This window comes from Apostichopus japonicus, chromosome 16 (genome assembly GCF_037975245.1).
Source record: "Apostichopus japonicus isolate 1M-3 chromosome 16, ASM3797524v1, whole genome shotgun sequence".
NCBI classification, from domain to species: Eukaryota; Metazoa; Echinodermata; class Holothuroidea; order Aspidochirotida; family Stichopodidae; genus Apostichopus; species Apostichopus japonicus.
The window spans coordinates 5,035,061-5,157,474 of record NC_092576.1 but is presented as its reverse complement, the minus strand read 5'-3'; the positions used below and the strand labels follow the sequence as shown (position 1 = coordinate 5,157,474).

At 36.7% G+C, this 122,414-nt stretch overlaps 7 protein-coding genes across 13 annotated transcripts in view; all 7 read left to right on the top strand.

Annotated features, from left to right (window-relative positions):
• Window positions 1-25,507: 25,507 nt before the first annotated feature.
• LOC139983807 (uncharacterized) lies at window positions 25,508-26,500 on the top strand. Its single transcript, XM_071997589.1, has one exon. The coding sequence runs from the start codon at window positions 25,508-25,510 to the stop codon at window positions 26,498-26,500; it is 993 nt and encodes a 330-aa protein (XP_071853690.1).
• Window positions 26,501-39,894: 13,394 nt separating this feature from the next.
• On the top strand, window positions 39,895-61,532 carry LOC139983215 (peroxisomal carnitine O-octanoyltransferase-like). Of its 3 annotated transcripts, none has more exons than XM_071996615.1 (16): window positions 39,895-40,093; window positions 48,080-48,196; window positions 48,690-48,814; window positions 49,589-49,770; window positions 50,151-50,278; window positions 50,590-50,701; window positions 51,458-51,548; window positions 52,457-52,570; window positions 53,602-53,706; window positions 54,078-54,161; window positions 57,056-57,166; window positions 57,718-57,845; window positions 58,542-58,665; window positions 58,977-59,149; window positions 59,734-59,853; window positions 60,572-61,532. In XM_071996615.1, exons 2-16 carry the CDS (start codon window positions 48,094-48,096, stop codon window positions 60,696-60,698), a joined length of 1,827 nt encoding a protein of 608 aa, XP_071852716.1. In that variant the 5' UTR covers window positions 39,895-40,093; window positions 48,080-48,093; the 3' UTR covers window positions 60,699-61,532. The 3 variants fall into 3 exon arrangements, with proteins under 3 accessions (XP_071852716.1, XP_071852717.1, XP_071852718.1); XM_071996616.1 differs by lacking the exon at window positions 39,895-40,093 and adding an exon at window positions 42,683-42,865; XM_071996617.1 differs by lacking the exon at window positions 39,895-40,093 and adding an exon at window positions 42,859-42,994.
• Window positions 40,568-95,283, top strand: LOC139983217 (uncharacterized). Of its 2 annotated transcripts, none has more exons than XM_071996619.1 (4): window positions 40,568-40,577; window positions 92,542-92,606; window positions 93,433-93,545; window positions 94,184-95,283. In XM_071996619.1, exons 2-4 carry the CDS (start codon window positions 92,561-92,563, stop codon window positions 94,421-94,423), a joined length of 399 nt encoding a protein of 132 aa, XP_071852720.1. In that variant the 5' UTR covers window positions 40,568-40,577; window positions 92,542-92,560; the 3' UTR covers window positions 94,424-95,283. The 2 variants fall into 2 exon arrangements, with proteins under 2 accessions (XP_071852720.1, XP_071852719.1); XM_071996618.1 differs by lacking the exon at window positions 40,568-40,577 and adding an exon at window positions 85,866-86,113.
• LOC139983218 (uncharacterized) lies at window positions 64,479-83,507 on the top strand. The gene is made up of 4 exons (XM_071996620.1): window positions 64,479-64,657; window positions 72,472-72,543; window positions 76,431-76,555; window positions 81,886-83,507. The coding sequence occupies exons 2-4, from the start codon at window positions 72,501-72,503 to the stop codon at window positions 82,099-82,101; spliced, it is 384 nt and encodes a 127-aa protein (XP_071852721.1). The 5' UTR covers window positions 64,479-64,657; window positions 72,472-72,500; the 3' UTR covers window positions 82,102-83,507.
• A 1,709-nt stretch (window positions 95,284-96,992) lies between the features above and the next one.
• Window positions 96,993-102,480, top strand: LOC139983210 (uncharacterized). The gene is made up of 4 exons (XM_071996608.1): window positions 96,993-98,328; window positions 99,498-99,869; window positions 100,699-100,831; window positions 101,815-102,480. Exons 1-4 carry the CDS (start codon window positions 97,968-97,970, stop codon window positions 102,050-102,052), a joined length of 1,104 nt encoding a protein of 367 aa, XP_071852709.1. The 5' UTR covers window positions 96,993-97,967; the 3' UTR covers window positions 102,053-102,480.
• Window positions 102,481-106,704: 4,224 nt separating this feature from the next.
• Window positions 106,705-118,987, top strand: LOC139983211 (cytotoxic and regulatory T-cell molecule-like). 4 transcript variants are annotated; one of them, XM_071996610.1, is made up of 8 exons: window positions 106,731-107,131; window positions 107,553-108,203; window positions 109,471-109,824; window positions 110,529-110,658; window positions 111,388-112,955; window positions 115,208-115,555; window positions 116,490-116,586; window positions 117,918-118,987. In XM_071996610.1, the coding sequence occupies exons 2-5, from the start codon at window positions 107,882-107,884 to the stop codon at window positions 111,635-111,637; spliced, it is 1,056 nt and encodes a 351-aa protein (XP_071852711.1). In that variant the 5' UTR covers window positions 106,731-107,131; window positions 107,553-107,881; the 3' UTR covers window positions 111,638-112,955; window positions 115,208-115,555; window positions 116,490-116,586; window positions 117,918-118,987. The 4 variants fall into 4 exon arrangements, with proteins under 4 accessions (XP_071852712.1, XP_071852711.1, XP_071852710.1 ...); XM_071996609.1 differs by having other exon boundaries at window positions 106,731-108,203; XM_071996611.1 differs by lacking the exons at window positions 111,388-112,955; window positions 115,208-115,555; window positions 116,490-116,586 and having other exon boundaries at window positions 106,705-108,203.
• Window positions 118,988-121,515: 2,528 nt separating this feature from the next.
• Window positions 121,516-122,414, top strand: part of LOC139983214 (uncharacterized) — a 3,621-nt gene continuing 2,722 nt past the window's right edge. The window contains exon 1 of the mRNA XM_071996614.1: window positions 121,516-122,414. This exon is cut by the window's right edge and continues 305 nt beyond it. Within this exon, the coding sequence (XP_071852715.1) occupies window positions 122,395-122,414 (20 nt within the window). The 5' untranslated portion in view covers window positions 121,516-122,394.

The window sequence follows — 122,414 nt, the reverse complement described above, 5'->3', positions numbered from 1 at the left end:
GTCATAGGAATTCTTAACACATTGTAGAAGGATACCATAATGCGTCTTGACAGGTCCAAAGCGTGCTTGACCAATTAAAATGACCACTTAATCAACAATTTTTTAAATAAATGTAACAGGAACTGAAATAAAAACATTTGGGCCCTAATCAAAACCAGCACGCCTTGGACCACCCAACCAATGGGTCGTATGAACTCTTAAGTCATTGTAGAAGGGTACCATAATGCGTCTTGCCCGGTCCAAAGAGGGCTTGACCATTTTAAATGACCACTAAATCATTACTTCTTTCATGAGTGCAACGGGACCATGAAAATGCTTTGGGCCCTAATCCATGCAGCACGCCTTGGATCACCAAACCGATGGTTAACATGAATTCTAAGGAAATTGTAGAAGAGTACCATAATGCGTCTTGCCCGGTCCAAAGCGTGCTTGACCAATTTAAATGACCATTAAATCATTACTTTTATAATGAGTGTAACGTGACCACGAAAAAGCTTTGGGCCCTAATCCATGCAGCACGCCTTGGATCACCAAACCGATGGTTAACATGAACTCTAAGGACATTGTAGAAGGGTACCATAATGCTTCTTGCCCGGTCCAAAGCGTGCTTGACCAATTCAAATGACCACTAAATAATTACTTCTTTATTGAGTGTAACGGGACCACAAAAAAACTTTGGGCCCTAATCCATGCAGCACGCCCTGGACCACCAAACCGATGGTTAACATGAACTCTAAGGACATTGTAGAAGGGTACCATAATGCGTCTTGCCCGGTCCAAAGAGTGCTTGACCAATTTAAATGACCATTAAATCATTACTTCTTTAATGAGTGAAAAGGGACCACGGAAAAACTTTGGGCCCTAATCAAAACCAGCACGCCTTGGATCACCAAGCCGATGGTAAACATGAGCTCTACGGACATTGTAGAAGAGTACCATAATGCGTCTTGCCCGGTCCAAAGAGTGCTTGACCAATTTAAATGACCATTAAATCATTACGTCTTTAATGAGTGAAAAGGGACCACGGAAAAACTTTGGGCCCTAATCCATGCAGCACGCCTTGGATCACCAAGCCGATGGTAAACATGAACTCTACGGACATTGTAGAAGAGTACCATAATGCGTCTTGCCCGGTCCAAAGAGTGCTTGACCAATTTAAATGACCACTAAACCATTACTTCTTTAATGAGTGTAACGTGACCACGAAAAACTTTGGGCCCTAATCCACGCAGCACGCCTTGGACCACCTATCCAATGGGTAACATTAACTCTAAGGACATTGTAGAAGAGTATTATAATGCGTCTTGCCCGGTCCAAAGAGTGCTTGACCAATTTAAATGACCATTAAATCATTACTATTTTAACGAGTGTTAAGGGACCACGAAAAGTCTTTGGGCCCTAATCCATGCAGCACGCTTTGGATCACCAAACCGATGGTTAACATGTACTCTAAGGACATTGTAGAAGGGTACCATAATGCGTCTTGCCCGGTCCAAAGCGTGCTTGACCAATTCAAATGACCACTAAATAATTACTTCTTTATTGAGTGTAACGGGACCACAAAAAAACTTTGGGCCCTAATCCAAGCAGCACGCCTTGGATCACCAAACCGATGGTTAACATGAACTCTAAGGACATTGTAGAAGAGTACCATAATGCGTCTTGCCCGGTCCAAAGTGTGCTTGACCAATTAAACTGACCACTAAATCATCACTTCGTTAATGAATGTAAATAGACCTGCAAAAATCTTTAGACCCCAGTCAAGACCAGCACGCCTTGGACCACCTAACCAATAGGTCACAGGAAGTCCAAGAACATTGTAGAACGGTACCATGATGCGTCTTGCCCGGTCCAAAGAGTGCTTGACCAATTTAAATGACCACTAAATCATTACTTCGTTAATGAATGTTAATGGACCTGCAAAAAATTTTAGGCCCAAGTCAAGACCAGCACGCCTCGGACCACCCAACCAATTGGTCATATGAATTCTAAAGACATTGTTGAAGAGTTCCATAATGCATCTTACCCGGTCCAAAGAGTATTTGACCAATACAAACGACTAATGCACAATCATTATCCAATACATTCATCAATATCTTCTTTTTTTTAATTTCAACTCTACGTCTGTACCAGTATGGTGATACAAAACAAAAGCAACACCTTTGGCTCGCAAGTTTAATGCTAATTGGTGCTTTACAATCATCAGCATACAAAGTTTCCTTCCCATTCCGGTGAAACACACGCGCACTCCTTTTTTTTTTTTTTGGGGGGGGGGGACCTTAGCGCAACTACATTTTCAGAATGAAGTGATTTCTGTAGACTGGCAACGAACTGAAAACGTTTTTGTTTTAATTATTCGTTCATAGAACTTAATTTTATTTCTTTTATTCATTTCACCCGTCAACCCTTCACATATTTACAGATTTAAAGAACAGAGAAGTGTTCTTGCCTCTCTTCTTGAAAGTGGTTTTGAACGCTTTAACCCCCTTCGTAGATTCTGAAAGATTCCACTGCTACATTCTAGAGCTGACCATGGAGCTATAAACAGACAATCAGTCATCTCGGGTCAAGCGGAGATAAACTGACTTTAATAGTTTATTTAGCAAAATAGTCTTCAAGTGAAATAGGTCTACCCAGACATATATTTTATGCCGAAATCCCTTTCTGATTTATTTATGATCTCCATTAGCCATAGTTGGTAATGAACCACCCAAGTTACGCTATAGTGCCATTCTATGCATTTTGATTTTATCGTGTTTTATCGTGATTTTTCAGTAGAAAGTTTCTATTGGAGTGTAGAAGGCAGATCCACCATAAGAAGTCCCACTGGGTTTATTCCAACTAAACATAGACCAGAGTTAGTGTGATTTTTTAGTTGATTTCCTTTCATTCAGTTCTACCTAAATATTAATTATAACTTCCATAATCTAGCCAGGGACGTCGCTAGAGGGGGGTGTGGGGTGTCTCACCCCCCCCCCAATCTTGGTAAAACTGACGATAGTTGGAAAATTTTAGTGCGACGGTCGGAATTTCCGACCGTCGCACTCTAATTTTTCCTACTGGCGCACTCTAATTTTCAAATATTCTTGTAGTGACCTAAAATTTTCGGTCAAAATTGACCTTGAATCAGTCATATTTACTACGATTTCCTTGTCACAATGAGAAATTGTATCTCGCGATCTTTATACTCCACCATACAAAACTTCGTATGATTTTGAATACTCGAAAAAAATGCCTAATAGAACTATTGCACAACATATACGATTAAAACGCTCAATGCTAATCTACGGAAGCTTAAAAATGCCCTCAACTTAAGAAAAACCATAAGGTGAAATTTTTCTGTAAATTGTTTAGATAACAAGATAAAATGTTATCAAAAAACAGAAAAATGTTGCATTGCTTACTTGCTTTAAATGAGTAATTGAACAATTTTGTGAAAAATATTTAATTGAAAACTAATCAAATCTCGTCAATTAGTCATTTTTTGCTGCAAAATGTTCAATTGTTTATTTCATTCCATATGAGCAATTGAAAAACTTTTCTGAGAAATGTTTAATTGACAACTTATCGTATAACGTCAACTCAACTTTTTTTTCAGCAAAATGTTTAATTGTTCACATCATTCCAAATGCTCAGTTGGAATGAAGTGAACAATGTTTTTTATTCGTGTGAGTGATAAATAGCCCCACCTCCACCCCAAGAACATAATATTAAGCGCGCTAGGAAAAAGCACTGTATTTTTAGGTAATTCACTATGTCGTCGAATATAATTTGTTGAAAAAAAGTTTCCCCTTTGATACATTAACATAGCTTTTTTAGTCAGTAGTCTATGTAGCTTATCAAGCAGATAACTTGTACTCAGTTGCTTCCTCGCTTAACCAGAGTGATTGATAAGTTTGTGAAGTGAGGGCCAGTGGTACAAATGTACCGAGAAAAGTTTGGAACAAAAGTGCAGTCGCGAAAGATAGGGTGTCTGACTGACACTGACCGTATCGTTGACGATTATAGTGCGGGGGGGGGGGACACAAGGCAGCAGTCGGAATTTTCTGGCTCCAAAACCCATCCAGTTGGTATTTCAGCCAATAAACCCCCAATCATCATGCCTTAGCTACGTCCCTGAATCTAGCTATACAAATTTTACACAAAACACATTCAATCCATTAGCAAAAGTGCTAGATTTAAGGTCAATTTCGCGTTTGTTAATTTAAGTCAAAAATACACTTTCTAATCACTTACAATTGTATTTAATGTATTAATTCTTCGGTTAATATAAATTAGGCTATATGCGGAGTCAATTATGGAAGTATAGAAGTCAAGAGAAATATTACATGTTTAATATCCACCCCCCCCCCCACCCCTCCCCATTTATTCTCTGATTGGATTGAAATGTACTTGCAGAAGAGAAATTTTCATGCCAAATTACTTTAATCTGGTAGAATTGATACACTTTTACCAATCTATGTGCAAAGATGTTCCATACACTATTACTCAATACTTCATAAGATAAATTTGAAGGAGCGGAATAAAGGACCATGCGTTCTGATTGTAATTGAATGATTCATTCAGGATGTTTCCTAGAAGTTTTCTCTCGTAAAAGAGCGCTTGAACATTAGGCTCGAACTAATTGATACCGATGTACGAGCTGACTGCCTACCGTCATTTAACGTCCATGGAATACCTTTAAAAGGCTGAGAGTTCATATTTATCATAGCGTGATTGCTCCCTTGCATCGAACCATTAAAATTGATAGATAGCTGAATTAATCTGCAGCATGTTGACAGTTTAACTGCTTTTTTGCATTTGTATTCCCAAATGAATGAAATATCGGAATATCTTTCCTTCTACGAATGTCTCTGACCCACGTTAGGAGAGTTAAAGTGATATTGGTCAATGTTTGAACGTTACTGCATGTACCATTAATGCATGGTACTTGGTAGGCCTATATAGGGGATGGTTTATTTCTTTGATTGTTTGTCCGGCTGTAAGCTTCATATGCTTCATTGGGCTATCATGACAGTGCATGCCTGCTACAAGCCTGCTACAGCCTTGCTACGGCCTTGCTACAGCCCAAGAAAGATGCTGTCGCTTTATGCCATCGTGTTCAAATATCTGCCACATTGCAATTTTTCCCTTTTGATTAGGCTGAAATTTCGTAAGTGATTTGAGCAAGTTAAAGTGTTATATGCTAACATATCGATGAATTCGGAAGTCATTTAGAGGCTTTCTTAAATTGTAAAAAATTTCCGACAGAATTTGGCCATGTATATAGACATGCTGCCATTAATTAGAATGCACTTAAAACGAGTTCTCTCTTTTTCATTCCTTGAGGGTCCAAAGTGCAATTTGCAATGCTACCGGTTGACACTAAACGCACGATACATAACATTTGAGATGGACACTCATTTATGAAGTGATGATGTAGTGGTCAAGCACTCTTTGGACCGGGCAAGACGCATTATGGTACTCTTCTACACTGTCTTAAAAAATCATATGACCCATCGGTTTGGTGGTCCAAGGCGTTCTGGTCTTGATTAGGGCCCAAATGCTTTTTCTTCGTGATCATGTTACATTAATTTAAGAAGTGATGATGTAGTTTGCATTTGAATTGGTGCAGCATTCTTTGGACCGGGAAAGACGCATTATGGTAATCTTCTACACTGTCCTTAAAGTTCATGTTAACCATCGGTTTGGTGATCCAAGGCGTGCTGCATGGATTAGGGCCCAAAGTTTTTCGTGGTCCCGTTACACTCATTAAAGAAGTAATGATTTAGTGGTCATTTGAATTGATCAAACACGCTTTGGACCGGCAAGACGCATTATGGTACCCTTCTACAATGTCCTTAAAGTTCATGTTAACCATTGGTTAGGTGGTCCAAGGCGTGCTGCATGGATTAGGGCCCAAAGTTTTTTTGTGGTCCCGTTACACTCAATAAAGAAGTAATTATTTAATGGTCATTTAAATTGGTCAAGCACGCTTTGGACCGGGCAAGACGCATTATGGTACCCTTCTACAATGTCCTTAGAGTTCATGTTAACCATCGGTTTGGTGATCCAAGGCGTGCTGCATGGATTAGGGCCCAAAGCTTTTTCGTGGTCCCTTTTCACTCATTTAAAAAGGTAATGATTTAATGGTCATTTAAATTGGTCAAGCACTCTTTGGACTGGGCAAGAAGCATTATGGTACCCTTCTACAATGTCCTTAGAGTTCACGTTAACCATCGGTTTGGTGATCCAAGGCGTGCTGCATGGATTAGGGCCCAAAGCTTTTTCGTTGTCCCTTTTCACTCATTAAAAAAGTAATGATTTAATGGTCATTTAAATTGGTCAAACACGCTTTGGACCGGGCAAGAAGCATTATGGTACCCTTCTACAATGTCCTTAGAGTTCATGTTAACCATCGGTTTGGTGGTCCAAGGCGTGCTGCATGGATTATGGGCCAAAGTTTTTTTGTGGTCCAGTTACACTCAATAAAGAAGTAATTATTTAGTGGTCATTTGAATTGGTCAAGCACGCTTTGGACTGGGCAAGACGCATTATGGTACCCTTCTACAATGTCCTTAAAATTCATGTTAACCATCGGTTTGGTGATCCAAAGCGTGCTGCATGGATTAGGGCCCAAAGTTTTTTGTGGTCCCGTTACACTCATTAAAAAAGTAATGATTTAATGGTCATTTAAATTGATCAAGCACGCTTTGGACCGGGCAAGACGCATTATGGTACTCTTCTACAATGTCCTTAGAGTACATGTTACCGATCGGTTAGGTGGTCCAAAGCGTGCTCCATGGATTAGGGCCCAAATTTTTTTCGTGGTCCCGTAACACTCATTAAAGAAGTAATGATTTAGTGGTCATTTAAATTGGTCAAGCACTCTTTGGACCGGGCAAGACGCATTATGGTACTCTTCTACAATGTCCTTAGAGTTCATGTTGACCATTGGCTTGGTGATCCAAGGCGTGCTGCTTGGATTAGAGCCCAAAGTTTTTTCGTGGTCCCGTTACACTCGATGATGTAGAAATGATTTAATGGTCATTTAAATTGGTCAAGCACTCTTTGGACCGGGCAAGACGCATTATGGTACTCTTCTACAATGTCCTTAGAGTACATGTTACCGATTGGTTAGGTGGTCCAAAGCGTGCTCCATGAATTAGGGCCCAAAGCTTTTTCGTGGTCCCGTTACGCTCATTAAAAAAGTAAGGATTTAGTGGTCATTTAAATTGGTCAAGCACTTTTTGGACCGGGCAAGACGCATTATGGTACTCTTATGCAATGTCCTTAGAGTTCATGTTAACCATCGGTTTGGTGATCCAAAGCGTGCTGCATGGATTAGGGCCCAAAGCTTTTTTGTGGTCCCGTTACACTCATTAAAAAAGTAATGAATTAGTGGTCATTTAAATTGGTCAAGCACTCTTTGGACCGGGAAAGACGCATTATGTTACCCTTCTACAAGGTCCTTAGATTTCCTATGACCCATTGGTTGGGCGGTCCAAGGCGTGCTGGTCTTGATTAGGGCCCAAATATTTTTATTTCAGTTCCCGTTACATTTATTTAAAAAAAGGTTTATTTAATGGTCATTTTAATTGGTCCAGCACTCTTTGGACCGGGCAAGACGCATGATGGTATCCTTCTACAATGTGTTAAAAATTCATATGACCCATTGGAAATGTGGTCCAAGGCGTGCTAGTCTTGATTAGGGCCTAAAGTAATTTTTTTACATTAATTTAAGAACTGATAAAGTACTGGTCATTTTAGTTGGTCAAGAACTATTTGGACCGAGCAAGATGCATTATGGTACCCTTCTACATAGTCATTGGAGCTCATATGACCCATGGGCCATAGATAAACCTCTTTCCACGACCAAATGTTGAACATCTTGTAAGAAAGCTTTTGTCTTGCCACAGGTGTTACGTCGATACAATTGTCGAATACGTAACCGAATAGGCAGCTCAGTTACTCATTCGCGAATATCGAACGAGGAACGGGGAATAAGTATCTAACTTCACACCGGTCGTGATTTCACCGGTGTGAAGTTAGATACTTATTCCCCCGTTCCTCGTTCGATATTCGCGTATGAGTAACTGAGCTAGCTATTCAGTTACGTATTCGGCAATGGTATCGACGTAACACCTCTGGCAAGACAAAAGCTTCTTACAAGATGTTCAACATTTGGTCGTGGAAAGAGGTTTCATCAATGGCCCGTGGGTCATATGAACTCTAACGACTATGTGGAAGGGTACCATAATGCATCTTGCCCGGTCCAAATAGTTCTTGACCAACTAAAATGACCACTACTTCATCAGTTCTTAAATTAATGTAACTGGACCAGAAAAAATCACTTTAGGCCCTAATCAAGACTAGCACGCCTTGGACCACCTTACCAATGGGTCATATGAATTCTTAACACATTGTAGAAGGATACCATAATGCGTCTTGCCCGGTCCAAAGAGTGTTTGACCAATTAAAATGACCATTAAATCAACATTTTTTAAATAAATATAACGGGAACTGAAATAAAAACATTTGGGCCCTAATCAAAACCAGCACGTCTTGGACCGCCTAACCAATGGGTCATAGGAAGTCTAAGGACCTTGTAGAAGGGTAACATTATGCGTCTTGCCCGGTCCAAAGAGTGACCACTAAATCATTACTTCTTTAATGAGTGTAACGGGACCACGAAAAAGCTTTGGGCCCTAATCCATGCAGCACGCCTTGGACCACCTAACCAATGGGTAACATTAACTCTAAGGACATTGTAGAAGAGTACCATAATGCTTCCTGCCCGGTCCAAAGCGTGCTTGACCAATTTAAATGACCATTAAATCATTACTCTTTTAATGAGTGAAAAGGGACCACGAAAAAGCTTTGGGCCCTAATTCATGCAGCACGCCTTGGATCACCACACCGATGGTTAACATGAACTTAAGGACATTGTAGAAGGGTACCATAGTGCTTCTTGCCCGGTCCAAAGCGTGCTTGACCAATTTAAATGACCATCAAATCATTACTTTTTTAATGAGTGAAAAGGGACCACGAAAAAGCTTTGGGCTCTAATCCATGCAGCACGCCTTGGACCACCTAACCAATGGGTAACATTAACTCTAAGGACATTTTAGAAGAGTACCATAATGCGTCCTGCCCGGTCCAAAGAGTGCTTGACCAATTTAAATGACCATTAAATCAACATTTTTTTAAATAAATATAACGGGAACTGAAATAAAAACATTTGGGCCCTAATCAAAACCAGCACGTCTTGGACCGCCTATCCAATGGGTCATAAGAAGTCTAAGGACCTTGTAGAAGGGTAACATAATGCGTCTTGCCCGGTCCAAAGAGTGCTTGACCAATATAAATGACCACTAAATCATTACTTCTTTAATGAGTGTAACTGGACCACCAAAAAGCTTTGGGCCCTAATCCATGCAGCACGTTTTGGACCACCTAATCAATGGTTAACATGAACTCTAAGGACATTGTAGAAGAGTACCATAATGCGTCTTGCCCGGTCCAAAGAGTGCTTGACCAATTAAAATGACCACTAAATCATTACTTCATCAATGAGTGTAACGGGACCACCAAAAAGCTTTGGGCCCTAATCCATGCAACACGCCTTGGACCACCTAACCAATGAGTAATATAAACTCTAAGGACAGTGTAGAAGAGTACCATAATGCGTCTTGCCCGGTCCAAAGAGTGCTTGACCAATTTAAATGACCACTAAATCATTACTTCATCAATGAGTGTAACGGGACCACGAAAAAGCTTTGGGCCCTAATCCATGCAGCACGCTTTGGACCACCTAACCAATCGGTAACATTAACTCTAAGGACATTGTAGAAGAGTACCATAATGCGTCTTGCCCGGTCCAAAGAGTGCTTGACTAATTTAAATGACCACTAAATCATTACTTCTTCAATGAGTGTAACGGGACCACGAAAAAGTTTTGGGCCCTAATCCATGCAGCACGCCTTGGATCACCAAACCGATGGTCAACATGAACTCTAAGGACATTGTAGAAGAGTATCATAATGCGTCTTGCCCGGTCCAAAGAATGCTTGAACAATTCAAATGCCCACTACATCATCACTTCTTAAATATATGTCCATCTCATATGTTATGTATCGTGCGTTTAGTGTCAACCGGTAGCATTACAAATTGCACTTTGGACCCTCAAGGAATGAAAAAGAGAGAACTCGTTTTAAGTGCATTCTAATTAATGGCCGCATGTCTATATACATGGCCAAATTCTGTCGGAAAGTTTTTACAATTTAAGAAAGCCTCTAAATGACTTCCGAATTCATCGATATGTTAGCATATAACACTTTAACTTACCCACTTACGAAATTTCAGCCTAATCAAAAGGGAAAAATTGCAATGTGGCAGATATTTGAACACGATGGCATAAAGCGACAGCATCTTTCTTGGGCTGTAGCAAGGCCGTAGCAAGGCTGTAGCAGGCTTGTAGCAGGCTTGTAGCAGGCATGCACTGTCATGATAGCCCAATGAAGCATATGAAGCTTACAGCCGGACAAACAATCAAAGAAATAAACCATCCCTTATATAGGCCTACCAAGTACCATGCATTAATGGTACATGCAGTAACGTTCAATTATTGAACAATATCACTTTAACGTGGGTCAGAGACATTCATAGAAGGAAAGATATTCCGATATTTCATTCATTTGGGAATACAAATGCAAAAAAGCAGTTAAACTGTCAACATGCTGCAGATTATTTCAGCTATCTATCAATTTTAATGGTTCGACGCAAGGGAGCAATCACGCTATGATAAATATGAACTCTCAGCCTTTTAAAGGTAATTCCATGGACGTTAAATGACGGTAGGCAGTCAGCTCGTTCATCGGTATCAATTAGTTCGAGCCTAATGTTCAAGCGCTCTTTTACGAGAGAAAACTTCTAGGAAACATCCTGTATGAATCATTCAATTACAATCAGAACGCATGGTCCTTTATTCCGCTCCTTCAAATTTATCTTATGAAGTATTGAGTAATAGTGTATGGAACATCTTTGCACATAGATTGGTAAAAGTGTATCAATTCTACCAGATTAGAGTAATTTGGCATGAAAATTTCTCTTCTGCAAGTATATTTCAATCCAATCAGAGAATAAATGGGGAGGGGTGGGGTTGGATATTAAGCATGTAATATTTCTCTTGACTTCTATACTTCCATAATTGACTCAGCATATAGCCTAATTGATATTTACCGAAGAATTAATACATTAATTAAATACAATTGTAAGTGATTGAAAGTGTAATTTTGACTTAAATTAACAAACGCGAAATTGACCTTAAATCTAGCACTTTTGCTAATGGATTGAATGTGTTTTGTGTAAAATTTGTATAGCTAGATTCAGGGACGTAGCTAAGGACTGATGATTGGGGGTTTATTGGCTGAAATTCCAACTAGATGGGTTTTGGAGCCAGAGAAATCCGACTGCTGCCTTGTGTCCCCCCCCCCCCCCCGGCACTATACTCGTCAACGATACGGTCAGTGTCAGTCAGACACCCTATCTTTCGCGACTGCACTTTTGTTCCAAACTTTTCTCGGTACATTTGTACCACTGGCCCTCACTTCACAAACTTATTAATCACTCTGGTTAAGCGAGTAAGCAACTGAGTACAAGTTATCTGCTTGGTAAGCTACATAGACTACTGACTAAAAAAGCTATGTCAATGTAACAAAGGGGAAACTTTTTTTTTCAACAAATTATATTCGACGACATAGTGAATTACAGAAAATACAGTGCTTTTTCCTAGCGCGCTTAATATTATTTTCTTGGGGGTGGGGGTGGGGCTATTTATCACTCACATGAATAAAAAAAAATTGTTCACTTCATTCCAACTGAGCATTTGGAATGATGTGAACAATTAAACATTTTGCAGAAAAATGTTGAGTTGACGTTATACGATAAGTTGTCAATTAAACATTTTGCAGAAATTTTTTCAATTGCTCAATTGGAATGAAGTGAACAATTGAACATTTTGCCAAAAATGTCCAATTGACGAGATAAGATAAGTTGTCAATTAAACATTTCTCAGAAAATGTTTCAATTGCTCATATGGAATGAAGTGAACAATTGAACATTTTGCAGCAAAAAATGACTAATTGACGAGATTTGATTTTAAACATTTTTCACAAAATTGTTCAATAACTCATTTAAAGCAAGTAAGCAATGCAACATTTTCTGTTTTTTTTTTTCGATAAAAATTTGTTATCTAAACAATTTACAGAAAAATTTCACCTTTTGGGGCAAAGTTTTTCTTATGTTGATGGCATTTTTAAGCTTCCGTAGATTAGCATTGAGCGTTTTAATCGTATGTGTTGTGCAGTAGTTGTATTAAGCATTTTTTTTTTTTTTGAGTATTCAAAATCATATGAAGTTTTGTATGGTGGAGTATAAATATCACGACATACAATTTCTCATTGTGACAAGGAAATCGTAGTAAATATGACTGATTCAAGGTCAATTTTGACCGAAAATTTTAGGTCACTACAAGAATATTTGAAAATTAGAGTGCGCCAGTCGGAAAAATTAGAGTGCGACAGTCGGAAATTCCGACTGTCCCACTAAAATTTTCCAACTATCGTCAGTTTTACCAAGATTGGGGGGGTGAGACACCCCACACCCCCCTCTAGCGACGTCCCTGTCTAGATTATTGAAGTTATAATTAATATTTAGGTAGAACTGAATGAAAGGAAATCAACTAAAAAATCACACTAACTCTGGTCTATGTTTAGTTGGAATAAACCCAGTGAGACTTCTTATGGTGGATCTGCCTTCTACACTCCCAAGAGAAACTTTCCATTGAAAAATCACTAAGAGAAAGAACAAGCACATGCATGGGAACACGATAAAATCAAAATGCATAGAATGGCACTATAGGGTAACTTGGATGGTTCATTACCAACTATGGCTAATGGAGATCATAAATAAATCAGAAAGGGATTTCGGCATAAAATATATGTCTGGGTAGACCTATTTCACTTGAAGACTATTTTGCTAAATAAACTATTAAAGTCAGTTTATCTCCTCTTGACCCGAGATGACTGATTGTCTGTTTATAGCTCCATGGTCAGCTCTAGAATGTAGCAGTGGAATCTTTCAGAATCTACGAAGGGGGTTAAAGCGTTCAAAACCACTTTCAAGAAGAGAGGCAAGAACACTTCTCTGTTCTTTAAATCTGTAAATATGTGAAGGGTTGACGGGTGAAATGAATGAAAGAAATAAAATTAAGTTCTATGAACGAATAATTAAAACATTGAAAAACGTGTTCAGTTCGTTGCCAGTCTACAGAAATCACTTCATTCTGAAAATGTGGTTGCGCTAAGGTCCCCCCCCCCCAAAAAAAAAAAGAAAGAGTTCGCGTGAGTTTCTCCGGAATGGGAAGGAAACTTTGTATGCTGATGATTGTAAAGCACCAATTAGCATTAAACTTGCGAGCCAAAGGTGTTGCTTTTGTTTTGTATCACCAGACTGGTACAGACGTACAGTTGAAATTCAAAAGAGAAGATATTGATGAATGTACTGGATAATGATTGTGCATTAGTCGTTTCTATTGGTCAAATACTCTTTGGACCGGGTAAGACGCATTATGGAACTCTTCAACAATGTCCTAAGAATTTATATGACCAATTGGTTGGGTGGTCCGAGGGGTGCTGGTCTTGACTGAGGCCTAAATATTTTTGCAGGTCCATTAACATTCATTAACGAAGTAATGATTTTGTGGTCATTTAAATTGGTCAAGCACGCTTTGGACCGGGCAAGACGCATTATGGTACCCTTCTACAATGTCCCTAGAGTTCATGTTAACCATCGGTTTGGTGGTCCAAGGCGTGCTGCATGGATTAGGGCCCAAAGCTTTTTTTGTGGTCCCGTTACAATCAATAAAGAAGTAATTATTTAGTGCTCATTTGAATTGGTCAAGCACGCTTTGGACCGGGCAAGACACATTATGGTACCCTTCTACAATGTCCTTAGAGTTCATGTTAACCATCGGTTTGGTGATCCAAGGCGTGCTGCATGGATTAGGGCCCAAAGCTTTTTCGTGGTCCCTTTTCACTCATTAAAAAAGTAATGACTTAATGGTCATTTAAATTGGTCAAGCACGCTTTGGACCGGGCAAGACGCATTATGGTACCCTTCTACAATGTCCCTAGAGTTCATGTTAACCATCGGCTTCGTGGTCCAAGGCGTGCTGCATGGATTAGGGCCCAAAGCTTTTTCGTGGTCCCCTTTCACTCATTAAAAAAGTAATGACTTAATGGTCATTTGAATTGGTCAAGCACGCTTTGGACCGTGCAAGACGCATTATGGTACCCTTCTACAATGACTTAAGAGTTCATACGACCCATTGGTTGGGTGGTCCAAGGCGTGCTGGTTTTGATTAGGGCCCAAATGTTTTTTATTTCAATTCCTGTAACATTTATTTTAAAAAGTTGTTGATTTAGTGGTCATTTTAATTGGTCAAGCACGCTTTGGACCGGTCAAGACGCATTATGGTATCCTTCTACAATGTGTTAAGAATTCCTATGACCCATTGGTTAGGTGGTCCAAGGCGTGCTAGTCTTGATTAGGGCCTAGAGTGATTTTTTTCAGGTCCCGTTACATTAATTTAGAAACTGATGAAGTACTGGTCATTTTAGTTGGTCAAGAACTCTTCGGACCGGAAAAGATGCATTATGGTATTCTTCTAAATATTCATTCGAGTATATGACCCATAGATGAACCTCTTACCACGACCAAATGCTGATCATCTTGTAAGAAAGCTTTTGCCTTGCCAGAGGTGTTACGTCGATACTATTGTCGAATACGTAACTGAATCGGTAGCAGTTACTCATTCGCGAATATCGAACGAGGAACGGGGAATAAGTATCTAACTTCACACCGGTGAAATCACGAGATAGTTATGGTCAGCGTTACCAGCGAAAGTTGACGAAAAAACGCTAGATTTGCGAAAATAAAACCCTAGAAAACGCTACATGGTAGTTTCTCTAACATTCGTGTTGTTTGGAGTCAATTTAGCACAGATTCGTAGGATGAATGGTCACCGATCACAAAATAGATTTTGAATAGTTGATTTGAGTGATAGTCTGACCCAGAAAATTTGAAAAAAATATGGAAATTTTCGGTAGGAAGTTCCGAATATTGGGCAAAAATACTCAAAATAAATTTGGATGGGTCTCCAAGTAAGAATTTTGTCTAAATAATCTGAAAAGTGGTCAATTTTTGATAAATTGTACTAGTTTTAGGCAAAAAACGGTAGAATTACCAAAATTAGAAAAAACGTGCCCTAGAACCCCACAAATGACTAAAAACGCTAGATCTAGTGTAAAAACGCTAACTCTGGTAACACTGGTTATGGTACAAAGTCTAAACAATGATACGCGTTGTACAGATCATTCGTATGGAACGCCGAAATATCACAGGATCTGAAGCTACCCAAAACAGGATGTGCTATACAACCAAGGAGATTCTGCCAGGAACCTCCTTGCTACAACCCTTAACCAGATCGTGCTACTACTCCTGACTGAAGATGCTTCTGTAAAAAGGTGGCTCTGCTACTATTTTCAACAGACGACGCTACTTCAACTTCAGGCGGCGATGCGACTATAACTTTGCGGCGTTACTACTACTACCCTAACCGGAAGGTGCTACTATTCCAAATTGGAGTCACTACTACCCAAAACAAGAGTTGGTAATAAGCTGTATACCGAAATCCCAGATCTGGGCCAGATATAAAAATCCAGATCTGGCCCAGATCTGGAATTTCAATCTGGGCCAGATCTGCTGCAGATCTGGAATTTATATCTGGCCAGATAAAAAATTGAGCAGATATAACTTGATATAAAATAAAGTTTTATATGGCCCATATAAAATTTGATCTGGTTAAATTTTATTGCATCCATATCTGAGCCAGATAAAATTTTATCTGGTTGATATAAAGAAAATCCAGATAAAGTTTTATATGGCCCATATAAAATTTGATCTGGTTAAATTTTATTGCATCCATATCTGGGCCAGATAAAACTTTATCTGGTTGATATAAAGAAAATCCAGATAAACTTTTATATGGCCCATATAAAATTTGATCTGGCTAAATGTTATTGCATCCATATCTGGGCCAGATAAAACTTTATCTGGTTGATATAAAGAAAATCCAGATAAAGTTTTATATGGCCCATATAAAATTTGATCTGGTTAAATTTTATTGCATCCATATCTGGGCCAGATAAAACTTTATCTGGTTGATATAAAGAAAATCCAGATAAACTTTTATATGGCCCATATAAAATATGATCTGGCTAAATGTTATTGCATCCATATCTGGGCCAGAAAAACTTTATCTGGTTGATATAAAGAAAATCCAGATATACTTTTATGGCCCATATAAAAGTTTATCTGGCTAATTTTTTTGCCATCCATATCTGGGCCAGATACAACTTTATCTGGTTGATATAAAGAAAATCCAGATAAACTTTTATATGGCCCATATAAAATATGATCTGGCTAAATGTTATTGCATCCATATCTGGGCCAGATAAAACTTTATCTGGTTGATATAAAGAAAATCCAGATATACTTTTATGGCTCATATAAAAGTTTATCTGGCTAATTTTTTTGCCATCCATATCTGGGCCAGATACAACTTTATCTGGTTGATATAAAGAAAATCCAGATAAACTTTAATATGACCGATATAAAAAAATATATCTGGCTAAAATGTCAATCAAATAGGAAATAAGTGGCAAAAACTGGACTAGCATTGATATTAACTTTCCAGCGTGATCAGTTATCTCTGTTCTGGTACGGAGACCCATACAGAGAGCAAGACACACACAAAATATAAACACAGCTGTGTTCTAGAACTCAACTGGATTGGAACAAAGTGGAAATATGTAATGTGCAAGCTCCTTGCTGTTACCTAATCCGACTGCTATGGTCATAAAATGACCGCTGTTCAAAAATAATACTTGAAGGTTGAGTTCTTTATTCTTCTGTGGTCCTGTAGATGTTGATACTTAATTGCGTTGTGCTATTCTTTTATTTAATATATTTGCTTTGATAAATAAGTTCCAGGAGGGCGATATATGTTCCATTCAGTATCGAAGTTCAGTCCCAAAATATATTCCTTGTTGCCATCCGTTCCAAAAACTTCTTCCTTACTTCACTATAGAAACCTTTGCCAATGTCCTGACATCAATAGGATATTATTTATGAATCTCCATCACCTTTTCTTAATGTACCAATCCTTTCTGTTAAACTTCTTCCTTCTGCTCTTTACTCCTACCATGTGGCCACTAGTGTACACATAGCTCCCTTTCCTATCTCAATCTTAGAGTATCAAAACACATATGTCCATTGTTCAAAAGTGGCCTTCACACTTAATCAACCTTTGAGTCATCCTGTTTCAAGCTAAGACCCTGTGGTTGCCTAGCAACCCAGATAGAGATAGTTATTCCCCCTTTGACTTAGTGTATACACTGTAAGTGATTTACTATATGCAAAGTGCAGTACCACAATATAGTGCAATGTAAATCTCTATGAAAATACACTATGTAAGAGCATACAGTCTTAAATTTTATCTGTCAATATAAAGTCAAGTATAACTGGATAAACATGATGTATATCCAGTTATACCTGACTTTATATTGACAGATAAAACTTTATCTGCATATCTGGATTGACTCTATATCCAGTTATATCTGACTTTATATGGCCAGATAAAACTTGATCTGCATATCTGGATTGGCTCTTTATCCAGTCATATCTGGCTTTATATGGCCAGATAAAACTTTATCTGCATATCTGGATTGACTCTATATCCAGTTATATCTGGCTTTATATGGCCAGATAAAACTTTATCTGCATATCTGGATTGGCTCTTTATCCAGTTATATCTGGCTTTATATGGCCAGATAAAACTTTATCTGCATATCTGGATTGACTCTATATCCAGTTATATCTGGCTTTATATGGCCAGATAAAACTTGATCTGCATATCTGGATTGGCTCTATATCCAGTTATATCTGGCTTTATATGGCCAGATAAAACTTGATCTGCATATCTGGATTGGCTCTTTATCCAGTTATATCTGGCTTTATATGGCCAGATAAAACTTGATCTGCATATCTGGATTGGCTCTTTATCCAGTTATATCTGGCTTTATATGGCCAGATAAAACTTGATCTGCATATCTGGATTGACTCTATATCTAGTATTTGGCTTTATATGGCCAGATAAAACTTTATATGCATATCTGGATTGGCTCTTTATCCAGTTATATCTGGCTTTATATGGCCAGATAAAACTTTATCTGCATATCTGGATTGAATCTATATCCAGTTATATCTGGCTTTATATGGCCAGATAAAACTTGATCTGCATCTCTGGATTGGCTCTATATCCAGTTATATCTGGCTTTATATGGCCAGATAAAACTTTATCTGCATATCTGGATTGACTCTATATCCAGTTATATCTGGCTTTATATGGCCAGATAAAATTTTATCTGCATATCTGGATTGACTCTATATCCAGTTATATCTGGCTTTATATGGCCAGATAAAACTTGATCTGCATATCTGGATTGGCTCTACATCCAGTTATATCTGGCTTTATATGGCCAGATAAAACTTTATCTGCATATCTGGATTGACTCTATATCCAGTTATATCTGGCTTTATATGGCCAGATAAAACTTGATCTGCATATCTGGATTGGCTCTACATCCAGTTATATCTGGCTTTATATGGCCAGATAAAACTTTATCTGCATATCTGGATCGACTCTATATCCAGTTATATCTGGCTTTATATGGCCAGATAAAACTTGATCTGCATATCTGGATTGGCTCTTTATCCAGTCATATCTGGCTTTATATGGCCAGATAAAACTTGATCTGCATATCTGGATTGACTCTATATCCAGTTATATCTGGCTTTATATGGCCAGATAAAACTTGATCTGGCCAGATTAAACCAGATATAAAGCCAGATCTGGCATTTCGGTAAGGGATAACTACGAAATGATTCCAAAACAAGTTTCTTTGAACTATAATCATTAAACGCTTCGTTATTCCTTTTTGGGATATATGCGCTTACCGTTTAGCTGAATTAAATTTAAAGTGTTGCCGCCCTAATATGTCACTTGATGGGTAAATATCTTTGTTAAAAGTTATGTCAAGCTTTGGCAAAATTTAGAACATTGATCATTAATCTACCTTACGGTCATTGGTGTATCTATGTTATGTATTTGTGCTATGCAACAGGTAAACTGTTTACTTGAACATCTGGGTCAAGTCTGAACCCGATGTCTGTGCGACTGAACTTAAACAGCAGAGTCCATTCTTTGAGATATCGTCAATAAAGAATGCTTCTTTGTCATGGGTGCTGATATCCACTAAGTTGTCATTTGTTTTCTTTGATTACAACACGTTGCATAATGGTACATCTTTTCGCAATTGTTGCACTGGTTTACCATATGCTGGACATTTATCGTAGTTGTGGTGTCCTCCAAAGTTACCACACAGCTTTTAGGAGCCTTTGAGTTTGAGCTTGTGTGCCATTTATTAGCTCAGGATGTTTTGTTTACTAGGACCAGCTATATTGAAATGAGCCGCCCATGTGTTTTGGTGCTTAGCGCCCCATTTTTGTTTCCCGATAACATTAATTGTAGAGGTTGTATCTCTCATTTTCATATATAATGTAGTTTATATGTTACCAAGCAACATATTTTTTTAATTTTCCAAATAGCACACCGGAAAGGGAATTAAAACATCGTTTTTTCGTCTCCGTAATTGATACGAATTTTGGAATTTGTAAACACTGCAACGACCTTGAACAGCCCTCAGGTCAGTGAATGACGTCACTGTGATGATCTTTTCTGTTGTGCACTGTTCAGTACGGAGCTGTGCGTGCATGTCATGTCAGCTCAACTGTTATTTTAGTTTAATTTTCCGGCGTAAGGTTCAAGACATAAATAGATAATGAATATCATGGTGTTTCTTGATTACTTCACCACTTGTTTACAAGTTTTTTTTTTACGAAATTTGCGCAACGATTTCCCAATATCTGAAGAGGTAACTCGCAAGCTGACCCAAAGTAACGTAAATCACAAGAACACGTTGTTGGCGGGCTTTATACAGAGTGCTGTATGAATGTGCTCACTTACCTGTCAAACTGGCACAATAATAATAGTGATGATAGTCTCAAACGTAGATTAGTATAACATCCGAAAGAAAATCACAAGTTCTAAACAGAGTACAATCGCTTGTATGCACTCGGCCTACCGTAAAACATAAACGTTTCTTGTTCAGTACGTCATTAAATCCAACAGAAAGGTTCTATTGAGCTTGAAATACAACCGCATTTAAACTCAATCGAGTGGTAAGTGAGTGTTGGAAAACCTTGTTCAATTTCCCGCGAACACACTGCCGAATTCCCGCCGGTGTTCGCGCATCGGGTGCAGGGGCCGCCTTAGGGCCCTGGTGGGGTCAAGTGGTAGAACCCCTTGTGGACATCCTGGGGGCGAAAGCACCCGAAAAAATTTGGTATTTTGGCGTGTCTGGTTATGAAAAATTCGCAGTTGAGGATTCAAAATATTGACAACTTTTTTTAATTTAAATTGTCACAAAACTGATGAAAATTTTAAAATGACAAGTTAGAGTAGCTATATTATGTTATAAAATGAAAAGAGATATAATCTGTCTTTCAATCTATTAAAAGTGCAACTTACAGAACTTCCGATATTATAAAATAAACAACGTTCAGCAAAGCCCTGTTTCTAGACTGCCTAACAATGAATAGCGTGCACTATGCGTACAAGTGTACAACTGCAGTGTTTAACCCTACCCAACTACCACGGTACATGTGCTGCGAATTTTCCCACGTACCTTGCCAAACAACTGTGAGCTCATCCCCTGTCTAACACCTGTTTGTTAACAATTTTTGGCACGTTGCCAGGGAACTTTTCATGGCCCACTTTTTTCGTCCCAATCTAAAATTAATTAGGTCAGTCAGTAAAGGGTCGGTAAAGTTATGAGAAATGATATCTTAGACGTTCAAGAAAAGTAGGTTAAAATATCCCCGTAACATTTATATAGGTCAGTAAAACACACTTTAAGCCAACTGACTCCTCCGCATGCACACCCCATGAAACACGAGACACAGTCCATACCATACACGCATAGCACGATATCATGGCCATCTTTATGAAAGTTATCCTTGCAATCACATGTTTCAGGCCACTTGGCATGATTAACTCAATGCTAAATATTGTTTCCATGTTCTTGTAGAAAACGTCAACTCCGCAAAATACAATTAGATGTGATTTTGTAGTTACGTGAGATCCGTAACTGCCGAGGTGGTTAGGCTATTTGCTATACACTTAACTATGGTGGATATTATTTTTACGGTATTTTTGGAAATTCTAGAAAATACTTTCTCTCCCCCCCCCCCCGCTTAACACCAGATGTGGTATTACGGTATATTCATAAATGGATGCACTAGAGGCTTCTTTACATGACATTAGTTGCATTTAGTACGATATGCCAGTTTTGCGTGAATTTTTCGAAAGTGCTCGATCTTTCGTAAAATTTGGAAGGTGCAGCCTACTAACTTACTTTCCGTACACAATTGGTACACAATTGATTTTCAGTTTTTTTTCTCTATACAGTCAAGTGAATAAGTTGTACATTGAGTATAAACTCATCGCGAATGCAAAAAAAAAAACGATGCGGGGATTTCCAGCAGACAAATGTTTTCTTTGCGGGGGTTCATACTGAGTCAGTTGAAGGGAATCCCTCACCTTAGTGGGAACACTGAACTGAAGTCAAATTCATACGAAAGAATTACGAATCATACGAAAGAAAGAAATACGAAGAATACGAAAGAAACGTTTGCTAACCAGCTTACAATACAAATATAAACAAATGTGGAATGGCAATATTGTTCAAAAAATTTCCCGCGAGGCTGATTTATTACAGCAACCTTCCCGCGCTGCGCCGTGGGTGTCCGTGTGACACGTATACCCTGAAGCTTGCGAAACAGCCATTGTAAGTGGGTTGGGAACACATCATTACTCGTTGGTATTGTGGCTAAAATTACGAGCACGCTCTCTGAACATGTTCCTTATGTTTCTGAAACTTTTCATGTGAAATTTTACTCCTTTTATTTACAGATGTACTTTTTTGGTCCTTTGTGTTTTTTTTTAAAAAATTTTCGTCCCGTTTTTTCCTATTTTTTTTGTTGTCCGATTTTAATTTTCGCCAGCCGTGCTGGATTTCCCGCGAGCATCGCGGATTTCTCGCGAACCTGGTTCGGACGGTTCGCAAGGTTTTCCAGCCCTGGATTTTTAAATTTATTTACAGGAGACTTAAACCGTTAGTCTATGCTCTAACAATTTTCTCACTACATGCAATGCCTATTGCGTTTATTCACATGCATGCCTCGTGGGCTTCAGGAGGAATCATATTCTAGCCCAACCTCACGTAGGTCCGCAAACGGTACTTTCACACTGTGCAAATATTAGTAACAGTGTGCGCTACCGTAAGTAATACATGATGTTTTGTTTGTCGAGTCCAATATAGAGTAGGTTGCAACTAAACTTACACACTCAGTGCACACAGCTGAAGTACACTACGCCGAGCTCACTTTGTTATCATCATAATGACGTCACAGGTCACTGTAGATCACGTGATCATCATATCGCGAAAAGCCCAATTTTTGTTTAAAAAATCAATGAGTTTAGGAATTTTTTTCAGCCTTTCCTAATATCGGATTGACTTGAATTTTCACCTGTGTAAAACGGAAACCAACTAAAATACTCTTGAATAAAATCGTATTTTTTCGTCAATGCTGAAAATCACTATCGTTCATCTTTAAAATACTATACCACAGTTAACTGTAGTGGGTGTGTAAGCTCGGCCTGGTCTACCTGATCACTTTACCACATATTATTAGTATGTGTATTGTACACGTGCGAAACGTGCACAATCGCACCTCCGCAACCCTTCAATTTTCTCTTAAATTCGTCCAAATATATTCATAATCGCAAAATAAAAATCAACATGAAAGAAGAAATAGATAACTCTTCCAAATATATTACAACCCCACTCCCCTCAATAAAATGATCATGCATTAAAACAACAGATATTTCACTTAAAATAATTGACATGCTGTTTCTATCTTTTTTTACAATGTGAATGCTTTACTGAAGAATATTGAAGTTCATATGGAACAAGCCACCATCATAGACGTAGGCATATAAAAGTATTGCAGCAATTTGAGCAGTCTGTTGCAGTACATTGTTTTTTACTTACAAGTAGTCTGTTTTTTCTTCGATTATATTATATTGTTTTAATTTTTAAAGGAATCTCCATTTTTTGTAACTCCCAGATGCCTTCGGTAATGTATGATGACTCACACGTTCATACTTTAAGTTTGTCATGAAATACAATTTATCCCTTCATAACCTCAACAAGGATACATATTTTTACCACAAACATTTATTCACTACGTCATTTGCAACAAGGCCTCTGTCGTGTTGCATCTCAATCTTCTTAAATAGCGGTTATAGGACTATATGTGCAAACAGCAAGAGCAGACTTTCATCTCAGTCACAACAACATTGTTATCACCGTTACTTGAGTTGAAGTTTACTTTCCTATCTATCAATAGGATATAGCATATGCGCAGGTACTATTGTTGCTATAATACAATACGATGATGTAATGACACGTCAAAGCTCCTTGTTTGTCGTTAGCGTTAACAAGTATTTTCTCCAATCAAATGTTTTAACTTGGGTTGATTCTTTACATTATATTAGACGCTTTACGGGAATTGTTTGTTAAATAAAATCTTATAAGGGGTGTCACTTGCTTGAGTTATGAACAACGTTAAGGGGGAACTCTCTCATGTTGCCCGATTTTGGAGGTCACTGAGTAGGACGTCTAGGTCACGTTTTCCAGGGGCCAAAAATGTTAGGTCTGGGTAAATCTTAACCAGCACGCATGTCGTATTTTATCGTGTTTTATTGGTTGGTGGTTGTAGACTGGGCGTGGTTTATGTTTCTAATAGAGTTAAGTGTAGGTTCACACATTGTAGGCATAGGAAGTTGTTTCTGTTTAAAAGCAACTGCTGGCTCGTACCAGAGGGTTGGTTCCCTGCCCGGACTAGGACGGGGAGAAAGATCCTGACCATGAGTTAGGAGACGAACGAGTCATCTATTGGCGCAAACAGCGGTGGACAATCGCAGGAGGTCGGATCGGACGACGAGTAAAATAACCTAGAAGACCAGGTTCTACATTCCTTCGGTTCAACTCCGCCGCCGTTCACCATTCCGTCAACTGCGCCGCCGTTCACCATTCCGCCAACTGCGCCGCCGTTCCCCATAGCCCAATCTTCAGCGCCGACGTCTATCGTTCTGCCCTCCGCGCCGAGACCCGCAATTAGTAATGTACTGTGTTGTATTTAACTTCATCGACTTCTGAGCACGTGTTTAAACCTGGTTTCATATTTAATAATTGCCTCTGTAATGCACGACCACTGTGCACCATCTTGACATGTATATAGATCGTAAATAAACGGGTAAACTTTAATATCTCATGTCGACAGCCTCATTCCTGTGTTCCCGCATTCCCACTCTTCCTTGCGCACACCACCGAGGACGGCGCGTTACATTGGTGGCAGCGGTGGGATTCCAGTGTGTTCGTTTTGGTTAGAGCGAAGTAAGATGTCGGACACCAACCCGTTTGCAGATGATTTGACGAATGAGCAGCGTGCATGGTCGCTCCCCGATATTCACCGATCTGAGGTGGCTGAGTTCGACCCGTTACTGGAAGAGGGACCAGTGACTCATGCAGAAGAGGGAAGCCGTGACCGAAATAGATATAGACGGCACAACGAGATGACGAGTCAAAATTTACTGACTGAAGAGCCCACCACCGCACAAGTGAGAAGAGAGGCGCAAGACACGATACAGCAATCCGTTGTACAACCCTCCACTCGTCAACCAGATAGGTCCAGTATCCAAGCTCCAGAGGACTTAACTGCCCAAGAGCGAGAGTGGAGAAGCCCCCGGACCATGTGGATGAATGATGGTAGGCCGAGGGGAGATCCCATCCATCGACCGAATTGGGGAACTCATTTGACCGCCCTTTTCACAGAAGGACAAGACAAAGAGCAGAAATGACGAAAGATTGCATTGGTTAAAATCGATCAAGTGTTGGAACTGTGGAGAAACAGGCCATCTCCGAAGGAATTGCCCTATGCCTAAGAAATACGAGAGCCGACCGGATGGCGTAAAGAAGACGGAAAACAAGAAGAAGTCGGATTCGTAGGGCGGAGTCCGACTTTTCCGCTAGGTGAGCCCGCAATACCACTTTTTAGGAGTAGAGTGCGGTCCGTTGGTACCCGTGGTTTGTACTCGAAGGGGCAGCTGGAAGGGGTCGATGTGAATTTCTTTGTCGACAACGCGTCTGAGTTCACTGTTATGCAAACGAAGTTCCTTGAGCGACTGTGCGCGAAGAGGGATAAGGTCCTTGCCGACGTTGCAGAGAATTTGGCGGTAGCGGACGGTAGACCACTGCACAGTATGGGACGTGGTAGATTCCTGATTAAAGTGGGGCAACTAGAAGCGATGCATGATATTTGGGTGGCAGATATAGACGCTGATGCACTACTTGGGTACGACTTCTTACAGAGATTCGATTGCACGATGGCCGCTGGAAAGGGGGAGATGACCATTGGTGGACTACAACAGAGTACCGTTGAGGAAAAGCTTGATAGGTGCAGAGTTGTGTTAGCCAGGACGGTGGTTGTTCCTGCCTCGAGCGGAGGGATGGCGACGGCCCGAGTCCCAGACTGGAAAATGCAAGGAGAATCTGCTATTGTGGAGTGCAGCGAGAAGTTTCTCGAGAAGCACCCCGAGATGATCGCTAGGGCCATTGTGGACCCCGATAAGGAAACCATACGTTTACGACTAATGAATCCGACGAGCAGACCCCTACCACTTTACGAAGGCACTACTGTGGGTGAATGTCTTTCTGCAGAAGAAAAAGGCATTGAAGAAAAAACAGTTGCCCGTCGTAAGACCAGGGAGAGAAGCGTTGTAGAATGCAAGGAGAAATATGCAACTCTGGACGAACATTTGCATAAGCTAGCAGAGCAGAGCTCTGCCTACCTTGGTGACGCGGAAGCGATATTGGTGATAAAACTTCTGGCCGATAATGCAGACGTCTTTGCTCGATGTAAAAGGGACCTTGGGCGCACTGACTTGGTCCAACATGCAATCGACACCGGAACTTCTAGGCCAATTCGACAGGCCCTGCGTCGCCTCCCGATACACAGCAAGGAAGAGGCCGAGAAAGAGGTAGAAAGAATGCTAGACCAGGGCATCATTGAACCTTCATCAAGCCCATGGGCATCGCCAGTTGTATTGGTCCGGAAGAAGCAGATTGTTTATTCCATAGAAGAACTCAAATAGTTGATTGTTTAGCTGTACCACGCACATCTCGGCTCTGGAGGAAAACAGCTAAAACTAGATAGACGGTCCCTTTAAGTTACGCACCAGCCAGAAATGTAAACATCCCCGTAAAAGATTGGAAAAAGTCCGCAGCGTTGGAGGTCATCGTTGGCTGTGAAGGCTGTAGATATAGACGTAAATGTTTACAAATACTTTGTTTGTGACGAAAAACGAAAGGTTGGCCAGAAAATCTCTATTTTCAATTGATATCTGTCAGCAACTCATCAAACCACTACCAAGGTACCACGACTAGCGCTAGCAAAGACTGAACTAAATCTGGAACAAAGACTTCTTATGTCAAGCCCAGATGGAGTTTGGACTACCGGAATCCCCCCTCTTCGTTAGCTACCTGCCGTGAATAAATAACTGTTTTGGGGATCTACAGTTAGTGAATTGTCTTGTTCCGCGATGATTTAGGAGTAGTTGAAGGCCGTTTTGAAAATTCACTTGGTTTCATTTTCCAATGCAATGTGAATGCGACATATTTCCTCAAGTTCGAACATTATTTCCGTGATTCGTTAGTCATGGTTGTACACAAATATAAGGAAAATTGATATGCATAATATTTGCACCAAGCTCTTAACACAATCATACCATGTAATGGCTTGCTAGACTGGCAAAAGTTAATAAATAAGCATATCATACTGCTGACAATCAAAATAAAAATTAGGATACTTAGTTCCTGAGAGATAAATCCTTGGTTGGATTAATAGTCGAGATGTCATGTCGAGATGTCATATCAGTACTGCGTTAACAGTGGTTTTATTTCATTGCATGATTTTTTGAATAACGAACGTTACATACCTGCAGCAAGGCATGTTGTGTCTTGGCCAGCTATTATCAGATCAAGTAATCACAATTGAACGATGCCTATTAATGAGAATCAGCCTAAGTTGAATTATAATGCAATATACGGTAGTACTCTATTTAGAACGCAAAAGAAAGAGGAATCTAATTAATGTAGAGCTGAACTTTGTCACTAAACTAGATAGAAAATGAAATTGAAATATAAACAGTGACTAAGATTAACGATAAACAGATGTACAATACTAAAAGTATTATATTAGTGAGTATTTATAAATATTTTATATATATATGACTTTTGTTGAAGTGTTCAGTAATTATCCATTGTTCCACAAGTGTCATGCTCTTATAGAATATATACAGTTCTGTTTTTGTTTCTATTCATCTTCCTTCCTTCTTAGTTTTCAGTTAGCTCTTTCATTTCTATGGGGGTAATTTCTCTGTTTTTTATGGTCTGTAGTTACGCTTTCTTTTCCTCAATTCCAAAAACAAAACACAGTCAGCTAACAAATATCTAAGCTGATTTATATTGAAACGAACATGTTTACACAGCTTAGACACATGCATGACAAGGAATGGAAGTTTTATGTTTATCTTATTGCAAACTGTATTGTCTGAAGATGGTTTCAACATATCAGCTATGTCATGACACATTGCAATTGGGAAATAGTATCAAATTGCTACAACAAAAGTTTATATTCTTATTTTTGCATATGTAATTGATTATCTTGGTTATGATGAAATCTTTTTGTAATATCTGATTCTCTCTGTATATCTGCTTGTTGTAGTTTTCATTGGGCTGTTCAATCTCCTGATACTCGGGAATGTCGTTAGGTGCTGCCACATGATCTCTAAAATAACCATGTGTTACGTCTTTGTGATATTCAGTTGTCATCATTTCAGCTGATGGACTCAATGATTGCGGTTCATGGTTGATCGTGGAAACGTCTGTACTCGAGCATCGTGAAGTATTTCTGCGAAGTAATAATAATATCATTATTAATATCACGTCTGAAAAAGCTAGAAAAGATTATTTTACAGGCCACCTCGGTAATGGTGCAACGCCGTTCTTCGTTCTGTGTGAGATAGTTTAGTTTAGTAGAAAAAAGGATCAGGAGGGACACTGAAGTCTTCATATAAAATAAAACAAACACTCAGACCCGATTACAATGCTTCAAGTGCTTGTCCAAATCATTCTTAATCCCATTCACACCACTCATTCACAACCCTATTAGAAAAAAGTTAGTGACAAAAATTTGTGACATAAAATTTTGACGTGAGTTCCAGTTGGTGGTAGATGTAATGTAGATTGTGAGTCTGTGGTGTTTATCCCCTCCTTGTTTGGTTTGTATAGTACATTGTGTACATTGAATGCCTCTACATCTTCACCATTCACAACCCACGTTAGGCTAGAAGGAGGTCTTGAACTTATAGCACTACATCTAACCTTTAGAGCGTTGCTTCGATCCTGTACTCATGCTGCATTTACACTAGACCACGATTCCCACGATCGCCACGATTTTTCAAAAAGCGTGGAGCTCCACGATATATTAATGTTTTTCTTTCTTTTTCCACGCTTTCAGACCCTTTCAAACGTTTTGTTACGACTTATAACGCTTTGCTAGGAAACCAGTGCCTTCCGGTCAAGGCCTGCGACGATTTTCATTACGTTCCCTCAAGTTATCTTACGATCACCACGATAAGCTCTCGCGTTCTGCCATGTTCTGCTATGTTCTGTTGAGGTCCCTCAGGTTCATCAAGTTCTGTAAAGATCTCCTAAGATTTATGTACACGATTTGACTAAAATTACCACGCTTGAATCCCGATTGGGGTATAAAGAGGAGGCCGGGCCACTCTCTCATTCGTTCCAGAGAAACAATGAGGAAGCATGCTTCCAAGAGATGAAGAAGATATTGAATTGGCAATTCTGGTTTATGCTTATATTGTCGCTAAAAAAAAGAAGGCAGCGGCAAGAAGAAGAGGCAGAACGGAGCAGGGTGGAAAAGAGTGGAAGGCTGAGGAGGCCAAGGAGAAGACCTAGAAGGTGGTGGGTGAGACGGTGGTTAAGTCAGGCGCGGCGGAACGGAAAAATTATTGGGGGGGCTAATGTGTGGAGACTATCTAAGCGGAGCGCCACCAGCGGCTGGCACGGAGCGTACAAGAAAATTTTGTTTTTTTTCAAACCCCCAGATGGCCGGAAACGGCACTTCCCGAGTGCTCTATGCTGCGAATACCTAGCCCTAAAATATGGGTCTCAAGCCTGAAATTTCTCAGATTGCACGTAAAAGTCTGTAAAAACATTGTAATTTGTATATTCGATGGTGTTTTAAGAGAGTAGCTATTACTCGTAGTGTACTCGCAAAGACGTTTTTGAGTGTAGTAAGGGCAGTGGCGGAGCTAGGGGTATTGGTCGGGGGGGGGGGGCAAGAATGGTCTGTAGGGGCGCTTTGGACACTATCTAAGCGGAGCGTCACCACAGGTTGGCACGGAGAGTACTGAAATTTTTTGAGTAAAGATACTCCCTAGATTGCAGGAAATGACCCTTTCCGGGCCATGCTAATTTGCAGATAAACGGAGAATAAATAGGTGTCGTCGCCATTTTGTCGGAAAATTACACCAACAGAATATGACAAATGTCAATAGGTATATGAGTGCGCAATAAAATGGTCAAAAATCGCGAATAAGTAAAAAGTAGTGAAAAGCTGAAAAGGGCGCCAGCAGTCCATTTGAGTCCGTCAGGGGGGGGGGGGCATCCGCCCTGACTGTATATATGGACGCTCCGCCACTAAGTAAGGGGATGTTGGAGAACTGGCTGAAATGAGGCAAGTCATTGGCCTAAGACGAAGTTGTGTTACGCTTACCGGTACTCACCCTCACTGCTTCCACTTTTCACGGGGCGTGAAGACGCGGTTGGGGTGACAATGTGGTCTATAGCCAGGGGACGGGCCGAGGGTCCCCCAGCAATTACTAAAATTATTACACCTATATATTATACGTGTGCATCGGACAGATCGACAAGTATGCATTGAAAAATGGGCAGATGCACGTTTCGGAGCCTTGGTAAATATTGGGGGGGCTTATCATGCATTTGCCCCCTCAACTTTTTCACTGGGGGGGCTGAGCCCCCCGGTTCCGCCGCCACTGGGTTAAGTGCAGAAAGAAGGAACCAGTTGGGGCACCATTCTCAACTTCTTAACACAACCTGGGTCCTTAAACACAAGACAAATAAAAGAAACTAGGCTATAGCTGGTCTCAAAGGTCAGATGTTTTCGTGTGAAGCGCTCAAATGGCAATGAATCTTGGAGAGCGTGGGGGCCCTTTCATATGCAAAATCGGAATCGTGCGGGGACTTAACCTAACGTGTCAGATCGTGGGAGCCAAACGCGGCGACCGCAGCAGATCGTAACAGAGCGTGAATAAATTACTCACGCTTCTCAAAGCATCTTGACGAATCGTAGTAGAGCGGGTTTCTCACGAAGTGGATCGTAGTGAAACTTGAGGAAATCGTGTTTCAAAATCCAGCAAGATCCCCTGCGATAGTGCACCAATGTCTGTTTCGCTCTGTTATGCTCAGTTCAGCTGTACTACGATTCCCACGTTCTTTCACGCGCTTTCACGGTTTGGTCTCAGATCGGGACAATCGTGGGAAACTTTTTGACTGTCAAAAATTTTGTCACGTTCATGACGATCTGAACGATTCAACGAAGTTCCCTCAAGACCACCACGATTCTGTCACACGACCTCCCACGCTCCTCACGATTCTCTCAAATTGTAGGAATCGTGGAGAACGTGGCCTAGTGTAAATGCTGCATAAGTAATCATATAAACGTGTCGGTTTGCCGTCCGTGCGTTGATCAAATGACAATATAAGCTCTGGAATCACTGGAGAAAGATAATAATGTAAGATATTTTAAGACTGCAATAATATTTGTTTCAACTATTATAAATAGTCGGACATCATGTTAAATACATCTGTTCAGGAACTTTCATTTGCCCTGCCCTCAAAAGATTATATTAAAGCAGCATTTTGCGTCCTTTTCCATGATTTTTCTCAACCTCACTGATTCCACTTTGCCATAACGACATACATAACTAGCTAATCTATTTATATTCTACTTCAAATGGTGGCATAAAAGTCGAAAAATTTGCAACTTTCAACTTTGTTGTTCTCCAAGATATTTTCCGTTGGGAACCCAATAAACCTCGCCCATAATATGAATATTTAAACACTACGAACTTCATTGACAAATACGTAATGTAACACCACGCTTGATTTGTGTACAGTCTATATGGCAGTTATACTGTACCAGGGAGTTGCATAACAACTCCCTGGTTCATGTGGCTGTACCAACGCAACGGTCTTGAATCTATTTTTAGCAATGGCTCATAACTAAACCTGCATCTCTGATTGGTTGCATTCAAACTAGTGGGTTTGGCGGAATTGTATGCGATTAATTTTAACTGTGGAATTTGTCGAGGACACTCTTCTCATTATCGACATAAATCGTTAATTACTCGCTAATTAACGCTCTTGGTAGGGTGAAACTTGGATGGTATCTTAGTTTGCTGTTTTATGATTGATACATGTAAAAAAATCGATGCACATGATAAAAAGGTGGTGAAAAGTGACCCAACGCAAAATGCTGCTTTAACACTAAGTTACTTAGCCCTTCGCGAGGGAGGGGAGGGGTAGCGAGAACTTTGAAAGGGATATGTTAGTGATCTATAAATTAAATAGGAACATTTACGCGCACTCAATCAATAAATCAGGTAATAAGTAATTACTTATGACAAAATATGAACACAACATACAACAATAAATGACAACAATGAATAATTACACAATTCCAGGTCCCCGGTTCGATTCGCTCCAAGATTAATGTATGACGTCTAGTTACAGAGTTGTTGACTCTCGACATTCATAATCATGGACGTTAAACATGAATGTAAGAGACTGACTTTGGTCAGCTTGTGGCTTTAATAGGCCAATAAGGCTTCTTCGCGAGTTCCTGCTTGCATGAGGATCTAAAATACATACATACATACACACATACATACATACATACATACATACATACATACACGCATACACACACACACATACATACATACATACATACATACATACATACATACATACATACATACATACATACATACATACATACATACATACATACATACATACATACATACATACATACATACATACATACATACATACATACATACATACATACATACATACATACATACATACATACATACATACATACATACATACATACATACATACATACATACATAAAGATAATTCTAACATGAAAGCAAGACTGAAGTGTGGTCTATTATTTGTATTTCTTGTTTATACAGCTCTATAATTCTCAATAAATTGTAAGATAACCACAAATACTGTGATAAGTGGCCGCTATTTTATTGATACATTTGCTCTCCAATTGCAGCTTCGTTCTAATGTCATGTAATTTTAGGGTACATGCTTTAAAATCGTCACGCCATGAGTTACATTATTTGGATCTATTTGAAATAGATCTCTTAAGAAATCTTACTTCACAGTTTATGTTTATTTTGAATTATTGCAACACTGACAGATAATATAGCCTAATACTACAAAAAAAAATTATATATATATATATATATATATATATATATATATATATATATATATACAATTATATATATATATATATATATATATATATATATATATATATATATATATATATATATATATATATATATATTCAAAGTATCTCCCGAGATCCCGCTTTAGGAATCACAAATGATTTCGAGTTGGTCAGGATCATGTTTGATCTCAAGGGTAAGGCAAAATATGTCACCAAAAACAGAACTATAGTATTGTTCGATACATGTGACAAACGCCTACAGTGGAACTACGACCTTCCTTACCGGTTTCGAACCTCTGGACATACAATCAGCGTCCATAGCCTAGTGGTTAGGGTGTCCGCGTACAGATTGGAAGGCCCGTGGTTCGAATCCCGGTGGAGGCTGAAAGTTTTTTCACTCTTCTTGATTTTCCAACTCATTACGATTTTCATATATATATATATATATATATATATATATATATATATATATATATATATATATATATATATATTTAAAACATGGCAGTACAAATATTGTTACATTACTTACCTACTATTGTCACTTGGTAGCTCACAACATGGATATTGTTACGATAGCATTTATACAATCCTTGGTGATTGAATGTAACGTCTGATATTGACAATGAGTAGTCATTCGATAAGCTGACACCCGCTAAAGAATCAAAAATTATTTCATTTGCAAAGATGACTCGATCGTCAATAAACCATTTGTTTCCTCTTGTCGCAGATCCATTACATTTCAAGATCACAGAATCTCTTTCAACAAGTCTGACAACTATTGGGTCTTTAGATCCACGTGAACCAGAAACGAAGAAAATCAATAAGAATGTGAACCAAATACTCTCCATATTGAATCACAAGCAGCTTCTGCTCTCTCTTTCAGTAAACCATCAACGATCGTTAGTGCTTTGCTAATCCTTTAGGATCGACAAAATAAGATGATGCTAAACTTTTAGATCCTTCACAGATCTAATAAATTAAGGATTATAAATTCTAATATTGCAGGCGCTCTGTGATGGCTTTGGGATATTCAGTTGTTTGAGCCGATGGACCCGGTGATTGCATTCCATTGATGATCGTGGAAATGCCTGTGCTCGAGCATCGTGAATTATTCCTGCCAATTAACAAAAATAGAATGATTCATTTCACGTCTGAAAAAGCAAGTGAACGCGATTTCAGAGGTAACCTGGTCATGGTGCCAACGTCGTTCTTTGTTCTGCAATACACTATAATACACACAATATATACTCGATGGTACTTAGTTATAACAACAAATCACTATAACACACAGTAAGTTATAATTGCAATACATAAGAACACACATCATATACACTTGAAGGCTAATTAGGTATAACTGAAATGGACTAAAACATACATCATATACACTTGATGGTTACTTAGTTATAACTACAATACACTATGAAACACACCATATATACTTAAAAGTTCATTAGATATAACTACAATACACTAGAGCACACATCATATACATTTGAAGATTAAGTTAGTTATAGCTACAATACACTATACCGCACACTATATACACTAGATGGTTACTTAGTTATAACTACATTACACTATGACACACACTATATATACTTAAAAGTTCATTAGATATAACTACAATACATTAGAGCACATATCATATACACTTGAAGATTAAGTTAGTTATAGCTACAATACACTAGAGCACACATAATATACACTTGAAGATTAAGTTAGTTAAAGCTACAATACACTATATCGCACACTATCACTTGAAGGGTAATTAGTTATAACTACATTACACTGCACACTAGGAAATTCTGGCTACGTTGTACAATGTACTTCTTCGTCAAGTCAAGTCAGTAGCACAGCGTCTAGTGAGTTACTATGCTGCCGGGTAATTGTGTGACATTCTCTTGTTCTGATGCTTCCTTCCTTGTTACTTTCACTATTGCTTAAAAATGTAATTTGTATAAACCTGGACTTGTTATTTACGCTAGTTGCGTTTTCTGAAGAGCTAGGACGGCCGCATCAACAACAAATGAAATTGCGTGATTTGTCCTTTACATGAATCATTTAAAAGCAGAGTAAGTCAAACAAATTTCGATTAGTACAACAGGAAACAAACGTGGAAACATCGCCTGAACTACATTTCCAAGTTCGTTTCCTTATAACGCACGCTGCAAAGTTTACAATACTTATTAACATCCCAATCCTAAAACAGGTGGAGACATGGAAACTGTTAGGTGCGGCGAACATCACACTTAAAATTCGTATTTCTGTATAAGTATGGGCATATTTTCATGATTCTAAATGCGCACTTCTGTTACAATCATCATGAACATTGCTAATCTAACGTTTCGAATAGATATGTCATTAATGTCTTCCTGGTATTCATGGGTGTCACTATAAGTAATTTCATATCTTAGCTAAAAAAACGTTGAGTGATATTCAGTTGTAACAATTTGTGGTTCACACTACATGAAGAGAAGTTTACTTCTGTTAGGTTTATTACACAATAAACCTTTTGTACGAAAATAGTTTTGCAAAGTCCACGGCGCAATTGATCAATGTCAATTAATACTGCAAAAGTTTAACAGTAGACCAACAACAACGTTATATAAGCGTAAACCTCTTAGTATATTGTTACGTGCTATAGCAATTCAATACATTAATGTACTGTAGACTATAGGTGGTACGGAGAGATTTTACTTATATAAACTTTCGCACTGAATTTACCGATCATGCATTAGTGTTTTTATAAAAACAAAGTTAAAAATAAACCTACTTGCCAAACATGTGTGGCGCAGGAATCACAAACATGAGAAAGCACTAATTCAGAACGGGGTTGCGTCGCATGACTTCCGGAGACCGGGAACTCAGGTCAGAGAACAAAAAGCCAGGTGCACGATTACAGATGTTACATTACTCTGCCTAGGAATGAAATGGTGATGTCTCTGAAAATGAATGAAGCATTGCTTAGTTAATGTTGGACAACTTATACAACGCAATGAATGGTGTAAAACTTTGCTACTTAAATTAAGTATAATACTGTCTCGTTTCACCATGGCAACATCAAACTGAGGCGGATTTTCACCGCTTATCGAGATTCGTTTTCTCGGGTCGTTGGTATTTGCGGGTCGGAATTGAAAGTAGGTATAAACACAACATTGGTTGAAGACATATTTACGTACTTATAGACCTAGTGAAAGCTTTAACGCCCCCAGAATTGATAATGTTAAATCTTTAATGTAATGTTCTCTTCAACGATATGAGCTCCTCACCCAACTTCACCCGACTTCACCTAAGATTTTCAAAATCCTGTCTCCGACCATGATTACAAAGGAAGACAATATAATGGTATTTGTTTATCGTTAAAATTAAACGATAAATCAAAATGTTGCTTTTCTTTATAATGTTATAGTCCCATACTATATATACCAAGAGTATGTTAATTGTGGATCAGTGCGAGACCTCCTGCTGATGAATTACCAGTTGGACTACGAGGCGAACAACGCTCGCTCGTCCCAAAGGACAGAGAAGTATGCAAAAATCAAGACAAAACGATTGATCCTAACATCTTTGGACAGTGGTATTGAATAGAAAATAAATTAGCGATATTCTAAATGTGAAAGTATACCTTTTATCAAAATATGAAGAGAGTCAATTTTTCATTTGTTTTTATATTTTCAAATTGAAACTTCTGTGTTTAAAAGATCGACGGGAAAAAAACAAGCAATAATGATATTCCAAAGTGTGAACTGAAAGTAACAGTCACTTAACTTCAGCTAATCGTGGCATTTGTGGTACGTTTCGAATAAAAAGTGAAACTATTTCTTACATAATTAAACAACTAATTTCAACGTCCGATGTAATTGACACGAAAACTGTTTGCATGCATGAGCTCTTACTTTCCTAAACTGATTTAGAAAGTAGCCTCATTTCAATGTGCGAAATGAAAAGTTGATTTCGTAACTGATAAACAGTGTCGTGCATATTAAAGGTGTGAAGAGAAAGTGGGTGCAAATGACAGCATTCGCTCGACTGATTTAGATAGCGGCCGAATATATATAGTACTGCCAGTGGGAGAATAAAGGATTTTATTTAAAAAAAAAGAGGTGTGTCACTGAAGCCGACAGCTATGTATAAGATCTGGGGTTATGCACAGAAAAAGAAACTTTAACTTAAAAAGTCAAATGGTTCATTCTGAGATGTATTTAGAATATGAATTAGGTTTATAATGAGCTCGAACGCAAGGTTACGCTGTTTGTGGTATGTGTGTGTTTTGATGTAAAGGGATTTATACCGTTAGCAGTGACCTATATATTTCCCGACTGAACGTAAGAACCCCCGGCGGAACCAACCAACCCACCTCCACCTCCCAACACTGATCACGCCACTGCGGGATAACATGAATGTTACAAGGCCCTACATGGAAGCACACAACACATTACCTGCGTGAATGGCAGAGCCATATGCTAAACCTGTTGGAATGACCTTAACTTATTGTAATACTGAAAGATAGATATCATATGACAATTATATGCTAAGTTCTTCCTTTTTCAATTTCCGTAAAAGATAAGAGCTCGGATGCGATTACAAGTTCCTCTTTTGGTTTCTCTTGAAATATCCGTGATGATAAATAATACAATGTCAAAGCGTTAATAGAATGTTGGTTACCTGATCCGCTATCGATCATGCATGATACTCACTCTTGATGTTTTGCAAAAAGTAAAGCCGTTTTACTTTATATTGAATGTTTTTCATTCTTATTGATATCAGTAATTATGAATGATATCATTAAAATATTTGATGATATTCTTAAATATTTCATAATATTTTCAATAAATATGATATTATCAAAAAGTATATCCTAAATTGTCTGTAGGAAATTTCTTCATGTTATACTTTCATTTTTGATATTCACTTACTCAATTAGAGATATCGCGAATTCAATTCTTGATATTTTATTAAGAAGACTTATCTAAAATATCATCACTTTCTATGAACATTTCATGAATTCAGTAATAGTTATCTTAAATTAAATTAATGATAGCCCAAAATATGGCGTACATATCAATACTTCAGCCATATTTATTCCAATTCTCGCAATATCATTAATTCGATTTAATGATATCATCATAAAGGCTTTGACTTGAACAGTACGAATTCAACCATATGTTATTATATCATTAATTATAATTCTTGACGAAATTTATTTTACTTACAAGTCAGCCATAATTCAATAAAATACTTCCTTCGCCATATACCTGCACTGCATTGATGGTGAAACTTAGGGGTGCCTTCGTCTCCCTCAGTATTTGAGAAAGTAGTCACATATTGCTGAGGTGCAAACTCTTCCATCGGACGGGGAAGTTAAATGACGGTCCTGGCAGTCCCAATGGGTGCAACAACAACAACAACATGCATACTTCTGTTTTTATTGTCATATATCAATTCTCATTTCATAAAGTATTCCTCAATTAAACTTGTTCAGCTATCAGGCGGGGAACCAGAAATGGTTAACCCCCTCCCCCTTCCCATTCCCCTTCCCCTCCCTTCAACACCACACGAACAAAAAGGACTAATATTAGCACACCATTGTATGTAAACCTAATAATACACTCACTTTATAACTTACAGAATACACCATTTCAAATCAGTCCATTTTTTATTTTTCTCTGTGGGCAGTTTTCCAATCAATAGGAGTCGGCTTCAACCCCCTCCTTAGTAAACCTTTGGTTCCGCACAGGCTACGGGCTGAAAATTGAACATGAACATGTTAGGAAAATACAGTCAAATCCTAACTACTTATTCTTAAACGCAGTGAATTTGAAAGACGATATGATTGATACAAAAACGATCAAAGATCTTTTATAGCGCCCTCAATAACAGATCATTCCTTGAGAACAATTGACGAGAAGTCTGTCCTTCCACTTGGGTCGTTCTCAAAGTCAAAATAATTGCGTTCGTTTTCATAACCTGCATGTAAGATTGAATAGGACAACTTTAAATACGGAACGGAAAATACATATACGCCCGACGAATTAAGTGATATATTAGTAACTGCCTTGATACAATGTAATATTACACTTTACTATGCTATACATGGCGAACAAGAAGTGTTTCTACCGGACGTTTATAATGTACAATGTAGAGTGATTGCGTTATAGTAGGTAAAACGACTGCCGAATTCAGAGTAAATCTTCACAAAGTAAGCCGTTTTACTCCAAATTTTCAGAACAAAATACCTTTCTTATTGACTTTTTCCACCTTCCTGTCAAATTTTCAATGAAAGAGTCTTAAAGGGACCAAACAAACTAATATCAGTATCCCTCGAAGGGTCACTCATTCTGTTTCAAATGGGATCTAGACATACAAGAAGTTGTCGTGATTCTTTCAAAGAAAGACCAGTCCTTTGATGTACAAACTAAAAAAAATATATATATATTTCTATGATCCTGACGTCTTTAGACTGTACTGTACTATTGTGCTTCAAGGGATTATAAAGCTGTGCATGTACGGCGAATTGATCCACAGTTATAATATAGGAAACTAAAGAAGTACTTGGAATTCTATATCATTAATACATTCAGTTCTCCATAAAACAAACCCCCTTTATCATTACCAGTAATGAGGAGTGTAGGCTGAAGAGAGGTATATTAGGCTGCCATACAAACTGTGAGATTATGCAGTGAGCAGCTCACTGCATTAACTCAACAGTTTAGAAAATCTAGCCTATAGGCCTATACCAATCTTCGTGCACGTACCGTATATATGGAATGCACAGTGTGTGTGCGGGACACTAGTTTCTTACTACCTTCATTGACTCACTGTACGTCCTGTTTGCTATCATCTAGTCTCCTCAAATGCACCTACCTCGTGTTATCAAAACCAAACATACTATTGTTGACTATTGGTTATTTTTACGTTACGACGTTGGATTTTGCCCTCATTAATTTAGATCGAAAGAAGACAAAAGTAATCAAGTTAGCTTTGGAAGCCAACTTGAACTAGGGTTCCGTCATGAGGACATTGAAGCTATGATAATCTACACTTTCTGGTTGTTGGAGAATATTCTTGAGAAAATAGAAAGAATATCGCTAGTCTTCACAAGGTAGGTCTACTAATGAAACGTTATTTAACTATTGAATCGTTAATTCAGCTGTGTTCGCTAAACTATCAATAACTACCTCTTGCCAAGGGGCTACATGTGGCATGTATTCTGGAAGGATCGCAGTTTCATCTGTGATAGAGTCGGACAGTTTTGATAGTATTCACTGAGAATAGCTGCATAACTTTCAGTCACTGCAAGTCACAACTTCAGTTGACTCTAGGCAATATTTTTTGTATACCTCATGTATGAAATATAATGTATCCCGTTAACTATTTGGCAATTTAATCTTACTAATATCTGGTCACTGTGTAAGTTAAATTATGGGTAGTAGATAACAGTATGCATGTACTGGGTTGAATGAGGTCAAGTTTTGTCCTTATAATAAATCAAGTCCGGTGAACGTTTTAATACACTTTATACATATAAGGAACCCAGCAAACACAAAACAAAAAAAATAATGTTTTTAAAATATCGGGAAAATATTTGAACAAATGTTATGATAACGTTATAAATAATAATTTTAAAGCCTAAATGTTTAGTCGCTAGAATAGCACGTTAACGTATCCACAACGTTTTGTAACGTTATTTCGGTGTCACCACAACGTTTATAAAATGTTTCAGAGAATGTTGTAAAGACATTATAATAACATCTTGACAAATGTTATGACAACGTTATAAAATGAAGATTTTAAAACATTTTATGTTGAGTCGCTAAAAAAAAGCAGGGTAACGTTTTCACAACGTTTTATATAACATTATTCGATGTCAGCTCAATGTTTTTAAAATGTTGCAGAAAATGTTGTAAAGACATTATAGTAATCTCTTGTAAAAATTCCTGGCGAGAACCTCGCGAGAAACTCCTCGTGAGATTTTGGGCACATGAGAAATCTACATTCTCGTGAGAAAATGTTGCGAGAATCTTCTCGCGAGTAGTTACTCATTAGAGACAGCACTTCTCGCGAGAAAATTTTTCATGAGAAACAGAACTTCTTGCGAGAATTTGGATATATGAGAATTAAATCATCAGGAAAAGCTTGTGAGAAATTCCTAATCTCACGAAAATTTCTGGTGAAATATCTTTGATTCTCTGAGATATTCTTGTAACACCGTTGTTTTCAAGGGGAAGCTTAAAATCACAAAGTTTCCTACTAATTGTCATAATAATATATGAAGGTTCCAAAGGATTTTGACAAATGTTATAATAACGTTATAGAAAATGTCATGACAATCTTAAAGCATTTCGAAAACTTCTGTGAGTATTTTAGACGGGTTATTCGAGTTGTGAATGTAATGAAACATGTGATTCGGTATGATTGGTACTGTTTGGTGCTTCCAACACTACCAGAAAGAGTTAATAAGACTTGAAGGCTTTCTGTACTGTCAATTTATTGTAATAATCACAAATCATAACATTGCCAGAAAAAGCACATGTAATAAAAAACAATCATCACTATGATGATCCACCATCTTCTTCCAAGGAAGGTATTTTCCTCTTCTGTGCCAAAGAAGTTTGGCTCTGTTTGGAACAAAGAAAACTGAACAAAACATGCTTGATCATAGAGTAACACACTGTGAAATGTGGATAGTATATTTGGTTTTGCCTTCTGTTATGTCAAACACTTATAGTGTCGTGAACCCTCATGTTTATTTAATATATGCAGATGTATGTAAATACTCTGTTAACTTTTCCCCTAAATGATTTCCAGGAATGAAACATATATAGTGTGATTGGCTGCTGCTGTCTTGTGACAGAAACATTAAGTTTTGATTGGATGAAAGTATAATGTCTTTTACCTCGTGTATGGCAGTATTGTATGCCAGTCTTGCTGTATACCTTTACCGTGTAAGGTCTCCGTGTGTGAAAGGCACGTTAAACATATTATTACATAGGGTTCAACGTATTAAGTCTATAATCAATCCTGCAAAATAAATAGAACGAAATCATTATATATCTCTGTTGGACTGGTAATTTACGTTTTTCGTGTCGTCCCTGCCACGCGACCATCGAACGGTCCGTGACGGACGCGACATAGTGGCAGCGGTACGTGACCACGACTGATAATATATGGTCTCAGTTGTGATATTCATCCTACATTTACTTTAGTTTAAAGAAACGATAGTTTAATGGAAGCCATTTTCAATTTTCAATTCCTCGTGAAGGACGTGTGAATCTGTTTGAAGGGCCTAACTTAGTTGTCCAACGTTGGGTGTGTTGAGTGTAAGTTGTAACTGTTCCCAGCTGAGATACGTGGAATGTTGTTACTGAGGTCAAGTGTTTCCCGTGGATCACCGAGAAACTGTTTTGGTGTTTGCTTTGAATTGGAAGTGAAGTTCCTGAAGCTGGCTATCTCTATATACGCTAGTGCTTTTTCTGAAGCCTGACGAGGTGATATCTAGTTGCTGACAACTGAGGTACGTTCATGAGCAACGTGTTTTGCAGTGATCTATAGAAAGAAGGGTCTCGTCGACGAAGCCTAGCCTATTCAATGAATGACGACGCTCGTCTAGCCTGTTGTAGCAGTTCTTATCTGGTCTGGTAGTGCAGTGTTTACTGAAGCCCAACGATAGTATACGTACTACTACTAGCTAGTACTAGTAGCACGAATTATATCGTGTAGCTGTAATCGTGAAGACGTTGCCTACGCTGAGCCAAGCCGTTGAATTTGTTATTGACTCTGTGTGGCGAACGAGTTCGAGTTACGACGAAGACTCATTGAAGATGTTCCAACAGCAATTTTTGTGATGGAAGTTTTTAAATCGTTTATAATTCAGGTGAGACCTATTTTGCCAATTTCAACTAAGGGGACGATACGCGAGTGTTTCGTATAGTACGAGAACTGTATGCAGTATCGGTTTCGCGAAACTGAAGAGCCTATACAGACTACATATATTACTATACTGGTGAAGAACACTTATTTGTTGAATATTGCGTTTTGGTAACTTAAGTATTTCATATCTGTTTTAACTTGAACTAGTTGTGTTGCTTAATTAAGAATGAGATAGCAATTAATTGTGGATATTATGTTACCTAATTTTTTTAAATATTGAGTCAGGGTCTATTGCCTTGGCTAGCTATGTGCTTGAGCTAGCCTATTTGCACTGTTAATTTTGTCATGAATTGGACCCATTACGATTGGTATTACTGCTATGCAGTAGTTTAATGGTGGTACTTTGCCTGCTGCTTACGTTTTATTTTTTAATTCTTGGTATCAGGTAGATTTAACATTTAGGCACGACGACAGAGCCTAACATAGAGAAAAGTACTAGTGGTTCATGGGAGGTTCAGCATGGGAATGTCAACAAACATCAGGAGGATATCCCTTCTCAGTCGCCACAAGGAATACCTCCAGGATTTTTAAAAGAGATGTGGGTGGAATATCTGTTTAAAACTGAGGAACTTAGGCTACTGTAAGTCGGAGCACAAACGCCTAGAACTAGAGGCTGAGGTCCAGTTGAGAAGGTTACAATTTGAATGGTAAACCTTTACTAGACACCCTATTGGTGAATCACAATTTGGGAAAATTCCTAGTCTTAATGCCAATGATGATATAGATGTTTATTTTAAAAATTTTGAAAATTTGACAAATATGTGTACATTTTCCTAAACCAGAGTGGGAGGCTAGCCCCTGAATTGACAGGCAAAGCAAGAGCGGCCTATGCATCGCTATCTTTAACGGAAAGTACAGGTAGTGATTATGATACCTTAAAGCAGGTTATTCTGGCCAAGTATGAGGTTAGTGCTGAGAGTTACAGAGCCAAGTTTAGGGCCAGGTACTACAAGCAACGGGATGAAAGCCTGAGAGAATGGGTCAATGATCTAGGGCAACAATTTGATGGGTGGATAGAGTATTCTGGAACAAAACCAGATAATGCTCATGGTATAAGCAAATTGATGGTCATGGATCAAGCCCTTGGTAAGCTGCCCTTAGACATGGCTATATTTTTAAAGGATAGAAATCCAAAGGACACTGCAGAGCTGACACGCTTAGCTGATCAGTTTGTAGCAAATCGGGATGGACCCAACTATTGGAAGAGGAAAGAGATAGGGCGTAATGCTTTAAAGCAGCCGATTGTAGGTACCGATTCAAGTAAGAAACCGACAACCCCATATGATACCCAAACGATAAGGAGGGTACAATTTGTGTTCAGGCAAATTCTATGAAGTATGCTCAATATTAAGTGTCACAAGTATGGAGCACTGGGACATGTTCAGCAATTTTGTCCAAATCAGAAAGATGGCTATCAAACTGATATCCCAAATTACTTGCTACGAATTAGAGAATGACTTTCAGAGTGGATGGCTGAGGCCAATGTAACAGAAATGAAGGGGTGTTATGATAGGAATGCTTCTTACAGGGTATTTGAACCAGGGGAAAATTTTTTAGTTTTCCTGCCGGAGGGACCGGCGAAACTGGATTGTAAGTGGCAAGGTCCCTATGTTGTTCAAAGACGACTTGATGAAGTTAACTATGAAATTTTATACCAAACAAACGTTTCGGCGTAGAGTTGTCCATGTAAACCTGTGTAAGAAGTTTCATGAGAGAGCTGATATTTTACCAGCTCAGTGTTATTTTGTAACTGGTGTCATAGATAATGTATGTACTGGTGCAGATGGGAATAGTGATGATAGCTTACCTTTGATGATGAATGTTTGTTGCAAGAGAAAATGCATTTGCATCCTTTACAGACACAAACATGGCAGGGTATAGACTCACCACATGATTTATTGGATAGACAGTTGGAAGCAATCCATAATTCTTTGCAAAAATTTGTGAAGTTTATTTCTGATGTGCCTGGTAGAAATCTGTTTTTACCTCCATGGTAGAACAATGTTGGTTACTCACATCATAAAGATTTCCAGTGATGCTCAGTGGTATCGTAGTGCTTACAGAATTCTCCATGCTTTAAAGGGGAAGGTAAAGAGTGAATTGGATAGTATGCTCAAACTTGGGGTTATCGAACCTATTGTTTCTGCTTATGCATCACCAATTGTTTGTGTTGTGAAACCAGGTGGCGCAATTCGTATTTACAGTACAGATTTCAGACAGTTGAATGCAGTCACCAATTGGACCAGTACACAATGCCGAGAATTGATGAGATCCTAGATGACATCTCTCATGCTAAGTACATTTCGACTCTAGATTTAAAAATGGGGATTTATCAGGTCCTTCTTGACCCCTTAACAAAGGAGAAATCTTCTTTTGTGACCCCGTTTGGTCAGTTTTGTTACAATGTTTTACCCTTTGGTACATGCAGAACAGTAATAGTATGTTCCAGAGACTCATGGATGAGGTGTTGATGGGTTGTAGAGAATATGCCAGAATTTACATTGATGACATATGTATATTTAGTGATACTTTTGAAAATCATTGACACATCTAGAAAATAGAGTGTGATTGGCTGCTGCTGTCTTGTGACAGAAACATTCAGTTATGATTGGATGAAATTGACAAGTCTTTTACCTTGTGTATGGCAGTTTTGTAAGCCAATCCAGTCTTACTCTATACCTTATCGTGTATGGTCTCCATATGAAAGGCATGCTAAACATATATAACCACTGATTACTGTATATAGGGTTCAAAGTCTAATCAATCCTGCAAAATAAATAGAACGAAATCATTATATATCTCTGTTGGACTGGTAATTTACGTTATTCATGTCCTCCCTGCCACGCGACCATCTAAATCTGCCTTACCGTACCGGGACGGACGCAACACCCTCAAACATTACATGCCATATTTGTAAGGCTTTCTTTATACTATGACATACTACTTAAGCACTGGTCATGCAACTGAAACAGTGAAAGTGGGAAACACATTATCTTGGTCCCAGATGATCTTTGACCTATAGATGCCAAAGACAACAGGGGTGTACTTAATATGGAGCGTTCAAAACCCCATGTATGAAATCTGTCAATTTCTTAAGTATTTTTGGGGGGAAATTTGTCAAATAGCATTTTTTGCGATACCATGTTTTAGTCTTTCACACCCTTGGAACTCTTTTCACCTAATATTACCTTTCAACTCCAACATCCACAATGCAAAAATGCATTTGATCTCTGTTGACAGTAGATGATCTTTAACCTCCACCAACATCAATAGGGTGTTCTACCAATTAACACGGTACACTATATGCCAAGTATGAGACTTGTCAAGACTTGTCAATGTTACCCTTCCTACGATACGGTGTTTACAAGATGTACACACTTCGACCTGTGGTGACCCTAGATGATTTCTGACCTCCACCAACATCAACAGGGTTCTTCTATGGTTGAACCTATTATATTTCAACAATGGAAATAAGCTATGAATATTTTCAACCTCTATAACATATGTCTTTAAAGGAATAACGAGGGCAGGAATCAGAGACAATTTATGTTATTCAGTAACCTCAAAACTCGAATATTAGATAGTTTTGAGGTTACTAAACAATATAAATTGTCTTTGATCCCTGCCTTCGTTATTCCTTTAATTGTTCAAAACTAAATACTGAGGCAAAGTATACAAAGGAACCCCCTCCTTCCCCACCCCATCACCCTAACGAAGAGTACTATTCATTCAAAATGTTTATTCATCACGTAGATGCTCATGTTATATCACAGCACCCAGGTAGTACAGTTCACCTTTTGATATCTCTCCAAACCTCACTGTATTTATTAAGTATTCTGACTTATATGCAAGTTTGAAATTACAATGTGTACCAATAATAATTCTAGAAGTTGCTATATGGTATAAGCAGTATAATTACTGGGATTTTAAAACTTGCGTCCACGGGACGCAACGTCTCAAAAATTGTTTGCGTCGGCTCAGTAAAACTTACGTCTAGGCTGCTGTCTTCCATGAAAACCTCTACATGCAGGAACACGCAATACCTAAATATATGATGACCCTTACAATAAGCTGGCTTGTGCGTAAGGGATGCGTGTATCAGAGATGTTAGCTTCCCTCAAAATTCATAGAATGTCTGAACTCATAACATTTTGTGCTTAAATCAATGAGTCAACATTATGCGATAGTCTCAGAAACAATTCAAAGTGCAGCTCAGTAACATGAATGCTTGTTGTCGAAACATACTGTACCTACACATGGGAAACTAAACGTTACAACTAGTGGCAGTTAAACCAACACACTTTGTGTTCACTGAGCGCTGAAGGTGAACGATAACTATAAGTTAACGGTCACTTTAAGCCAATCAAATCACGGGAAATGTGGATAAACATCATTGGCTAATTTTAGCATGAAAATTTCTGAAGTACAAAAGTTAGCTCTTAAGCAACGTGTCATTGTTCGTTATGATTTTATGTTTTCAAACAAGCATCTGTAGGATTGGGAGAAATTTTGGTTCTTTAGAGAAAAAAAAATAAAGCTGCGTTCATCGGACGCAAGCAGTTTAAAGATTTTGCGTCCCTATAGCTCAAACACTGCGCCCTGGACGCAGAATCCTGCGTTTGTAACAATGCTGTATAAGGTATCTGCAAGTTCATAAAATGTTACATGATGTTACAAACACACCCAAAAATCAGTTTACTCTTTATTTAGTACTTTCTTTAAATGATATATCTTTTTTTGATTTAATAACATTTTAATAATAGCCTATTATTCAAACATCAAGCACAATGGTTTGCTGAAAATATTTTAGAACCATCATCAAAATGTTTTCAGCTTTAAGAAGACAATTTGACGATGTTTGCAAAATGTTATCATACAGTATTATAAAAGATTCTTTAAAAACGTAATGTTATTTTAATAACAGTTTTAGTACATCGGACAAAAGTTTGGTGAAAACATGTTAATGACATCATTAAAATGTTTACCCTTCCCTGCCGTTCGTCCCCCTCTTGCACCCTCCCTCCCTCTCATCCCGTCCAGTTCCTTCCCTCTTCCATCCCCCTTCACCTCCCCTTCCTAGTTCCCTCCCTTTTCTCAAAGATGCTATTGCTGTTTATTTGCTCTTCAGTACTATCTCAAACATTCTTCATTCTTATAGCGAAAGACACCAAGATGGCTACCGCCAAAACAGAGAAAACTTTTCAGTTTGAAGAAGATTTACCATCTTTACCTGTCCCATCTCTTGAAGATTCATTACAAAATTATCTTGACTCAGGTAAGTAATGACGTAAAAAAAGGGGATGGGACGTTGGGGGTTCAAGGAGGGAGGGGCAGTGGGCCAGGCACCCTCTTCTGCAGTTTACTGACCCAGCAGGTACCTGCATGCAAACATAATTTCGCTCGATAACAGAGGTGGAGAAAGTGGGTTTTCCTTACTTGTAGTTTATAGTGGTGGTAGTATTAACACTTAGTTATATTCAGATTTTATGTTTATAAAAAATACAAATATAAATAAGAGTAAAATAACTTTAAAAATAAAAATAACTACCAAAAAAAAACAGTTTGAGAAAAGAAAAAAAACTGCCAAAGACACCATCACCGCTCTAATTTCTGTTTTGTTTTACTCATTAATAATTAGAGTTGAATGGATAAGAAATTTATAGTGAAATTCATAGAAAATATAAATATATTAAAGTATGAAAGTACCGTTGTTCTTTGCTAATCTTATAGCATGCCTTCTATTTTTTTTTACATTATTTCATCTACAGTTAAAGTGGTAGTAACACCCGAAGAGTACGAGAAGACACGAAGAATTGTTAAAGGATTTGAAGTCAACATTGGACCGAAATTACATGCAGAGTTAACGAAACGAGCAGAAAAATCCAAAAACTGGGTGAGGTTTCTATCAGTGATTACATTAAATATGTAATGTTAATCTTTGTTAAGGTTTCTAGTTAGTTGTAACATTTCACTGAATATATTCAGCATGTCATTTATAACGGCAAAAGTACAAAATGCACGTTGTTCAAAATAAGAGGCTGTACCAGTGATGTGGACGTGTGGATGACGGCGTGGCATTTATAGCATTGATGCTTTGCAATCGGGAGGTTCGGGGTTCGATCCCAGACCGGGTCTTATGTAAGGTGGGTTTTACTTCCAAGAGTAATGTACGGTTTTGCCATCTGAATGATGTTTTAAGTTGGAAAGAGTCCAAATTTGAGTCGAAGTGTTGAATTGGAAGACACCCGCTGATGATGATGATGATGATGGTGATGATGATGGTGATTATCGTGATGATGGTGATGGTGATGGTGGTGGTGATGACGTTGACGTTGATGGTGGTGGTGATTATTATTATTTAAAACAACAAAAGCACAAAATGTGCGTTTTCCAAAATAAGAGGCTTGAAATCAATGTTCTATTATTGGGTGGCATAGTAACTAATACGTGTAGTCATATGAACGCCGTTTAACAGTTTATTATAAATATAACTTATTATTAGTATGAGAAGTCATTTTAAAGTTTTATGCTTTTATTTATGATATTTCTTAATCAAATTAAAAAGCATGTGCATTGTTTATGATTTTTCTCTTATTTTATAATATTTCTCGAGCAAAATCACGGAAAAGTAATAATTTTGATATTAACCATTTTTATCACTCTTTAGTTAGAAGAATGGTGGGAAAAGTTCGCATACCTCCAATCGAGGGAACCAGTTGCAGTTTTGAACGGCGCTACGGCAATGGACGGGGTTAATATGAGTATGTGGCCTCCACGTGACGGAACACAATTAAAGAGGGCGTCCCAGGCTATTTGGGTCGCTAGCAAATACTTCTTGAAGCTTCGAAGGTGAGCTTATTTACACTTCTGTTGTAAAACTTTTCAAAGCTCATAAAAGTAACGATATACATAAACGGTTCTTTGGCATATCTCGGATAGGACATTTCTTCACTCGTTACCATTTTGTCCTACAAATTTTGTCTTAGTATAACAGTGTCTTTGTGATAGTGTAATTAGAAGAATAGTTCTGTAGAAAGTTAATTTTGGTTAATTAAAGTTGAACATATCCTTAGTATTCTTGATATTAGTATTATTTGCATGCAATTCCTGTACATATAGTACAGGTGAGAGAGACTCGTTAGGGCCCAATGGTGGGGTACTTATTTTATCTCATCAACATTGACCACATACATAAAATAAAAGATGTTAATTTTGTTTGATAATTACAGGGAAGAAGATTCTGTTGACAGGGCACCTAATGGTAATCCCATTTCTATGCACCAGCTGAGGTCTTTGTTTTGTTCCTGTCGAGAGCCTGGAGTAGATTGTGATAAAATGAGAAGATACTTCAAAACTGGTAAATAAATTAGTATTAGCTTCTAAAGCAGACTGCTTTCGTTTCGTTATTTAAAGTACATTCAAGTATGATCCGGAACCCTGGCGGGAGAATGGTGGGGAAGGGGGGGAGGGGGCTGAGGGTGTTCTGGTTTTCTTCTGGCTACAACCTCAGACACGGTGTCAATTAGGGGGACCTTGAAAATATGGGATTCATAGTTTTAGTGTATTCTTAATCTACTGAAGTAACAATGAAGACTTCACTATACAATTTATTTGAGATTAATATTGATTATGCAGTTACATTTCATTTGTAATATTTATCATAAACAGCAAGCGAAGGTCCGTGCCCTAATCACGTGATTGTTCTCTGTAATGGTCACATCTTCAGACTGGAAGTTTTTAACGAAAAGGAAGGGCTTTACGGATCAAATGAAATACTCCGGTAAGTTGATCAAAACAGGGTCCCCGTCACCCTGGTTACGAGTGTGTTGGCCGAGAGATAGTAGAGAGGAAGGTTTGGAAGGCCAAACGTGGTAATTGCATATTTCAGACCAATAGTATATCGTGTAAAGTTTATGTTGTAAAAAGGTTTATCTTACCTGGAACTGTACCTTTGTATTTCTATCGTCCCCAAACTCAACCGTCCCACCGTTCGCCCCCTCCCCTCCGTCCCCTTCCTCCCTCCCTACCCTTACTTCCCTCCCCCCACAAACTACCCACTCTTGCCATTTCATAATCAATCAAGTTTGAAAGAGCCAATTTACTATTAGCTACACACGGGGTTGTAGCCAATCACCTAGAGATTTGAAAATATGTGCCCTGCCATCTTATTTATCTTAGTCTTTCTGTTGGCAGTGAATGATTTAATGAAAGTTCCCGTGCCGTTTCCGTGCCGTTTCTGTGCCGTTTCTGTGCCGTTTCTACTTTATATTAGAAAACTTAAACGTGTAAAGATCCCGTTCTATTCTGCCGCTCACTATATGGTAATTTTTCTGCTGCCGGGATTATCAGTTAGAAACCAGGAACTGTCACACCAACATTTTATTCGATAAAACCCAACAATCGGCAAGGTGGTCTGGTGATTTCAATAGAAATGGCCATTTGGCTGGCAATTTATATTATATATCATTTATTAGTACGCGAATTACCTTACGGAAAAACTAAGTAGAACATTGTAAAAATAAATTGTATATTTCAGGCAGCTGGTTGATATCAAGAGGAGGTGTTCGCCTTGGCAGGGTCAGTGTATTGGAGTACTCACTGCTGCCAAAAGAGACCAGTGGGGAAAGGTAATGGAAACTTGTAACATAATGACGTCACTGTCTCTCATAACTTTCGACCAATCACAACAATGACCAAAAAAATATTTCAGATATTTATGAACCACGAGTTTTGCTACACGTTCGTTTGAAGCAAAATGTGGCGTATGCCAACAACGTGTTTTGTTTAAGACTTGAAAGAATATTCACAATATTTTAGACTTCGTAGTAAAGGATCGCAGGTTCCACAATTTATTTTTTGCATTACATACAAGTGATGAAATGAATATTTTCGCTGATTTAGGAGAGGGTGGAGAAGGAAGAAGAGTGGGTCGAGTGGGGTGGGAGTCGAAAGAAAAGTGGGTGGGGAGGAAACGAACAGAGTGTGAGAGGGAAGTATAATATTGGGGTGTGTAAAATGAAGAGGATTGTGATAAGATGGGGTGGGAGGAGAAAGAAAAGTGAGGTGGGAGTAGAAGGAGAAGTGGGTGGGGGGGGGGAAACGAGCAGTGGATGAGAGGAAGTACAATAGTGGGGTGTGTAGCAGGAATAGGATTGTGATGAGGTGGTGTGTGATGGGGTTAGAGGAAAAAGAAAAATGAGGTGGGAGTAGAAAGAGAAGAGGGTGGAGACAAGGAAGAAAACTAGATGGGAAGGAAACGATTAGTGAGTTAGAGGGAATTACAATAGTGGAGTGTGTAGTAGGAAGAGTATTGTGGTGAGGTGGGGAACATTAGTGGGTTGGGAAGAGGATGTCGAGTGGGGTGGGTACAGTGGGAGAAGGAAGAATAGTGGGTAGTCTGATATCAAGCCAAAAATTGATGGTATTCTCACTACATCACTCTATTTTTTGTTTGAATAATCGGCCAAGCCAAAAACATTATGACACTAGTTTTTTTGTGTGTGCTTGAATTGTTTCTTCTTTCTTCGAATTTTAGGCCTATAATCACATGTGTTCCCTTAGCAACCAAAATGCAGACCACTTTGAGGTGATTCGATCGGCCATGTTTGCTGTGGCATTGGACGATGAGACACCAAGAAGTCATATACAGGTATTTGTATACCATCTTACAAAATCAACTTTAGCAATACTTCAAATAAATATAATGCCAGAAACTGTGTAGCCAGAATTATATGTTTGAAATAAATACTTATACAGAATAGACTGTAATACCCAACAGAATAGTGACATTTAAAATAAAAAAATAAGACCTAACACAATTACCACTCTATATATTGTAAAACTGAGACACCAAAGAACCCAAAATATGCAAAATTGTATGTATCAATAATAGTTCTCTACAGTGGATGAATCATTTGTACATCATGACAGAAAACACAATGATGTTAATAGCTCAATGGTCATTTATGACGTAACTAACTCCTCTGTGACCAGATGCATTCATAAAATTGAACAAAACTTGAAAATTATATATATATATCTACGATAAAAATGCTATAAGGAATTGATGCCGTAGTTAACTCCTCTGTGACCAGATGCATTCATAAACTTGAACAAAACTTAACAAAACCTATGCACGATAAAAATGCTATAAAGAATTGATGACGTAGCTAATTCCTCTGTGCCCAGATGCATTCATAAAATTGAAAAAAGAATTAAAATATATATATATCTCTACGATACAAAATGCTTTAAAGTAATTGATTTTCACAGAAATATGCAGACATTTGTCAGCATTGTTGTAAGTAATGAACATGGGGACAATGGAATATCCCTTTAAGGTTTTAAGTACAATGGTGTTTTCCTAAGATGATTGGACATCGGAAGTTGCTACATATGGAGGAAGACACCGAAATATCCTTTTAAGTATAATGGTGTTCCCCAAAGTTGGTTCGACCTGGGAGGTGTTCAGGTGGACAACCAAGTCTCCAGATATAACCGACTATCGATACTTTCTTGAGAGTTGTTTCACGATTTTTTTCTAGTCTTTGATTAGCAGACCAACTTCTTGTCCCTCTGGATTATTATCTCCACCGCTAACATCTCCGCTATTGGCCTACGGCCTGTTCAGTTTTGTAAAAGGAGCTTGCACAACTTTATATAATGTTTTGTTGTATCTAGGGTATGCTGGCTGGTGTAGGTGGCAGTAATGTGCAGGACAGATGGTACGATAAATCCTACGTACAGGTTATATTTGAGAGCGGCGTCTTTATATACACCTCTGACGTAAGTAGTCAATTAAATCAATTACCCCCCTACCCCCCCCCCCAAAAAATATAGAAATAACAAGGTCTCGTGTTTCTTCAACCAAAGCTTTTTTTAAGATTATCTCGCATATGCTAGTTGATTACTGTAATATGTTAAAGTTAGTCGTTAGTTGCCTAAAATTTTAGTTACGTTTTTGCCTCAATTTGGTGAAGCTTTTAAGAGCAATCAAAATATTAAACTTATGCAATATTAATATGAACCAAATTGTTAATACATAATTTAATTCTTATTTCTCATCGATTAGATGCCATGATATCTGGTATTTTGAAACCCTGTTTTGTGTTATGTGTTTTTCACGTTTGTTTGCCTTTGTTTGTATTTACATACAGCACACAGCTTTCGATGGCCTTGCAGCGTTTAAACTTGCCATACACAACCAAGGGGAATACAACGTGGCCAATATAAGATGCATGGTAACTTTCATAAAATAAAATAAGGGGCGATATTGTACAATGTTCTTCGTCGACGGTGCGCACTGCCACGTCTGGGTCCCCCTCCCGATAGGATAAATTTGTTTTTCAATTTTTTGTAATCTCTTTGAATCTTTGCTCCATTTATAGTTTGTTCCCAATTATGAATTTATAATGTAGCTATTATTTTTGCTTCATATTTTACTGCAATCTCTTCTATTTAATTTTACTTGTAACATTACACAAATGCCCCCCAAACTGCCCCCCTCCATCGGTGGCCATCAATCCACAAATTTCACTCTGTGAAACAATTGTGCCGTGTCTATAGCTGTATCCTCACTGACACGGTATAGTATTTCACACATAAACAACAAACTGATCCTTGCAATTTAGTTTATATGAATACAGATGGCGTACCCAGCATGGCAGATGTGTAGTGAATACTTATTGGTACTCGTGTTATAGCATAGTTATATGAACTCGCACTACTGTATGCAGGCGCGTATCCAGGATTTTCAAACCCGGGGGGCGCGAATTACTATCTAAGCGGAGCGCCACCATCGGTTGGCGCGCAGCGTACAAGAAAATTTCTTGTTTTGATACCCCCCAGATCACCGGAAACGGCACTTCTCAGGCTTGAAATGACCAACCAATGTACACTTTTTGCCTGAGAACCAAGTATTTCCTAATAGTTTTTTCCCATCCATAACCTTTTTGAAGATTGTCAACCCGGCACACATCATGTTCGACCTGATCGCATCTCCTGTGGGTCTTTGCTTTTGTAGGTGAGTCTACGTCGCGGCCCACAATACCCGTCAGCCCCACTTTTCAAGGTTTTAAGCCCCGTATTTGTTTAGAATTTGAAAATTCACATTTCTCGTGAATAAACTCACTTGAAAACATACCCATAATGTTGTACAACATGTCATCTATGGACAACCAATATAGAAAAACTTCCTTCAACCCCTAACAGACCGGTCAAAATTGCACGAGTAGAGGGAAGTGTGATGCAGAATGTTGGTCAGAAATTTTCGAAAATTCAGACACAGTTAATTTATTGGTGTATAGAAATATTAAAACCTCTTATAACGGCTATTATAAAACTTGGTTGAAGGAAATGAAAAAATAGCAGATATTTCCTTCAACCGAACACTACACACATAGGCGTAGGAGGCGCGGCGGCAGTGGCGGAGCTAGGGGTATTGGTCAGGAGGGGGGAGAATGGTCTGTGGGGGCGCTTTCGACACTATCTAAGCGGAGCGCCACCACTGGTTGGCGCGTAGCGTACAGAAATTTTTTGAGTAAAGATACTCCCTAGATCGCCGGAAATGACCCTTTTCCGGGCCTGGCTAATTTGCAGATAAACGAAGAATAAGGTGTCATCGCCAAATTACACCAACAAAATGTGAGAAATGTCAATAAGTAGATGAGAGCGCAATAAAAAAGTCAATAATCTAGAATAAGTAAAAAGTGGTAAAGAGCTGAAAAAGGCGCCAGCAGTCCATTTGAGTCCGTCAGGGGGGGGGGGCATCCGCCCCCTGACCGTATGGACGCTCCGCCACTGCGCGGTGGGGGTGCAGCCCCTAATTTGCCATTACTAATGTAAAAGAGAGTTTTGACATAATTGGACCTCCATGTTTTTTATACATCTACATGAGACATGTTGTTGTTTACATTAGCATCCCGCGGTATACTGCGCAATTTGAACGGACCGAACGGTACATGATGGCATGCGATGTAATAACCGATGCTTGCTTTTATGATATTGACATGAAGACGTTGAACGCGCAAATTTTTGGTTATTTTTTCAGGCAAGTCGGACAGTTTTGAGGCTTTTCATCCTGGAACGCCATTTTCATGCTCACTGATATGATGTGATATCTGCTGTTTGCGTTACAAATTCGAACACGAGGGTAGCGAGGAATTTGCCAAGGGAGGGGCGAAGCCTGTAGGCAAATTATCTAAGCGTAGCGCCACCATAGGTTGGCGCGAAGCGTACAAGAAAATTTTGGCCGAAAATGCCTCCCAGATCGCTGGAAATGGCACTACCCAGGACCATTTGTTAGCGCGAAGCGTACAAGCAAATTTTGGTCTCCCAGATCGCTGGAAATGACACTTCCCAGGCCTTGTAAGTTGCATCTAAGCACTTTCTATTTTGAAATTACTTAGCGATATCATTTACAAAAATGCTGAATGGGGGGGGGGGGGGGCGGGCGGTCGCCCCCATCCCAAAATGCGTCATGTTCCCCGACGACACGGTCGAGTTCGAGACCAGCCACAGTTGGTTTCATAGCACAATTCTACACACGCGTTATGATAGACCATATATAGTATATATATAGATCATTAGTGAGAGAGGAAAATGGAAACGTCAAAAAATGGAGTTGTCGGTGTAAGGGGTAGGGTGAGGCACACTTTTACGAAATCATTGATCCGTCACTGGCTACCCTTCAGCGCTGTAATGATGTCACTGTTTCTCTTTCTCTTCCCGGTGTCTTCGCGTTTTTCTTTTACTCCCTCCTTTTCTCCCTTTTCTCTCTTTCTTCTTTTTCTTTTCCCTTCCTTCCTCTCCTCCTCCTCTTTTTTCCCCTCTTTTTTCCTTTTTTCTTCTCTTTTTTTTCTCTCCTCTTTTTCTTACCCGGGGGGCGCGCGCCCCCAACGCCCCCCCCCCCTGGATACGCACCTGGTATAGGAGCAATTTGAGTCGTATAGAAATTAAGTACGCATTGGTACACACAATGTTATTTAGAGCCACGTGCATGTACTACGAAAAAAATTCTACTTGCAAATATGTACTCGTTCTGTATTGTACTCTTAGTACCAATCTGACCCTAGCAACATTCCTTTCTAGACTGTGATTCAAATTGGACTAACGATTTCCTCCCCTCATTTTGTAGGGCAGCGAAGAAATTCACGAATCGAGGGATATGCCGGAAGAATTGATTTTTCAAACTGATGACAAAGTTGAAGAATACAAACGGTTAGCTGTGGAAACTTACATGGAACACGTAAGAGTGACGTCACTTAATTCTGATGATGAATCATAAGAAAACTACATTCATATAACTATAAAAACAACAATATAACCAAAATCAATAATTTTTATTTTTTTCTGAGTTTTTCTTTAATAAATCTTTGATTACATATATCGAAACTTTCAAATCCAATATAAAATGTTATTTATGAACGGTACCTTGTCTTTAGCCGAGTTCTATTTACTCATCTGATTACGCAATATACTCATTTTATTTGGAATATGGCATATTAGCTTTCTTTTCAATTTGTTTCTTTTGACGAGATGGGATGTGGAGGCGAAGGGGTGTGAGTGGCGGGGGTGGGTGATTGGTTGTTGATATAGATCTCAGACCGATTGGAACATGTAGTCAAATATGCATTTATCTCAAATATGAAAAGCTTCCAGGAGTGAATACCGTAAACTAAGCTCCAGAACCAGAAAGGAAGAAAAAACAAAATTAAAACCCAAAGAGAGTCAACTAATGAATTGTCAGAAATTATCAAATTTGTCATTTAATTAACTTAAGTTTTCCTTTTCACGTAGTCTTCAACCATTGATATGGTTGGCAGCCATATTGACTGTGACCGAAAATGGGTGAAGAGCAAAGGCTTTTCTCCGGACGCCTTTATGCAGATGGCGATACAATTATCATATTACACCAAATATGGAAGGTATGTTTACTCTTTTCAAAGACGCAAAAAACTAGAAATCTATGTCATGGCATCAAATCCCAAACGAAAGTTTTTCATTCAGATATCAATTTCAAAAAGTTTCCTTAAGATGTAGTTTGGTTATGAACACATACCAAGGGGGGGGGGGGTTAGTCCATTTCAAATATTGAAAATTCTAAAGAAATAATTATATTATTTATTTCTTAATTTTACATTTTCGTTTAGATTTACACTTAAAGAAATGCAAATGAAGAAACTGAAAAAAAAAACATTTTACTTGATTTCTCGATATATTTGATATCACTAAAGTGGGACATGATTGATGTTTGAAATGAGTAGGATGGGTTGGGGGGGGTTGGGGGGGGGAGGCGTTGAGGGTTAGGATGTTACTCATAAGGCTGAAGAGGGCAATGAGCCTGTTCTGAAGCCCCGGGTACTCATTAGAATACCAAAGAAAATATAGGATAGAGGATAATGGGTTCTCATGTTCATAATTCACATAAGAGAAATTGAAAGGTATAAGAACTAGTCTCGATAAACTCCCGCCTAACTTTCGAAAGTCTCGACTCTAAAACAAGGACTCGTAATTTGTAAAGAAAAGACACCAGACTTTTTGTAAGTCGCACTCGATCCCACTCAAAGTGGTTTTCAATTTTTAGGGCAACCGTTAGATATATTATTCTGTTCTTTATTTAGACCAGGCACGTGTTACGAGACGGGGGCTACGGTCATGTTCTACCATGGACGCACGGACACTATTCGTACCTGTACCGAAGAAATGATTGATTGGTGTAAAGCGATGCTGGACAAAACAAAATCTGTGAGCAGTTTGATGATTTTTGACAGAAAAAAAGAATAGGAAGAATTCATTAAATTAGTTCTTTTTTGTTTGTTACCTTTATCTTGATTTCTCACAAAATAAACCAAATCAGTGTGTGTTTTTCATACTTTCATACAATACATATATATATATATATATATATATATATATATGCGCATGAATATTTTTTTGAACAATTTATAGATGGCGCTAAATAACGAGAAAAAAAATGTTTCTTCAATTGGGCAATATAAAACATTTTTGAAACCGATTAAAATGTATTTCTTTTTTTTTTATTCTGTTTTATAAAGAGAGGAGAAAAAATTGAGCTAATGAAAGCAGCTCATAGCAAGCATCACGAGATAACGTTACAAGCGATATCAGGTGGGGCGTTCGATCGTTACCTGCTGGGATTATATATAATATCACAGGAGATGGGTTATGACGTACCAGAGATATTCCTAGACGAGACATATACTAAAAGGTGAATAGCGACCTCTTCTTAAGTAAACCTATCACTTCCACGCAGTAAACTACTATATTTGTAATATTGTTTACCACAAATCCTCCATTGACTTGTACACAAAAATGTGTCGCCTTTTTTAGGTAGCAAATCAATCATATATATATAAAAGTTTTCAACTAAATTCTCCTATACCCACACATATAATAGTTGATGACTTGGTATATAATGGCATATATATATTTTTTGTATTTTACATAAAGTTACCCACCATGCCCGTATAGATCTTGAGCTGGAATCCTCCTGATGTTACACCAACAATCTTGAAGTTCTTTAACGTACAAGCATAAAACAATTAATCATGCGTTAATATAACAAATAAACATATCCTTAATAAACCGATCACGTAACATGCAACGATTAACGAGAAACAAAATATCAGAAAGTTTCAATTTGAATTGTAACAATTTACAATTTTACCCAAGTTACTCGGTTACCCAGGCATGTGACATTTTCTTAAGCAAGTTGAAGAAATAGTTAAATAAATTGAAGTAAAAATGTTAATTAAAATATGGTATTTGACATTTTACTTTCTTCACCCCCAGTGGAGGAGGGGGTAATTTCGTTTTGTCGACTAGCCAGCTCGGTCGTTTCTATCAGCTTGGTGCTGTTGCTCCAATGGTGAAGAATGGTTACGGAGTTTTCTACAATCTGCTAGCAGAAAGGTATGTATTAGAAAGAAAAGAAAAGCCTCTACCGCCCTCTCCTTAAAAACATGTAGTTTTGTCGTGTGGTAATATTCATTGAGTAATAATTGACATTCTTAAAATTTCTGACCAGATTTCATGTCAATTACATTGGGACTGACTCAAAATTAAATATGTCACCAAAACAGAACTAGTATTGTTCGATACAGGTGTCAAACGCCTACAGTGGAACTACGACCTTCCTTACCGGTTTCGAACCTCTGGACATACAATCAGCGACCATAGCCTAGTGGTAAGGGTGTCCGCATAAAAAGCGAGAGGCCCGGGTTCGAATCCCGGTGGAGGCTGGAAGTTTTTTCACTGGTCTTGATTTTCCAACTCAATACGATTTGATTCATATATATATATATATATATATATATATATATATAACAAGGAAGGATCAGGACTGCAAGAAGAGTGCTCAATGCTAAAAAAGCAGAGCCTAAACATATAAGTAAATGCCTTGGTAAGTACAGCTGTTACTCGGAGTTTCACGCCCTTAGGGTGGCGATCGTCAGACAACTGAACAAATACTCGCTGCACGAATATATTCTATGGGGAACACGAACCCTATTTCTTACGTGCACGGTTCATTGGTTTGAGCCTATTATATATATATATATATAAATACACATATATATATATATTTTTATATAAAGTTATTTATGATTATTATATTTTTTTATATATTCAGATACTTTGCTACTGTTGTAAGCTACAAAACCTGTCCAGAAACAGACAGCATGGAATTCTTCGACCAAATCAGACACAGCTTAATGGTTATGATACAACTGCTAAGAGAAGTGCCGGCTAAACTATGAAGAGATGAACACAAAAGGCTTCTTCTCAAAATGAAAGAGAAAAGAGAGAGAGAGGGAGAATGATGTTATGAAATCCTTCGATCAAATCAGAAAGGCTATATTGTTATGGAGACTAGATAGTATAAAATGTGAACGTTAGACCCTTCACCTCAAAGAGTTAACAATGGATCGAAAATGTATATTTAAAAAGGGGGATCATTGGTCATATCAAATGTAGAATGAAGGCAGGCTACAACCAGAACAGTTGAATGCTCATGTCACCTTCATTACGAGAGGTATAGTGACGAATCTGTTAACATGAAGTTAAATTATCAAATCACACTCAAGTGTGTGAGGATATCAGAAAAATCGAGAAAAAAGCGACGAATGCTGAAGCAGTTAACTCGGAATATTTACAGTTACGATATAGGAATGTAAGTAAGTTTAACATATTAACAGATTATATTTCATTAAATTTCAAGCTATAGCAAATTAAGTTTTGCCGAAAATTCAGAGTTCTAATGTTTAACCTTTTTTTCTATTAATGACGAATTTGGAAGGATTGATCTGAAAAACTTTCAAAAATAGACCTTAATATTACTGTAGGTCCTACTCTTTGCATAGCATATATCATTCTTGAGTTGTATGGCTTTGTTGTACATCGCTACCTTAGTGAGATAGTGAATACGATAGCATACATTCTTGATTGTATAGCTATGTTGTGCACCGCTACGTTAGTCAGGTACTGATTATGATTGTATACATTCTTGAGTTGTATAGCTTGGTTGTACACCGCTACACTTAGTGAGGTAGTGAATACGATAGCATACATTCTTGAGTTGTATAGCTATGTTGTGCACCGCTACGTTAGTCAGGTAGTGATTATGATAGTATACATTCTTGATTGTCTAGCTATGTTGTGCACCGCTACCTTAGTGAGATAGTGAATACGATAGCATACATTCTTGATTGTATAGCTATGTTGTACACCGCTACGTTAGTCAGGTAGTGATTATGATAGTATACATTCTTGATTGTCTAGCTATGTTGTGCACCGCTACCTTAGTGAGATAGTGAATACGATAGCATACATTCTTGATTGTATAGCTATGTTGTGCACCGCTACGTTAGTCAGGTAGTGATTATGATAGTATACATTCTTGATTGTCTAGCTATGTTGTGCACCGCTACCTTAGTGAGATAGTGAATACGATAGCATACATTCTTGATTGTATAGCTATGTTGTGCACCGCTACGTTAGTCAGGTAGTGATTATGATAGCATACATTCTTGATTGTATAGCTATGTTGTACACCGCTACGTTAGTCAGGTAGTGATTATGATAGTATACATTCTTGATTGTCTAGCTATGTTGTGCACCGCTACCTTAGTGAGATAGTGAATACGATAGCATACATTCTTGATTGTATAGCTATGTTGTGCACCGCTACGTTAGTCAGGTAGTGATTATGATAGTATACATTCTTGATTGTCTAGCTATGTTGTGCACCGCTACCTTAGTGAGATAGTGAATACGATAGCATACATTCTTGAGTTGTATAGCTATGTTGTGCACCGCTACGTTAGTCAGGTAGTGATTATGATAGTATACATTCTTGATTGTCTAGCTATGTTGTGCACCGCTACCTTAGTGAGATAGTGAATACGATAGCATACATTCTTGAGTTGTATAGCTATGTTGTACACCGCTACGTTAGTCAGGTAGTGATTATGATAGTATACATTCTTGAGTTGTATAGCTATGTTGTACACCGCTACGTTAGTCAGGTAGTGATTATGATAGCATACATTCTTGATTGTATAGCTATGTTGTACACCGCTACGTTAGTCAGGTAGTGATTATGATAGCATACATTCTTGATTGTATAGCTATGTTGTACACCGCTACGTTAGTCAGGTAGTGATTATGATAGTATACATTCTTGATTGTCTAGCTATGTTGTGCACCGCTACGTTAGTCAGGTAGTGATTATGATAGCATACATTCTTGATTGTATAGCTATGTTGTACACCGCTACGTTAGTCAGGTAGTGATTATGATAGCATACATTCTTGATTGTATAGCTATGTTGTGCACCGCTACGTTAGTCAGGTAGTGATTACGTATCAGATATAAAAGTGAAATAAAACAGGGTAATTTGGTCAGACAATTATTTGCAAGCGTTAATAATTAAAATGAGTCAGATGAGACAAAAAAACACAATGCATCAGTCAATTAATTTAATATTTGATAAAGTGAGATTAATTTTAGTACGTTCTGATAAACAGTCGTCCTTTGAAATATTACTATTTTAAATAAATATCACTAAAATAACCTACATGAGGAGGGAGAGCGGGTTGGGGTGGGATGAAGTTGAAGAGAGAGATAATTAGGGATGGGATGTGGGTAACCTAATTGTAATAGTCAAGGGAAACGCAACACTACCGAATCTACTTGAATGTTTCACGGAGTTTTCACTTTGTTTTGTAATTTGTCGTTCATCGGTCTTGTTCACATCTTTTCATCTAGTAATTAACATTCATACTATATAGTTGAAAATGAAAACAATAAATTATTATGACATATTGTATTCAACATTAATGTAACTTATCAAGTTTATCAGATAAACATAATACGAGACAACCAGGAATACGGTCAATGGTCACAGTGCGTGTTAATACATGAAGCACAAGTTACTCACAGTTTACTAAAGTATAAATTAATTAATTTAATCAATTGGATCGCATGATCAAATTTGAAGATAGGGGAAGTAGAATAGGGCATGGGGAAAGAGGAAGGGGCAGGGGAAGGGAGAGGGGAAGGGGAAGGTGTGTGGGGAACTTGACTCAACACCTTATGTCTTATGCCATCCTTTATCAATTCCTTAACAAAGTAGCGTTATATAAAAACAAGAAAGAAACTTTGTTCTCATCATTTTTGTATTTGAAATTTAAACCCTATCTCCCTCACCCTCCCCTATACATATTTTAGCCCATCTTACTCCCATCGCATTAACAATGAAGTCCACGTTTTAATTTGATTGATATTTGGAATGAAACATTTTCGACAAGAATTCGGTTTCAATTTGGTTCCATTTAAGTTGATACTTTCAAGACAGTGTTTCCAAGTTATATGCTGGTCCAGTTGCTTGCATAGGATTTCAAAGGCGAAGTGGAAGGGGTGATACTAAGTTTACAGTCCCCCTGATAAAGTTAGTTAATGCATGAACATACACCTTTAGGAAGGGCCATCCGAGAAAACTGCATGGTTCTTATAATGAAGAGAGAGGGGAAAGGGTGGCCGCGGGGGGGGGGGAGGGTAAAGAAATTAAGACGTCCAATGCGGTAGCTCGAGGCATTGCCTATTTAGACTATGAAAAGGTGAGTAAAAAGATGTAAGAATATACACACGGATGAGGGGTCTAACTCATTCTTGAATGAAAGTAAAGATCCCCCAGCTGAACAATTTCCCCAGATTGACGGTAGAGTTGTGCTCCATTGCCCGCCCCTCCACCCCCACCCCTGCCCACACCCTGCTTTGGGTAAGCTACCTTTTGGTCCTATAATCACAGCATTCCCATCTTTCAATGTTCCTCCAAAGAACCATCAACAGTATTTTTGTCGTCACACAACTGAACACCGCCACCACTACAGTTGTAAAGACAGTGCTATGTTTTAAGGTTCAAATACGAAAGATTGCATTTTCCCGCGCACATATAACCGACTGAACTGCAGCTTCCAGATAGTGTATACTTGTGCAAACAAGGCGAGAACAATCGCGTCAATATTTACTTTGGTGACGAATCACGTTAATTATTAACTTTGTCTTTAGTGTAATACCAAAGAGATCGCTATCAATTTGCATCATGTACTTTGCCCTATCGTTACCTTAGGGTGCTGTATAACAAGGAGAGATATTTATGGGTGATTCAACGGATTACTACGTGTATTGAACTGTTATAGAAGAATACGATCATTTGGTAAGTTAAACTGTTCCTTTTATCGCAAAGAAATGTTTCAAATCTGACAGATAAGCACGAAAAAGAAGTGTGTAAAATATCCCAGAATCTGCAACGTAATAGAACAAAATGAATATTATTAACGATAACGTTGGGAAGGCTAGAATTACTTTCAAAAGAATTAGGAAAGGTGCAGCCTTACGGTATTATGCCTATAGTAATTATCGAGCAAGTTAATAATATATTGTATAAACGAAGTAAGTGTGTACGATAATTTGAACGAATGTTGAACTATAGAATTAATAAAAAAAATAGAATTAATTGATATTTAATATAGACAAGTTTAAAACTGCGGCAACCCCCCCCCCCACCCCACCCCAACAAGAGAGAGAGAAAAAGCAAAGCGAAACGTTATACACACATACGAACTAATACGAAGTAGGTCTAACCTTCAATTGTTGGTCAATTATAGGGAAATGCCTCATGGCGCAAACTCCGAATTTTTCTTTAGTTCTAATTAGAGTCTCCCAATGTTTAAATTGATAATGTACATAGGCCTACTTAAAATGTTTATGCCCATATACATATACTCATGAAAAGCACAATATCTACAACCTCTAATCTCAATGACTTTTATTCAAAATGTCTTCATTTCCACACAACATCTATACTCACATAGTCCCTACTCACATAGTCTATAATCACATATTTCATGACCACATATTTCATTATCACAACATCCAAACTTACATAGTCCATAATCACAACTCTTATGCTCACATAGTCCATACTTACATAGTCCATAATCACATTGTCCATAATCACAACTTCCATACTCACACTAGTCCCTACACAAATAGCCCATAATTACATGGTCTATAATCACATTGTCCATAATCACAACTTCCATACTCACACTAGTCCCTACACAAATAGCCCATAATTACATGGTCTATAATCACATTGTCCATAATCACAACTTCCATATTCACGCTAGTCCATACTGACATAGTCTATAATCACATAGTCCATAATCACATTGCCCATACTCACATATTCCATTATCACAACTTCCATACTCACATAGTACATAATCAGTCTATAATCACAACATCCATAATCACGATATCCATACTCACAACATCCATACTAACATAGTCCATAGTTACATAGTCCATAATCACATAGTCCATACTCATAATGTACAATATCAGAAGTCCACACTGTTAATGTTAATGATCGAAACCTTCATACTTATATTATTTATGCTAAAAGATATCTATACGTTCCATAAAAGATTCACACCCCCACAGTCTGTATTGATAATGTCCATGCTGGTAATTGCCATACTTATCTCGTACACACTTACTTTTTTTTTCTAAATATGTTCACAATATATCAAAAGTTAAGGGCCCAGGAAAATACGGTATGGACCGGGAAAATATGGGATATATGGAGATTGCAAAAAAAGGGGGGCCCACTGACATACTTGCCTTCAAGGTCAGACCTATCTCTTGACCGGCGGATCGATCTGTTCTCAATATCTATTCTCATAATGTCCATCCATCATCACGATCTCCAAGGTTCACAATGTTCATATATCCCAATGGTCATACTCACATGTTCATACTGACAATGGTCATAATCACATGTTCATACTGACAATGGTCATATTCACATGTTCATACTAACAATGATCATACTGACAATATTCATTCTAACATTCTAATATGAATATATATATATATATATTTATATATATATATATATCAATATATTTATATATATATATATATACATATATATATTTATATCTATATATATATATATATATATCTATATATATACATATATATATATTTATAAGCACGATTTTATGAAGCGGCATCTTCTATATTTTCAAATTCTATGTTTCATGTTTCCTACATATTTCTTTTCTTTCTGTTTTTATTTTTTTAAATGTAAACAGTTATTACCAACTGAGACCTCCTGCTCTGTTGTACTTCTATAATTAGATCTGTGACTTCGCGTCAATTGATTGAACTCAAATGGAGCTTGTAATTTAGGATCCTGTCTATTCAACTTGAGGGATTGTTTTTTAATAATTTTCCTGCGGTTATTCTGATTTCATCCTTTTATCATTTCGAAATTGCTTACAGTCTGGGCGGGTTGGCCTTTGCGTTTGAATGAAAACGTCTCGTATAAATCTATCAAAGGGCAAAGAAAGGCTGGCTTTTCATATATTTAATTTATCAAAATATGATATTAAGATCATATTGATCATTGTAAACCAAATTGTTATTTCGAACTCACACGCACACAAGAAATCCCTAGACGACGGCCAATAGGGTGGATTGGGTAGGAGGAAGGGGGGGGGGGTGGTGGGGACACATTGATCCCACAGGTGTTGGATTGGTTACCGGGAGATAGATCCCAGGGACCCGGGGTCCAAGTCTGGGATATATAAGGACTAATGTATTTCTGAATTTCATAACATACTTATGAAAAGAAAATAGGGAAGGCATGGGGGTCAGGCGGGGTCCGGAGGGGGGGTAACATTTACATTGTAGATTTAACTATCTGGCTATTGTGTTTAAATTTCATTTATCAACCTCCTCACTTCCGGAAATTTGTTTGGTAAATATAAGATTTGTTTTACTATACACACATACGTCATATCCCATGTCTGCGAAACAATTAAACAAGAGTCAATTCACGTACTACCTTTTTGTTTTAATTTGTGTTCCTTAATTCGATGAGGGGAAAAATGACCTTTTCATTTCAGTAATAGGAAATTTCTCGCGTTGTCCATTCATTCATAAAATGTAATTTGATATCGCCTGTTGCTATTGACGATAAATTCACAAACAAAAAAGGAATAATGTAATATTTGGTTAATATAGTCTAAGGGCTCTAAATGTAGATATTTCACTTCCATTTGCGAGTCTATAAGAAGAAATAAATGATTTCTTCTACATTTTAGCGACGGAGAGGCAGGAAGTAAACAAGTGAGGAGCTATATATATATATATATATATATTAGTTATCAATTGATTTTCTGTGTCATTGTTCGCTGATATTTCAGACCATGTGAAATCGACATCCTCAAAAATTGAAATTTCAGTATGGTTTTTGTTTAAAAAAGTCACCCAGGAAAGAACCTGGGCATGAAACACCCAACAACCGAACGACTGATCCGCTCTCAACCCCATTCCCCTTACGTCGAGACTGTGACTGTGTGATCATCGTCAGGTGTGTATCCCTTACAAGGGAACATAATGGTACACATGACCATACCCAAAAGGCCGAGTATGGTTTGAAAGGTTGTTGGATTTAACTATAGATTTGGTAAAGTACCACTCGTTCAAATAGATATATGTACATATCAAGAGAGGGTTCACAATTTGGTATAATTATTACCACCATATACCTTTTGCAGTGCTTTCAACGTTCATGTTAAACACGTTTTTTGATCCCAACACCGTTGCCAAAGTATGTCTGAAAACTTGCGATAAATGAATACATATTGACATTTAACTGTAAAACATGAAACTCTTGTTTGCCAGTAATTCACACCGCTTAGACAATGGTTAAATCCCTCGGTTTCCCTAGGAAACGATCAAACAAAACAAACTTAACATTAGTCTATATTCATCGCAGCTTCTCTCCCCCCCCCCCCTCCCCCGGCCCCGTTCCCTAAGAACTCTCTCCCGCCGTGCCTTAAAAGTTATTTTGCTCTCAGAATCACGGTATAGAAACACCACGCAGTAGCTTACACGCAAATCAATTCTAAGGCAACATTTCAACCATTTTTTTCATGATTTAACAAGCTAGTATTACATGAAAGAGTATTTCTCAAATTCCGAAATTATTCACTTAACTTCGTTTGATAGCGTATTAGTTTCATGTATTGGAAAAATTATTTTAAGTAATTCTCGGTAAGTTTGAAGAAAATACAGAAGAAAATAAAACTCTTACTTAACATTTCATAAAAAACCAATCTTTACCAAAAAAAGGGCGTGAATTGTTAACTTTTAATAAGATACCATACATCCCATATATACTCCCATATACTTCTGCAGACCATTTAAACCACATATAAACAAATTTGACATTTCTTATACTTTTTGATGACATTATTTTGTGTGAGTGATCTTGATATAAAATGGAATAGCAAACACAATATAAACTGCCCACAAATCAACGCCAATCAAATTTATGCTAATTTATTTTCACATATCACGGACAGCGATTCTTGAAGACAGATTGGATCGAAACAAGCCAGCGATTGTAGCTTGTCAGACAGCAGACTACATTTCGCTTTCAATTCACATCTCCATTAAATTAGACGCATTGTTGCCATGGTAATGTTAACATGAAAGCCTCGCCACATTGGTCATAATTCTTTTCAATTACATCTCCGTACAATTGACATCTTCACCGATTCCGTTCTTTTAATGTTTGTATTTACTTATTTTTCTTTTTTTAACATATATTTTTGTTCGTGATTTGTACCAGATTCTGTTTGGCCTGTTTTATGCGCTTTTTGAGTTTTATTAAGCTGTAACCGAACGAGTACAATAATTAATTTGTAAGTGAAAACATGTACTGTCGAGATACGACGTCTATTAATAGCCCTAGTCTCACAGACGTTATAAAAAACTAGATCAGAATCTTTTCTCGGTTTTTTTTTTAGAGTGACGTGTATTTCCATTCATCAAATAGAATTAAGTTTCGTAATCTATATGATATGTTGACGAGTTTTCTGGGTCAGCATAGTTTTGTATGACTATTTGCGATGAAAGTAAAATCATGTCAAATGTGATTGTTAAAACTGGGAAAGTACAAGTGATGCATTGATGGGTTAACTGTGTGGAAAGATAGGAAGCTTTCTCGAGTGGAATTACTAATGCACATACTGTATAACAAACAACCCACTTGACAATTGAGAAAGAGAGGCTAACACATGCTGGGTGAAAAATACAGACAAAGCAGCAAAAAAATCTAGAGGAAAGGTAGAAAAAAAATCTAGAGGAAAAAGGAGAAACATGAAGGAAATGAAGATATCAGACGATCTTATTATTATTGTGTTGTATTACGTTTTATCCTCTTTGAGATAAATTGCATTTTTATGAATTTTAGAACTGAGCATGATACATGCAAGTAGTTAAGTATGTCCCAGTTATTAAGCATTCAATACAGAGGATATTCGATGGATGGTGCTTTTACATGGATAAGCTTTCTCCGCATATAAAATTTAAATTTTAAACACATTTCTTGTGAATAATTGCTAGCGAATATGTGGATAGTTTCTGGATGATGTCATATGAACACCAACTGTGAATCTTTTTTTTTTTTTTTTTTTGGGGGGGGGGGTATTCATGTAATTACTGAAACAACATTAACAACATACGCAAGATGGGTTTCTTATGAAGGGGGAACATACCCTCCTTCATGAGGGTAGGGGAGGGGAAGGTTAGTGGGATAATGAGGTATTCAGTAGTTTGTATTTCTAGACTGAATAACTTTACGGCATTATTTCTGGATCAAGCCTCGCTCGTTTTATTTGTAGAATGGAAATAAACTCGAAAACTAATATTTGGAGCAGGAAGGATGGGGGGAGGGGGAGGGGGAGGGGGAGGGGAAGGGGAAGGGGAAACAACACTTTCCGAGATTTCCCTCATTTTGCAATATAAGATATATAAAGCAACGTCTAAATTCTGGTTATCATTGCTCAGAATCCTGAAATTAAGCCTACTGAATCTGTTCGTAATATCTTGAAAAATCATGACAAACATAATGCTTACCTTTATTTTGTCATCCACAATAAATAATCTTACGTTCATGAGATTTTTCACAATGTACTATATAAATATACAAACTGTTCTTTATCTTTAAGGCGATCGATATATGAATTGGCCTCGTGGCTTGATTTTTTTTCAAAACTGAATGAAATGCGGAAAACTGCATTAAGCTGTAAAGTTACCTAATAAGTAAAATTATTCATGGAAGACATCATTTATTTGACTCAAAGTGAATCATCATTACCATGGTAACGTCCTCACTGTTTGAAAAAAAAAAACATTGATTAAATCAACCATGTTATGAATACTGTATATGTAAAAATCAACCATGGAATAAAAGTCACTATAAATCATTATATGCTGTTCTTCTCTGAGAAACTAGTTTATTTTCTTTGAAAATCATTCTGATTTTAGTGGTCTCCTAACGCTTAACGTTCATCAAATCGATACATGGCTTTCATATTCCTCGGTGCTAGTAACCAGACCCTTAAACTAAAACTTGTAGGTATTTAAATCCTTCAAACAGATTAACAGAAGTTTTCCATCTTAAACCAATCGTTAAGTTAGAAGTTTTTGTTACTTTAGTTTCTAGATACCTTCTTGCTATTTGTGTGTAGTCTTGTCATTTTCTCTAAGGTTTCAAGAAGCTTGAACTGTGCCGTTTCCACTTGAGATAACCTCACTATCCACTTGTCAGTATAGTCACTGCTAAAGTGACAGGTATTCCTATGACCCGATTCCGCGATTCGGTTATTCACCTTTGTGTGTAAGCCTGAGAGCATTTTACTGCAAACAATTGACACAGAATCGATAGGAAGACGTGATGAATAACCAAAACCTGAGGCTCTAAAAGAGGGGAAATTATATATATATATATATATATATATATATACTTGCTTTATTTCATAGCTTGAGTAGGAGTTATATCACTTTGATTAACCCTTGCCTGAAGTGGTGTCATGAGCGTAACCAGGCACCAGTTCCACGAACGGTGTACTAAACAAATAGGGAAACCTCTCAAATAGAATTAAAGGTCAAGTTTCTCCAGTAAACAGATAAAATGAAAGAAGGAAACAATCTGAGCATCTTGAATCAATTTGTCATAAAATCGATGCACCTGGCAGGAAACGCCTCCGACGCTCACTTTTGTATTTAGTAACTGAAAGAATGCATTATTGACAAGTTTTAGTTACTAACTAAATTATTTTCTGGTAAAAAGTTTCAAAACACGAAGCTGTGTAAACAAATGATTCAGATTTCTAACAGGTTGTTGGAATAATAGGTGTTGTATCTCTGCATACTTAGAAGGTAATAAATGTATGTGGTTCATGAAGTATAAAGTTTATCGCAATATTTAAAAGAAATTGAAGCAATTTACCCAAGCAGGCATGGTTGGTGGAGGAGGGGGGGGGGGAGGGCGTTAAAGGGCAGGAGAGGTGTTGACAGTTCTCATCATAATTTAAAAAAACTGATATCCTTCGATTACCGACCAGACAAAATCACTCTGGAGGAACAAAGAGAAGCTTTCAGTTCAGCTGCGAGGGTGCCATTAGGAGGGGTTGGGGGGTGGGGAAGGGGTCGGTGCGCAAGTATAAAGCTTAAATTAGTTTGTTGAGCTTCCGAAATCCTTGAATTCATTGTCTTTTGCGATGTGCGTTAAAAGAAATTAGGAATAGCCGTAAGAAGCCTGTTTTCAAATCCTTACTGACCTAAAAGCCCCCCTTCTCCTTTCTCACTAATTCGAATTGTACAAGTTACGAAACAAATTCGGTTTGACACCCACTCAAATACAAAGCACTACAGGCAATGGTGTCGATATTGAAGGCTGTCGAACAGTTGTTCGATTTATGATTTCTCTGCTTTCCGGTTCATCACCCCCCCAACCGCTCCCTCACACCCCCAAACCCTTTCTATAGTGCCGTCTGATTTTGGAGTTGTCTCGTTCTAAGTACGCTTAGTCAAGATTCAATAACAGTCAATCATTAAACAATTCTTTTTTCTCCCTTTTCCCCCAAACTTTTCATTCGACAGATATTAAATGTGAATTTAGCAACATCACGATGAAGTTGTATATTATTGCTGCCTTATCACTCGTCTTCATCGGTAAGTTTATTCCAAATAAAATTCATTCTTCATCATAAAATTTTGCATTTTGATTTGACCTTTCCCCACTTCCCTAAGCTTGTCTTACAATTTGGAGAAAGTACATAGTACCCATTTGGGGTAGCTGCGGTGTTTTTGAATGGAGGCGTTCATTTTTGTTATTGGTGTGGAGAGAGGAGGGGTAGTGGGGGGGGGGGTAGGGAAAGGACAGAGATAACCTTTCGGGAAAGTGATGTGTTACCAGGGATGGCGCGGGCGGGAGTGGCGGATTGAGATGGGGGCGGTATGGAGATTGTTAATATTAAACCAGTGCTTTCTTTTATATATAAAGCATGTCCGTGTGTATTTAAGCACTATAGGCTCTAAGAATGTATAAACAAAATCCGAGTTAAATGCGACATAAACACATACACAGCTGGGCTGGTGAGAGACCAGTAAATTTTCGAAGAAGAAAGAAATTAACATGATAATGAGACATCATATGATGTTTCATGAGGAGATATCATATGATGTAAAGCGAAAGTATAGGGGGGAAAAACATAGGGTAGTCGGGGGTATTCAAACTTAGTGTCAAAAACAGACCTATAGTAATAATGTGATATACATAAATATATATATATAATATATATATATTTATATATATATATATATATATTTATATAAACAAATTTATAAATAAACAACATATATATATATATATATATATATATATATATGTAACAAACAAACACACGCACACACATACAATCGTGCTATTACTCCTCGCATCTTTAAACTCAATGACCTTGTATGGAAAACCATACTTTGATTTAGCCTGACAGGGCTTGAACCCAGGAACTCCAAGGTGCTAGGCGCCATTATTTCAAATGCCACCAATCAACTCCCATCTCAAAAACCACTTGAAACCACAAAACGTGAGAATAATTTGCGATGCTTCTCCTTCGATCTCTGCGTATATTCCTGCATTAGTCCCTATCACCAAGAAAACACACACCGCTTCAATTCTGAGCAATAAACTCTTCACGTATTTTGAAACTCACTGTAGATCTGTATTCAGAGATGACCTTTGGGAAATTAACAAAATGGTGAGGACGAAGTCTGGTAAACATTATATTATTTTAGATATTATTTCTGCTAATTTCTTAGGAGTTATTGATATCAGCTAATCCCGACTTGAAATCACTCGAGGGAATCAAGTTACATCCGGAAATAAATATAGAAAAAGATAGAAATGATTTTTCATATATATATATATATATATAAATATATATATATATATATATATATATATATATATATATATATATATATATATATATATATATATATATATATATATATTATATATATATATATATATATATATATATATATATATATATATATATTATATATATATATATATATATATATATATATATATATATATATATTTGTTTGAGAGATCATACCAAGGATATAATTTATCCGTTTTCACGAACAGCTATATGTAAAATTGGAATAGATACTGTTATAATATCTATGCTACCATATGTATCAGTTATATGTCACATTGAAAAATACTATTTTTTTGTTGTTGGTATTTATGGAAAATAGAAAATTTTGATAAATCGGTAGAGTGCTATACAAATTGTGTGAGCGCTAAATATTTCCCTGACATCATACCCCTACAAGTAACTAGATTTTTAAACTTGCATGTTTCCGTGACAGGACAGAAACCGTCTATCCTATAGCGATTCTGTCGTAAAGGTTCGGTGCATTTACGGTTCAGTCATCCCTGTTGCTTTTCAAACAGCTCGTCGTACTAGTTTGATCAACAGTGAAACATAATCACTAGACCGTTGATTATAAATGACGTTAAAGTTCAGTCCAAAATTAAAATGACATCAAAAATTATTGTCGGAGACAGTTTGGTATAGTTGCGACAAGCTCAGAACGCTGACAAAGGTATGTCAAGTTCATCCCCAAAAGGTTTTATTGCCTGCATATTGATGTAGATTAGGGGGGGGGGGGATTTACGACATGGATCTAAGCCGAAGAGGTAAAAGCACTTTTTCAGCTAAATAGTTTGATCGAGGAATCGAAAATCACTTGGCCGCTCTTTGCTCATAGTTTTATTGCACAGTTACATTAGGTTGTTATAACAGTTGCCCAATGAAGAAAAAAAAAAACACGTTTTTTATGGCTGTGTTTTTAATTAGACAATCTGTAATGTTATATATGTATATATTTTTGTCCTTGGTATCTTTGAAAAAGATTGGCAACAAATTTGCTTGCATGCATGTTTATCTAGCCTCCATATTAGAACCAATTAAAAACATTATTTTTTGATATCAAAAGTCAACAGATTGTCTTTAAAAATTTAGTTATGCACAGCTGTTGATATGTTTGTTAAGAACTTGATAATTGTGTATAGTACATGTCAACTGTTTTTGGTGTCAAAGACAACCAATTAAAAAATATATATATATATTTATGCACAGCAGTTGATTTTTTGTTAAAAAACTTGATAATTGTGTACAGTATATATAAATATATATGCTTCAATGTGAGGGGGGATGGGGGTTGCAATAAAGTGAAGGGTTTCTCGCTTGCTAAAATCTAGTCTGATTGTATTAAATATATATATATATATGTATGTATATATATATATATATATATAAATAAATATATATATATGTATATATATTAATATATATACATATGTATATATATATATATATATATATATATATATATATATATATATATATATATGGGACATCTGTCAGCTGATATCAGGACAGCTAAGCAATTAATCAAATATCTCACAACTAGTTTGACATTGGATGATACAATATTTGCGCTGAAAACCTTGTGAGTTACAAAATACCATCATATATAATTTAACCAATGTCAAATATCGTTTGCTACGATTTCTTTAGAATGAGCCTGTCACATATTGTCATAGATGTTAGACCAATGTGATTCTGACACTGTCAATGATACCTTATAGACGCCGCTACATGCTACTGTCGCGTGAAAAGTGAACGTTCTACAAATTCAACGTTTCCGTGCTGCATACAACTAAATAAATGCATATTTCTTTAAAATTCGTTTTCTTTTGGGACTTATGATAGTGCTGCATCCCATCCAATCATGATATGATGACGTATTCATGACGTGTTATGTTTTTCTGCCTGGAGCAACGTCATATTCCGTGGCTGTTATGTGTTATAATTGTTTCCCCATGTCCTATATATGATGTGAACTTCTCTAACACAGAAAGGCTGGGATGAATAAACAAGCATGAGATAAGTTCATTCCTTCTGCAAGGATGGTTAAGTATAATGATATAGTATATTTGGTGCCGTTTAAGGTACACACACACACATAACATTATATTATATTATATAATATAATTGGTTAGGATGTCCGCATATAAAAGTGGGAGGCCGTGGTTCAAATCCCCGTGGGAGGTTGGAAGTGTTTGCACTGTTCTGGATTTTCCAATTCTCTACACCTTATAAAGATAATCCACTTGTACTCCAAACGAAATATTAAAAGACAAACAAGGTGTACTGCTTTAGAAAAATATATAGCCTATATATATTGGAATTTTCGGTCCCCCGGGACCTCCTTCAGCGATACTAATTGGTAGTCGAATGAAAAGTACAAAATGAAAGTATGACGTTAGATAAGTACGAGGGGAACTGATGAAAGTAATTATACTTAAATAAACCATGACTATATAGGAGCGGATTGAGGAACAAAAAAATGATGGATTACATATTTTTTTTTTGTAGAACTAGTAGTTGTTTATAGGGGTCCCTAGTCTTTGTTGAGGCCGATGATATGAGAATTAATGTACGGAATATCCAACCGATTGTTATTTTTCTTTTCGTCAGTGTCATGTGAAGCAAAGATTCGTTCTTTGTGGTGCTACAAATGCATGGGAGAACAGTGCAACTCCCCAGTGGATTCTACAAAGAATGACGTTTTCATCACGGAATGTGATAAAGGCATCTGCTACGTGAGTATTTCGTTGTAGTTAAGTTCGTAGGACATGGCTTTACATAGAATAAGGCTTAATTATGCAGGCGCGTAGCAAGGAATTAGCCGAGGGAGGGGCGAGCCTGTGAGGCAAACTATCAGAAACGTAGATTCTGCATTGAAACACTATCTAAGCGTAGCGCCACCATGAGTTGGCGCTACGCGTCACCATGAGTTGGCGCTACGCGTCACCATGAGTTGGCGCTACGCGTACAAGAACATTTTGGCTGAAAATGCCACCCAGATCGCTGGAAATGGCACTTACCAGGCCTTGTAATTTGCATCTAAGCTTGAAATTAATAGCGATACCATAAAAACATACAAACAAAAATATTGTCAAGGGGGCGGTCTCCCCCTTCGCCCCCCCCCCCCTTGGCTACGCGCCTGGGCTTGTGTAGATATAAACTTAAGAAAGATAATCTTGTTATAGACTATAACAGGCACCGCCAACTATCACCGGTATATAATCAACATATTTCTATATCAGTTTTGAACTTATTTGAACTTCTGATAGACAATTTAACTATACAAGGGGGCATTAACGATCAAACCGCTATACCACTTATCAATGACATATAGACCGGTAACCTCTTCAGAAGTAACGCAAATGTAGGCGAACACTAACATATATATTCTGCAGGAGGGTGAACCTTGGGTAAATAAGAATACAGTTTGTGGTACGTCGGAAGCGAATGATATGTCACGTCATGTATGACATGTAATTTCTTTCATTTGTCGTAAAGACGGGATCTAAAGGGCACAATTATCTCTAATGGTTCATACAACCCCCTCCCCCCACAAAAAAATCCCCCCCCCAAAAGAAACCCTATCATGGTACACTTAACATTTAAGTCTGCTATCTATGATAAAATAGTAAACCCCCCCCCCCCACAAAAAAATGCATAAGCGTCAGAGGCATATCATACCTTGCATGGTTCGTAAGGGGGATATCACACCTTGCACGATGCCTCAGGGTATATCATACCTTGCACGATACCTCAGGGGATATTACACGTTGCACGATACCTCAGGGGATATAATACCCTGCATGATGAGTCAGGGGATATAATACCCTACATGATGAGTCAGGGGGATATAATACCCTGCATGATGATTCAGGGGGATATTATACCTTGTATCGGGCAACAGGATAATATTATACCTTGCATTGTATTACTTTCCACTCTATAACACCAATTCAGTCATATATGATATTCATATTTTATTATTGTACCTTCCATTGAGCAGTAAAACTGTAGCTTCCAAGGGCGTAGGAACCGGGGGCTGGGGGGGGCGGAAGTATCGCAAGTCAGAAAACCCCTTTTTTATTTCTCAATAAATGATAACAGCATTCGTCATTTTACTCAGAACATTTTTGGCAGAAAAAAAAATCTCATTTCGAGCACCAAATTGCATCTAAGGCCAGGTGAAAATGCAAAATTATTTACAAAATGGAGTGGGTGTTGAAGTGTGCTATACTGCACCAAATTGCATCTGAGGCCACCTGGAAATACAAAAAAAGTCCAATACACATAAAAGAAGCTACCATCATCAAACACGGGCATAATGTCGAGCTCGAAAAGTAGAAAATATAGATTGAAATGAAATGTCCGACCTTTTTCAAGGCAACAAAGACAGATAATAAATTAAACGGTACGGTTTCTGAATTGAGAGGGTAAAAAAGCCCTAGACTATAACGACGTTGCCCTTTTCGAACTATTGGTGTTTATTTATTAAGGTGGTTAGAGTGTTCTGAAAGTTCCATGCTATATTATTCAGTCTTTTAAGCCATTTGTGTATAAAGTATTGCGTCGAGGGATCACGTTATACGTTAGTCACTAATGGTATTTTCTCGCCAAGAACCACAGGAACAGATTCTTCTCGACGGCGCCACCATCTAGAGAAAGAAATATAAAATATCTGCGGATGTTAGCATTCTTCATCGGAAATGGAGCAAATTGGCAACTCTCTAGACCAGTACACAGGACAAGTTTTCTGTTTAACGTACAGCATTTTGTTGACTTTTCACACAGTTCTGTCCAAGAAATTACTTGTTTTTATCGACGTATCATTGATTGCATTATTCAGACATCTAGGATTAATGTCTGCTATTCCGTTTATCGATTGGCAAAGATCAAGAGATCTCAACTTTCAAGGCCTCTGTTTTTACATCCTGTCAGCTTTAGCTGGTGATTTGCCGATATTTCTCACTGTTTTAAGTATTTTATATATTAGTATTGGTGATATGATGGCCTTAGACTATGGAACGTCACTCGTTCTGACCGCAATCATTGGACATCTATCTCTTGGCGAACTTGTCACATTTATAACTTCTATTCTAGTTTTATCCGATTTCTTTGGAGTGATTCTCGTCGCTAAACCTTCGATGATATTTCCGCCGAGTCATCAGCAGACACAAAGCCAATTTCATCGCGAAACTGGTGTGTTGATTGCGCTTTCTAGTGCGGTATTTGGTTCTTTGTGGGTCGTTGGTGTCAGGAAGCTTGTTGCCAAGGATGTATTTTGTACGTATACGATGATGACTATCTCTGGACTAATAGGCACTGTTTTGTCCTGTGCTTGGATGCTCATACTACCCTCATCCTCCACCAGGAATTCACCAGAGAAATTGTCTGATATATTTCTGTTGTTGTTGCTTTACGCACTGGTTTGCACCGTACAGACGGTAATGGGATTGAAGGCATTAACATACGAGGAATCGAAGAGCTTCGTTACATTCTCGACGCTATCCGTGGGATTTTGTTATATTATACAAATAACTTTACTTGGCGAAAAGGTGGATGTAGTCTGTATCATTGGTGCAGTGGTGATTACAACTTGTGTTATGTTGTACTCATTTCGAAAGGAATGTTGATTGGCCAATCAGCAACCTTGTTAGTTAGTTAAGGCAGTTACTACATAACGGTAAGACTAATAAAGACAGAAAGCTAAGGGTCGTCCAATGTTCCAACAAGGCACAACTTTGCAGATCATGTTCACTGTTGCTGGGATGATGCGGTGAGGGCGGGTCTAGAATGAGGAGGGTGAGGTGGGATGGGAGGTAGAGGTTGTTACGGAATGGCATCATTAAAAGCATGCAAATCATTTACCTACCCAGGTCAACAATAAATGGAAAGATAGCGTCGTTTTAAGTTTCGATCAAATATAATTCTCGTTCAATCAACTTCTTTCAAACCAATCTGAGTTTCAACTGACTACTTTGACACTTAACTTAAGCTTAGATCCGGGATACGTTATATAATGAAAAGTACCTTACTAATTTCCAGGGTAGGGATTTGTCTTTAGATCTTCTGGTAGCTCCTTGCAAAGACGTTTCTGAAAAGTCAAAATAGCAGCTGCACTTTTCAAGTAATATCAACTTTAATTTTAAGCTGACAAAATTTGATAGCAAAATGTCATTAGTTCACTCCTATGTAAAGAGTGAATATTAATTACTTTGGCTTTGAAATATGAAGATTTATGTTGTCTAAATGGAGTGAATTTCCGCTCCTTTGGAGTTAAATTTTGGTTGTATACCGTAAAGCAGTGTGCATTATACGCCGTCCAGGCCTGCATGTATTGTAACTAGCCTACGGCCAAATTTCTCCGTGAAGAGAGTTAAAAGTTCACTCTTTTGTTTTTAGAGTGTAATGTGTACAAAAACATTTAAATTATGAAACCTTTAATTAAATATACAATAACAAAATGACTACTGTCAATTGCGAACGCTAGAAATTTGGCCGTAGACTAGATACAATATATGCAGGCCTGGATGGCGTACAATGCAAACTGCTATACGGTATACAACCAAAGTGTGTTATGATAATGTTATCGGCTTTATATATATGCTGTGAATGTCGGAAATCAAGTAAAACGAGTATGTCTGGACATAATGCCAACATAAAAATACGGCACTGGTCAACTGATTTAAGTGAAGCATTAAATATTACGTGAATATGCCGTGAATGTCAAAATCAAGTAAAACGACTCAAGCTTTACATAATGCCAGCAAAAAAATACTGCACTTGTCAACTGATATTCAAGTAAACGATTAAATTATGCGTGTATGTGCCATGAATGTCTGAAATCAAGTGAAACGAGTGTCTAGACATAATGCCATCATAAAAATACTGCCTTGTCAACTGATTTTTAAGTGATTTAATGCCAGCATAAAACTACTGCACTTTTTGAATGAAAATATTTAACGATTTAAGGAATAACAAAGGCAGGGTTCACATTTAAAAAATAAAATAACAGAAGGACTCTCATAAAATTTGTTGTATCAACAGGGTGGTACTAAATCTCTTGTAAAAAAAATAATGGTGGAGTCTGAAAACTCCAAAAAAAGTCTAAGAGTGTCCAATTTTTAAACAGATGCATTGTAGTTATATATTTATATATATATATATATATATATATATATATATATATATATATATATATATATATATATATATATATATATATATATATATATATATATATAATATGTGAGCAATATTTTTATGACCTTATGAATTTTAAGGGGATAATCAGCTTACGACGGACTTATCATATCAACATTATATTAAGACTAAGCTTAACACCGTTCTTGATGATAACTACTATATGTAGATCTTAATACTGCAATAATCCCTCAAAGTGGACGGATGAGATTATCAAATGCATGCTACAAACTGACAAAAATCATCGTTAATCAATTTACGTATTAAACTTTATAACAATGTATTTAGTCTTTCGGTTTTTGATTATATTTTACTATTTTTACTATTTTATATTTACTATTTTACTTATCTATTTGAACTTCTTTGTGTCTTGACTTACATTATCCTTCTTTTTCCATTTGTATATTATTATTATTATTATAATTTTTTATGCATTATTATGTATTCATATTTTTTATTGCGAGCATACAATTGCCATTTTTGGATTTAATCAATTTGACATGGAACTTGAACCTTTTAGAAATGGAAGAGATAGAGCATATCTGTTGAGTAAATACTGGTATGCACTGTTATGTGGTCTCATGGATTGCATCAAGTAGCCAACGATACGTGCATTAGAATGTACATAGCTCTGATGCGGAAAAGAAAAATGCAACATACATACCTTGACGAATCTGTACAAAATCTGGACATGAAAATCGCAATTAAATTATTAATAAATATTTATAGAAGCAACATATCAAATTATGTGTTTGCTTATTTTGAAAAAAAATAAACCGTTGGTACTGACTTAGGTTTTACTATTTAAAAATGATTTATTAATTATCTGATTAATTATATAAATTATATTACCTTATCATTTCAGACCCAAGAGACTATAAATGAGGGCATCCTCGTGACCACTAGAGGATGTTACATGAGAAGATCGGAGTGCGTTCCCGGATGTAGAGGCATTGAAACACATCAAAACTGCGAGAAATGTTGCGAACAGAACTTATGTAACAGCGCACGCTCCATGACCTTTAACCTTTTCGCTCTTATTACAAGCCTTGTGATTGGAGCCATGCTAATGAGACGGTGAACAAAGGGAATTTTTTTTATGAGATGATGATGTTTTGTATCTGAAAAAAAATGGATTAGTTTACGTAAGAAAGTTAATTAATGCAATTTATTCTAATAAGATTTAGCTACGTCACATGCTGACGTAACTATGACATGTAAATGTTTAACTAATAGACAGCTTTGCTAACATACATCTGTACATTTTATCATTTATACTTTGGGCTTTTTATTTCTGAGGAGTGACATTTTCTTTTTCTGCTTATTCTATTATAGTTTCATTTAAATACCAAGTGAAAGTCCTCTTGCTAAGCAACCACATGTAAATTATTATTGAATTAATTTGCCTTTTTCGTTTAATCTCTTACAATATTTCGCTGTTACTGCATATACCAGTCATTGATTCAACCTACACAATCAGGTTACTGTAGCTGTGGTATACCAGAGTCTTGTTACTACGTCATTAGTAAAGACCTCCATTCTCAAAATGCTAGACATAGAAAACAAATATGACAGCTATTACTCCAGAGGTTCCTCTCTTACCCCTGTACAAACTAATCCCATTGATTCATGTGGTCCAGTGCCACTTTATCCAATAGCAGGATGAGTTTTCAGGGGGCCCTCTTTCAAGCCCCCTCCCCTCCCACCCCAAGGCCAAGGTAGTCCCTCTTCCAGCAAGAGAAATATTGTAACAAGTTAATGTTTCCGTGGGATGTGTCGAGAAAAACGAAGGGGTGGGAAGGCCATTGCGTGGTGTCGTACACTCCCAGCGGGTCACGGGTGTGATGGTTTAAGAAAGATGACTTAAGTAGCTCAATGCGGTGTGACACGCTGGGTGACGCAGTATAACCTAAGCTGACGTCACACCACATATGAACATTTTATGGCCATTTTAAACGTATTTTGGGGAAATTGACTTCAGGTAATATATTCTCAACGTTAAACTGTCTGATCTGTGGTATACCGTACTAACCTTCGTTCAACATCAGATGAACTGGTCGAAGCAACCCTTTTCTTTTTTAGCTTTTATTATTTTCTTGCTTTTATTTTACACCAAAGAATGTTAGTTTGGGTCTTTAAGATTTCCAATCGTGTTTCTTTCAAATCTATTAAATTATTTCAAATTCATAATAGACAGTGAAAACATTTAAACTGTTAAAAATGGTACGATAAAAAAGCAATGAATTATAAAGACAACAATCATTAAACTTGATTAACATATTCGACTTTTATTAGTTTCAATTTCTTACCGCTGTAACTCATTTCAAGCTTTCTTTATTCATATATGAATATTCAGCATTTACTAGTTTTCACGTTACTTTTCTCTGTTTATTGCTTATGAATATTTAGCAGTTAAATATTTCTTAATATTGTACTCGTTTATTGGGCCGAGCAGGTAACGTTGACTTAATGGTCATAAAGCAAAAAGGAAAGTTGGCATTTTCTAACAATGTGGATGGTGAAAGGTAATTGCCTAAAAAGGGGTGAAAAATCAACTTTTCCGATATTCGATAGATATTTCAAGTTCTGGCACCTTTTTATAACTTTTTGATTTGCTTAAGTTACCGCAAAAGACTTTTGACCACGTAATCGCCGTCTTGATGTAATGGAAATGCGTTTTGGAAAGTGGTATAAGTTTAGCATGGTAATCTGGTCTATAATGTTACAGTACGATCTTAAATGTTACTTTCTTTTTCTGTTTCTTGTAAAAATTGAATATTTTGTGATTGCTTTCTTTTCTACATGAATATTACATCACATAGCAATTATCATGATGTAAATGAAGCTAATTAAGAAGAAATAAATAAAGGAAAAAAAAATGAAGAAACCAATCGATCAAGCCTTTTTGTTGTTATTTTGAAATTGGAGTTAGAATTATAAATATTCTAGACAGGGGCAGAACCATGACATTTAGACATTGTCAAAATCTGGCAAGATTTCTTTTTGAAATGTGACGTAAGTACTTCGTCATGAATGAGCAACCGGAAATTTGAAAACTTTCTTCTTCAATTGAGTTTCATTATCTCGACTATCCGAGGTACAGTGAGGTTAATAAGTATGCTATGTTTCAATACCAAAATGTACTCAAACTTATACTAATAATAGTAACAAAATATCAATAATAACCAACTTAAATATGGAAAATAATAATAAACTAAGTAATAAACGAAATTGTATTTTACCAAGTGTTAATTAGATGACCTTTCTACCTCTGAATAATATTATTAATTTTTATAACTGTTACACATACTGTTCTGTTCAATAAGGGATTTGCTAGAACCAAAGTGCCAAATTAAACGACACACACACAGATATATATATATATATATATATACATATATATACATATATATTTACCAAAATTCTATACTCCTGATCCCTCTTCTCTTATTTTCATTGCCTTGACGCCTTGTTATGGATTTGTGAAGGTTTGAATAAAACTCCTCTGCGTACATCCTTCTATATCCCTTTATGTTTCATATATCTCTATATCATATGAGAAACTTATTGCAATTTAACTGCTCGAGAGGAAATGAATTTTTATATGAAAGCCACTGCCCAGCATGACGAAGGCATTGTGACGTTTAATATACTCGCTGATAACAAAATTATGAAATCTTAAAATGAAAACAGGAGAAAAGAAAGAAAAAGGGACAAAATAGCCCTAAGGCAATCTAAATATGACTCCACTCTTTCTGGAGACTAAGCGATATCAGAATTTAAAATAAGAAATATACATTATGTTACAAAATGAAATGCATATATGATTTCGTAAAACAGATGGGGATGGGTATCGTCCATAATTACCTCGTATGCATCCACAAAATGTCATCAAATTTACAACAAAAAAAAGATATCAAAATAGTTTTCATTTATCTTAAAAACGTAGAGGAGGGCCTTCTCTTGGTTATAGTCATATTGAAAGCCAAACATTGATTCTAAGATTGATGAGATGAGAGCTTAGCTCGGATTTCTCTCCTACAGAAGGAGAATCTGAAATGAATCGACATTTCATTTATAGCTCAATCCCACTTCCATTAACGAATTAAAGTAAAAGTGTTAGTTTTGGCCTATGTCATATATCTAATTTTGCATATTCTTATACACGCTTCACCCCTACCCCCCCCCTCCACCCTCTCCCACACTGTGGACTTGTTGTGTAAGGATATGACAAATCACTATACCACTATATCACTTTCCGGTGGAGGCTGTAAGTTTTTTCAATGTTCTTGATTTTCCAACTCATTATGATTTTCATTTATATATATATATATATATATATATATAGCTTCATTTAGGTCTACAAGCAAAGGTTTGCTAATAACTACTTTAATGTTTTGTTTGGGGTTGAAAGAAGGGTGAAAGAAGGGTGGGAGGGGGTTAGATACACCTTCATCTCACCACCTGGCCAGCGCTTGTTTGCCCTTGTCTTCCCGCCTCTGGGGTTCACAACATAGCATCCCACCCGGTGTGAATCAGCTGATATCCGAATATTGCATATGTCTAAGATAGACGCGCTTGTAAGTTAAATACAAAATTCCTGTTTTGATAAGATTGTACAGCCTCTTTATCTATAAAGTGGTATGAGCCTGTTCCCTCTATACAGTGACTAGACAAACTAATGGTGAGTAATGTACCATCTATGCTATGTTTGATTAGTATCCGTTGTATACGTGCATTGGCGAAGTTCATATGTTTACAACTACGAGATGTATTTACCAATCCAAAGTCCTCGTTAATCATTAAAAGAATGCGAGCGCCAATTGATTCGCACTGTACAAAATACGCAATCCGTTAGTACAAACACTTCCATTATTTTTTATATAGCTTAGGTTATATACAGTTTTAACGGTAGGATACGTTGTGTGCGGTAATATATGCTAACTGTTTCGAATACTCGAATGAGTACATAGACTAACGGATGCTCGTATATTGTATAACGGTACGCACGTCAATTATAAAGAAAGCACCAAAGATTGAACGAAGAATATTCTGATAAGAAGAATTCTTTTGTCCTGCTATTGGAGAATATTGTAAGTATGACAATAGTAACAAACAATAAAAAAAAACTCTTTTTATAGATGATGTTAGGAAGGTAAAGGTGTGGTGTGCAGTGGTTGTAAGTACTTTCAAATTGGTCTATATGTTTATATGTCTAAGTATAGTTGATGGTGAGTATGGTGTATGCTATATGCGCTGCCCCACAGGTAGCCTATGTTAAGCTGGTAATTTATAAATAGTCAAGATAATGCGGACGAATGCTTTATGAATCGCCGGTTAAAGAGACTTTTGAGACCTTTTTTGAGATATCTGTTCATGATTTTTTTTTTATTAACAATAGAAGATCGGATTCTTTGTCTTAATACTCTGCAAGTCGTTTCTTAAACTTCGTCATCGTTCTACTGTATGAGTTACCAAGCGTTATTAGATAATGTAGAAATGGATCAAAAGAAAGTACGTTTCAAAAATTTAGCAAAAGTATATTTTCTCCATATGAACAAATAGAAAAGAGTATCATGTAGGATAGTACCTACCCGGACATATCTTCGGGCTACCTTACATATGTTATTAATCTTACAATTGTCAGTTGGATCATGTTGATAACACAGCACACATTGAATTATAAGATCAAAACTACAGCGTGTGTACCCGTGGTAGACACGAAGTTAATCTTGCACAGCTTGCCCGTAGCCAGGAATATCTGAGTTGGGGCGGGAATAGGGTTTGCTGGCACCAACGATTCAAGGGTGGGCCCAATATTAGAGGAGCATTCTATTCTGCATGTTGGTTGGAGGGGGCGGAGTGGGGGAGTTCCTAGCAACGGGATTGTAGGCAAATCTCTGCAGAATTCGATTTAATTGTATCTAGCCTGAAATAATATTTTCTACAGCAAAGCTGAGGCCTATTGCAACATCGATCATTGAGGAATCACACTGGAAGATAGACGTAACGGTAATCAGGCGTGACTGCATGTGTTGGATATGACTATGTTTCATTTATAAACATCTTAAAAGCAATAATTCGATATTTTACTCAATTTCAAGGATTTCACTCAGAGGCGTCTACAATATTGGCAGAATTGAATAACCAGATATCAAATGTTAGTTTAAAGCATCAATCACGTGTTTCGTTTACATCAATGAGCTCACTTAGCGGCGTTCACAATATTTACAGTTATTACTGAATAATGAAAATATCATGAACATATTTATAGTGACATTCATGTGTTCTGTCACCTTCTATCATAACACTGAGGGATTACTGCATGGTACATTATATTGACCCTTGTAAATATTAATACAGAGGGTAACGTGAGCTCCTTTAAAGCAGCTTTCCGAGTTTCATTTAACCACACTAACAGACTTACACAATAGTTATATTATTTAACCAGAACGGAATGTGAGCGCTTTGGAAGCAGCATTCGAAGTTACTTATGGTTACCAGAGAGAGAGAGAGATAAGAACTTAAATTGCTTTTAACCAGAAGAATTTTAAGTTCCTGTGAATGTAAGCTTTGGAGTGTCATTCAGCTACAAGAACCACACAGACAAGCATAAGCAAATATTGGCTGCATTTAACCAGAATTTAAACTCCTTTAAAGTCACAGTTCAAGTCACAGAACACCAGAGAAAAACGAGAGAGAGGGATGGGGGGGGGGGGAATGGAGATAGGACAACATTTAAACTACTATGAATCAGGTATACCAAAGAAGTTAAAATCAACCAAACCATTCCTTTCATTATGTTACTACGAAACCAGTAGTTGTATATAATATTCGAAATCAATTTTGGGACCTGGTTTTAGAGCTGATGTTTCGATCGATCACGAAAGGCATTTTGGGATAAACATAAGGAAAGCTAAATGTTATTGTTATATCCTCCTCCACCACACCCCACCCGCACCCGCACCCGCACCCCACCGACCCCCATCCCCAACCACCAACCTCAACCCCACCCTTACCCCACCCCACCAGGTTCCCCAGCAGAGTGCATTTTGATCCCATCAGCAGGTGAGTTATAAATACTAACCCCCCCCCACACCCCCTTCCGTCATATCCACGCCCATCCTCCATCACTATTGCATTCGACAGTATTTCGCGTACTACGTTATCAAAGAAACACAATGTTATATGTACTATATATATATTCAACACCGTCTCAAGTTTCAATTCATTTCGCTTTATATTTGGTGCACGTGTTTTATATTTGCTTTATGAGCTACTTCACTCACGACAAAACCCTCATTCACTTACAGACTTGGCTTTTTAATTTTTCTAAAAGAAAATATAACATGACACTCTTGCTCTTATAGAACTGGAAGCATCGTTGTATAGACAAGACATCAACAAAACGAAATGGGAAATATTCCCAGACGGGGTGACCTATTTTTAATTATTGCATCCTTATATGATTGGATTAAATCATTAAATTAAGTGTTTTATTGATATTCAAAATATTCTTCATCTTGCGATAAAAAAGAAGAAGACAAATGGCAAACTTTGGGAAGGAACATTTCCAATAATAGAGATTCATTTGTCATGTCAACAATCTCAGTCCTGGTATTTGTGACCCTCGCGAGAAATGGCATTAAAGGAGTATGATTTAGTGAAAGTTAAAGAAATGATATACGGATGAGTATTCATCTGTCGTCCAGGGAAGGGGGGGGGATGGGTTAGGGGTACTGGGAAGGGTAAACGATAGAATGGAGCCAACATGCTTAGATTATGCTACTTGTACTCGTATTAATGCATGCTGTTGTTCTCATGATGTTGTATAATTTCTGTCGTACTCATGATGTTGTATTATTGAAGCTGTTGTACTCATGATGTTGTATTCAAGGTGTTGTACTCATGGTGTTGTACTAATGATGCTGTACTTTTTATGGTACATTCAAGATGTTGCAGTCATGATTTTGTACTCATGATGTTGTACTCATGATGTTGTACTCATGATGCTGTACTCATGTTGTTGTACTCATGTTGTTGCACTCTTGTTGTTGTACTCATGGTGTTGTACTCATGGTGTTGTACTCATGTCGTTGTACTCACCATGTTATACTCATGGTCTTGTACTCATGGTGTTGAATTCTTTTTGTCGTACTCATGATGTTGTATTATTGAAGCTGTTGTACTCATGATGTTGTACTCATGATGTTGTACTCATGTCGTTGTTCTCACCATGTTGTACGCATTGTGTTGTACTCATGGTGTTACATTCAAACTTTTGTACTCATGATGTTGTACTCATGGTGTTGTACTAATGATGTTGTACTCATGGTGTTGTACTAATGATGCTGTACTTATTATGGTACATTCAAGATGTTGTAGTCATGAGTGTGTACTCATGATGTTGCATTAAAGATGTACTAATGATGTTGTACTCATGTTGTTGGAATCATGGTGTTGCATTCAAGCTGCTGTACTCATGGTGGTGTACTCATGTTGTTGTAGCCACCATGTTGTACTCATGGTGTTGTACTCATGGTGTTTTACTCACCATGTTGTACATATGGTGTTGTACTCATGATGTTGTACACATTGTGTTGCATTCAACTTAGCTGTTGTACCCATCTTGTTGTACTCATGATGTTGTGCTCGTACTACATATCGGCTTTGGCCCTACCAGATGATTATAAAATTCAACAGTAATATGCAGCTTTAAGCTCACAAATGGCTAATTTTTAGAGATCTGTGGCCATGCTGTATTCCCCGCATTCAATTATTGTCGTTACGTAGTCCCGTATCTAGAGAGCTATATATATATATATATTTATATATATATATATATATATATATATATATATATGTCTCATGCCCGCGGGATATGTCCATCCAATTATCACCAACATCACAAGAAAGCGAACATTTACGTGAGAGATTGAAAAAGAATTCATCTGGAAATAGTGACTAAATCTAACTGGATTGAAATCAATTCTAAGCTGATAATGTCGTATTAAAATGCCAGGTATGCGAACATTGCGAAAGAAAAATATGCTAGGGCTGTTTGTAAATATCAATACACGAGGACATGCAGTGTGCGTGGTTAATAGAATATTACATTTCTTGAATATTTCAATGCGTTATGTTCTTCAATTGCAATATCATTAAGCTTCTAACACTGTATATACGTAATAGTAATACCTACACCTACACATACCTAGACCTACACATAATATTATGTGGCGACTCTATAATGATATATATACACAGACAAAATCCCTATACTTTTATGTATGTACATGCATAGAAATACTGAGCACAAACAATTAATCAATCAATCAATCAATTAATCACTTCAACTTGAACAACAAAACAAGTAGCTACTTGATATAAGAATAGACGTCCAGATACTTATTTTTAGCGTGTGATCATTTAGGTATGTTTTAACTGTGTGTTATCGTTTTTCCTTTTCAAAAAGTAATCCTTTTCTCTTGGGAGTTGATTTAACGTCAGAGTTGAGCGTGTTTTTCTGTAAAAGCCTTAAAGGTAGACACCAAAAAGGGGATGTTTACTTCTAAGAAAACCAAAAAAATCGAACAAAGAAACAGATAAAAGGAAAAGAAAAAGAAAATGATGAAAAAACTAAGGTAAAAGATGGCTAGCCAGATTCAGCTTATAACGTCAATGGAATTAAGTGGTAATTGAGAGGGATTTTGCTGATTCCAAGCTGCAGGGGACTTGAATTGCAAAATTAAATCACGGGGTAACAATGTAATAACAAACTATATAAAGATGCGTGGTTTTGAGGGTTTATTTTTGTCGTAGTGTATAGTGTTACTGGCGATGTTTTTTTTTTTTGCGTGCATGTTGCGCCACTGCTGCGAGTTTGCGTTCTGTTGTGAATTTGCCTCGCTGAGAGGGTTAACCTATGGCGTATTTACATTTTAACCGCATCCCCGTACTATAACACTTCAATTGTCTTTGGTGATAGCAATAATAAACGGAAGGAAAAAAGCTGATCGGTTGGACCATCGGGCAGTGTCCGAGAGTTGGGATGTGGGGTGGTGGGGGTGGGGGGTGGAGGTTAGCTTACGTTAGTCTCCTAATTAATTAAGAAGTTTTGTTCCAAAATCGTCGGCCTCGTGGTTGATTGATTGACAACATTATTTTTTATTTAAATTGCTGCAAGGTTTCTGTATCATTAGGAAAATATATCACATCTTCACTGCAAACAGTACTTGAATTATAACTCGCTAAATCGCATAAAGTCCGACATTAATGGACTGCAGGTTTTGGGGATTTCATTACGATGAACTATCGGATACTTTATCGAGTCCATCGCAAAAGGCACCGTTTCAATCTCTTGCAATATCAATCGGATACATCACTGTATGAGATTTCTATCATTTCTTGATACTATAGAATACAACTTGCTTTCCCCCAATTATTAAAAGACAACTTGAAGACAGGGAAAAACGACTTTCGTAAGTAATATCTCCATTGCGCGGCGACCACTTGACCTAGCGAACGTTCCCAAGGGGCTAGCCTTGTATCGTCTGTCGCTTAACAGAAATAGAATAAAGCGAGTTTATTTTGTTATTTTGCAATCCATGAACCAACAAAACAGAGAAATCAAAATCCACTTGGCAGTTGTTTTCTTGAGCACTGAGGCCACTCATTAGTCGTTGTCGGCTCCATTGCTACTAAAACCCTCATCTCAATATTTTGTAAAGAAATATCACGGAGGTTGAAGTTGATTGGTTACCAATGTTGCTGACTAATAAATTGGTCTGAATCTCTGGGTCAAAACCAGATCTTCATAGCATTCCGTATGGCAAATATATTACTTTTTTCCCCAAAATTGTAGCTATATTTTGCACGTGGCAACAACTGGTGAATGCACCGAAAACTATAGAACCCATGATGTCATCATTGCATTTGAGCTGTACATGTAATTTTTATATATTATTTTCTTTATAATTGTTTAAAATCATATATCTGCAGAGGAAAGTAATCATTTCTACCAAAGTTATTATTATTTTGAGAGGTTTACATACGAACAGAATGGACTAGTTTTAAACTCTAATATAAGCGTTACATTTCCCTATACAGTGGAATATCCTATTAAGAAAGGCTTAACTTATGAGCTTGTTTTCGTGAGACATGGGTCGAGGTTTACATTTCTAGTTTCAAATCAAACAAATTTGAAGATTTCATTCAGCTCTAGCCAAGATGTGACGTCAATCACTTAAAAGAAAGTTTGCAGGGTTTTCCGTTAAAAGGAACGTAACAATGGTCATTGAATAGAATTCTGTGGTTGCTGTAAAAGAATATCTTAGCTCTTTTCAATAAAAATCCGAGCCAAACATGCTTTTAGTTATCTTCGCATTTGCTTGAAATATGTCAGTAATATTATTATAAGTATTCAGTATCCGGTATTTAAACCGCCTGGCGTATATTTTTTTTTCTAAAAAGAGATGGTAAGGTTTCTGTATAATTTCCATTTTCTTTCTTCGTTCTTCAGGTGAAATTACCGAACCATAATGAAGAACCTACTGTTGCCTTCGCTCGTTCTGTTGTCCATAATAGGTAAGAATACAGTTTCGGACTTTAAAGTAAAGGTTTAATAGTAATACTTTATCCTGATAGCTTCCAAACTCAAGTTCTTCTTGAGGTCCACCCAATTATATCCACACCCTCGCCTGGGCGATAATAATAAGAAATGTGTTTTGGTTTCTTTGAGAAGGATATATGCGTAGGAACTGTGTTCTTCTATTGGATATATTCTTAAAATGAAACCTAACTGTGATAATAATAGGATATATTTTTTACAATTAAACCTTACTCTGTAATAATAGGATATCTTGTTAAAATTAGACCTTACTGTGATGATAATAATATGATATAACCTAAAAACTAAACCTTACTCTGATAATAATAATAACATATATCCCTACAATAAACTTACTGTGATAATAATAGAATATATCCTTCAAATTAAACCTTACTGTGATAATAATATGAAATATCCCTACAATAAACTTACTGTGATAAAAATAGGATATATCCTTACAATTAAACCTTACTGTGAGAATACATTCTGTAGAATATATCCTTAAACTTAAACCTAAATGTGATATCAATTTCTACAGAATATAACCTTACATATAAACCTAACTTTGATCACACTTTCTATAAGGATATATCCTTAAAATTAACCCTAACCTCTGATAACAATGTGTGATGGCTTCTCTTACCATGAAATTTACTCTTCAATTAAAAGATGAATGACTCTCTGCCTGCTTGTCTAATATTAAAATTTCATATTGCTAATTTATTTTGATATTATTCTATTCCTGCTAAATTGATCAACATTAAAGCGTTTTTTTTTTCCTTCTCAATTTCTCCTATAAAGCCTACAGCAATGCTATAAATTGTTATTATTGTGATGGAGGTCTCGGCTGTGCAGATCCATACTATGAAGAATATTCCAAGATACAGAAAATTGAATGTACCCAGCACTGCTTCGTAAGACACCATTCATTGTTGTTGTTCACACAAACACACACAACTACACCTAATAAATTGTCAGCGAAACATGTTCACTTGCTATATTCTGATCATTAAAGTGCCCCAGATTGTGTTCAACAAAGATGGTACAACTACAAACATATTATGTTGTGTTATATTGGTTAGTAAAGTAGGAATGGTGAAACATTATTTAGTGGCACGTTTGGAGAATTATAGCAAACATAAATTCTATTTATCAATCAATTAATGAATCAATTTAGTTTCAATTTCGACAAATTACATCCCACAAGTTAGTGGCATGAACGGCTAGTGGTTAACAAGTCAAGCCATGCAGGGGGGGGGGGGGGGGGGGTTGATGCTTAAATTAAAACCTTAAGTCTATTTGATGATGATTCGTACATATAAATATGTCTCAAAAGTTATGCTTAACAAAGAAAAGTGCAGCGCTAAGCATTTATTAATATTGAATTTCGTAAAAATTAATAATGATGATCATGACGACGGCGACGATGACGATGACGACGACGACGATAACGATGATGATGACGATGACGATGACGATGGCTTTGTCGGAAGGCTACTCCGTCGAATGTCATTAACATTGATAACATCGATGTATCTTTTTTATTCTTTAGAAAGACAAAGTTACAGACATTTATCGGGATCCGATCACCGAAGAAACTACGGAACGTGCCTTTATTAGGCGGGGATGTTCTTCCAGTAAATGTCAGCGTGGCTGTAAAGATAATGAGGAAGGGGGCAGGACGTGCAGGAGCTGCTGCCGCCCAAATCTATGTAACTCAGCGGAGATGAAGACCTTCAGCATTATCATGGCTATTGTCATGATTGCAGTAGCGAGGGCTTTCGTGGCTTAGTTTTCTTTGACTTGTATTTTAACTTCATACCCCAATCAATCTTAGTCTATTCCTTCCATGTAACGAGCCGAGGTCCTACCCTCCCACCCCCTCCCCCCTCCCCCAACCCCCCATCAATTTCGCATGAATGAATTAACACATAATCCCCTGTTGTGGATAAACAAAAGAAACATATATGCGTAACAGGAGTTTCGTCAAAATCTTATGTCATATGCATGTGTGACCTCGAAACATATAAGATACAAGACTAAATCGTCAAGAGATGTAGTTTTTAATGGCGCCCTCATTCACTTTTCGACAATGATCAAAACACCAGTGTCTTTTATTTCATAATATAAAGAAACTTGCCCGAGTTAAAGAACGTGAGATTAAATGCCAATCGCACATTTAATGAGTAACCATATTTCTTGAGGTAATATTTTTTTGTACACAATAATAAAATACAGTTTAACCTGAATATTTAGTTGAGTTTGAATATATCTGATTCTTACATTTTCATTCTCAAAAATAATGACTACAACTTTAACGAGTTCCTAGTTGTTGACTCATCAACTATTCAAAGTGCTTAGTTTAATAATGGAACATTCCAATGGCGGATCCATGATTTTTTGTAAGAAGGGGCCACCGCCGGTAGACATGAATCGGCAGATACCGAAGTCTGTATAACCGTGTGGAAGAATATATCAGTAAAGAATAAGAAATGAACACGCGCAAATCGTGCTAATATGTTCCACCATGTGCCTTATTTTTATCATAATATCAAGTTTGAAGCTATGTTATATTGCAAAAACCAAGTTTCAGATGACGGGGCCCGGGACCCAACAAGATAAGAGAGACTTAATCATTATGCTCGTTCTCTCTAGAAAAGTTTCATTAAATCAGCAAATGACTCGATTCCCTTTCGTAATATGACGTAATAATTTACAATACAACAATAATTGTAATATTGTCTATGTACCATTAACTAAAATGCTCTGTCAAATGTGTGTTATGTTTAATCAACAACATCTGACATTTTCAAATGTAATTATTTTGCGTTTTATTCAAAATGTTCTTCTTTTTATACAATAATTTATAATATTTTGTAAATATCATATTCAGACTTGATTTAAACTTTCATACTATAGTTGCTTTTCGCTTTGCTTCCATTTAAAATGTAGTCTTGCTGTCTCATTATACATATATATATATATATATATATATATATATATATATATATATATATATATATATATATATATATATATATATATATATAGACATATTTATATATATAGACATATATATATATATATACATACATACATATATATATATAGATGTATAAATATATATATATATATTTAGATATAGATATATATTTATGTATGTATTTATATATATATATATATATATATATATATATATATATATATATATATATATATATATATATATATATATGTATATATCGGAGAAATATTCCCCGCATGAATCTTACGTCGTTGCTTCGTTATTGCAGCGTTAACATTTGGAGTTCAATGTTGTCCCTGGAGTAGTTTTCCAACAACTTTACCTACAAATGTTGATATGTTTAGAGTTATTAATGGCGATGGTCTGTCGATTACCAATTTGTCTTCATCAAAGTATAATCGATGTCCATTTATGATTCCGTATAAAGTACTTGTTTCTTGATTCAATCATCACTCCTCTCAGCATTCTTTAGCTTTAATATCGCTATCATAAAAGTAAAAATAAATACAACAGAAGTACTGACTTGCTATGTTGTTTTTTGTCTAAACTATTTTAGAGATAATTTTACATCGTCTTATTACTTGTTTAATTGTAAAACAATGAACAATGTTTGGGTAAAAGTTTATTACGAATAATGAGTTGTATAAGGCAAATTTCAATATCGATGCCAAGAAATAAAAATAAAAATAAAGTATTCAGCTTATTCAGTTTCTTGAATCTCCATTTAAGTTGTATCAGGTTTGTGTTATTGTATATTTACCACTAACTTACCAATCTTTCGAGAAAGTGTAGCCAACTTTAGCCTTTAGCAGAGGGAACGGAACTCATCCGGTGAATTTTTTATAAAGTTTGGCTTAACTTATGTGAAAAAAAAACGATTTGTTGCAAGTACAATAACAGACAGTCGAACAACCAAAGCTGTCACCATGGGTAGCTTCGACAGAGCCGAAGTATGTGAGCTAGTTGGCACATACCTGATGTACCAGATCACCCCAAAATATAGTAAAGGTAACATCGGTTTGTACAGAGACGGTCGTCTCGCCGCATTTAACGAACCCACAAGAGTCACAGAACAAATAAAGAAGGATCTTTTAGTGCAAATATTTGGAAAGTATATAAACTAAAAATGACCATTGAAGCCAACCTCAAAGATGTCTATTACCTCGAAGTCAACCTCAATTAAGAACGAGTACGGCCCATTTACGACACCGAATAACACCCCTTTGTATGTGCATGCCAACTCTAATCACCCTCCTTCATATCTGAAAAGCACCCACGACGTTTTAAACATCGTCTTAACAAACTTTTATCAAACCAAGATATGTTCAATAAAGCCATCCCTGTCTACCATAATAGCTTCTACTCATATCGTCTAAACCACCAAGAAACTATACCGAAAAAAAAACGGAAATATCTCCAACGTAAAATTACCAGGTTTAACCCCCTTTTTGGCAAAAGCGTAACCATTAATATCGGAAAAGAATTCCACAAACTAGTCGATAAACACTTCCCACCCAACAATAAACGCCATAAAATATTCAACCGAAACACACTCAAACTTCCTTCAGTGACAAAAAACACAAAAACGCTACCGCCCTTAGCAAATATATTTGTTCCCTGAAGGACCAATTTATACCTATTAACATAACATGGAAATATTTAAAAAATAAGGCTAAATACTACAGTAACATAACCAAATGATGTGACCATTGCCTTCCGGAAAGGTGTTTATTATGTGTACACTAGGTAGGTGAACGTTCAACGAGCACCTATAATTTATTTCAGTTGATACATTCCTAATTATGGAGTTTGGAACCGACAAGGAGAAGACAGCCATCTTGACCAATATGATATATGAATATTAACTCGACGAACACAATATGATTCCTCCTAGTTTCGTTAAACTTGTTTTTCTGTTTATATTGTAAAAGTGCATTGTGACATAAATAAAAATGTTCCTTTCAATATTATCTAGGTACTTATCCGGGTACTTCATTAACAAAACTTTAATAATTGCTTAAATAACCATATTAAAATGCCACTGAATTTTTAATCACTGTAAAGAAAAGAGGAAGTAATGAAAATCTGATTATGTATTAATATTTATTACGGATCACTTGAACTAATTGCATCAACTATGTTAGATTCAACTTTTAAAGCAAGTAGTTTTATTTTCACTGCTTTGTGAATTCATGTTACTAATCTTTTCCATTTCTATACTAACCGCGGCATCCCATTTCATTTTGTCTCACAGGTAATGACGCGAATTGTAGTCATGAACTGGAACTCATGAGATTAGCAATGAGTTTCAATGAGTTTCAAAATTGTCATCATGGATAGGATACATCTGAAAGTCTTGGTTTTATTTATCGTTACTGGTTTCCTAAGAGTTAAGATTGTAAGAGCCAATACTGAAGTATCACGCAAGGTGGTTCATCTTAGTTCACATGTGATCTTAAACTGTGATATATCTGAGAAGAAAGGAACCAAACTATGGTGGTTTGACGGTGAATTGCTTTACTTCAACTATATTAACACCCATCCAATAGAAGGTGTCTCTCTGTCGGAAAACTACTCGCTAGTAATACAGGAAGTTATGTTCCAGCACGAGGGATTGTTTACCTGCACATGCGAGGGTTCACCAAATGTGGCCTACAATTTGAGTGTGGCGGGTAAGTCATAAGTCAGTGCATATGCAGGTCATGGTCCCTTTATATACATAAACTATATATCATATTCATTGACTTATTCAAAAAACATGATCATAACTTTATTGATATGTAGAATTGTTATTTCATCTTCTCAGCGCTCTTTCAAAGAACATTAAGTAAATATAATTTTTGGAGCTCCTCTGATGATGTTATACTCAGGGATGGGGACAGGATGGCCCATGTGGATTAAGGGAAGTTTAATATAATGCGAGCATATGAATAGGCCTACAGTACACGCGCAACAGCTACGATGGCGTTGCCATTCAGTGCAACGTCTGGTGATACTCCAATCTGCGGATTAGGCAGCTATCAAAGTATACAGCTTCATATGAAGTAACAAAGTTTCAGCGAAACAACTGTCATCCGGCAAATGTACATTTATATTTTTTGAATTAATTAAAATAACCACCATGTACAGCATTTCCTGATGTGTGTATATATATATTTATCCTTACCTAAATCTCATCTCTGAAGGGTTTCATGACAAAGAGAAATATTTTAATATTTATCAAGTCTTGAATGTGAAGTGAACCAATCTTTGATAATTTATTGCTAAACAGCGTGAACAGTTTTTTTATGCTAAAAGACACGTACATGCTACTATTGCATTAACAATTTATTTATTGTTGATTGTAAGAAACAAACAATGATAATAGTGTTGTCTAATTTTAATAGAATGTGCATCACGTAAGCAAAACATATTCCCGAACTGATATGCCCCAAGGTATCAAGTAACACGATATTTATGTATTAATGTGCACGACTATGAAGTGACTACAACACGTGACTTAAATGAATACTCAGTTTCAATATAGTCAACCATGTTTGATATATCTGCTGTGAAAATGAAAGAGTTCTAAACTTCTAAAAATATTTCTTATTTTCAGTCTCAATTTATTTATCAAACGATTACTATTTCTAATATATCATTATACATTTATGGGCATGACGAGAAAATAACGGCAAGAGGTTACATGAATATTCAGTAACAAGTGAAACATGTGTAAAGCATCTGTAGCGAAAACTTCCGATGTATTGCTTGATTGTCAGTTTCAGTTTATTTATCAATTTTGTGCACATTAGCATTACAGTGCAATTTTAATTTGTAGCATATATCTCTCACTATTCAGTTATCCCAGAGGTTACATTGTCATTCGACAATGACACGTTTATCCGTATGATGAGACACTCACCGGAAATCATTGTCATTGATCCGAGAGAGCCAATCGAGATAACATGTCTTGCGATTGGATCGAGACCCCCGGCTAGCCTAACGTGGGTCGTTAATGACGAAGATGTAAGCCTAGACAGTCCCAACGTACGTGATGTTATGTACACACCAAACAAAGAGAGGCCAAACATTACCGACTCAACATCCACATTACATCTCCTTCCTTCTGGAGATGAGGTCAATGTTTCTTGTCAATTTAGAGGAATGGAGTTTATCAGCTCCAACGTGACCATCCTTGTCCCTTGTGGGATATTTGATCAACATTTTCAAGGTAAGCCAACGATCAATTTATAATTTATCTACTGCAGTCTCTAATTTGTCTATATTATATCTCTGTTTTTTGGAAAGGAAGGAAGCACTGTTTATCAACTGACTCGAAAACTTGAATTTAAGTAAGAGGGTAAGTGGACACGTTCATCCCATACCCATGACCTTTTTTTAGAGGTAGGACGGAAAATTTGCAATGTGACTTTTTTTTTTATTGAATTTTACCGCTGGGCTGAGGAGAATGTAGAAGAGTTTTGATGCAATTTCCTTGTCATCTTATGTAAGATTTACCAAGCCCTTACTATTAAAGCCTGATGCGGAAAATATTCAAACGCCATGTTAGAACTTTAAACTTTAAATAAGTAGAGCTTTCAAGTCAGTTAACCAGTTGACCCCATCTCCTTTTCAAACTTTGATTTTATAAGTATTGAATGTAGGTTTGTCTTCGAACTATAAATGCTGTCTTTGACGATGTGTCTCACAAACCAGTCCAAAATCCAAATATTATATATCTGTAGATAACCTTGACATTGAACTACGGGGTAAGGTATATCAGATATAAACTTCAGATGCATCTTGCATCAGAAGAGTTTAGTACAGCAGCTTAAATACGAGAACAAGTAAAATCCCATTGCTTTTATTATTTTATTATGCACTTTTCCCCAATTTGGACTTTCTCAATGATGTTATGATTTTAACAGTATTTATCTTAAATGTTGTGCATTGGATGTTAGAGGTGAGGATTTTCTACATAAACAGTGATTATTAAGTGACTGTGTCCTCTTGAGAATATTTGACTTCAGATCGTTCCATTTAATGTTTTGTACTCGCAGCTGATGTCCTTCTTTCCGAAGGTAACTGGTTTAATAACACGACAGAAGAGTGGATGTTGTGGATATCGGTTTCGTCCAGCGTCTGTTTCTTCGTGTTAATGGCCACTTTTGTATGTGGATTATTTTGCGGGAGGTAGGCAATCATAGTTTAATTATTAGTAGATATTAATCAATATCGACAGTTTAAAAAACGTGTGCTAGTTTGAACCTGTCGTCGTTCGTCGGTCATTCGTTTCCCAATAAATACTAATATCAACAGGTTACAAGCATCTCCTCTCCTCTCCTCTCCTCTCCTCTCTTCTCCTCTCCTCTCCTCTCCTCTCCTCTCCTCTCCTCTCCTCTCCTCTCCTCTCCTCTCCTCTCCTCTCCTCTCCTCTCCTCTCCTCTCCTCTCCTCTCCTCTCCTCTCCTCTCCTCTCCTCTCCTCTCCTCTCCTCTCCTCTCCTCTCCTCTCCTCTCCTCTCCTCTCCTCTCCTCTCCTCTCCTCTCCTCTCCTCTCCTCTCCTCTCCTCTCCTCTCCTCTCCTCTCCTCTCCTCTCCTCTCCTCTCCTCTCCTCTCCTCTCCTCTCCTCTCCTCTCCTCTCCTCTCCTCTCCTCTCCTAAATGCTATTTCTATTCGATTGAAAGGAAACTAAAGAAAAATCCACAAATCTCCTCTCCTCTCCTCTCCTCTCCTCTCCTCTCCTCTCCTCTCCTCTCCTCTCCTCTCCTCTCCTCTCCTCTCCTCTCCTCTCCTCTCCTCTCCTCTCCTCTCCTCTCCTCTCCTCTCCTCTCCTCTCCTCTCCTCTCCTCTCCTCTCCTCTCCTCTCCTCTCCTCTCCTCTCCTCTCCTCTCCTCTCCTCTCCTCTCCTCTCCTCTCCTCTCCTCTCCTCTCCTCTCCTCTCCTCTCCTCTCCTCTCCTCTCCTCTCCTCTCCTCTCCTCTCCTCTCCTCTCCTCTCCTCTCCTCTCCTCTCCTCTCCTCTCCTCTCCTCTCCTCTCCTCTCCTCTCCTCTCCTCTCCTCTCCTCTCCTCTCCTCTCCTCTCCTCTCCTCTCCTCTCCTCTCCTCTCCTCTCCTCTCCTCTCCTCTCCTCTCCTCTCCTCTCCTCTCCTAAATGCTATTTCTGTTTGGTTGACAGGAAACTAAAGAAAAATCCACAAATCTCCAACATGGACGGTTGTGTGACAAATGACGAACAAGAATGGCCAGATGAGATGTTCGATAGTGATGGAAATGAACTACAAACAGAAATCTCCGAAAGTTATTTTCTTGAAGCAAATGATGAGGATGAGTACCAGGAGATAAGTGCAGATAATATATATTACAAGAATATGCACTCAGTAAGCCATGACCGTATACTTTATCACTCTAAGTAGTTATAGACAATACATAATTAGTTATCAATGGCACAGACTAGCCACAGAAATCTGGGATGACGAAGAACTACGAAAGACATTAACTTAAGTTTTTTTCTTTGCTTTAATATATGCATTCGCATCTCAGACCTTATTCTTACTGTGCAGAATAAACTTAGTTATCTCGAAACTAGAGGAGTGGCGAAGTCGATCCCGGGGGAGTGAGAAATAGGGGATTGAGAGATAGGGAGCACAAACATCCAGTTTTTGTTAAAATCTCAAAAGTTTCCCTTTTCTCAAATTATAAGGCCTCGTTTAGCAATCAAAAATATCGGAGAATTGGAATGTAAGTCTATATTATATTCTAAGCGTCCTAATGTGAATTAATATGATAATAAAAGGTGCTCTGATGTTTAAACTAAGAAGAATTGAGTGTTTTTGTTGTTGTTGCTAAAAAGAATGGCTTTGAATTTGAATGTTAACACCCCAATATAGGATTTTTTTCCCTGATGGATAGCATGGTACTGCATGTTATATAAACGTTTCCTTTTAATTGATCGTAAAAGTATAAACATGTGACAAACCTTTTTACACTCTAGTATAGATTGTCTTCTGAAGAGTCTCATTGCACAGGGTTTACGTGGGCGTTTCTTTGTATATAAAACATGACAATGTCATGAATGAGAATTTTCAACTCACAGATAAGTTTTCATGAGTTCTGATGGATATCTTTATTAAAGATGTCTTACGTGTATCTTGGTTAGAGATTTACTAATGAGAATTCGCACCACTTTGCATTAAGCGTCCGTGCATGTACATATCTAAAATAAGTAAATGCAAGAATGTCTGCTGTTTTATATGGATTTCAGGCGACAAACTATTGAAGAAATTAAAAAGAATACAGTTATAGTATCCTGATAGAAAAAGAAGGGATTAAATTTTAATATCTTTAATATCTGCGGTATCGGAATTTCCAGGAACAAAATACAACAACAAATTAGTTGGTTTGATTTAGAGGTTATAATGGATGCTAGTGGTCATAGGACTACTACTGATATGAGCCACCAGACACTGCCTGATTACCCAACCGTTCAGTACAGGACCTATAAACACTAGTATTGACACTCAAATTTGAAAGTCACGTAGCAAACTTTTCACTTATTTTAACTAGTTGCTGTTTGATGTTAGTATACCTACGGCTGTTATGCTCATAATGTTATGACCGGTTATAAAGGACATGATCTTCAAAAGTATCCCGTCCTAAAAATAACTGAAGATTTTACTTTATTTTCATTTCCTGCCTTAAAGTACCAATGGAGAAACTTTCATTTTCTTTCGGATTTATATAGTGATAAACAAGTACATTAAGTGGCTCCTTAATGAGCGAATCTGTTATTGGCTTTATTGTTTGACGTATATATGTAATACATGTTATGATGGTATGCGCTAAATGCGCCAGAGTGACGTTATTAACGTTCTTTTAAAGGATAACAATGATGACGTTCTCGCTGATAATGCTAAGCTTTTTAGTTCTATCCATTAGCAATTCATTTTTATCGATGATTTGACCGGAATTCCGCCAGAAATTGACAAGAATGATACTTGTAGAACTCAGGAGATAAATTGAACGAAGCAATGAAATATGTTCCAAAATTGTATAGAATACTTTTTTAAGTTTATAGTATATATAATTCCGTTAAAATGGGTCAAGTATAATCCACTTTAATGTCTCAAAATACAAAATTGAATGTTCTTAGTTTCACTGTGTTAATTTTGGTCATTTCCGTTAAGGCTTTATGGATTAAAATTACGATTGAAAAAGTGGTCACAATTTGATTAAATGAACACAGCAACTATACGGTGTCTATCAATGCAGCTACATATTTATAACACGTGTACAGTAAGGTAGGGAACACGCGAAGTTACCGTATTCTACCATGCGTAAAAGCAAAGAACGTTTTTTGAATAGTTACACATAGGTCTATATCCTATGCATGCATATATGCTATATATTTGACAATCCTGTAATTTATTTTAATCGTTTTGTATGGCATGTATATGGTAAACTGCGGTATACGATTTCAAGTTTCCTTGTTAATATTAAAATAAGAAGAAGAAATATTTATATAGCGCCAACATCAACAACAGTGGTTCGACGGCGCTAAAAGACAGTTACATGAAAACAATTTCAACTCACTTGTTCATACACTGAGAAAATGTAGCAGTATTTTAGTTGTTCATCAATATATATGTATATATATATATATATATGTATATATATATATATATGTATATATATATGTACATATATATATATATATATATATATATATATATATATATATATTTATTTATTCGGTCGGGGAGCACTATACTAACCTGCGACCTATTCTAGCCCTAAATCTAAACGGTCAATCTCGCAAAAATTGAAAGAGTTTTGATAGCCATCAGCTACCATATGATGGGAAGGTCCAATGGTACCATTTTTTAGCTGAGGGTTTGCCGATATAATAAATGATGATAAAAACAAATATTGCAGAAAAGGGATCATTATTATTTAAGATTGTCTTTATATCGAAACAAATGTAAATATAAGATGCATTTTGGTTTACAGTTTATATGAGGAATTTAGTTAAAAAATTGTAATTTTATTTCCTAGAGGAACACTCGAGTACTAGAATTTGAGTCAACGTACTGATGGATGCCATTGCACATGTTTTACGCGATTATATTTAGGTTTTACATAAATGTATGAACATGTGACTACATATTGTTTGCACGTCAATAGATCTGTTTGCCAATGCGTATGATTACGTATAGTTTTACGTGGGCGTTTCTGTTTGGTTTACACAAATGTACAACTATATCACTGGTCAGTACTTAAACGTCATAAAATACCTACAGCTGATGGGCATGTTTAAATATTACGTAGGCGTTTTCTTGAGACATAATAATAAGACATTGTAACTATTCGAAATATTCAATCTATATGTCTTTACTGTAATGGGTATCTTTATAGATATTTTACGAGTTTATTTAATATATCTTAACAATCACTTCACTCCCACTGTGGGCTTTTCACTAGGATATCTATTGGATATACCAAATGTCCCACATCCTTTGCATGACAAGGTTCCTAATTATTATCCATAATCATCCGTGATACATTTTCATGTCCAGGCTCCTTTATGGGTAACTTAAAGGGTGTATTTGTCTGACAAATTTAACTGTGAAAATCCATACTTTGAATGTTGTAAACTATGTTTTATTATAATGGTGGCATAATAATTTGTGTACGACTATCGATTATTATCAGCTTATAAAACGCTATAGATTGCTAACCATCCTTTAAGTTCAATCATGTGTGTAGCGTATCTTTCCTCTCCACGGAACTCAAGATACCTCACACGACATAGCACGGTTGTGGTCATACACAGTTTTAGTATCGATGTGAGGTGATTGGGGCCCAGGGTGAGCACGCTTGCTTTATCACAGAAAAAAAATCACTTTTCAATCATTCATTTCTCTCTTATTGCTGATATTTGTTTTGCTTTGTCACTGATTACTAAGCACACTAATTAAGCAGTCAGACATTTATGAAATATGTGATATGCAATGCTTAGCAACAGCACAAACAATGAAATTATTGTTACCATGTGATAGAAGGCTTCACCGGGGCTCTGTCGAAACTGATAATTTTGTAAACATGATCGGGAAAAAGTACTCGAGAGGTGAACTATTTCTTAAAAGAAATGAAACAAAAAATGAAAAAGCACTGTAAGTCCCAACAAAGAAATTGAATCGTGTGTGTCTTGTCTTTTGAAGATTAATTGCACACATATTGTTTAAGTACTTGTGCATGCGGCTACTTTTAAATTTTAAGAATTATTCAAATAGGATTATAACAAACACTAGTATAGGCTTATGTACTCAGCCGTTACTCTTGCTGCAGTTAGCCTCATTTCATCCAAAATAGTCCAGACAATTATAAGCAATGTAAAACAAAGCGATTTGTAACCAACAGATGTAAAGAAAAGTTGAAGAAAGGTGACTTTAAATTATAAAACACATATACTATACATGAATCCAGAATCCAGTAGCCTCAGCTTTTAAGTCGGCCACTTTGATTCCTAAACGTCAAACTGAATATTGTTTTTCATCTGCATTGTACTCAAACGATAAAGGGCCAAGGTATGGTGTGCAATACACGAAATGTCCTTGTTTTTAATTTTTAACATACCTTTCTGTAAGGTCACGTGATAAATTGGTTGATGGAAGGTTTCGATGAGATATGCAACTCCGTGGAAATTCTTGTTGAAACTTAACACTCCACTGCAGTGCGTGACAGCCCATGGTCGTTTTTTTTTAAATTTTAGGTTGATAACAGGATGTATTTATGGAACTATCGCTTTCATGTCATTAGTCAACATCGACTTGTCACCAAAAAAAATAGTATGACATGATTGACATCTGATGAACAATAAACAATAAATGTGGCTGAAAGTAGGTTTTTCTCCGTCTGAAGAATTTCTTTCAACTCGCTAGGCTGCGTTGATGGGTTCCACTACCCATGGTTTGCTTCTGTCCCCTACAGATGAAGGATCTGCAAAAACAAGAGGGCAAAGTGATTCTTAGTGTTTGATTATCTACCCTTATTCGAAACATCGCTTCCTGTTGTTTCCTTGACAGGTATCGGCCTTCTGCCAGACGACTTCTTAATATATCAGCACGGTATGTGCAAAGGAGTGGGTAGTAGTTATGATAGCAATACCCATGTTGTAACTATATACAGCCTTCCTGTAGAAAGGAAACATTTTGACAAGATTATGACCTCCTGACACCTCAGAAATTTATAATCCTATCTGTGAAGGATCTAAAAGTTAAGCATCTTATTTTGTCGAATATGAAGGATTAGACGTTGATGATTTTACTGAAATACAGAAGCTGTAGAAGTTAAGATTCAGAAAAGGAATAAAGAAAAAAAATGTTAGGTCATGTTTAGTAGGAGAATGTTTGAAACAGATCAAAGAAGTAAAAGTTTTAAGAATAAAATGATTTTAACCAAGGCGCGAATACTTCAATTTGGATAAAATAGAGCAGGTCTGTATATCAACGTGTTTTTTAAAGGAGTATTCTACACCTATGTTATATTGTAGGATATTGTGGGTTGTACTTTGGGTTATTGTACCGGACAGTTAGCTTACTAGGGAGAAAGAAATGGAGTAAACAGCCATACGTATTCATTGCAACTCTTATTAAATGATACCTTGCAGTTTTAATGACCTTAATGAAGAGGAATTGGTTGTCAAGTCGACAAAAATTAGGATAATATTTTGAGAGAACATCTTACTCAGTGTTTTCCTCAACATGTAATGTATATGATACCACACAGGAACAGTAAATACCATTAGCGGAAAATGGATTCATTCAACGTTTGTCTTGACATAAGTGAAAGAATATTGATATAATATTAATGCAAATTAGACAATTTTGAAATGTCTAAGATTACTTCCTTTTCCAGTGATCAGAGAGCTTACGTTGTCATTTGACGAGCATACATACGTTGTACATATATACGTTATAAAAGCGGGCGAGCTGCTGGGTATCAAACGTATGGCGATTGGATCAAGGCCTCCTGCTAGCCAGCTAACGTGGGTTGTGAATGACGAAGCTGTACTATGTGCATACAATGTAAACAATGTACTATAAAAACCAAACAAGGAGTGGATAAATACCACAGACTCAGAATTTGTGAATAAGATTCGTTATTTCGTCGAACTGAAAAGGAATACAACAGCAAGAACAAACAATGCGTAAAGAGGTTAAAATTAAGAGCGGTTTTGTTTCAATATGGAGATATATTGTTTGATAATCTTCTTAATTTCCTTCAACTTTGACGGTTTTAATGGATTTAATAACTCAATATCAGTCAGACTGGTCGAAAGAGATTCTGTGATTTTGGAATGTAATGGATCTGCGCCTAAAGGAAACAGATGGTTTCTTAACGATCGAGTCATATTTGCAAATACACTTCTGTTTAAATATTTGCCAGATGTGAACTTATCAAATAGCTACTCATTATCCATCTCAAACGCTACAATAAATCATCAAGGATTGTATAGATGTACCCGTAATTTTACCCATGTTGTGAGCTACAAGGTGACAATAGAAGGTAAGTAAATAAACATTAATACTTTCTATCGTGTTAGGAATTGACAGTTCTAGTTATTGTCAAGGACCTAAAAATCAGAAATAATCCTGTATTTTATATTATGTAATTTTTGTTGTGATAACTCCAATTTTTTTCATCTATGTCGTTAGACTTGTATTGAAACATGTGCAATTGTGTCTCGGTAGAAGAAGGACATACCTAGAATAAAATGCTCCACGCTCCTATATTTTAAATTTCTCAAACATAAGCGTAAGTAGAACTGCAATAACGCTGTCTCTCTTACGAGGGAGTTGGTGTGGGTTCTGCTTTTACAATATCTGTTACTTATTAGGAACTTACAGTCCGAGTTAATACCAAGGACTTAACTTAGCAATAATCCTGTATTTAGTATAATGTATTTCTTTTTTGGTAATAATTCCAAATTGGTTTCATTCATTAAGTCAAAATTACAATGAAATATGTACAGTTTCATCTGAGTAGAAGAACACAAGCGTTAGTATGATTACAACACTGCTGTTTCTCTCAACAGGAAGTTGTTAGGGCCTTGCTCTTACAATACTTGTCACCCCAACCGTTTCAATAACAGGCGATATTAATATAGTACTTATTGTGTATATATATTTAGCGATATTGTCATGCTTTCGTATCTCGATCGATAACTGGTGATATTTCACACAACTTGTAGAAAAAAAAAAAAAAAACATAGAAGTTAAGATTTAGAAATAGGATAAAGACAATAAACCAAATGAAGAAAGCGAGGTCAGGTTTCGTATCGAACTATTGAAAACAAAATAAACAAAAGTTGAAAGAGTAGACATATTATGACAATGGCTTTAATAGTCCAACATGCATAAAAAAGAGCAAAGAGTATTCTAAACCTTCTAAACCTATGTTATAATGCAGGGTATTGTGGGTTGTACTTTGTGTTATTGCACAGAGCAGATAGCTTAGGAAGAAAGAGATGGCATCTAAAATTATACAACTCTTTGCAACTCCTATAAAATGATATCATGCAGTTTTAATGGCTTTATGTAAAGGCAGTGGTTGTCAACTCGGAAAATTTTAGGATAATATTTTGAGATAACTTCTTACTCTGTGTTTTACTTAACATGTAAAATATGATACCAAACAGGAACGTTTATACCATTAGCGGTAGAATGGCTTCATTTATCGTTTTTCCTGACATATGTGAAAGAATATTGAATAAATATTAATGCAAATTGTTAATTTCAACTTAATATCATTCTTAGATTATTTCTCTTTTCAGTGATCCCAGAGCTTACGGTGTCATTTGACGAGCATACATTTAGTGAACTGCAAAGTACATATACCCACGTGGTAATAGCGGGAGAGCCTCTGCAGATGAAATGTATTGCGGTTGGATCAAGACCTCCTGCTAGCCTAACGTGGGTTGTGAATGGTGAAGATGTAGACCCATCCAATGTACACAATGTACTATACAAACCAAACGAGAGGAAAAACACCACAGACTCAGAATCTACATTACATCTACTACCAACTGGAACTCACGTCAACATTTCATGTCAGTTTAGAGGGATAGAATTAGTCAGTCTGAACCTGACCATCAACCTTATCTTCTTTGAGAGCTTAGATGAATCAGGTAAACTACATTAGCTTATACGAAAATTAAATTGTTTAATGAATTAGTTTGTTATTTACTATTATACTCTTCCTGCTTTGTTAGTGCTATAGTATGTTTACCTTAGGCCTGCTTTTAGCAAAATTAAAAACAAATCTTTCGGATGTAAAGATAACCATTCCGGTCATCATCAATGATTACTAAAGTAAACTACTAAGTAGTCAACGTAAATCAATCAATCAATTATCAATATCTATAGTGTTGTGTGTAATGAAAATTTCCCTAACATTAGATGCAGATGATGAACATTGACGAAAGCTAGGAAGGGAATTCCAGACAATGAAGCAATGCTTTCTCAAGTTTATTAAACGGAAATGTTGAATGACAAGGATACCAGTAGAAACAATTAGCTCTCCTAGTTGTTGTTCATTGTTGTTAGAAAAGGACTCTTTAAGAAAACATCCAATAAGTAATGAACTATTAAGTCTATGTATGTAAACATGCGACTGCTAAATTTATATCGTCCTTAAGTGTATGCTTTTACAACAACGTTGGGTTTGCCAAAGTGCAAATAGCTCAGTATAAAAGGTTTCCTTCACATTGATTCGGACATAAGCTCCATGGAACAGAAAATTGAAGAAGATCATCTCGTTCAACTTTATTCTTAAAGTATTGAATTAACTTTAGTTAAGACATGGATTTGTTATAATTCTATCCCTCCATAGTTTCAGAAGATGATTCTTTGCAAGATGATGCCGAGACCAAGGATTCAGATTTGTTGGTTTGGTCATTGGTTGCCGTCATTTCCTTCCTCTTAATACTGCTAGCGTTTACATGCGGGATTTTTATCAGCAGGTAGTATTTGATCTTATAAATAAAGAAGTTAACATAATTACATTATATCATATGTGTGTACATGACATTGTTACAGTGTGTTAGCAGTTGTAACTAATTAACCAACTAGTGTACATGACGTGTGTTGTGGTGTATTGCAGTTATAACTAATAAATCATCCAGTGTATACAATATGTATTTAGTGTGTTGTAGTTATAACTGATAAACCATCCAGTGCATATAATGCGGGTTACGGTGTATTGCAGTTATAACTAGTTAACCATCCAGTGTTAATGATGTGTGTTATAGTGTATTGCAGTTATAACTAGTTAACCATCCAGTGTTTATGATGTGTGTTATGGTATATTGCAGTTATAACTAGTTATAACCATCCGGTGTATGTGATGTGTATCATAATGTGTTGCAGGTATAACTAATTAACTATCCATCGCATACGATGTTTGTTACGGTGTATTGCAGTTATAACTAAGTTAACCATCCAGTGTTTATGATGTGTGGTATAGTGTATTGCAGTGATAACTAGTTAACCATCCAGTGTGTATGATGTGTATTGTAGTGTATATAGTTTTAACTAATTAATCACCCAATATAAAATATATTTTCTGATTTGCATCTTAGATACACATAACGAAGAAACGGCGTTGTTTCATTACCGTGTTGCCTCTGCAAATCATCTTCTCCAGCTTTTTCAGACGTGATATGAATAATTATATTATTATTAATTCACAGGAATACCCCACAATGCTCGACTACAGACGTAACCACGATCAACCATGAACCGCAACCAATGAGTCCATCAGCTCAAGTTATGACAACTGAATGTCAAAAAGCCGTAACACATGGTTATTTTAGCGATCATGCGACAGCACCCAACGACATTCCCGAGTATCAGGAGATGGAACAGCCCAATGAAAACTACAACAAGCAGATATACAGAAAGAATCCGAACTGTGTATATTACCAAAAGATTTCATCATAACCAAGACTATTAAAAACATATGTAAAGTCAAGAATAGGAACTTTTGTTGTAGTTGTTTGATTATTTTTCACATTTGTTATGTTATAGACAAAACGTTGAAACTATCTTCACACGATACAGTTTGCATTAAGATAAACATGAAAAAAAACTTCCATTTTCTGCCAAGCATACGGATAACGGGTGTAAACATATATTTCTTCTATATATATATATCAAATACCTTTGAATACTAATTAGCTGACAACGTGCTTTGTTGCATTGAGGAAAAGAAAGTGAAACCATAGAACATGACAAAAAATCAGAGAGATGACCCTCAAAGAGATAAAGAGCTAACTAAAGCTACAAGAGGCAGTTGAAAAGAAAGAAAACCCCGAACTGTATATATTACAGAAGAGCATTTCACTAACGGGACAATGCATACTAACTAAACACTTCTAAAATATATATATATATCATATATATATATATATATATATATATATTAATGAAGGGGGGCAGGGGGAGCACAAAACGTGTTTTGGCAGCTTCTCTTAAAGCTGACGGCCTTCAAACATCGTGGCGTATACATGAGTCGAGAATGGAATATTACCGTCTGATGTTCTGTACTTGTGATACATTGCCACTCTGGGTCAGATGTCAATGACAATAACTCCTTTTGGCTATGGCAAATATCAGAGGGATATCGTAAATATGACATAACTGCCTGCTTCAAGTATGAAGATACAATGGTGCGAGACATTTCTGGTACATACACATAATATGAGGGGGAAGGGGAGGGGAAGGACATCGATTGGGGGTTTAATCGTTGCCAGGAAATGAGCATATTTTAATTTCAGTTACTTTCGATTACAAAATGTTTTATTTATGATCTGAATAAAAGGGTCGTAAAAGGAAGTTACTAATGTTCTCTCAGTTTCGTAATAATTTGTAAGGAATACAACAGACAGAACGATCAATAAGTCAAGAGGCAAAATTAAAAGCGGCTTGTGTTTCAACATGGAGAGACATTGTTTGAAAATCTTCTTGATTTTCTTCAACTTTGCCGGTGTTAATGGATTTAAAAACCCAATATCAGTCAGAGTGGTCGAAAGAGATTCTGTGATCTTGGAATGTAATGATTCTGCGACAAAAGGAAACAAATGGTTTCTTGACGATCGAGTCATATTTGCAAATGAATTTCTGGTTTATTTTTTGTCGGGTGTCCATTTATCAAATAACTACTCATTATCAATCTTGGATGTTACATTCAATCATCAAGGATTGTATAGATGTACCCGTAATTTTACCCATGTTGTGAGCTACAACGTGACAATAGAAGGTAAGTAAATAAACATTAAAACTTCCTGTCGTGTTAGGAATTGACAGTCCTAGTTAATGGCAAGGACCTAAATATTAAAAATAATCCTGTATTAAATATTTTCTTAATATTTTCATCCATGACGTTTGGCTTGTATTGAAACATGTACAGTTGCAGCTCAGTAAAAGGAGGATATTTCTGGGATCAAATGCTCCACTTTTATAGATTGTAAGTTTCTCAAACATAATAGTAAGTAGTATTACAATACTTCTGTCTTTCTTACCAGGGAGTTGTATGGGTCTTGCTCTTTCACTATTTGTTACTTAATAGTAACCTTCTGGTTAATACCAAGGACTTAAAACTGAGCAATAATCCTGTGTTTCGTATTAAGTAAGTTTTGTTGTAATAATTCCAATTTTTTTTTATAAAGTCAGCATTACAATGCTACTTTCTATCTTACCAGGAAATTGTTCGGGTCCTGCTCTTACAATATTTGTAACTTATTAGTTACTTACTAGTTAATACCAAGGACTTAAAACTTAATAATAATCCTGTTTAGTATTAAGTAAGTTTTGTTGTAATAATTCCAAATTATTTTTGTTTATAAAGTCAGTATTACCAGTCTATTGTTTATCTTACCATGGATCGAGTTGTTGGGGTCCTGCTCTTACAATATTTGTAATTTATTAGTTAATAACTAGTTAATACAAAGGACTTAAAACTTAACAATAATCCTGTGTTTAGTATGAAGTAATTTTGTTGTAATAATTCCAAATTATTTTTGTTTATAAAGTCAGTATTACAATGCTATTGTTTATCTTACCAGGGAGTGTTAGGGTCCTGCTCTTACAATATTTGTTACCTATTAGTTACTAGTTAATCCCAAGGACATAAAACTTAGGAATAAGCATGTGTTTAGTATTATGTATTTTTTGTTGTAATAATTCCAAATAATTTTCATTTATAAACATAAAACTTAAACTTAAACTTAAACTGACACATATACCGTCAGTGGCGTAGGAAGGTACTTTTGAGTGGGGGGGGGGGGCTGAAGACTGATGGCCGGCCTGGGGGAGGGGTCTAAGGGGAGGGGGTGCCCCCTCCCCCTTTGGAATTTTTTGCATTTCCAGGTGGCCTCAGATGCAATTTGGTGCAATATAGCACACTTCAACACCCACGCCATTTTGTAAACTTAATTTTGTATTTTCACCTGGCCTTAGATGCAATTTGGTGCTCCAAATGAGATTTTTTTCTGATTTGGAAATGAAAAAGGGGTTTTCTGACTTGCGGAGCGGGGGGCGGAATGATACTTCCGCCCCTCCACATTTTTCACTGGGGGGCTTGCGCCCCCAGCCCCCCGGTTCCTACGCCCTTGTATACCGTTTTATCTGAGTAGAAGGACATACCCTTGGGATCAAATGCGACCTTCATAGATTTTAAGTATCTCAAACACAAGCGTTTGTAGTGTTACAACACTGCTGTTTCTCTCACCCAGGAAGTTGTTAGGACCTTGCTCTTGCAAAACTTATCACCGTCAACGGGTTCAATAATAGACGGTGTTAGTATAGTACTTATTGTGTATATATTTAGCGACATTATCATGTGTGAAGCTCGAACGATGAGAACTTCTTACTTCAGGTCACTTGTGGTCGCAGGTGATATTTCACGCAAATTATAAAAAATAGTAAGCGTATCGAAGTTAACATTCAGAAAAAGGAATAGCGACAATAACAAAATAAATTGATGTCATGTTTCGTAAACGAAACATTAAGAACAAACTCAAATAAACAAAAGTTGAAAGAGTAGACATATTATAACAATGGCTTTAATAGTCTAACATGGATAAAAAGAGCAGCTCTGTATATGAATGTTTTTTCGTAAAGAGTAATCTAAAACTATGTTTTATTGCAGGATGTTGTGGGTTACACTGTGTGTTATTGCACCGAACAGTTAGCTTAGAAAGTTACAGATTACGTCTAGAATACAGATTCTTGCAACTCTTATTAAATGATATCTTGCAGTTTTAATTACTTTATGTAAAGGCAGTGGTTGTCAAGTTTTTAGCAACATATTTTGAGAGAACTTCATACTCTGTGGTTTCTTTACTATTTAAAACATGATACCATATAGGATTAGCATATAGCATGAGCGGTAAAATTACTTTATTCAGCGTCTTTCTCGACATATATATATATATAAGTTATCATTAATAAAATATTAAAACAAAGTGTTAATAACAACTTAAAACTATCTTAGATTATTTCCCTTTTCAGTGATCCCAGAGCTTTCGTTGTCATTTGACGAGCATACATTTAGTGAACCGCGAAGTACATATGACTACGTGTTAAAAACGGGCGAGCCTCTGGGGATCAAATGCATGGCGGTTGGATCGAGACCTCCTGCTAGCCTAACGTGGGTTGTGAATGGTGAAGATGTAGACCCATCCAATGTACACAATGTACTATACAAACCAAACAAGGAGAGGATAAACACCACAGATTCAGAATCTACATTACATCTACTACCAACTGGAACTCACGTCAACATTTCATGTCAGTTTAGAGGGATAGAATTAGTCAGTCAGAACCTGACCATCAACTTTGTCATCTTTGAGAGCTCAGGTGAATTAGTAATGGATATTGCCTTTATGAAAAATGAATCAAGAATTACTTAATGAAGTAGACTCGCTTTTTAAAATGATACACTTTCAACTGCATTGAAGCTTTCATAAGTTCTCATTACGCCTACTTTTTGCAAAACTAAAAACAAATGTTGTGGAAGTGAAGATAACCAATTCAGTCTTAATAAATCACTACTAAAACTAATCGGGATAAAATAATAAATAATAAACTGTTCGATAAAAATTGCAAATCAATCAATCAGTAATCAATATATATATATATATATATATATATATATATATATATATATATATATATATATATATATATATATATATATATATATATATATATATATATATATATATATATATATATATATATATATATATATATATATGGTGTTGAAGGTGCTTAATGAAAATTTTCCTACGATGAGAGGTAGACGGTAGACAATGACGATCGCCGGAATGGGATTTTCATACAAGGCTAAGACACCGAAATGTTTAATGACTAGGATAGCAATATAGTAGTAAATATAGTATCATAATTTTGTAATTCATCATTACTATATGAAGACTCTTTAATTAAACATAAGATAAGTAATGTTAAGTCTTTGGGTGTAAAACACAAATTAATACCACCCTTAAGTGCATGCCTCAAAGACCACTTTAATTTTGTCAATGATAAAATAGGTCAGTTAAAGTGGTGGGCTTCATATTGAGTCATGCCCAAGTTCTTTTAGACAGAAAATTAAAGATGAATGTATCATTTTCAACTACATTCTTAACATAAGTTACTGCATAAGTTGTGTTAAATTCAGGCATGAAGAAGAACATACCATATGAAACCACATGTCTAATGAAATAAGTTAATTATGAGATAATTTGATATAAATATCTCTCCATTTTTTCATATTACGATCTGTTGCTAGATGATGCCGAGAAGAAGGATTTGGTTTGGTCATTGGTTGCCGTCATTTGCTTCCTCTTAATACTGCTAGCGTTTACATGTGGGATTTTTATCAGCAGGTAGTACTTGATCTTATAAATAAAGAAGTTAACATAATTACATTATATCTTGTATGTTTGTGACATTCCTTACAGTGTGTTGGTAGTAATACCAAATTTAACACCAAGTGTACATGATGTGTGTTACGGTGTATTGAAGTTATAACTAATTAATCATGCAGTGCACATGCTGTGTGTTATAGTGTATTGACAGTTATAACTAATCAACCACCTAGTGTACATGATGTGTGTTACGGTGTATTGAAGTTAAAACTAATTAATCATGCAGTGCATATGATGTGTGTTATAGTGTATTGACAGTTATAACTAATTAACCACATATTTTACATGACGTGTGTTACGGTGCATTCCAGTTATAACTAACTAACCATCAAGTGTATCTGATGAATGTTAAAGTTATAACTAATTAACCACCTAGTGTATATAATGGGTATTGTAATTATACTTAATTAGTTTAGTTTAGTAGAAAAAAGGATCAGGAGGGACACTTAAGTCCCCATCAAGGACCCTATAGAGAGAGGAAAAAAACCCGAAGACACAAACACTCAGACCAGATTACAATGCTTAAAGTGCTTGTCCAAAGCATTCTTAAACCCATTTACACTACTTGCAAGTACAACTTTCTCAGGTAAACCATTCCACTCATTCACAACCCTATTAGAAAAAAGTTATGCCGAATATTAATCCTACTATGTGACTTTTGGAGTTTAAGACAATGACCTCTTGTACAACTACTGTTAGCAAACATGAAAAAGTCGGTAAAGGATAAATTGTCGAAACCATACACAATCTTGAAAACCTGGATCAAGTCCCCACGTAACCTCCTAAATTATACTTGTTATCTCATCGATCCCATAGAGATGATGAGATATTGTAGTTCCTTTGCCAGTTGGAACATATACAGATGTTTCAATTGCCATTGCAACAGTGACGTGGTTAATTTTCCTGTGTATAGCTACATTCAGGGAGGGGTGTAACCAATGGCGGGTGTGCCAGGAAGTCCATGACTGAGGGAGGGGCAAAAACGTGTCGTGTATAAGTGTGTGTGTGTGTGAGTCCGTAAGTCATTGTGTGGGTTTCCAATTCTCTCCTCTCTCTGCTTCTGCAATTAGTGGTTATAATTGTGTTACTAAACGGGAAGTTTAGATGTCCAGTCATAATTTTAAAAAATCGGATATAGACTTTGATTTTCTGATATATGAAATTGCTCTCATAGTTACACAGAAAAGAAGAAATTAACGGCGTTGCGCCTTTACATAGTTACCTATGACTTTACGTTCTCTAGCTTTTTCAGACGTGAAATGACTCATTCTTTTATTTTTAATTGGCAGGATAAAGTCACGATGTTCGTGCACAGACGTTTCCACGATCAACAATGGAATACATCCACCGGGTCCATCAGCTCAAATTTTTACAGCTGATTGTTTTACAGAAGATATCACAGTATCGAGTGACAATCATAAGTATTATGACCTTGAACCGTCCAATAATAACGACGACATCGAGATAAACATAGAGAATCCAAACGTGGTGTACTATAAAGCAATTACATCATAACCCGAAGATTTTGAAATACATACAGTATGTAAAGTTAAGAATAGGAGTTTTGTTGCAGAAATTAGATTACTATTCTAATGTCTCATGTCATAGACGATTTGTTGAAACCATATTCAGACGATACATTTTACAGTAAGTTAAATGTGAAACATCAATTTCCTAACATGCATTGCGATTACGGGTGTTAGCAAGTTTTTGGGACTTATATACCGATTCGACAAGTTTGTACTTCCACCTCTCATCTCTGTTCTCCAAAAATTCAAACATCAAGATATTTTGCTCTCCAAGATAACTCATCTAAGAGGACCCGACTGCATCAACAAATATTTCACCTTCACTATTTTATAAACGACGGAAATATATCCTGAATGAACCTTACGTCATTGCTTAGTCATTGCAGCGTTAACATTAGGAGTTCAATGTTGTCCCCGTGGATTAGTTTTCCAACAACTTTAACAGCAAGCAACCTACAACTGTTGTTCAGTGTGATTAATTGTGATGGTTTGTCGATTTGCAATCTGCCTTCATCAACGTCTAATCGACGTCCATTTATGATTCAGTCTAAAGCATTTGTTTCTTGTTTCAATCATCATTCCTCTCAGCATTCTTTAGCTTTAATCTAGCTATCATAAAAGTAATAATAAATAAAAAATAAGTATTGACTTGCTATGTTGTTTTTTGTCTAAACTTGACTGCCTAATTTAGAGATCATCGTTTTATTACTTGTTTAATAGTAAAATAATGAACAACATGTGTAAAGATTTATCACGAATAATGAGTTGTATAAGTCAAATTTCAATATCGATGCCAAGAAATAAAACTTAAAAATAAATTATTCAGCTTATTCAGTTTCTTGAATCTCCGTTTAAGTTGTATCAGGTTTGTGCTATTGTATATCTACCACTAACTTACCAATCTTTCGAGAACGTATAGCCAACTTTAACCTTTAGCAGAGGGAACGGAACTCATCCGGTGAATATTTTATAAAGTTTGGCTTAACTTATGTGGAAAAAAAACGATTTGTTGCAAGTACAATAACAGACAGTCGAACAACCAACAGCTGTCACCATGGGTAGCTTCGACAGTGCCGAAGTATGTGAGCTAGTTGGGACATACCTGATGTACCAGATCACCCCAAAATATAGTGAAGGTAACATCGGTTTGTACAGAGACGGTCGTCTCGCCGCATTTAACGAACCCAAGAGTCACAAAACAAATAAAGAAGGATCTTTAGTGCAAATATTTGGAAAGTATAAACTAAAATTCACCATTGAAGCCAACCTCAAAGTTTTCTATTACCTCTAAGTCACCCTCAATCTTATTAAGAACGAGTACGGCTCTTATACGACACCGAATAATACTTAGTACATGCCAACTCTAATCACCCTCCTTCAAGTCTGCAAAGCACCCACGACGTTATAAACATCGTCTTAACAAACTGTTATCAAACCAAGATATGTTTAATGAAGCCAGCCATGCCTACCAACAAGCGTTCGATAACAGCTTCTACTCCTATCGTCTAAACCACCAAGGAACTATACCGGAAAAAAAACGGAAAAATCTCCAACGTAAAATTACCATGTTTAACCCCTTTTTAGCAAGAACGTAAACATTAATATCGGAAAAGAATTCCTCAAAATAGTCGATAAACACTTCCCACCCAACAATGAACGCCATAAAATATTCAACCGAAACACACCCAAACTTTATTCACTGACAAAAAAACAAAAAAACACAACCTACCTTAGCAAATATATTTTGTCCAAGGACCAATTTATATCTTTTAACATAACATGGAAATATTATTAAAAAAAAGCTAGCTCCTACAGTAACATAACCAAATTATGTGACCTTTGCCTTGCGGAAAAGTATATATTATGTGTACACTAGGTAGCTGAACGCTTAACGAGTACCTATAATTTATTTCAGTTGATACATTCCTTATTATCGAGTTTAAAACCGATAAGGAGAAGACAGCAATCTCGACCAATATGATATATGAATTTTAATTCGAACACAATATGATTCCTTCTAGTTTCGTTAAACTTGTTTTTTTTTCTGTTTATATTGTAAACTGCAGTGAAACATAAATAAAAATGGTCCCTTACATTATTATCCAGCTACTTATCCGGTACTTCATAAACAAACCGTTAATAATTGCTTAAATAACCGTATTCAAATGTCACTGGCGTTTTAATCACTGGAGAGAAAAGAGGAAGTAATAAAAATCTGATTATTTACTAATATTTATTATATTTATTACGGATCACTTAAACTAATTGCATCAACTATGTTAGATTCAACTTTTAAAGCAAGTAGTTTTATTTTCACTGCTTTGTTACTAATCTGTTCCATTTCTATAGCCTACTAACCGCGGCATCCCATTTCATTTTGTCTCACAGGTAATGACGAATTGTAGTCATGAACTGGAACTCATGAGATTAGCAATGAGTTTCAATGAGTTTCAAAATTGGCATCATGGATAGGATACATCTGAAAGTCTTGGTTTTATTTATCGTTACTGGTTTCCTAAGAGTTAAGATTGTAAGAACCAATACTGAAGTATCACGCAAGGTGGTTCATCTTAGTTCACATGTGATCTTAAAATGTGATATATCTGAGAATGCTGATGGCCGGCCTGGGGGAGGGGTCTAAGGGGATTTGCATTTCCAGGTGGCCTCAGATGCAATTTGGTGCAATATAGCACACTTCAACACCCACTCCATTTTGTAAAGAATTTTGCATTTTCACCTGGCCTTAGATGCAATTTGGTGCTTCAAATGAGATTTTTTTCTGATTTGGAAATGAAAAAGGGGTTTTCTGACTTGTGGAGCGGGGGGGCGGAACGATACTTCCGCCTCCGCCCCCCATATTTTTCATTGGGGGGCTGGCGCCCCCCAGCCCCCCTGGCTCCTACGCACTTGGAAGGTGTCTCTCTGTCGGAAAACTACTCGCTAGTTATACAGGAAGTTATGTTCCAGCACGAGGGATTGTTTACCTGCACATGCGAGGATGCACTAAATGTGGCCTACAATTTGAGTGTAGCAGGTAAGTCATAAGTCAGTGCAGGCCATGGTCCCTGTATTAACATAAACTATATATCATATACATTGACTTATTCAAAAAACATGATCATAACTTTATTGATATGTAGAATTGTTATTTCATCTTTTCGGCGCTTTTTCTTAGAACGTTAAGTAAATATCATTTTGGAGCTCCTTTGATGATGTTATACTCAGTGATGGAGACAGGATGGCCCATGTGGATTAAGGGAAGTCTAATATAATGCGAGCATATGAGTAGACCTATACGCGCAACAGCTAAGATGGCGTTGCCATTCAATGTAACGTCTGGTGATACTCCAATCTGCGGATTAGGCAGCTATCAAAGTATACAGCTTCATATGGAGTAACAAAGTTTCAGCGAAACAACTGTCATCCGGCAAATGTACATTTATATTTTTCGAAATTATTCAAAATAACCACCATATATAGCATTTCCTGATGTGTGTATATATATTTATCCTTACCTAAATCTCATCTCTGAAGGGTTTCATGACAAAGAGAAATACTTTAATATTTATCAAGTCTTGAATGTGAAGTGAACCAATCTTTGATAATTTATTGCTAAACAGCGTGAACAGTTTTTTTATGCTAAAAGACACGTACATGTTACTATTGCATTAACAATTTATTTATTGTTGATTGTAAGAAACAAACAATGATAATAGTGTTGTCTAATTTTAATAGAATGTGCATCACGTAAGCAAAACATATTCCCGAATTGATATGCCCCAAGGTATCAAGTAACACGATATTTACGTATTAATGTGCACGACTATGAAGTAACTACAACACGTGACTTAAATGAATACTCGGTTTCTATATAGTCAACCATGTTTGATATATCTGCTGTGAAAATGAAAGAGTTCTAAACTTCTAAAAATATTTCTTATTTTCAGTCTCAATTTATTTATCAAACGATTACTATTTCTAATATATCATTATACATTTATGGGCATGACGAGAAAATAACGGCAAGAGGTTACATGAATATTCAGTAACAAGTGAAACATGTGTAAAGCATCTGTAGTGAAAACTTCCGATGTATTGATTGATTGTCAGTTTCAGTTTATTTATCAATTTTGTGCACATTAGCATTACAGTGCAATTTTAATTTGTAGCATATATCTCTCACTATTCAGTTATCCCAGAGGTTACATTGTCATTCGACAATGACACGTTTATCCGTATGATGAGACACTCACCGGA

What these genes read in the sequence shown, in the direction of transcription:
- LOC139983210 (XM_071996608.1), top strand. Translation starts at nt 97,968, where the DNA reads ATGAGTTTCAAAATTGTCATCATGGATAGGATACATCTGAAAGTCTTG. An exon ending in CTACAATTTGAGTGTGGCGG is followed by an intron (nt 98,329 to 99,497) that starts GTAAGTCATAAG and finishes CTCACTATTCAG; the next exon opens with TTATCCCAGAGGTTACATTG. An exon ending in ATTTGATCAACATTTTCAAG is followed by an intron (nt 99,870 to 100,698) that starts GTAAGCCAACGA and finishes TTGTACTCGCAG; the next exon opens with CTGATGTCCTTCTTTCCGAA.
- LOC139983218 (XM_071996620.1), top strand. Translation starts at nt 72,501, where the DNA reads ATGAAGTTGTATATTATTGCTGCCTTATCACTCGTCTTCATCG. An exon ending in CTTATCACTCGTCTTCATCG is followed by an intron (nt 72,544 to 76,430) that starts GTAAGTTTATTC and finishes TCTTTTCGTCAG; the next exon opens with TGTCATGTGAAGCAAAGATT. An exon ending in GTGATAAAGGCATCTGCTAC is followed by an intron (nt 76,556 to 81,885) that starts GTGAGTATTTCG and finishes TTATCATTTCAG; the next exon opens with ACCCAAGAGACTATAAATGA.
- LOC139983217 (XM_071996619.1), top strand. Translation starts at nt 92,561, where the DNA reads ATGAAGAACCTACTGTTGCCTTCGCTCGTTCTGTTGTCCATAATAG. An exon ending in CGTTCTGTTGTCCATAATAG is followed by an intron (nt 92,607 to 93,432) that starts GTAAGAATACAG and finishes TCTCCTATAAAG; the next exon opens with CCTACAGCAATGCTATAAAT. An exon ending in AATGTACCCAGCACTGCTTC is followed by an intron (nt 93,546 to 94,183) that starts GTAAGACACCAT and finishes TTTATTCTTTAG; the next exon opens with AAAGACAAAGTTACAGACAT.
- LOC139983215 (XM_071996615.1), top strand. Translation starts at nt 48,094, where the DNA reads ATGGCTACCGCCAAAACAGAGAAAACTTTTCAGTTTGAAGAAGATTTA. An exon ending in TACTTCTTGAAGCTTCGAAG is followed by an intron (nt 49,771 to 50,150) that starts GTGAGCTTATTT and finishes TGATAATTACAG; the next exon opens with GGAAGAAGATTCTGTTGACA. An exon ending in TGCTGGACAAAACAAAATCT is followed by an intron (nt 58,666 to 58,976) that starts GTGAGCAGTTTG and finishes TGTTTTATAAAG; the next exon opens with AGAGGAGAAAAAATTGAGCT.
- LOC139983211 (XM_071996610.1), top strand. Translation starts at nt 107,882, where the DNA reads ATGGAGATATATTGTTTGATAATCTTCTTAATTTCCTTCAACTTTGAC. An exon ending in CTACAAGGTGACAATAGAAG is followed by an intron (nt 108,204 to 109,470) that starts GTAAGTAAATAA and finishes TTCTCTTTTCAG; the next exon opens with TGATCCCAGAGCTTACGGTG. An exon ending in TGCGGGATTTTTATCAGCAG is followed by an intron (nt 110,659 to 111,387) that starts GTAGTATTTGAT and finishes ATTAATTCACAG; the next exon opens with GAATACCCCACAATGCTCGA.
- LOC139983807 (XM_071997589.1), top strand. Translation starts at nt 25,508, where the DNA reads ATGCAAACGAAGTTCCTTGAGCGACTGTGCGCGAAGAGGGATAAGGTC.